We start from the raw sequence: 144179 nt of genomic DNA, 5'->3' as shown, positions 1-144179 counted from the left end.
AAATCACATGAATTGACCGAAACATTGAAAGATGGCTACTTAACTGAGAGTCTTCCTTGTGCTGTGGTCTCTGGTACGACTTCAGTGACAAGTACCTAGAAATCCAGCATGATCCTTCAGCAACTCTCCTGTGATACATAAGAATGGTGCAGGGTTATCAATCAATGAGTGTGGACAGAACTATGGCTTTAAAAGATACTTTGTTGTTACTGCGTATTTTTATAGAAATATTATATCTTTTATGTATTATTACTGATTATTTTAATCAACAAATATTACTGGAAAGTTTCAAGAAAAATTGCGAATAAATAGAAATGCCATCTTATCAGTTTTAGGTAAATTTACTGCAAGGGTCTCCAAATGGCAGTAAGTATTAACTTGGGAAATGCAAAGTTCAGTTTCAACAATAAATCTTACATTATGGAAATGTACCTATGTGAGATAAGTATCTTTTAAAATCAGCTTGGTCTTATTTGGAGACCCAAACCCTAAAGTAGTCCAATGGTACTGTAATATTGTATAAAACATATAAAAACCATATGCAAATATAAGTCAAAAAACAATTTGGAGTTGAGTAGTAGTCTTAGAACCTATGTGATGTACTAATTGTAATTAACTAATTGTTGTACTGTTTTGTCGTAGGGTTTGTAACAAGCCTCTGTCACAGCAACTCCAAATTTGTCTCATACTCCAAACATTCTATTATGAAAGTACAAAATTACAGTTGGGCATAATAAATAATACTGTGAATACCTTGATAAATTTTAAATGCAAATTCAAGTATTCTTTTATTATTACATATATTCTGTTTTGCTTATTCCATGCAAGGTTTCAAATGTAAAAAATGGTGGTATAATGCTATGGTATATAAATATTCTGATCAGTCATTATGAATTATAATCCTTAAGAAATTATTCAGTCCAAAATTCCCATGGGGAAAAAATGACCCAAAATGTTACCAGTTCCATTTTGAAAACATCTTGGGTATTTAGACTTCCAACTCAGCCTATGGTATTTCAAATGCTCAGGATTCTTTGAAAAATCTTCCCATTTAACATCCTTCAAAGTGTAAAATATATTAAGTTAAAGTGAGAAAACAGTCAAAATAGGAGTAAAGGTGGTAATGATATTAAATGGCTTTGATTGTTTTTAGAGCTATCAGCTAGTTTACGGAGGTTGTTTCCTCAAATTATCGTGGTAGAAAGGGCCACAAAGCAACGACTCAGCAAAGGAAGAAATGTTGGCTTTCAAATTATTACCTGGAGAGACAGAATAAGAGAAAGAAAACATTTGGTAAGAGAAATTGATGATATAAAATATGATTTTTGTTTTTTCTGTTTAACTTCAATGACAAAGGGCTTTCTGAAATTCAGACAAAAAAATGAAATGTATTTAAATTTATTATTTGCTTCTAAGAGTTTTTCCAGCTCAATTTACACACTGTATGAGTCACTGTCATGGTTTACTTGAGACAATTTTCAGTTTTTAGAACCAAAATGTAATACAATATTTTCTGAACTTACTTCTTGTCTAAAGAATTGTCAGTAAAATTGCTAATTTCAGAGGCCATGCTGTCTTCTACTAATCTGGACTCTTAATAGAATTCAAAATGTTGTATTTTTCTATGAATTTTCGACATAATATGCAAATGTTACTAAATATTTTCTTAAGCTTTTTCTTTTAAGAAAACTTTGAAACTCTCTTTAGGGTAGTCCTCACATGGACACAGAGGAATACCTAAATGCTTTTAAATTTTACTGATACTGATTAGAAAGTCTTATACAAGACTGATTAAGGTGAATTTGGATAGAAAGTTCTAGATAGTATATTAAGCTAAGCATGAAAAAAGAATGTGAGGAAAAGGAGAGATTGACATTTACTTTCATTTTGGTTTTGCAGGGTAGAAGGAATGATAGATATTTTTAAAACATTTCCACCAATAGTAATGTCTTAACTGCTGTTAGTAAAATGGAAAAACAACCAGTCTATGCATTAAGAAGAAAATACCTAAATACCCACCTCCTCTCTGCTAAAAATAAACTTAGGTACTCTCTTTCAATCCATCATGAAAAATTATTTTCTTTTAGAATTAAGGAAAAGCTGTTTAAAAGCTGAGATAGAAGATGTAGTTAGGTAACAAATAAATTATCATATTAATATAAATTTAGGGCATCTATGGGTGTTACCATTTTATTTTTTTAGCCATCTAGTAGGAGCCTTGAGAACCATAACAAAAAAAAAGAAAACCAAGAAATCATTGGGAGTTTATAAGAATGAGTGGAGTATTAAGGAACATTTCACTAGCTGACAGTGTTTATGCCTCCAAAGAGGAATTCAACATAAATAACCTTGTAAAAAAAGGAGCAGTTTCATGTAGGTGCAGTCAGTTATAACTGACAAAATCACTGTTATTCCTTGACTTGGTTTCAAACTTATCAGCTTTTTAGATCAAAAATACTGCAGAATAAGAAATCTGAATGGATGATTTTAGAAATTGGACTGCCAGGGAGAATTAAAAAAACCTCAAACCACAAACCAAAGCCAGTAGTTCTTCTGAGACTAAATCTTCTGAGGTTAAGGTAAGAAGGAAGTTTTTATGAAGAAATATATTTTATTTTATGGTCAGATTTCTGGAGTATAGACGTAGGAAGTAATTTTGTTAAGTTCAGGAAATAAAGGAAGTCTTCCTCTTTGAAGTGTCTCCTGGTGACATGCAGTTGTATGCATATTTCTCCTGAAAGAACAAGCTTTTCCACAGATACTGTTAAGTGAGTTTGCCATTATATTATGGAAAATAAACTAATGGAAACCCATGGGTAATCCTTTCAAGAAATTTTTGACCACAGAAATGGAAGTTTTACAACTGAAATAAAAATGCAGCCAAATTTGAAGTTTAAGAATATGACTTTTTTTGTAATGTTGACCACTGGACAGGAAACCCTGGGAGCTCTTCTTCAAAAGAGAAAATTGTTTTCTATCTTCCTGGCTTGTTTTTGTATCTACTGTTACAAGTCTTGGTAAATTGATTTAAAAACCCATATTTTTATGAAAATTAGAGATTATTTTGGAATCCTTATTTTATCTCTTTGTCTTCTGAAGAAAGTATTTTTCTAACATCATTTTGCTACAATTTTTTAATAGTCTTATACAAAACATGTAAAAGCTTAATATTAATCTAAAAGCAACAGTACACAATTCAGCCCGTGTGAAGCAGCTATGGTGATGACCTCAATTAAAAATATCTCTCAGGATAACAATAGTATTTTACTATTAGGTTGGTCTGTATGATCTCTCTGATCTATATGATCTCAAGGAGTCACCTCCAATCTAAATAATTCTGTGAGACTGTGACTCATGCTTAGTAGACTCAGTTTTCAAGCTGTTTTATTTGTTTTGTTTTTGTTTTGTTTTCCACTCCTAAACCCTGCCTGATTCAGATGGTCAAAATTTGCTCCTTCATTTCTGGAAAAATTGAAAAATATGTGTGTTTATATAAACCTGGCAAATGCCATAACTTAAAATTATGCTCCCAACTATAATTCTAAATTTATTTTAGGGAGTGTTCACATCTACGGCTGACTGAGGAGAAATATGATTCCATCATCATTACACAGAATATGTTTTAACCATATTGGCCCTCACGAACTATTGTATCACAGTTGCATACAAATTGCTTATTTTGCAAAATGTGCTGCAAATCACTAATGAATATGCTTTGAGATATTTGCATGAATAACTAAAAGTAAACTAATCTTATTAATTAGCCCAGTCCATTTTGTCGACATACTGTCCCTGCATCTCTTATGCTTTGTGCTTAATTATCAGACAGTTTGCAAGCATCAGTTATTTTTTTATCGGATGACTAAGAGTTTAGTTGAAATCTTTTTTACTTATATTAACTGCTATGGTTTATGATAGTGGAAGGCCAATGTCAACCTAGCCAGTTTAATTATTCAGACTTTGCATTTGATTATACTTCTATGTCTCCAAGTTAAGATGCCTGAAATATTCCAAAATATTAGAAATCCCAAGAAGAAAAGGTGTTTTCCCCTTTTAGGACCCTGGCAGCCTTCTTTGTATAAAGTACATTTCATGCATAATTTCTCAAAATAAGTCTGTGAATAATAAGAGATGCTTCAATAACAAATGCAAAATATTTTTTAGAGAATATTACTCAGTGATGCACTCTGCCCGAAACCATTTGTATCCATTTATTTTTCCTTGTTGTAGAACTCAAAAAAAAAGTGGTTGAGGTAGTAGAAAAAGTAGCCAATTGAGTATCTGTTATCTTTTTTTGTGGCAGCTGTCTGTCTCTCACAAGAGATCTCCAATGTGCAGTCAAGCTCCCAAATAGCTTCATAAGCTATGGTACATTAAACTGGAAAACCTTTTTTGCCGTTTTTTCCCTTAATGCTAGATAAATAGCAATTAGGTTAAGCTGAATTCAGATAGGATTCTGCTTGGATTTGTCATCAGAAAAATCAATATTTCATTTGATGAAGTTGTTAGTAAACCTAATAAAATGAAAATATCATGAAAATCCATGCTTTACTTTTAATTCCTATCCTTTGGTTATGATCACATGCATTATCCTTGCTATTTTCATTTTGAATAGAAACACAAAATCTGAATGAGCCCCTTTGGAATCAAGGACAACAGGATATAGACCAGAGCAAAGGGCTGAGTCTGAGGATGCTCTCTCCACTCACTTCAAACTCTTTAATAATTTTTAAAAATGGAGCTGCACCATCCTGTTTTTACTATGAAATTTACTCTGTAAACTTCTGCATGCAGTTGGAGGAAAAAGATATCCTGTGCATAGGGTAAGGAATCCTTTAAATAGATAATCTGAAAAAAGTAAAAATAAGGTAATCTGCAATTTTCCCTGTGTAAAGCCATTTCCTATGAAGTCACATGTTGCAGCATGTCTATTATTTTCTACCACTTTGCTTTAAAAAGCATAAACTGAATTTTTTTTATCTACAAACTCTTCCTCTGAGCTGAACATGTCTATGTTTGAGCATAAGCATTATCTTTCTTCTGAGGAAAAGAACAGTAGTTTTCAGTGTTGCATATACTATCCTAATGGCAAATCTTTTATGCGATGTATCAGGATAAGGCAATTATAAAAATTTGACATAGCTCATCAAACTTTTCAAACATTGGTACTATCAGTTGTAACTGGTTAAATAGTACATAAAATGAGCCAGAACATGAGAAGTCAACCTTTAATTTTCCTTTCTCTTTAGGTTTCAAATTTCTTTTTAAATTAGAATATTCTATCCAGTCTTAATAGATTAAAGCAATAAATTAAAATTATCTAAAATGCTCAAAATGTCCATCCCATTTCCAGTTCTCCTGAATTTCTTCTGCCTGCTGCATTTGCATTTGTTAGGAACCACAGTCTAAACTGGAGAGCTCCTCCAAAGCATGTGTTCTCAGAGGTATTAGAAAAACTGTGTGGGAAAAGGGCAGAGTGTTTAATGATGCAGTCCCACAGCCCTTTTGACTCTCTGTGGGAGGTGCTTATGGAAGTAGCCCAAACAAGTCTCTGCAGCTACAGATGATTTTTTTCTCCTTTTGAATAATTTTGACAGATAGCAAAAAGGTGTCATCTCTGCTTGCAGGGGGTGCATAACATTTAGTGGATATAGAGCCTAAGGTAGTAAGAGCTGCTACTCGGCTTTATTTCCATTGCAAATTTAATGTAACAGTGTGGAAATGTCACATCAGACACCCACTCTTTCAACTGCCTCTGTTTTTTAATATAATTTTTATCTCTCTATTTCCATTTTGGAAAGCTTGGTGTTTTGAAACCAAGGGTCAACTACTCAGTTTAGGATAAATTATCAGGGCTCCTGGAGTTAGGGCAGCTTACTCCAGCTGACATCTGCCCTGAAGAATGTTAAAAAGGAATCTGATAAATAAGCTTTGTAAGAAGACTGTTATTTGACCTTTATCATAGAAAAATATTAGTAATTCACATCATGCTTGCCTGTGACCCTTCCAATCAAGAAGACATTTGGTATTTCAGACAATTTAGGTCTAATATAAGGCAAAAAGTTTCTTAACAAAAATACAGAAAGGTACTTCCTCTTAGCAATGGTATTCTCCTCTCTACAGCCTTCACAAATAGGGAGATAATTGCATGGGAGGATTTTATATTGTATATTTCTTCTCTTTGTTGATATTTTTTTCCTTTAAAAAAAGATAGGAAAAAGGTGATGATAAAAATACCTCATAAAAGGTGGTAAGATTTATTTTGGGAAATCAAACAATATGATGTATGTTGTGTGGTTCTGTGGGGATAGGGAGGGGCTGGTTATATTACCTAATGTCGTTCTAATTGGGAACGGTGTAAAGAACGACACAGACTCTCAAGGGAGTCAGAACAGGAGAATCTCTAGTTTATTACTTCAGGCCTGTTTTATAGACAGATACGTGGAAAGTACAGAAAGGAAACTCTTATTGGTTAGCAAATCAACACATCACCATTATTGGTCAGTGGCACAACACCCCCTGACCTTCTCTTGCAAGGAAAACAAGAGGACAGGCAAACAGCACCTGCAAGGCTGTTTTGTGTCTTTGAGGATTGTTTTGAAATCCTCCTATGAATTTCCCAGGCTAGCTGTCAGGCAGGACTGAGAAGCTATGGGGCCTGCAGCCTGCTCTAAAGCTAGCATCCACAACCTAAAATGGAGGCAGAGAACAAGATGATAGGAGATGGAAAAAAAACAAAGAAAAAGGGAAAGGAATTTACTTTCCTTCCCAAGAGAGAAGATTAAAACTGACGTCTAAGGTAAATTCTTTAAGTTCTAGCTTTGTCTGATTTTGTAATACTGGCCAGTAAGAAGGAAAAATGTTCAACTAAAACCCCTCACTCTCTGCTGTGGATTTGAGACACTTAGTGGTAATTGCACTGCTCATGTTTGAGTTTGAATACAAGCAAAGGTACGTAGTATGTCCTTCAGAAAGCCTTAGGGCATTTTGTCTTAGGAAAAATAAATGACTAACCAGCTCTTGCTTTAGAATGAGAGTAGTGTTCATATGGGAGCTCATTCTTTTTCTGCTATTCCTGTCTGCAGAACTGTAAAACTGAGTTTTAGATACCTAGGCCTTAATTCTAATCTCAGACATGCAGGTATGCCAAAATACAGGCAGCTGATTGAAAAATCCTGCTTGGCCCATGCAGTCATTAATTTTGGTGCTCTTGTGTATGTGATTAAAATAGAGCTCTCAAAGAATCAAATCTGTGGCATCTACAAAAACTAATTCTGAGACTAGGGGAAGCATATACATTGTATTTAGTAATACTGTCTGAAACATTATTCATATGTCATAGATTTCTAGGTAAATTCAAATGGTAGGTTGCATAAATTAACATTCATATTTTTAGGCCGTGGATTTGCTGACTGAAATACAGAATAGATAATGTTTATTGGTTAGCATGAATTTCTGCAAGATTAGGCCTTAGACACCAGAATTCAGGGAGTTGCTGCTTACTCTTCCTGCAGCAGCTACCATACATACATTTCTAGGTAGGGAAATCTTAATTTAATTTAATTAGTTATCCTGACACCTAATCTATTATAAAACAGGCAATTTTCACAGTATGTAGGGAACAATTAGTAAGAAATATTTAAATACACACAGAACTTCATTATAAAGCCTGCTAGCAAGACCTGAGTAGTGTCTAAATTATTGGTACCTCATTTAAATTACTTAGCCCTCAAGAAAAATACACTTTTATTTGCTAATTAATTGCATATTCCTTCTGAACTGTAGCCTGATGTACATTTTTTATTCATTAATAAAACAACAATCATTTAGGTTGCTTTCTTTTGTTGGAAAAAATAGAGACCACAGGAAGTAAAGAGAGAACACATAGAGAGAATACACTTTAAAGAACAGTATGGGGAAAATTAAAGACTAATGAATCAAGTATTTGTAGGTGTCTAAATAATTGTCAAACTAATAGTTATTTTGTATCCCACCTCATTACTTTGATAAAAGTTAGAAGTAGGATGAAAAGAATACAGAAGTATTTTCATAGGAAAAAAACTCTGGCTCACCTGTCTGTACTTATACCATTTCAGAAATGTGTTGCAACTGAAAAACAGGACAAAATAAAAATTATATCTGGAAGCTACTTATTTACCACAACAAAAAAACTGAGCTTCTTGTTCAATGTGCATCAAAATCCTGTAAGAAACTGGATGAGAGAGGAGCTCCCACTATCTCTCCATGTGCACAGCTTATTGGTTACTTGCCTAACTTTAAGGACTTGCTTGCTGTCCCTAATTTAACCACACTTGGTAACTGATGCAACAAGGAAGACTTTGATCATATGTGTTCTGAATCTTTCAAATAACAAAATCATTACCTATTCCTTTTTTCCTTTTATTTCCCTTTTTATTAGTATTCTGAAAAGGATTAGTCTCCTGATAAGAACTTAATTGAATTACTTAAAGTAAGGTAACTTGAATTTTGACCCTTGAATCATGCTGTTGTTTTTTTAATATATGTGTATGTATTGGGTTTGCACTGCCACGTTTTGGTAATGGTGGGGTTACAGAAATGTTATCTATGAGAAGTGGCCAGAAGGTTCCCCCATGTCTAACTGAGCCAATGCCAGCCAGCTCTGGGATGGATCCACTGCTGACCAAGGCTGAGCCAGTCAGAGGTGATAGTAAGGCTTCTGTGATAATATACTTAAAGATGAAAAAATTGTTATTGCACAGATGTAACTGGCCAGAGAGCAGCAGAGCAAGGCTATGTGAGTGCAACAACGCTGCAGACACCAAGGTCAGTGCAGAAGGAGGGGGAGGAGGTGTTCCAGACACTGGAGCAGAGATTCCCCTGCAGCCTGAGGTGCAGACAATGGTGAAACAGCTGTGACCCTGCAGCCCATGGAGATCCATGGTGGAGCAGAGATCCACCACAATAAATGCAGCTAATGGAGGTGATCCATGCTGAAGCAGGAGGATGCCCAGCAGGGGTTGTGACCCTGTGGGAAGCCTATGATGGAGCAGGATCCTGGCAGGGATCTACAGACCCATAGAGAAAGGAGCCCACACTAGGACAGGCTTTCTAGCAGGACCTGTGACCCTATAAAGGACTCACATTGGAGCAGCCTGCTCCTGAAGGACTGCATCCCATGGAAAAGTGACCCACTTTGAAGCAGTTCATGAAGAATTGCAGTCCATAGCAAGGAGTCACACTGGAGAAGTTAATGAAGAACTGTTTCCTGTGGGAGGGATCCCACACTGGAGCAGAGGAAAGACTCATCTCCCCAGGTAATGGCAGAAATAACACGTAGTGAACTGTAGCCCCCATTCCGCATCTTTCTGTGCTGCTACAAATGGGGAGGTAGAGCCCAGGAACTAGGGAGGAGTGAGGAAAAGGTGTTTTTAAGATTTATTTTACTCCTCTTTATCCTACTCTAATTTTGTGGTAATAAAATAAATATTTCTAATTCAAGCCTATCAGCCAATGTTTGATGAATGATGTCTCCTGGTTCCATACCTCAACTCATGAACCTTTGTTATAAATTGTCTCCCCTGCCCAGCCAAGAAGGGACATTACAAAGCAATAGACAGGGTCAATCTATGATATTGTATCTGCATATCTATCTATATCTTTTGAATGACATTGTAGAGCAGGAGAACTGTTTCCCTTTCCACATGATGAAGAAACTTTAAGTGCATCAATTCTGCTGGTGCAATTCAAGCTTCAAAATGCCCATCATTACAAAGGGCCCCAAAAGCCAGCATATTTAATACATAGATTAAAAAACATTATTAATTGAAAATCCCCACTTTATGTGAGATGAAAATGTTTTAGGAAAATAGTTAAAACTAAACCCATGGAAACTGCTAGTAGAAACAGATAAAGCATATATTTCAGTATGTATTAGCTTTCATGTCCTGAGTGGTGTGATGTGTGCTTTACAGTTGCTTTAGACAAATGCAAATATATTGAAGAAACAAAACTTTTAGGGCTCCTTAGGGTATGTAAAAGCTTTTTGATTATCAAATGAAAAATAGCAATCTCCCTTGAGGAAACATCTGGACACTTGTTTAGATTCTCTTTTCATTCTAATACCTATCACTAATTAATGCTTACTGGGTGAAAAAATATATATATTTTATGTACTGTAGTTATGTTTTAAATACCAGGAAGATGAAGCCAAGTCCATTGCATATGTATAAATAACATAAATAAAAATAGAATACAGAAATGAAAGTAATGTGTAAAAGTATAAATAATGCAAATGAGGGTGACTGTGGTGCTTTCAGAAAACATAAGCATAACAAAAATATTTTAAAACTCTGTTAAACTGAAAACTAGCTGTAAGCCAAAGAGTTTTAGGGCAAGTCTTAATTTTTAAAATCTTCATAGATATCTATAAATGGCCTTTGTTGCTGGTAAACATCTAGCCTATGTTTTTTTTTTTATTTCAGCCAAAGCCAAAATAAGGAAATGCTAAATGAAAACCTAAGTTAAAAGAACAGTATCACCACTGTAAATTCAAGAATGTTGAAATAACAAGTGTCAAAATTCATGTGACTGTGCAGTTATTTGGATTTCCCTTTATTGTAATAATTGTGAATGTATGTTGCCATTGACACCCATGTCTAATGCACAAGTGTCCTGGTTTAGGGCAAATTTGGGGGAAAACCTCCAATGGGGGCCCCCCCGGGAAGCAAACCCACGTGGCCCTTTTCTCCCACCCCCCAACCGGTTCGGGAAGAGATTTCCCTGAGAGAAGTGGAAAAAACCTGTTTATTTCACAGGCACAGCACTACCCAGCACAAGAATGAACGATATCAAATTACAAAACCTCTCGCCATTCAGAAGAGATGACAAACTTCAGAGGGTCTCTTTCCTGTGGGTGTTCGCTCTGTTATCAGTCCCTCTGGCGCTGGAAAATGCCGCTGCCCAGGCTGGGCTCCCGGTAGTCCACAGGTGCAAGCTCCCGGTGCTCCCCCAAGTCCCCAGTCCAGAGCAGGTTCGATTCGTTTCAGAAAAAGGGAAAGAAAACAGTCCAGGAAGACCTCTCTGCTCCGGCTAGTTGGAAAGCCAAGGCGATCTGTGTCTTGTTGTCTGTCTGTGCTGTAGTCAAAACTCCCCATGCGGGGGGAGCCAGTACAGTCTCTGATAACAGACTCAGTGCTTCTTTTCCACTCACTTTTACTCTTAGATGAAGTTTTAAGAATACAAAACCTATGTCTGGGCTAGGTGGATGAATGGGGATACAATTTAACATCATAATCAACCCAGGACATCAAGTCACATGGAGATAAAGATAGTTTCAATAAAGAGAATCAATAAAGCAGATATACCCATGAGATGAGAACAGCATGTGTCAATGTTTCCCTGAAAGAAAGAAATTTCCCTGAATCTAATCTTTCTGCTTCAGACCCAGTACACTGCCAGGAAAGTTTAGTACCTGTTCTTCCATGCACTTAATCTTATCCAATTTTCTCCTGACCTTTGAAATTCCCTTTTCCTCCTCTTTTGACCTGATTTTTCCATTCCTGTCTCCAACAAGGTTATTATCCACTCTGGTTATTATAAGATTTCCCAGTCAAGCCTAGTTCTTGCCATTCTGTCTCTTTTTGGTTTTTTCCTGAGTTGCAGTTCTCTGTTGTAAGCTTGTTACCAGTTCTTGCCTAGGCAGTATAGAGCTCCCTTTCCTGAGTTCTAGACCTAGATTTCCAGTGTCCTCACATCAATATGCTTTTCTGTTTAGTCTCAGTTATAAACTAGTTTCCTAATCTTCTGCCTTTTCCCATCTTTGTTCAAATACAAGCTTTTCAGACAGATTTCAAATCTTATAACACTGAAATCATTACATGAAAACTAACTGATGCCAGTTGAGAATATGGACGTATTACAGGGAAATTGCTTGTGGTATCTACTATGGAGGTTTTCTGACACTTCCACCTAATAGATCCTCTTTTAAGTGGTTTATAACTTTGCAAAACTTTATAACGTTAGGTATGAATTTTTCCATGCTGTGTGTCTGCCTCAGGCTATACTTAGCTAGTTTCACTCAGAACCATACCGCTTTTTCCAGGAACAACGCTGTGCAAAATGTAGCAAATGTTAAGATAGAAAAAATAGCAATTTTGAGAAGAAAAAATTTTCATCAAGCCTTCACCTTCTGCTGTCGTGACTACCACGTGAAAATCCACAAATTAATTACTCTTTATTTAGAGAAGGTTATGCACTAGCAGTGGCAGACATCCTGTGCAAAAATTAGTGTGAACAGGTAATTAAAATTACTGTGCACCTTCCTTATAATGCAGGTACACCGAACACAATTAGAGCTGTATAAGAAACCATAATTGAGCCTTATTTTTCAGAGTTTAACTTTCACAATCTAATAATGCTGTTTTAGGATCATGGCATCTCTACTATGTGAAGTAGTAAGTTTAGCAAAAATATCTGCATAATGTTTGTTATTTATTTTCCCTAATTCATATAATTTCATTTTTACCTGTACCCTAAAACAGCAGTGATACTAAAAAAATGAAAAGGTTTTGTTATAAGAATCATTAATTTTAACATTTACTTTTAAAACAACCTTTCATTCTAGGTACTCTTCCAAATTTAATTACATTTTAGACTATATTATTTGTTTTAGCCTTCATATTCTTTTTATCTGACCTGAATAAACATGATTTTTTTCCTGAAATAACATGTTTGATGTAGGTATGGGCCATTGATGAAAATATTGTCTCTCTCCCAGTTTGTCATGAGGAGACCAGTGTCTGATCTTGTATTGAGTTTTTGCTGTGGTGAAATTGATTTCTTAAGTTTTAGCTTCCATATTTTCCAGATTCTATAATGCATTAGTATGTGACTCTGAACTTCATATAAAGTGCTAGCAAGTTCTCTTCACAGAGTAGTTAGACACAACAATCCTTTTCCAGCCTGAGAACCAAGGGCACCATTGCAGCTTTGGACCCAAGAAGTATAAACAACAGCAAATTGAGGAGAACAGTCTGGAAGGATGGGGCTTCATAACCTGAGGCTGTAATTGGACAATTAACCCCAATATGTAAATGGACCTAAACTTAGTGTGAAAACTCGTGACCAGTTTTCCATCTTGTGTCAATCTTGGATAAAGCCATGGCTGGGCTCTTGTAATGCCCAAGGTAGTTCCTTTTAGGGCCTTTTAATAGATACCTACTTAATTCCTTTAACTCTCTCTAGCCTCTGTTCCAGGTAGCCTCTTTAGGCATCAAAATCATTGGCAACAAAACTTATGTTTGACTTGTATAAAGGTCTGATCAGATGACTTGCATATATTCAACACTTAAATATGATATAATGCTTGAATTAATAGGTTCCCCTAAAAATTAAGCATTGTTCTTCAGAAGCAGATTAGTATTCCCTAACTTGAATTTCATGATTATGTCTGCACTGACATGGGACTGTGTAAGTTAGCTCCTGCAGTGAGCTTAAACTCTTTAATGTTATAACATCACAATTTTTTGGCTTGCCTTTCTAAGTGGTCACTGTTTAAAATATATTATATCACAGATTCATATAAATTTATCAGGCATTAAATGGAATTATGCACCTAAACCCTATTAAATCTCAGAAATAGTTCAGTAGCTAATTCTCAGGCAGTTTTAAAGACTAGGATAACTTTTATAGAAGTCAATTCCATAGCTTATGTGGGTCAAAAATTAGTTTTCATTTCAAAAATTAGTTCATTGGAATTCACAGAATAAGTTGAGCTGGAAGGAACCCACAAGGATCATCGAGTCCAACTCCTTGCCCTTTACAGGACCATCCCCAAGAGCCACACCATGTGTCCAAGAGTATTGTCCAAATGCTTCTTGAACTCTGTCATGCTTGGTGCTGTGACCACTTCTCTGGGGAGCCTGTTCCAGTGCCCAGCCACTTTCTGGGTGAAAAACCTTTTTTAATATCCAACCTAAACTTCCCCAGACACAACTTCAGGCCATTCTTTTGTGTCCTGTCACTGGACACCACAGAGAATCAGTGCTGCCCTTCTTCCACTCATGAGGAAGCTGTAGACTGCAATGAGGTCCCACCTCAGTCTCCTCCAGGCTGAATAGACCAGGCGACCTCAGCTGCTCCTCATTTCATTCAATTTCCCCTCCAGGCCCTTCACCATCTTTCTTGCCCTCCTTTAGATGCTCTGTAATAGCTTAATGCCCTTTTTATATTGTGACACCCAAAACTGCCCCCAGTACTGGAGGTGAGGCTGCCCCAGGTCAGAGCAGAGCAGGACAATGCCCTCCCTTGCCTGGCTGGCCATGCTGTACCTGATGCCCCCCAGGACAGGGTTGGCCCTCCTGGCTGCCAGGGCACTGCTGACTCATGTTCAACTTGCCATCAACCAGGTCCCCCACGTCCCTCTGTGGCAGTGCTTTCTATCATCTCATTCTCTAGTGAGTCCATGTATCCAGGGTTGCCCCATCCCAGGTGTAGAATCCAATACTTTCCCTTGTTGAACTTTATAGGCCTGGTGATTTCCCAGTCCTCTAACACTTTGAGGTCTCTCTGAAGGAACTCTTTGTCTTCAAGGGAGTCAACAGCTCCTCCCACTTTTGCTTTTTTTTTGTCTGCAACTTGCTTAGTATGCATTCCAGTCCTTTATTTTTCTCTTCTATTTAGCTTTTTTTTCAGCTCTAGGAAAAATGAGAAACTGTATCTTACACTATGTCTTAGCTATAAAGATAATGCTAGAATTCAAGGATGTGGACTCACTGTGTATGGATTCCTGTCTTATGATACTGTGCTTTAGAAAACATCATTAACAGCTTTCATGGATTTGTTTTCTTGTCATCTTTCTAGGAGGCATAGTCAACAGAACTCTTGATTTTGCTTTTTAACATTTACCTGTATTTACACTTATATGTACTACATATTTCAGTTTGAAAAGACAGGTGTCTTCTAAGGAAGGTAGAAGCCTCCCTTAAAATGGAAAATGTAAACCCCATCCCTCCAAATTATTATAATTTTGAAATTAAGGGGATTTCAGGAAAAGATATGGGAATAGGAGTAATAGTTCTTTACTAAGAAAGTTATAATAAAAATGTAATAGCACAAAAAACCCCCAAACACTGACAGAGTCAGAATACTACCTAGCACCATATTTGTCAGGGTGTTGGTAGCAGTCCAATTAAATGGTGGCTGTAGTCCTCCTAGAGTGACAGATGTGGGTCTGTTGAAGCAATGATCCCATAGAAGGGTGTAGTTTTCCTCCGGAGGTCCAGTGGTGGTGTGGATGAGGTCAGTCTTCCTCTGAGAATCCAGTGGAGAAAGGCTGACTCTGGTGTTCCAAATCTCAGATTATATACCGATAGGAATGCTTGGCTCCTCCCCCTGGGTGGAGCATCTCACAATGGGATGATGTAATTTAATCAGTCATGCCATGAGACTCAGTGCAGAAGAGATCCTCCTGGAGGGAGGATGGGTCATGGAAGAGAAAAAGAACATTGCCACTCCTAGTTTTAACAGGTGGTAATGATAGTAAAAGGTTTTAAAATCATAGAAAATCTGGGGACTTAGAAAGAAAGTTAGGCTTGACAAGCCCTGGGAAAAGTAGACCCTGGGAAATGTTAGGCCTTGTGCTTGCTAAAGATCAGGTGAAACTGCACCTGTGTAATCAGTATGTGATAAATGACATAATTGTTAGATGTGATTAGATATAATTATTTTTTAAAGAAGATGAGAAACAATATTAGGGGGTTGAGAGGGGATCACGAGAAATGCATGCTTCAGTAAAATCAATGTATATAATAAAACAATGTAAGTTTAATAATTAATATGCAAGTTATATAATGACAGAGTATAAAACATGTTCAACTCAAAAACAAGTCGGGTCAGATTTGGGTATGGGTACCCCTGACACCCAGAGCTCTTCAATAAAGCACCTTCATATAATCATTCTGTGATTATGTGTTCCTAAATGCTAACAGTAATAAAATACATATTTTCAGTTACATCTTGCATTGAACCTAATGTTCTATATAAATACATAAATACATATTCCATGTGGACAAGAAATTTTATATATGAATATTTTATTTATGTATATATCTATATGATATCTTAAGATATAACAACATATATATATTAAGATATGCTATAGAAGCATGATATATGTTATTACATACATAGAAGCAAACATTTAACAGACAAATGGATTTTGTTGTATCTCTAGTTTACACTGGAGACAGTAGTTCACAGAAATATGCCTTGCAAATACGTTGTTGTTTGGGGTGGTTCCTGGCAAACTTTCATCCTGCATGTGCACTTCTTCATGTTCTCTTGATGTATGTGCTGAGCTTAAACACTAATGCAAACAGTGCCCTTGGGCAGCTCACAGAAAAGTATTTACAGAATTGGGAAGGATGCACTGACATCCAGTGTGAAGCCTCAGATGATGCTCCTCCTGGAGATCAGCAGGCCATTAGGTCACAAGGAATTACAGTCTTTAAGAACTATAACAGTGGTAGCCAAAACCCATGTATTAAAGCCAACCATGTAGCACAGAATGAGCTGTCAAAATCTTCTGAGTGAGATGGATCATACACAAAGGGCAGTGTGCATATGAAATAGAGGGCAAGAAAAAAGGTGCAGTAAACAAGGATCCAACAGGCAAAATGAGGAAATCTCTGCCTCACCAACAGATAGAGTTCAGCCACAGAGGGCAGAGCTCTTCCTTGAACATAACAAAAGGCTGAGTAACTAAAGGAAAGGCACAGCTCCTCAGGCCCACCTGAGTTTTTAAAATGATTGTGTAGGAGTTTTTAGTTGTTTTCTAGAAATAAGGAAAGCCTTAATAAAGCATATGCATAGAACTTTCTAGTTTTATGAGATTCATTTTGGAACAGAGATTCTAGGAAAAAATAATAGTCCTTTCAGAGAATGAAGGTGTGTCACCCAGTGTGATTTATCCAAAAATAAAATTAATGCAAATACAAGGGATGGCTATGTACCACTTGAACAATAACAACTAGTAATAATTTTCAAAAATACCTGTTTCTAATCATAATCTGATGACAATCTTCAGATTCAAAAAAGTACCTTTAAATGTCATTGACTAAATTCAGATAATGATAGTGTACATTAAATAATCCTATAAACTGTTTGCAGATATTTCATTAATAGAAGCATTTTAAATATTTAAAAATTAAAATTTTAATAGAATTTTAAATTAAATCAGTAAATGACATGTTACTTTTGTTCAACTTTATTGAAATTATTTTTCAATTATTTATTATTAATTTAGTATGGATCATTTTTAAAGTTAAAAATGTTTAAATTTAAAAAAAGTTTAAATTTTTTAAAAATTTGGAATAATTATTTTGTTGCTTTAACTGTGCTCTATAGCAATTTAAATATTTTTAGTAATGAGAACAAATGTTTTTATCAAAAAAATCGTAAAGCCAGTAAATCAATCTTTCTCCTATTTCTTAACATGTCCACCAAAATCATCTATTTGATTTGAAAGTAACATGAAAAATAAATTTCAAATTTTGAGTAGCAATAACAATAGCAGAATCTAATTATTTAATTACTGCACATAGATAGCATCTAAGTTTAAATTATAGGGATTTTTACTGTCATACAAATTGCTACTTAGTCACTTAAAATTGTTTTTTTGGGGATTGTTTTCAGATATTTCTCTTATGGTTTGTTCCTGATTTCTAGGTAATGGCAATCAGTGTTACTGGACTAGAGGCATTTATTAGACTTTCTTCTTGGCAGATTTTGGCTCTCAAAGGCACTGAATAAAACACTGTAAAAGAACTTGCAAAAACAGAATTAGTAAATATGTCTGTAACTATGCCATGTGGTTTCTTTTGAAACCTGCCTGAGGAGAAAGTGGAAGAAAATATCTGTGGGTTTGTGTTTTTGGGTTGTGAGCTCTTTAGGAGTGCATAAGTGTGTTTCTGAAAGACAAGGGCAGCAATTTCAAAACTCTTATTTATACAACCAGCTACTGAAGTGTTATCAGGAATTTGCCTACATCTACTAAATATGGTGAACCTCTTTAAATCCCATTGATGGGGTTTTGGCTAAGGACTGTGTTGTAGTTAGGGCCTGGCGGTGCGGAAGAATTTGGGATGTAACGGAAAGCCAGTAACCCACCCCTCTTTCTAGGATAGTAAGTCCTTTTGTAATTAGCCAATAGCACCTAAGTGTGATGTAAGCAGATGGGAGTAACACAGTGAACCTAGGCTATAAAAATGTCAAATTTCCCTGCAACAAACACCATATACACCATCCATTACATTGATGTTGTGGGTTGTGGTCCGCCGGCTAGAGGTAGCTGCCGTGCTGGAGCTGGCCAGGGAGCCTACCTTGCTTAAAAACCCAACATCTGGTGCACGAAACCCGGGACGAAAAGTGGGAAGAAACGTGAGAAGAAACTCACAAAGCAAGAATACCCTGGATCTGCGGACAGCGGCCAAGAGAGCTGGACTATTCTTGGCGTGGAAATCCTGGGCCCAGAAGAAAGATGGAATCACTGATAAAGGTCGTATCTGAACTATATAAGCAGTGGGGGATAGATTGTAAATCTAAGGATTTTATGCTTGCTGTTACACAGCTTTTACAAATGGATGTTATAGAGCAGCCAGTGGACATTCTTCACCCTGAGGTGTGGGAGAAATGTACCAGAGCTCTGGCTAATGAAACTGTAGATTCTGGTAATATGAAACATTTTAAGTCGTGGGGGAAGGTCGTTAAGGCCTTGAAAAAAGCTAGACAAAAGCAAGAAACCTGGATGGCAGCAAAAGACTGTCTCTTGGTCACCCCAAAACTCGGAGTCAGTGCTACAACACAAACTTTAGATGAGAGCAGCTCAGCTGAGCAGAAGGGGACACAGGAGGACGATATGCCTCCTAAAACCCCAAACCCTGAGCTGCCCTCAGAGGGACAACAGAAAGCAAGAGATTTTTGGAAAAATTTAACAGAAGAAGCTAAAAATGTAGCAAAGATAGTAAGAGGGAAAACATCCCCTGAGTGGCTTAAAGATGGCGCAGAGAAAAAAGTTGTAGAGCGGGAAAAATATGTCTCTAACAAAGAACAAAAGCTGGCCTTGGAAGATGAGCATGGCTAGGGGGTTGGGAAAGATAAGGAATGTGTAAGGAACAGCGGGGGATGGGTGCAGAATGATTGGAATGTGAAGTCAGTGGAAAGAGGGGGGAGCAGAAAGCAGAGCAAAGCCTGGAGTGAGAGGCGGGATGAAAGGCGGAGTGGAGGGTGGAACGAAAGGCGTGGAGAGCCAGGAGGGAGGGAACAGCCCTCCCACAGGGGTGGTAGGAGGGGCCGGAGCCCAAGAAAAAGGCACAGCAAACAGGAAGCAGCCAGCCAGTCGAGTTCTGGCTCTGATGGAGATACGAGTGACGAAGAGTCAGAACCCAACTCCTCAGAAGAGGAAACAATAAAGATAAACAAGAACACCCCCCCCCACACACACATTAAAAAAGAACTGAGAGAGGACACCCCTCTCACAGACTGGGTACAGATAAGAGCAGAATGTGCCACCTGGGTTCTTCCAGACGCGTTAGTATTCCCAGTCAGGGTGTCTGAGGGGTGGCAAAGGGTTTATTCACCAATAAATCCTAAAGAAGTTAAAACGCTTGTTAAAGCAGTTTCAGAAAAAGGGCTTAATTCAGCCATGATCACCTCCCTTATCGATGGTTTTTTGGAGGTGGCGACCTGCTCCCTTTTGATATAAAACACATTTGCAAAATGTTTTTTGATGGAGCAGGGATGATTGTTTTTAAACAAGAATGGGAAGACAACTGTGCCAGATACCTAGCCCAAGTAAATGGAGCAGACCATCTACTGCACGGTTCCAGCTTGCCACGATTAATGGGCACAGACCCAGCCATGGCTACACCTCAGGCACAAGCCCAGGATTTGCGAGCCCATGAAGTTATGACAACCACTTGTGCGGCCAGAGAAGCTATTCGCTCGGCCTCTAGAGTTGTTGCTAAGCCATCACCGTGGGCTACAATAAAACAAAAAGAAAGTGAGAGCTTTACACAATTTGTAGACCGCCTTCAGGTAGCTGTTGACTCCTCTTCCCTGACCCCAGAGGCAACAGGCCCAGTCATGGCAGACTGCTTACAACAGCAATGCAATTCGACAACCAAGGAAATCCTCCAATCACTACCGGCAGGGGCAAATATCGCAGAGATGATCAAACATATCGCGAGGGAGGAACAGGCAGTTTCCATTCAAACTGCAATCTGCACAGCAGTAGCTAACATGATGGCATGTTTCAAATGCGGTCAGGCAGATCATGTTGCTGCAAATTGCAGAAAGGGAGGGGCCCTGGCAGCACCCACCTCACAGCAGAACCAGCTTAAAGGACCATGCTGGGCTTGTGGGAAAAAGGGGCACCTTGCCAGAGAATGCAGATCCAAGGCTCAGGGAAATGGGAGGGGGAGAGGACAGCAGGGCCGCATCCAGTTCTCTCCCACTTGGGATGCGAGGTGGCCCAGCTATGCCAATCCTGCAAGAATCGAGCTGCTCCTGAACCCATTACCCCCCCCGAGAGGCAACCACTTTTGTAACCCAGCCAGTTACTCAGCCAACCCTGCCTTATCTGCCTCAGGGACAGTAGGGATCACATTTGGGGGACAGAACCCCTGGGTGGCCCTGGCAGTAAGGTGTGACAACCCACTGGTGGTATGGGGGATCTGCACCCTTTATGACACCTCAGGTGATCAAAGTATCCCCTCTGGGTCCATCAGTGCTCCTTTTCTAATTGATACTGGGGCAGATGTCACAGTCATTCCGGAGACAAATTGGCCTCCTCTCTGGAAACTAGAGGATGCCCCCATGGTAGGCGGGGTTGGAGGGCTGTCACGAGCTCGGAGAAGCACACAGCTAATAGCCATTACACTCCACACAGAAAAAGGGCCAGAGAAAACTATTGCCCTCTTCCCGTATGTCATGACAGGAATCCCAGCATTGCTGGGGAGAGACGCTGTAGCCTTGCTAAAAGCCAGGGTGACAAATTTACCCTAAGGGCCGCTGCTGTGCACCCGCTGCCACCAATCAAGCTTTCTTGGAAATCATCTGACCCAGTGTGGGTAGAGCAGTGGCCCCTGTCCAAGCCTCGATTAGATGCCCTTCTTGAGTTAGTTAACCATGAATTACACAACAAGGTCACATAGAGTCATCTACTAGCCCGTGGAATACTCCTGTTTTTGTAATCCCTAAATGATCCGGAGAAGGGTTTCGCCTCCTCCACGATTTGCGTGAAGTGAATAAGAAAATTCAACCCATGGGACCTGTTCAAACATTGTTACCTATGAACTCTATGGTGCCAGAAGGCCAACCCTGTGCTGTTCTTGATATCAAAGACTGTTTCTTTTCTATATCCTTACATGAAGAAGACAAAGAGCAGTTTGCTTTCTCAGTGGTGTTTCTGAACAGCCAGCGCCCCAACCTATGCTTCCAGTGGAAAGTGCTGCCTCAGGGGATGGTCAACTCACCTACAATCTGCCAAATCACAGTCGATCAAGCGCTAGCACCGATCCATCATAGCAACTTGACTGCTACCATCATCCAGTACATGGATGACATCCTGATTGCTGCACCCTCGGGAGGTCAGGTAGACCAGTTAGTGTCAACAATCACAGAGACTCTAAAAACAAATGGCTTTGAAATTGAGAGTGTGAAAATAAAAAAGGGGCCGTGTGTAACCTTTTTGGGGGTGGGGATCACAGACTCTTACATATCCCCTCCCCAGATAAAGATCCGTCAGGACATTAAAACGCTCCATGACATGCAGCAGCTGGTGGGATCCCTGCAATGGCTCCGCAACATCGTCCTAATCCCACCTGAGAAGATGACCCCCCTGTATGATCTCCTGAGAGGGAAAAATCCATGGGAACACAAAGCCCTGACAGCAGAAGCAATGAACTCTCTTGACTTCATCGAACAGCAGGTATCTTTAAGCTCTCTCGCCAGGTGGAAGCCCCAGGTACCACTCGATCTGTTCGTGCACTTCACAAAGGGAGGGGGGGTAGGAGCACTGGCTCAAGGCCCCCCAGAAAAAGCTCACCCAATACAGTGGATAGTCCTGGGAAAACAGACACGTGCATTTTCCCCAGGAGCTGAATACCTCAGCAGCCTCATTATGAAAGGCAGAAAACTTGCTCTGAAACATCTTGGCATTGAACCAGCCAGAATATTCTTGCCTTTCCGCAAGCAACTCTCTACACAGTCAACAGTGATGTCGGAATACCTGGCGACAGCCCTGGTCAAATTCAGCGGAGAGATTCAGTATTCTGCAAAGCCCCCTTGGACTCAGATGCTGGCTGTTGTCAACATGGACCTCCCACAAAAAGTCATAGACCGGCCCCAGCCAGGACCAACAGTTTTCACAGATGCATCCTCGACAACCTCCACTGCAGCTGCAATGTGGCAATCAGAGGACGAGTGGCACTGTGTCAAAGCGACTGATCGTACTCTCTCAGTCCAGCAACTGGAAGCAGCAGCTGTAGTACTGGCATGCGGACTGTTCCAAACAGAGCATCTTAACATTGTAACTGATTCAATGTTTGTAGCCAAGCTTTGCCTCGCTAAGTCAGGACCCGGCATATCGACATCTACAGCAGCTTTGATGCTAGAAGAAGTGCTCTCCTCTCGAAAAGGTACCATATCAGTCATCCATGTTAACAGCCACAATCCAATCAAAGGGTTCTTCCAAGTCGGCAACGACAAAGCAGATGCTGCCGCAAAAGGATTGTGGACCCTACAAGAAGCTCGTCAGCTACACGAAACCCTGCACATCGGAGCCAAAGCACTAGCAAAGAGATGTGAAATCTCAATTGCTGATGCAAAACATGTAGTAGCTTCCTGCCCTCACTGCCAAAAAGCACCATTGTGGTCCTGTAGAATCAACCCCAGAGGCCTAAAAGCCTCAGAGATATGGCAAACAGACTTTAGTTTACATCGTGCCAGCTGTTGAAACCCTGAGCATGGCTTGCGGTAACAGTGGATACATACAGCGGAATGATTGTAGCCATGCAGCACCTGAAAACCAACTCCAAAGCAACTATCCAGCATTGGCTAACAGCCATGGCTTGGCTCAGCATCCCCAAGCAAATCAAAACAGACAATGGTGCAAATTTTATCTCAAAGCCGAGCCAGGAATTTGCCTCCAAATGGGGTATCACTCTAGTGCAAGGCATCCTGTACAATAGCACAGGACAAGCCATCGTTGAGCGAGCAAACCAAACCCTGAAAGCCAAGCTAGAAGTGTTAGCAAAGTCAGAAAGCTTTAACAATTCCATTCCCCAGGCAGACCAGGCGCGCTTGCTAGCAACTGCACTGTTAGCATTGAACCAATTCCCTAGGGGAGATGAAATAAACAGTCCCTCCCAAAAACACTGGGCCACTCGAGCTCTAGAAGAGGGCCCGCAGGTCATAATCAGAAATGAGTTAGGGGAGTGGGAGCAAGGTTGGAGATTAGTACTCTCAGGGCAAGGGTACGCTGCAGTGAAAAGAGATGGTAAAGTGGTGTCCACTTAAGTCAATAAAACCAGACCTTAAAAATGAAACTGACAAGAACTCTGAAGTTTTGTTTGCAGGACCTGATCATTGGGCGCCCGCGTGATGCATATGCTCCACTGCTAGAAAGAGGCGATGAACCACCAGACAACCCGAAGACGCCCAAAACTCCTGAGCCTGTGAAACCCAAGCGACAACAACTTTTGTGTGTAATCTTGTTTTTAGCACTTGTTAACAGCGAGCAGGTTGGTGCAGAATATAACCCCCATCAACCATTCAGGTGGATCTTACGCCATGCCTCGAATGAAGTGATCAAAGAGGTAGTCACAGCAGGCACCCCAAAGTTTTTTGTGCTCATCTGAGACATTTTCCCTGGTATAGTAACTCATAACATCCACCCTCGCTTTGAGCTGTACCAGTCATTCTGGTGCCCAGCCACCAACCCAGGCAAAGACTACTGCCACCAACCAGGGTATTGGTTTTGTGGCTATTGGGGATGTGAAACAATAGTCCTGAGTAACAGGTGGGCACCACCAAAAGCAGACGAGTTTCTGCAGGTAACCTGGGGTCCGGCAGGCTGTATGCATCCCAGTTTCAACTCTATAGGGCAAGTGTTTTATGGCTTTTATGATGACCAATCTAAAGTCTGTCATCAAATGATCATGCAGGGTCTGCAGCCAGCAGATGTGGGCTGGACCACCGGAAGAATGTGGTCAGTATTCTTGCACAAACCTGGTAAAAATCACAGTGAAGTAGTACAAATTATCTGGCTCCCAGTTATAAGGCCTGAAGCAGTTGGCCCCAACCTTGTAGTACAAGCTGAGAACCCACGATCTAGTAGTCTATACCCACTGCATAAGCAAGAAGCTTCTCCCCAAAGATCTGAAGCCGCTGCTTTCGATTCACTCTATCGGATGTTAGATGCCACCTTTTTACCTCTAAATCAATCTAACCCTAATGCCACAGAATCCTGCTGGCTGTGTTATGACACACAGCCCCCTTACTATGAGGCTGTGGCCCTTAATAACCGGCTGCTGTGGGTTAATGCAGAAGCCCCAGTGCAGTGCCACAGTGAGTCACCTTCTCGCAGAATCACCATCAGCCACATGACAGGGCAAGGGTTTTGTGTGGGCAAAGCCACTGTTGTTGACAAAAAAGTCTGTGCGACCACTGTGCAGGTGGACAGGTCCAAGAGATGGGCAATTGCCCCCCTGTCTGGCATATGGGTTTGCAACTGCAGTGGGCTAAGCCCTTGCATTTATACCCAAAGCTTTAACTCCTCTGTTGACTTTTGTGTATTAGCTGTTATCATCCCCAGGGTCCTATACTACTCTGGAGAAGAAGTGAACCAGTACCTTGAGCGAGCAGGCCGCCTTCAGAAAAGGGAGCTGTTGACAGGACTGTCAATAGCAATGCTGCTTGGCTTGGGAGCGACCGGAGCAGCCACGGGTGTCTCCGCTCTGGTAACCCAGAGTCAGAGTCTCTTTCAGCTACAAATGACTGTAGATGAAGATCTACAGAGAATTGAGAAATCCATATCCTTTCTAGAAAAATCAGTCTCCTCACTCTCTGAAGTTGTTTTGCAGAACAGACGAGGTCTCGACCTTCTATTCATGCAGCAAGGAGGCCTCTGCATCGCCCTGAATGAAGAGTGCTGCTTCCACACAGACCACACCGGAGTAGTGAGAGACACCATGGCAGAGCTACGAGACAGGCTGTCTCAACGGAAGGCAGAGAGAGAAGCTCAGCAAAGCTGGTTCCAATGCTGGTTCGATCAGTCTCCGTGGCTAACCACCCTGGTGTCTACCCTGATTGGACCAGTTGTGATGATTTTACTTGTGCTAATATTTGGACCATGTATTTTAAATAAGCTTGTGTCCTTTGTTAAGAACTGATTAGAAAAAGTTAACATTTTGTTTATAGAAAGGCAACAGATGCTTTAAAATATACTTAGTTATTGCATGTGTTTATATTTACCAATGAAAATTGTAGTATCTATTTTATAAGTTTTTAGCCTTTTAGTTAAGTATAATGTATCCTATATTTTATTTAATTTTATATTATACATTTTTAAGACTAATATACCTTGTATTTTAGCAAATTAGTTATTCATAAAGAGGGGGGAAATATTTTGTAGTTAGGGCCTGGCGGAGTGGAAGAATTTGGGATGTAACGGAAAGCCAGTAACCCACCCCTCTTTCTAGGATAGTAAGTCCTTTTGTAATTAGCCAATAGCACCTAAGTGTGATGTAAGCAGATGGGAGTAACACAGTGAACCTAGGCTATAAAAATGTCAAATTTCCCTGCAACAAACACCATATACACCATCCATCACATTGATGTTGTGGGTTGTGGTCCGCCGGCTAGAGATAGCTGCCGTGCTGGAGCTGGCCAGGGAGCCTACCTTGCTTAAAAACCCAACAGGACTGGACAAGTTTTGTCAACAGTGTGTGTATTTTGATATATTTGAGATAAATTTATCCACTATTTCTGTGGCAAACTATGAAATTTACTAAAAATATATGATGTAAGAGAATATGTTCCTACATTCATCACAAAATAAAGACGAGGATCAGGGGAGAGCTATACAATCTACAGAATAAATTATTTCATGGTTTACAGCCTTTTTAATTATTGATGATCTTTGGTAATTATAGGTATTCTTTATTCATAGATTTATTTGGTGTGCTTTTTAAAATCTATTTTACTCTTGACTTACAATTATTTCATCACATTTCATAGTGTAATTTAACATAGAAGAAAAATATTCTGAGTTTTCTGGCTTTAAGTTTTGTTGAATGATTTTCTACTGCAGAAATGCAGAAGTAAATTCCCTAATTTATCCTCATTGTACCATATTTTATGCTGTATACATTCATCAAGTTTTATCTTCTAAATTTACAGTGCAGATCTCTTCATTTCTGTCATATGAAATTCTTTCATGTCCCTAGTAATTTTTACACTTGCATTGGAATCCTTTAATTTTTTTTTTCTGTTGAAATAAATTGTTTTTAATCATGCCTAGAAATATGCAAAATTCTCACCAGACTTTAAATTATAAGCTATCATGTAGCATTATTTTCATAACTGTCTTTGGAAACTTATGAGAACACTGCACTTTTTCTTTTTCAGTTCTTTGTTCTTTGTTCTTTGAGCTCTTTCTTATTGCTTGTCTTACGCTGGATTTGAAAATTGGGAAACAAAGGCCCTGTAAAACTTGAAACACTCCCTCGTTTTCATTGCTGTGCACATGAATGGTTAATATAGAATCCTAAAAGGTGTTCCCACAGGTTTTTTCTTTTATTCTCTTAATCAAATGATAATATGATTCCTTTATGAGTACAGTAACTGATTTTTGTGACTTATATTCATATATTTTCATATCCTAACCAGTTGGGGGTTTTTGGTTTTTTTGTTTGTTTTGTTTGGTTGGTTAGTTGTTTTTTTTTTTTTAATTAATCTGCTTTACTATGTATAGAACATCTATTTAGTGTATATTACCTTTGGAAATTTATTCTTAAAGTACCCCTGACATATAAAAGTTATCTTATCTGTTTGAGAAATCCTTAAAGTTCATGGACAGTTCCCATCTACATGGATGGTAGTAGAGTAAAAATGTCAAAGAATGGGATTTATGTTAGTTGGAAATCAGCCAAATGAAAAAGTAAGACACTTTTTCTTGTCCATAATATGGGAAATAAAACTAAAAGAAAATGTAATTATTTTGATGTACAGAAGACATTAAAACCACAAAAAGAAGGGTGATCACTAAATGGAATTAATAGGTTTATGAGGATAGATTTTGATAAAGACTTGTAGAAAATGGTAGGCATAGATGCCAAACACTTTAGTAGCCCCCAAAAAAATTCAGAAGTCTTGACAGCTGGTGGTGAGAAAAGATTAGTTACTGAGAGCTGGTTGAGATGGAATAGAAGAATTAAATATTGGAAATCACCTTTTTTTAGGAACACAAGAGGAAAAAATGTAATTAAATCCCATAAACATGTGTTACTCCTGCCTTCTACCCCCTGTAAACATTATTCTCATTGAAAGCTCTGGATAGATGTATATATACAAGTTGATTCTTCACTTTGCCTATAACCAGAATTTCCTTTGATGGAAGATTTCTACTTTTCATAACATTAAATAAGTGGAATTAAATGTTTCTGCTCTTTTTGCCAAATATCTTGTTTTTAAATCTGACAAATTGCATTTTTATTAATTGTTTATTCTGTGAAACCAGTAAAATTTCCTGAGTGTGTGAAATTTAAAAAGAGTTCTAACATGTCCCCAGGATGTATTGAGGTTCAATGCCTTTAGTGTGTCTTTTTACTTTCTTATTTTACTTGTTACTGTACTTCGGAATTTCAAACAGAGTTCAGGACCATCTCATTACTGTTGTCAACAAAAATGTCTTCCCAAATAGACCACAGGTAATACAAGAAAAAGGCATACTTCCATAAATATCTTTCATTTGCATATGTCAAGCAGATCTGCCAAAGAAAGCAATTCCACATGGCAATCCTGAACAGTGTGTATAGGATGACTCCTCTTTAGCAGGGAAGTTGGATCAGATGACTTCTGTGGTTGCTTCCAAACTTACCCATTTCAATTCCCTGCTTCCAGAAGACAACTTCTGTCTGTGCTACTCCAGCCTTTTGGAGGGCAAGAGTATTTGAATGGTTGCACAGTGAGGTGAATCAAGGAACTGGTTTAATTAAAAGATAACCTAGGAGAAAAATGTTCAAAGTTCAACACCAAGTTCAGTTTATTCTCCATGGGAAGAAAAATCCAATTAATCACAGAAAAGTGCAACTACATTTATTCCCAGCATGTTTTATGAACTTCTTAAAGATCCTAGGATGAAGTTAATGGTATTTTTAAACTATTCAATATCTTACACATTTTGCAATTAGTGGGGTATTTTTATGTCTGATTTAAATTTTGTTTCTGCATTATTAGCTTTTTATTCTTGTCCTATTCACTATATACCTAGATACCAGATGATTTCATTTCACTGCCATTCTTGTGTCTAGATTTTTAAGACTTGTATTTGCTTTCCTCTGTCTCTTTCCAAGTTGAAACGGTCTAAATATATTGATATCTTCCATTTTGCCTGCATTTTTTTCTAGTCTTTGAGTACTTTTACACTTTTCCAGTGAACCTTTTCTTGAAAAAAAGTCTAAGGCTGTACAAGATTCCAGCTGAGAACACACTTATTTTGAGGAAAATGTCAATAAAATCAAAGAGCAGAACAGGAAGCCTGTTTAATTTTAATTGCTAAAGAGTAATCTTTTCCTCTTTTTGTGTAAATCCCTTTACTAGCTGCAAATTCTTACCTCTTCTTTAACTTTCTTGAATCTTTTATAGTTGCCTTTTATATTGTATCATACTTTGTACAGATAATCAAGCCAAATTAAATTTATAAAGCTTAAGTGCTTGTGTTGGAAAGTTTTCAACTCCAAAGTAGGGATCCCAGTCTGTCTCTTTACTATTATATGAAAATATATGATTCAATAAATGCTCATTTCAAAATCTGGCTGAAGTAGAGGATAGCTGAAAAGCCACTGTTGTTTTGTTGGTAATGTTATCAGTATACAGCACAGGAATGAGCAAAAAAAAAAATTTACAGCTTATTTTCCATTTTACCTGTCTTTTGTACCCATTTGTTTTCCATTATGTTATAAAATGGTGTTAATGCAGCATAAAACTCTGTTAATGCAGCATAAAATGTTATTATGAAATACAGTGCCTGAGATTCTGGAAACAAAATTAAAACCCAAATATCCCCTCTATACCTGTTTTAAATCCAGTCATAAAATAATAATAATATGAAATTGTTGTTGAGATATTTCTTATAACCATTCTGATATTCTGCTTTTTTGCACTTAAAAATAAATAAACCAAGGTAGAATTCAGTTTGAGTAGTTTCACTGGTGAATTTTTTCTATTTATGTATTTTTTAAAACTGTTTTTTTATGTACAGGTACTGCAAGTGTTAGGATTTAAATGGAAATGTTTTGTCACCTAAGTGTTTCAAGACTTAAATTAAGCCCAAACAAAAGCTGGCATAGATGAACAATACTGTTAACTGTAATATCTGAGCACTGTGCCAAAACCAATAGGACCAAAAATATGAGGACAGAAACATGGGGACGGAAGACTATTCTGAAAACATGCACAGTGCAGTTCAGGAAGTGGGAATTTGTCTCTCTAAATTCCCAACCATATTATTCTAAGAAATTGTTTTAAAGTCATAATTAGACACTAGCATTAAGGGAGTTTACAGAAATCTTTGAAATACCAAGGTGTATTTACAGAAAGGCAACCCTGGGAAATGGAGCATTAATCTAAGAGAAAGCAACCCCCTCATAGTCAGGGAAGCCCCAGACACAGCGTGAGCAGTGAACCAACTGCTATACAAGTCCAAAGGAACTCAGTGATGTGTGAATGACACATGAATTACACTCACCATGAATCTGATGTTAAATCCACTGTGTAAATATAGTGAACTGGATTTTCTAACTGCCTGTTATCTCTGCAGTTAACTAGCTGATCACCTATGCAATTTCAAAACTTGAAAATAACAACAGAATGTAAAGTGGCAATATCTGATTCCAGAAAAATAATAACAGGAGTCTAATTATAGCTCCTGAATAAAATTGCCTTAGTTACAAATCAGAAGTATTTTTTTAAAAAAATAGCTGTGGACACAAATGATGTCTTTTTAACTGAGGTCCAGATGCAGTATTCAATTCAATCATTAAAGACCCATGAGCTGCATTTTCTCAGTAGCTCAGTCTTTGGGATCCTCTCGTGATTGTCCTTCAGAATCTAATTTTTGTATTTTTTGCAGTTCCTGCCATGTTGCAAGTTTCTTCTGACCCCTTTGATATTTCCAAATGATTTTGTACATTTTGGTCTGCTCTCCCTCTGCTGCAAATCTTAGGGGAATCTCACTCACAAATATGAAGTCAACTTCCATTGCTGTGATGATCTGTTTCCCATTATGCCGTCCTCCAGCACTGAAAAATACAGTATCAACCTGCTATTTTTACCTTAGACATCTGTAAAACATTCATATTTTTCCTCCAGAAATCCCATTTCACTCATTATGATGAAAAAACTCAAAACAATATAAAATTTCCTATTAGTGCATCACTAGCCTGAGTAAAATTTCTGCTCATGAAAATGTCTGATGTTGCCTCTCTCTTTCCTTCTCTTCCACCTTTCTGTACACATACCTGTTGTCTCAAGTGGGCTGTATGTATCTCCTCTAATGTGTTTGTGTGTTTATGCACAGCACACCTACGAAAAGCAGCCACTGCTGCCCATTCTGCAATAGGACATGCCATGTGTGCTGGCACAGCCTGCAACTGTGGTTTCTTTTTTATTTCCTCACCTATTAAAGATTTGTTAAAGAACAAGGCCATGGTTATTAAAAGTTTTGGTCACTAGGGAAAGTTTGTGTGTTGGATTAATTTATTTTTAGATCAGTCTCATTGCAGGAATGAATAGAAATATCCCATGTCATTACCATGGCTAAATATTTTGAAATGTCAAACCACAGCCTGGGGCTGTTAGAGTGAATAATAAATAATATATCTGCTTTGCCTGAAATAGCATATTGTATACAATTTTGATAACTTTCCAGTATTTGGTAATATAGAGGGCAAAGATTATGAATATATGGTAATATTTCTAATTATGAAAAAAAAAAGAAGGGTAATCTAGTTACTAAAAGAATTTAAAGATTTGATTATTTTTTGGTTTTCCTCTGGATCCTCCTTTAAAAAAAAGCTGTTGGAAATTGATTTTTAAATTTATTAAGTGATTAAAAAAGTTATAAATTAATTTAAGTATCACATTAAAAATAAATGTAGTTTTAACTTCATCTTATGTAGTTTTGCATTTTTTCATTTTAAACAAGGAGCAATGTATCACGGAAGCATTAACTATATAGTAGAATATTAGAAGATTCAATTCTGTGGAAGAAGAATATTTAATATAATTCAGGCAACTAACCAAAATATAGCTGAATAGAACATATCTAATTTATTTGTGAGTGAGGACAAAGCTCCTGTTGGTTTTGTTTGTTTTCTGAGAAAGTGAAATTAAAAGCTGCAATTTTCTGCTACAAATTAAATGGATAGTTGAAGAAATAGAAAATTTGAGTGGTAAAAACTGGTTTTTTTCCTCCCAAGAAAAAGATATACCAAGAGAGGTATGGTTTTACCTAGGTTTGAAAATGGACTGAAGTATTTAACTTCTGAAATAAGACCTAGTGTCCTGCTCAATTTGTGTTCTTGTTAAGCCTGGTTAGAGGCAGAGGGTGTAAGAACATTAATGAAATTTCGACCTTTTGGTCAACAGCATTGAATTCAATGTAACCCACATTTGTTTAGGACATGCAATCTTGTATTGAATGCTATGAATGCCCAATGATATTGTTTAATGGATGATACTAGTAAATCATTATGCACCGGTACCTTCTTAGCACATTTATGAAGTAATGTGAAAGAATAAACACTTTGTATAATAGAATTATTTTAGATAGTAGGTTTCAGTGTAAATTCAGACCAAATTTTCTCAGGGTTTTAATAAGAGTTTAGATCTGCAAGATGAAATTCAGTTACAGATATGGAGGTCTGCACGTGAGTGGACTACATTTCTGGGACCATGGGATTTTTTGTTTCCCAGGCCATTACAGTCATGAATCTGAGGAACTATTTGAATTTGACCCCATAGTTGTCAGCATTCTTCCTAAAATACCCCCCATGAACTGTAATCCTCAAGAATTATTCCAGCAGTAAGAAATGAAGAATTCAACATTGAAAATTTGATCCATGTTTTTCTCAGGCTGGAGGTAGGGAAATGAAGAGAGAAATTTGACTAGCTTTGAGTGCTCTGATGGAAATACTGAACTTCCCCATCTATCCTTCTATACCAATTTAAAGTGCAATAACCCAATATGTATTATTTTTGCTTTTCATCTGTTACTGAAGAACAAGTTACTGAGGTTCCAGAGACAGAAAAATTTCTAATTAACCTCTCTGACTGGACATCTGGTGTTTAAGCAGTTATAACTCACAGCAATTGGAAAAAGTTACATTTTGCAAAAGGCTATGGTGACATTCCCATGCGGTAAAGTATTGAAATAATGTACTGCTTTACTTTTAATCTTTCCATCCTGATTTTGTTGCAGGTGCTTTGTTTCTCAGGAGATACCCAGACACCAAAGAATTTCAACAGTGAAAGTGTGGGTGCCCCCTGCTACTTCTATTTGATTTTATTACTAACAGAAGTGCCCATGGTTGCTGACAATAATTGGTAAGTTCACTACTTCATCTTTATTTCATTTCTTTGCGTTATCTCACTAACTGTCAACATCTGGCATCTTGAACAAGGTCCTGATGCAGAGGAGGACAGACACCCCTTCTAGCTAAGACTTCCATGGGAATAAGAGACATTGTCTCTACAAACTTCTACAAATCTATCAAGGAGAAGCATCCTACATCACTAAGAACTTCAATCTTATACCTAAAACAGGGTTCATACCTTCTCTTAGAAACCCAGAATAAAAGGGGAGATTTAGTCTTCAAAGAAGTTTCACTATGAAATTTCACATCAACTACAATTTGAAATGCTAGCTTCCTTAAATACTCTTTGAAATTGGCATCCAAAACAATGACTATAGACTAAAAAAACAAGACTGAGAGTGGTCCATTATCTGAGAGACTTTCATACTTTGCAAACAAAAAAAATCAATTTGCATCTATCTGGAAGAGAAAAAATAAAGAAATTAGGATGATGAGATGTCATCTTTTGTGTCACTGCATACCACAGAACTAAAATAGAGTTATCAAGTTATGTTGTGCTGACATTTGTCAAATTGTCAATTTTGTGTGAGTTCATGAGACCAGTGTAGTATTACAGGGCAAATTTAAAGTTTGAAAGCTCATTAATAGAATTTCATAGCACAACCAGTGCTTTCTAAACAGTTTCACAGGTTAATTTTTTTCAGTGAAATAATGAAATACAGAGGTGGATATTAATGTAAACTAAATCTTCAATTTCTCTTTGTATGCCAAATGAACACAATATGTTCATTTGAATGAACACACAAAACACCTGATCCTCAAAACATCTAGCTTTCAAGTAAAATTAAAGGTATCTTGGGTAACCCATTTCATTGTTCATTTCCTTTTTCATATTTTCAAATGAGAAGAGATCTATCATCAGGCCCATGATTCAAATGAAATCACTCAACACAGAACAATTTCTTCTCCTTACATTACACTCATAGGTAACAGGTTTGAGCTGTGTAACATTTACTGTGTTTGTATAATAAAAAAAATAGCATTCAAAAATTCAGCTGAGACACTGTATTTTTCACTGCTTTTTAAAATAAAAAGCTCTTAATTAAGTGTTGGGTATATCTGTTCTCCATTGCTCCTCACTAGCTCTCTCTGTTAGAGGAGGAAGAAGTATTATGAGATTTGTTTTTAGTGATGGGTTTTTCCTATGGGAAACAATTTCTAGAATCTTTTCCTAAAGCGGATAAATTGAGTTCAGGTACTTAAAAAATTAAAATATCAAGATCTCTATGAACAATATATAATAACTTGGTACTACTTGTTAAAAAAATGAGATAGTAGGCTATAATCAATAAACAGAAAAGTAGCATTATTAATAAATACAAATAGCTCAGATATGCAAAAAGAGACAATTCATATAATGAAACAGGCCAAGCTTGTATTGACATGCTTTGAAACCAAGCTTTATTTTCTTCAGTCATTTATTTTGATTCCTTATGAACTCTTACCAATTTATCAGTATGAAATTTTTCTCTTTCAGGAACTGAGTTTTTCCTATTCATTGAACAAGATGATGGGCTTTATTCTCTCATACACTTTCCTTGGGTTTCTTTCCCATAACAGAACCTAAAATAAAGCAACTATTGTGGTCAGACTCACCATGGCCTCAGCAACCAGTGGATTAGCATGAGGTTTGGGGTGTAGGTTTGGCTCTAGAAATAGCTGCACCTTGGAGGGCAGGAGTGAAAAGGTGGAATCCCAGTCCAGCTGCCTGGCCAGTCCGGTATCTACAAAGTGCTGACAGGTATGTCTAGCACTTTTCTTCCACTAGTTCTTGTGCGCCTGTGCTGTGAGCCTAGAAAATCTTGGCCTAGGGCTTTTGCTTCTTTTAAGCTATTACTGTTTTTTTGTTACTCTGCAATTACTGCTTCTGATAGCTAAAACCTGTTCATATGGTTGCACAACCTTGAGTCACAAGCCAGAGGGTATGAGCCAGGTCTCTGCAAGCCAAGAGGGGAAAAAGCAATTTTAAAGATGACTTCTTAAGTGGATAAGGTCACTAAACATTGCACTCCCCCACTACTGAAAAAAAAAAAAAAAAAATCTTTCCAGAAGTGACACAGTTTTGATGGATTTTTAAGCAAGGTTTGGAAAAGCGTGCTATCTGGGAAATGCTATATGTCAAAAGTGATACACCACTGTATAAATGAAGGGGAGATGTGTGAATTAATTAGACACAGCTGAAATATCAGAAACAGGACAGGGAAAGTAGGGCTTGTTTAAGTAGAATACTGATTGAATATTGCCAACTGTACAAGGAACCAGTTTTATTTTTTTTCCTTGCAATATTGACCAGATTTTCAAAACACAAGGTTAGGTTTAAGAGTTCAAAACCTCTGAGGAAGACCTCATTTTCAAAAAATTCAAGTTTTCATATAGGTACTAAAGAAAATGTTCTTTCTTTTTATTATTGTATTTTTTTTTATAATCTAGTCATGTGCTTACAGTTACTGCATTGACTTGGAATGACTTGAATGTAATTGGTAATAATTTTGCTTGTCTTAGCAGCCCATGACAAAATTCTTTATACTGAAATTCTTTTCTTGAAGGTATAGGCTTTTTGTGAATATAATTTAATTAAACTCTAAAAATTTGATGTTTTCATCCTTTTGCTTTTAGTATTTATTTGTAAGTGCGTCCCTTTGAAGGCACTGTTCTCCTCATAGTGTGATAATATTCTTGTTAGCAAAGACTGCTGGATGTCCATGACTGATGCACAGAGAGCAGATTGCATATGTACAAAGGTGTTAAAGATGAGCAACCTGTACTGCATTTAATGTTGTTCCTTACCAGTGAGTTAATAATATCTGTTATGAAACACAAGGCAATGCTTTGTTCAGCACTGACAATGATAAATATGGCTTTCAGTGGCATTGGTCATTTCCTCATTTGGTCCCTAGTCCTTAGAGAAAAAAAACCAGTTAAAATTATTGCCAGCCTTTCCTGCTGATGATATTGGCTCATTGTTTGTTTGCCACCACCATTTGGTCAGGATGGAACTACTGGGAAAAATAACCTCCCTGAAAAATGCAAACTGCTGCCAGCTTTGAAGAGAAATGACATATGGTGGATATTTGCTGTTCAGTGTTTGCATTTCCAGGGTCTTTTAGAAAGGACAATATTTTTCAGCTGCTGTTCACATAGCTGGCATATTTGCTGGATGTGAACCACAATGTTATCAAACATGTCTAATGCAGCCAGTGACATTCAAAAATCTGATGAATCCGTGACCTGATTCTGCAAGGTGTCTACATGAAATAATTTTAAAGTCCACTGATATTAAATAGGGGTAAAGCTGGCTGTGTTTCTGTTAAGGTCATTCAGTATTGTAGGTTTCTCTGGCTTTATTATTTTAACATGGCTGCAGGACTTTCAATATCCACCCAGTGTGTTTCAACCTTTGTTTGTTTATTTGCTGTTTTCCAGTGATTACCCACTTGATCCACAAAATAGCTAGACATATCTCCAAACAGGTAATTGTGAAAAAGGCCTGTTTTGGTGTTCAAATATAATATACCTGCTGGCAAAATTTGTAAATAGAAGCTATTGAAATAACTAAAATTGTAAATTGTTCTGTTTGGATTTTTTTCATTGCTTGACTAAAAGTAGAAATTGACACCTATTGACTACTAATAAATAATTAAATTTTTTAAGATATAACAGCTTTTTTTTCACTTTTGAAAATAAATTATTTTCAGGAATAAATTAATAATCTTAGATTATATCCTTATATTTCTCCTTTACTCGAATATTTTGCCTACTTCTGCTGTGAGTTGCCAGTAAGTGCTTCAACACAGCAAAAAAGTAATGAAACAAGGCATAATGTTTCCTGCATTTAATTATGAGACTTAGGACACTTGATAGTCTTAAGTATCAGCCCCAGTCTAAAGGTGGACTTGTTTGACTATTAAAAATAAAATTAATAATTAAAAAGCCTGCATTATTTTTGGTGGGCAAAAGCTGGAAAATGTGAAACTACAGGCTCAATGAATAGATGGCAAATTAAAAACATATAGGGATATAAATAAATACATCAATCTGAAATTGTATGTTGCATGAAAACATTTTGGGGGTCTGATTTCTAGTGTTATGAACTTGAAAATTCATGGCAAATATAACAGGAATTGCACATGATAATCTTATCCTTTGTTTATATTTTTTCATTTTGACAAGAACTTTTATGTCATTTTTTAAACAAATAACTAGGCCTTTGAGAAACCAGCATTATGAAGTGTGAACTTACTGATGAGCTTGAAGGACAAAATGAAGTACCTCTAAAAAATAAAAGCAACCAACTTGCATGTTTCTGACAAAATTGTTGTTAAACAAGAATATTCCATGAACAGGTCAAGGTAGTTTTTCATTTTGCTGTCATGTTCACACTACAGGAAGACCAAGGTCCCTGGGATATCACAGGTTCCCTTTGGTATTGTGATGCCCATCTGTACTACCTGTCATTTCCTCTGCTGTATGGATGTTCGTTGCTTTAAAAAAGCATGGACACTTCTCAGCCAAAAATGCTTTTCATCCTGGCTGTCTTTCAAGGTCCAAAAAATAGCCAAACATCTTTACAGTTCTATGTCTGAGCCGTGATAGATGTCCTGCAGCACCGAAATATGACCTGTAGACATCTGGATATCCAAAACACCTCATGATGGTCCACAAGGTTTTCAGTAGGCTTTTAAAAAAAACCAACTTGCTATTAAAAAGTCATATGTACTATGAAAGTCTGTTTTTCCAAAGAATTTGTAGTTTTAATGAAATCGAATTGCATTTGCTTAGGAACCTCCATGCGAAATGATGCCATTTGGGGGAGCTGTTTCACTGCAAGTCTGTGAAGCTCACAGCTTGTCTTGTCCCATCATGGGTACAGCAACACCAGGGGAGGACAGGACAGGAGACAGTCTGTGACAAAAGGCAAGAGTTAACTTTGACAAACTAGTAGAAAAGAACATATTATCTTTAGAAAGTAGTAAACAGAACGTAAAAAAAACCCCAAAAAACCAACAGATTTGCACAATCAAAAAAATCTGAAAATTTGCTGGGCATTTCAAAATTCCTCTGAGAGTTGTATTTGTTCTGGAGCTAACCAAGCAGGAAAGATGCCACTACCAAGGAGTCCTAGCTGCTCTAGAGAGCAAAGGTCGAAGGAAAACCAGAACGCTAATCTAGGTAAATGGATTCAGAATTAAAAAATAATTTCCTTCTGTCCATTTTCTCCAGCCTTACGCACTTGGGTAAATAAACAAAACTAATTTTATATTCAAGGCTACTGCATTTTAGTGTTAATAGGCTAGGAAATATTTCAGTAACAGAAGCATCTTGCACAGTGTGATATGGGAAGCTCAGTTTCAGAGTAGCTGGGTGTTTTGCTCTCACTTCTCCATCTGAAATGGCACTCAGAAAACAATCTTTCTTGATCATGTTTGCCCATTTCTGCTCACACCAACACTGGTATTTATATTCTTGACCATCACATATTTGTAGGTAGTAGATACATCATGTTTTAGTGTTCATTTTACTGAGCCAAAATATCAAAATATTTCATTTATTCTCATCCTGAAACATATGACTTTCATTCCCTCTGATGATCGGTGTAAACCTCTTTTTTTTTAACTTCCATATCTATAGTTGCTCTTGACATAAAGTTTTGTTATAATGCCTTACACGTTATTGAGTTTATATCAATACTGATGTTCGGATCAAGTAATTCTCTTCTGAATTAGAGTGGGTTTGTTTTGGTTTTGGGGGTTTATTTTTTAATGTTTTTGGTTTTTTTTAAACTTTTATTATGTACTATAGGTACCATTCACTAGATATTAAAAACAAACCCAAAATCTTTATATGAATGCTTGGTGTGTGATGTTTGTGGTTGGACTCGATGATCTTAAGGGTCTTTTCCAACCAAAATGACTCTATGATTCTCATCATAGAATATAGAATACTGATTTCATGTGTCAGGTATGGAACAACTTGTGGAATGAGATCCTTGGTCCCTGCCAATTTGGGGTCATTAACTCAGTTTTCCTTCCAGTTTTGTTGTGGTGGATTCTGTTTTCCTACTGTCCTCAAGTTCATCTTCTCTTTGTCCCCCACAAAAGAACTACATAATTTTGAAAATTTATATATTAATTTTTTTTTTCAGAGCTACAGCAAGTTTAATCTTTATTCAGAACCTTCTTCATAGTAATTTTACTTTTAAATTTTTTTCTGTGTACTGAAGAGTCTTTATTTGTTTTAACAACCTTTCCCAGGTCTGACTCACCTACCTCTTAGCTTTTTGTGCTCTGATTCCTTAAGCATAATTTCCTGGCTAACCATGTTGTTTGTTTGGGGATTTTTCTGTCAACATATAAGTCCTCCTGAAGGATCTTTTGATTCAGTTAGGACCTTATTTTCCAGAAGATTTTTAAACTCTTTTTTCTGTCATTTTCCTTACAAATTGCTGCCAATTTTAGTATCTTGGGCTTTTAAGGAGGCCTCTATCATATCTGGGGTCCTCAGATGTACTTCTTTCCCTACCATTTTGATATTCAGCCTTTTGATACGGGGAAATTAGGATTCAGAATATAGCTGAGACTTCTAAGTATAACATAATGAATAATAAGTGGTGACAGACAAAATAAAAGCTAATTGACTTTGCACTTCAGATGTTCTTTTCCAGTAATAACTATGGGCAAAAGTTTGAAATTGAATTTAATATGAAAAGCAAAGTCAGTTCCTCTACAGATTACTATTTCTCTATTTTTGACTTCCAAAGTTATAAGCAGGTAATATTCACATTGTACATGTTAGTATAAGAAGAAAAGCCATTAGTTGTCTATTAATGTCCCTGTGGCATGTCTGGGTGTACTTCTGTACAACTAAATATTTCATTACACATTTGATAGTTTCCATTGTCAGTAGTATAGGTAGTTAAGTACCCTGAAATGTCATGTGTCTCTACTGAAGCAGTGGCCAGCAAGAGATAATTCTCAAGTAATGGAAGGAAGAAATCTTAAAGCTAAACAGTACATCTTTTAAAAAGAGAGCCCAAGTAGTTTCAAAGGGAGACATGGCATATTTTTTTGGTCACATGGATGGTTAAGGGTGGGGTAAACTCCTTTCTTCTTGATGAGGAATTAAAGAGACAAAGAAGACACTTCAGCTGTTCTATGGAGACATGCATAAATTCTCTTTGTGGATTATCTTGCTGGAAGGATAAACAAATTTGGGAATAATCTCACTGCTTCTTATTCTGTATCAGTCTGAACCTGAATGAGGCAACCTGTGGGCCTGTTTTACAGGGTCTACTCACCCTTTTATTGTTCTGAATGTTGAAAGAATAACAGTCTTTTTGAAATTAAGTAGCAGTTAAACCTATCATAGAACAAGCATGTTTCTATTTAATATTAAAATCAAAGTTCATACTCATATGTTGGCAGAAACAACTGTAGATGTTACTCATTGGCCTTCTGTACATATTTGTCCTTTCTTATTCATGATTTCAATTAAAAAGTTTGCAAACCAACTTTTTTTTTACTTTTAAACTTTTTTTCTTTATGATTTTGGGCAAAATGTTTGTTAATGAGCAAACTTTCAGTTCACAAAAAAGCTGATGGTCAAATTTCAAATGCATTCTGATGTGTTTTCCTGCCTAAATCTGCAAAGCAGCTGTAGAAGTAACTTGGCTTGGGTAGAGCCTGCAAAGTATTTACGTGATTATGTAAAGCACTTTAAATCAAAATTTACAAGCAATCAGAAGACTTAAAAAAAAATGCAGTTAAGAAGTACAGCATAACATCCTTCTCCAATTTCCCCTCATTAACTACTTCATTTTTATGCATTCTGAACAGTTCCTGATCTTAAGTCAAAATGTGTCCATGATCACATCCAAAATGAACTCTCTCACAGTCTACATAATACTTTGCTAGATTAATTGCTCAGTTTGTATGAGTCAGGAACATTTTCCAATGAAAGCAATTTTAGAAATAAGATTATTTTGGTTTTACTATGATTAATTCCAATAAGTTTAAGTGAAATGAGTATCCTTTGCTTTTCACAGTACATGTTGAAGGGTATTGGATCCATAGTCTTACTTCAGTCTTGAAGTCAAACAATTTGCATAAACATTCATAAATTTGCATAACTCATTTTCCCATGACAATCTGTCAAGTAATTTGAAAGGAGTCGTAAATGATGACAATCAGTTTCATAATTGCAATTTATGTTAATAACCTCTCTATGGCTCTAGCTCTTCTCTGCATTATGGGCATTTTCAAATGTTGTAGTCGCAAAGTATTAATGTTCTTATTGTCTTAGTTTAATCAAAAGCATACATTTTAACAGAATAAAATTGATTAAAAATATTATTTTGAAAATTAAAATTTCATCATTTCCAACCTTACGAAATGGTAAATCCCTACAAATAGCTTAAATTTTTGTTCTGCTGTAGTCATGCTAAACTTATAGTAGACTAACCATGTAATACTTTTTCTTCTTAATTTCCTCTTTGTAGATTTGTTGATAGTTTTGTAGATAATTTTGTTTGGGTTGTTAACATAGGTTTGTTTATGCTTGTAGATTTTATTTTGTACAATTTGAAGTTTTGAGCATAAATCTCTTATTTTAATAGGAGAATTTTGAATAATAAAATTATCCTTGAATCTTACTTTTAAGCCAGAATTTTTTTTCCCTTTAACTGTACAAAGCATCATAAAAAATGAATCCGATGTCATTATGATCTCCCAGATATTAAGAGTTCTAATGTGTCAGGACAGTACAACTTGCTGTTTGGCTCCATGAAAATCAAAGTAGAATTCATGAGGCTGAAATGAAAAAGATTATTTAAGATTAATTTTTTAAACAAAGGGGATGAATTTGAAATAAGAATATGTGGTATCAGATTTTATGATGATTTGGAATCTAGAATTTGCTGTATGAATGTTACGTATGTCATTAAATACATAGTTGAGCCTGATGAAAAGATCTGAAGTTTCTACTCCTACTGAAAGCACTTAGATTTGTGTTCTGTTTGACATCAGAAAAAAATAATTAGGTTATTGATGCTTAATTACATTTACATGTATTACAAAAATTTTTTTGATCAATACCTGTCATGGAGTTACTTTACCTTTAAGAAAGTTTAAGTTGCTGGGAACTGCCTGGAGTCTTTTCTCCTGACCAATTATCGGTCATTGCTGAGAATTGACAGCAGTTTAGGCCATTGAAAAGTGGGATCAACTTGTGAACCCTACCTTAAAGTGTAAAACCAGAGCTCTCTTGGTTCTCTTTGTTTCCTGGCTGGGAAGGGTGGCAGAGCTCCAGGCCTCCCGTTCCCTGCCCAGGCCATGAGGCCGGGCGGGGACTGGGCTGGGCCCAGCGTCTCCCGGCCGGGGGATGCGGGCCCTGCGGAAAAGGTTTTCTCCGGGCTCCGGCCGGGCCGGGCTGAGCCGATCTCTGGCTCGGCTGCAGGTTTTTTTTGCTGTAACTAAATTCACTAGAAACTGCTGAGTGAAGAAGGAGAGAGGCTCTGGACCTGCAGCAGGCTGGGCGCGGCGCCTACACTCTCCAGAGCAGCCATGAGGAACTTTCCATCGCAGATGGCTCCAGCTCCTGCACCGGCCGAGGCCACAGAACTACCTACAACAGCTTGGGCAAGATTTTAACTCTTTCATTTCCCAGATGAGACTTGCGGATTAATCTTTTTATCCAGAGAGAGAAAAAGAGAGTGATCAACATGAAAAGAGACTTTATAAACTACCAGTGACAGGAAAGAAAAGAAGCTTCAGAAAAGGTAGAGAATTAAGAAGATGCTTTAATTAAGCTGAAATATCTTTCTGTTAAAACTATGGAAATGGACAATAAGGTCTTGAAAACACTCCTTTAATTCATGACAGTAAATAGGGAGGAATAGAGTGTTCAAAGTGTAAATTTTGAGTAAAAAAGTAGAGTAATTATGGTACAGTGAAGTGCTGGAAGATTTGAAGCCTTGAGAGGCAATGAGAAAACTGTTTTCTAGTGAAGCTCACAGAAACAGATGAAGAAGACTTTTTGCCTTTGAATAACTTATCCTTAAAAATCCCATCCCTAGACTCATGGCCCATACACACTTGAGAGTGATGTGAAAATGGGAGGAGTGGGCTCTAATAACAGCAGCTCTGGGCAGCTAATATTAGAGCAATGGAAAACTATAACAAAAATAGTTTTTCTTGTGAGAAACTCCATAAATTAACAGGAAGAAACTTCTGTTTCTCTATAAAGACTGGTGAAAAGACTGTAGCAAGAATTGGGACTGTTTTAACCATCAAAGTTCCAAAGTTTTTGTCTCTTTTGTCATGTGGACAAGGGAATAGTGGGTAGACAGGGGATGAAAAGGTTTTTCTGGAAGTTTATTCTGGTGTTCTTATTGTAGTTTGTCAATAAACTTTTTTTTTTCCTTTTAAGTTTTATGCCTGTTTTGCTCTTGTTCTAATCCATATCTCACAGCAAGAAATAAGTAATTTTCTTAGTTATTGGTTTAAAACCACGACAATACCATATCACAATTTTAAAATGCCAAGGAAAATTAGTAATTCATCAGAACAAAAAGTGAGAAATTACAGAAAATTCCAAAGCGTACAGAGGTAAAATTCAGTTTTGACAAACCTCCCTCTTCCTATATGATGCTTATATGTTTAGCTTATATGCTTTTTTAATAAACTTGGGAATCATGAAACTAATGAACTGGTAGCAAAATTGTGAAGAAGTACATCAGAAATTGCCTGTAATTCAACCCTTTATTTTAATTAATGTCACCTGGTTATGGTGAACTTGGATAGTAACCAGACTAAACAGTCACCCTTGGAGAAGAGAAGAATCATTGCTATGAATTTCTTCTGTTTTTCTTTCTGAGGAAAAGAAATTTTAACTGTGTCCTAGAAAAGTATGAATATTTTTGGTGAATTTGAAATTTCTGAATAATTTGAAAATGAGGTGTATAAACATGTCCTGAACAATCTGAATAACTCAGCTTCTCTTTCCCGTATAGACATTGTCTTCCACTGAAAACTGAGAAAACTCTGCAAAAGAGGTTTGGGTATTTGTCACTCTTTCTTTGACACTGATGTAATCATCACCTAAGGTTAAACTTTGCTCACTGGCTATCTTACATTTGTACCAAGTCTGCACATTAGTAAAAAATAGGAGAAATTCAAAGTCTACATATAACTTCCATGTGCTATTATTTAATTTTGGACTTTAAAAAAAATTTTATACATATAGTCTTATGCAAATATGGATCAGCAATTTATGTTCCTATGGACTAAAATCTGCAAATTCCAAGATTTAAAAAGAGCCAGATTAAGAACAGTGTTGAAAATATTTTAGTATATTTTACCAAGTGTATTGGTGTGGACTACAAGATTTGGAAGCAGGGGGCCTGAAGGGCTGGCCCCTGTGTGGAGATATCCAGAGTTGCCTCAAACTGGAGACAGTCAGTGCCAGCAATCCCTGGAACAGATCCACCACAGGGGACAGCTGAGTTCATCAGCCACCTCTGGGGCATCTCTGGGAAAGTGCATATAAGAAAGGGCAGAAAATACCACAGGAAGAGGAGAAGGAAATAAAGTGAGCAAAACAAGAAAAGGTATATCAAAGGCAAAGGAGCAGGAGAAGTTTCTCCATGACAAAGTATTCTTCTGCAGCCTTGAGAAGAGGACATAGTGGAACAGGCAGTTCTCTGAAGTCTGTGAAGAAGAAAACTTTCTTCCTACCACACTGGGGAGATGAGTGAGCATGCAGCTGGGTGGGAGATTGGCTGCTCTTCAAGCTAAACCACCATGATTATCATTATTGTTTCTTGCCATCACTTTATTAAGAGGTCTCACTAATTATAGTATCAGTAAGATTCTTATCCTGGAGTTATACACAACCATATATAGTTAATATTGAATATATAATTTGTAGAATAAAAAACGTTAGACATGAAGGATAAAGTGATGTAACTGTTGTGTTTCTTTCTTGGTCTTGAGGCATCTGTGTTTCCTTTGGTTCAGTCAGTAGCAATGTTCTTTGTCTAAATTTCAGTAAGAATTTTTGCCTTGTACTAGTTATTGACTCGCATTTGGGATTTTTTTGGGAAACAAAAAAGGCCTTGTGACAAGCTATAACACCAGTCACCAGTTTCTAAAAAACTTTATCTCCTTTGAAATAATTTATACTTCCAGCTTCCTCTCAGTCTCATTTGTTTTTCAAAACTGATGAAATTCAAAAATTATTCATTTGATAGTTTTATATAAGAATAAATTGGTGAATTTTCACCAATTTAAGGAAATGTGATTTTCTACTTTTTTACTCTTCTGCTGTACTTTTCTGCTATAAAATGCTCATGTCTTCCTTCCATAGAACACGTTCCTATATCCTTTTTGAGTAATATTTGTATGCTTCACTGCTCTTTCTTCCATTCTTTCTTTTCTCCTCCACCTCATGTAAATGAATTAGAGGATTTTGGTATACTTGGAGAACAGAACTTGGTCAAAAATAATTCCTCCTTCATTAAGATAAAGCTGTAAGTCTGCCACAGAACTGCCAGAGATAGAGATTTCAATTTTCTTGTAGGCTGAAGCATAAAAGAGAGGAAAATAAAATGCATTCTAAAATGCATAAAATGCGCCTTTTCTTTTCAACTGAATTCATTATGATTTAAGGGATCTGTTGTCCTGTGAATGCTGCGCTACAGAAGTCACAATGGCATTGCTAAACCTTGTCTAACATATAAACTTGTTGGTTTCCTATGTGTTTTTTAATTAATCAAATTGATTTCATTCTTTAAGACTTAAAATATACTGGATGTTGCCTTCTTATTTGCTTATTTTCTTCTAAGAATGTGTGATGCATTTATGTTAGTAACCATATAATATAGTAAAGTTGATGTGCTGCCAGGAAGCTAAAGAATTGCTACCTTGTTGCTTCCATTGGTTGTCCAATAAGAATTATAGGGAAAGAGTCTGCATCATTAGTCAATCCAAACTGCAATAGTTCAAACAGGTGCATTTAGAGTTTGTAAACTGAAGTTAACTAGAGATTCTAGACCACACCTTATGCGTTTTCAAAATTATTTACATTCATTTGATGAGAGCACTAATGTTCAAAATTATAACGGTCTGATTAAATTTTAATGGTACTCAGCTAAGGGTTCACATTATGAATTTACTTCAGGGAGTGTGACTGACTCTCAAAGCAGACCAATGCGTAGAAGAATTTTACTAGTTAAGCCTCAGTTCTGCTTTTCCCCCGTGCACATGTCCAACTTATATGGATTTACAGGGAGAAAACTAAGATTGACAATAAATTAATTTCAAGTAATGCATTATTTGCTCTCTAGTTTTCCTGAATATTTATCTAAGAAAAAACTATTACTAACTTTACATATATAAAAGATGACAATATTAAGGATAAGAATATTTGAAATTCATAAAGCTAAGCAGTTACACTCTCCCACTGTGTAATATATTCTAACATTTAAGCAGAATATTCAAAGGAATGCAAAACTGAAATAAAAAACGTTGTTATATATGTATTTAATTATTATCTGAAACAATTATTTGTTTTGCATTTTTTATTGTTGTAACTGAAAAATTTTTATGAGGAATAAATACCTGGTGTGAAAGCCAGTGTGGGTTATATGAAGCCACTTCAGGCCAGGTTAAAGAGAAAATAATTTCTGAGGCTAGACTGTGTATACAGAAATACTCTCTTAATACTCTCTTATTGAACCTTCCTGTGTTTTAGGAAGTTGGAGACTGTATCTATTGGAACAATCCATTCAGGAATTAATGTATTTTCTTGTCTTTTGTTAAATTTATTTAACAGATTTTGCATCATAATATTTACCAATACTTCTTTTATATGTAGGTGTAAACTGTGTAACTACACGCATCAAACAAGATATGTGAAGCACATGGTGCTGTCACTAGATAGTTTGTTATCAATGTGCATAACATTTGTCTCCTAATTTTCTCCTAAAACAGGCAAAGCTGCATAACAGCCTGTTTTCAGAACAATACATTTTGGCTTTAGCTACTTTGACTTACATGACTTGAATAAATTTTACTTTGTTAATGGATTACAGTTGTTTTACCTCATATTTATGGATTCACTCTTCTAGGTATGCAGAGAGGAAAGCATATACAGGTAGGTAGGATATGGATATTTCCTGACTGATTCAGAAATCAAAGTTTTGGTCATATGGAGTGAAGAAGATATTTTCAGTAAATTAAGTATATACTGTATAAAATTGCTGGGTTTTTAGGTATCTGCATGCATTTGTAGGGAAAGGAGATGGAATGACTAACTGTGAAACCATTGAACCTTCAGAACAAGGAAATGATTATATTAGTCCAGACAGGGAATTTACTTGGTTTCCCTATTCCAATAAATTGTGAGAAATGGAATTGTAGAAGGTTATTAAAGCTTGACTGAAAACTTGCATAGTGTTGTACATCTGTATGCAAACTCTGAGATAAGGTGTGATGACCTAGGTCATGGAATAGAGAAGAAGTTTTAAATCATAGCTTACTAGTATAAATGATACTATACTAATACTATATAGTGGTTAAATCACTACTCTATATTGCTTAGTGTGGATGAGATCACACAGGCAATACTGCATGCAAAGCTATGAGTTTGCCCAACACAAATTTATAGATTACAAAGTTTGATTTATGACAGTCTATCAAGAGCAAGACAAACTGCAGCACTATCTGCAGTTATCAAAAAAGAATCTTCCTTTTGTGCTGAGAAGATTTATTCGAGGTGCAAAATGGATACAAAAGGCACAAAATAAACTTAAGGAAAACAGAAAGCATAGAAGGGGGAAAAAATATTAGCCTCTACCACAGTAAAGCAGTGGAAGAATCATAGAATATCCTGACTTGGAAGTCACTCACCGTGATCACTGAAGACCAGGACACTCCTGCACAGTCCTGCACAGGACAGTCCCAAGAGTGACACTGTGTGCCTGGGGGTACAAAATTCTAGAAGAGGTCAGATCAAAAATGCCAAGAAAATGGACCTGTTCTTTAAATTAGAAACTAAAGAGTTATATTCTGTCACTCATTCAACCTGATATTATAGATTGTGATCTATGATTTTTAGTCTGTATTTTGAGGGATACCACTGGACAAAAGAGATTTTATTTTTCTAAAACTTATGGAAGCTACTTGTTAAAATATTGACAGTGTGTCATTGCTCAAAGGAAGATTACATGGCAGATAAAGGTATTTAGATTCATGTATAGACGCATTCTGAAAGCTGTCACAGCAATTTTGACAGGAAGAAAGGCTTCTTTATTGTTCATTTTTGAAGTATCTGAGGATTTTTGTCTCTTTGGATACATGCTGTTCTTTATGTTTTGAACTAAATGCACCAGTGATCTACATTTCCTCATTAAGATCCAAAGCTTAAGAATTACTGAGAAAGTATTAACAATAAGCCTCCATATGGAAGTATAAATAATTCACACATTGTGTGTTTTGTTCTGTCTCTTAGGGAATATACATTTGGCAACAATTAAGACGAATGTCATCATTAATTATAGTTAAAATGCTGAAGTAGAGACACTTTTCCTGACAAAGCAATGCACATAGCCAAACTTTAAAAGAAGTTTATAAAGGGACTGAGTGGAAATTAAAATTATAACACTTCTGTAGTCAGTTTTTTAGTTACTGAACACTCAATCAGACATAAAAGCACAGTTGCTGCAAACACTAGAGATAATTTTTATGTCATGATACTTTTTCAGGATTCAAAGAGGCATCTGTGCATTTTAAAATCGTGACTATTATCCACAATGTGTGCTGAAAATATTTGTTCAAAATTATGTCTTTGTACTCAGTCTCCAACCTCAGCCAGCCAGATTTTGCTAGCAAATGCTAAGTGTTTAACATCAAAGAGTTAACATTTTAAGAACATTTCAAAATATTTTCAAACAGTGTAAAGACATTCTGTAGTGATGTTTAACTCAGTTCTAGGTTATAAAGCCTTCATTCAGTGCTCAAGAAGTGGCCAAAGTTTTCCCTTCCCGCACCTTCCCTTCCCGCACCTTCCCGCACCTTCCCTTCCCCTGTTCCAGGCAATCTGAAATCAATCAGGTGTCTGACTATTTTTCCCTCTCTGCAAGTAGGTTGTGTAAGCCTGCTGCAATAGCTCAAGTGTTTTTCACAGCTGAAAAGGAAGGGCTTTGTTATTCCATTGGTCTCTCCCGTACTACTGAAGGGACTTTGCCACCAAGCAGCTGCTGCATTGTTATGGGAAACTGCGCTACAGAAGAACACAAAGACATTAAGCACATGTGAGCATCTTGGGCCTGGGTGCTCCAAGTATTTATGAAACCTTTAGCAATCCCAATAGCTGATTAGATATCCCTTAGACTCCTCTCCCACCCCATCTCCAGAGCCTTGCACCTACATAAAACCAAATCCTGAAAGTGCAATATGGCTATAAGGCAGATACTCAGGTAGGCAGATAAAATTATCATAGGATTCATGCTAAGCTTATACAAACAAACAAACCCACAGCCATAGGAGTCCACACAGATGTTTTTTTCTTTCTTTTTCTTCCTTTTCTTTTCATTAGCTCCATAAAGAACGCAAACAAATGGAATTTTATTGGATTTTTGTTTTGATCATTTATTTTAGAATTTCAGAAAACCTAGAGTGTAAATCCCTTCTGAGACTTTTAATAGCTTTTCTATTTTTTAGTTTTTTGGGTTTTTTATTCTTAAGGATATATTTTTCAAACTGTGTGGTTTGGGTTTTTTTCTGTTATCCATGCACTAGGTTATGAAATAAAATCTGAGCTATTTACTCATTACTTCTATGGAACAAAAGTTTGCAAAACCCAGTTAAGATTCATGGTTCACTCCTGTAGTGTTTTAATAATTCCTGCAATGTCTTTGAATACATTTTTTTTCCTTTTCCTGCTATCTTTGTTCAACAGAAATGTCTGGTTGAAGTATGTCCATTACTTAAATCAAGCAGTGACACTGAGATTATGCACTGTATTTCAAGATTTCATACTCACTTTGATGTACTGAAAAGTTCAGAATTATGTAAAGTAGCCAGGAACAAGAGAAATGGGCAAAAGTAGCTTCTGGCATGGCTATTCATTATTAAAATTCAGAGTTAGTAATACAATTTTTCTCAAAGATGTCTTTGAATCAGAGTAAAAAACTTCCTCATGAGAATTTTTTTTTTGAACAGGAAGTTCAGTGTCTTTATCTCCAATTTCCCAGTCATTATCTCCTTTATCAAGACTCTTGAGATATCAAAGGATCATTGTATAGTAAGATTTAAAAACTGTGATTTCAGATAATACTGAAAGCACATCTTCAATCATTATTTAAATAAAAGTTCTTTTGTGCTGTGATCAAACGTCTTGTGCACTCATCATAGGAAATACCTTAATCAGAGAACTTGTGTTGTCATTTATTTTGAAGTCACATCTATATAACATTTTTTGGTGGAAAATATCTGAAATATTTTAAGGTGTTTTATAGTACCTTTTCTGTGTGAGTTACAGATTTCTCACTTCATGATGGTTTTGTTAGATAAGACAGAATTTTAAAGAACCATCTTTTTATCTGAAAGATTAAAGGCACCACATCAAAAAATACTAACATTCTGAAGTTGAGTGATTACACAAGTCATTCAAAAATAATTTACTGCATGGCTTTAATATATTGTATTAATATGTCTTTTTTATAATTTTTAATTTCAATATTTTAGTATCTTTTTATATTATCACCTATATATGAAGTGCAGTATGATCAAACTTTTTCAGAACAAAGAAACAGTGTTGTGAAATGCTCAGTTTTATGACTCATACTCTATTGTTTCATGGGAACCAGTTATCTATGCAAAAGTAAACTGAAGGTTTTTTATTCCCTTCTATCCTTATATTATAGTTTAGACATGCTTGCTAAACAGTGATAGAATCATTGTGGCATGAAAGGAATCAATAACATACACTTAGAGGATCTGCATTTTGTCCTAGCACAAATGAAAAGTGAGGATTTCTCCTTGTAGTTACAATGTTGTGCACTAGAAATTATTTTGGCATCCTCTTTTTTTTTTTTTAATTTGTAACTGAGAACACAAGTATTATACAGTATGAGAAAAGTCTTTTCCTAGACTTTTATTAAGCAACACATTAGTTACCAAAATGAAGTCCATAAAATACTCTTGAGAGGAAAGAAATTTTGGCTGGTGTTTCCTTTCAACTTTTAGGAAGCTACCTGCCAGAAAAACTGCATGCTAAGCATCTTCTTGAGATTAAGAAAGATGATGTGTTTCTTCTCAGACTCACTTCTTTGTGTTTTCCCCTTAGTCACCCAAGACTTTCATGACACCTCAAACTTCCCAGGCATCCTCTTTACCTGCAAAAGGGGCTTATACCCGAGTGTTTCTCATTCTCCAGGAATTTAGTGTTGCCAGTGGTCACCATTGTCTATGCTATAACACAGTCTGAGAGTGTAGGTTGTAAAATAAGTTTGGCTATAAAGTGAAGGCAGATTCTCAGACATTTCCTGAAATAAGTGCTTGTGCTGCAACCACACTTCAGAACAATAAAGGTGATAAAAAACAATAATTTGTTACTCTATTCAGAAACAACTCTATGTGCAGATTTTCAGCTTAAATGGATGTTTTAGATTCTTAATATCACAAGCATTAATCTATTTGATCTTATGGAATCAGCTGATAATTTTCAATTTAGCTACAACATTTCTGTCTGTTCACTGCAGCATTTAGTTGCAAAAAGAAGCTTCCTTTACTTTGGAAAGTGTATCAGTGTACTTCAGTGTATCAGTCACAGCACATCTCTGTGCAGCACCATAGGCTTTCAAAAAATTGCTAAAAAATGTGTATTAATTACTACCCTGTAAAAGCAATTAAGGTGATACCCAGAAATCCTATACAGTAAATATCTGTGGCAATATCTAATGTGCAGAGTCAATTTAAGTCCTCAGTCCTACTGCATCATGCAGTCAAATCTTCTAGTCAGAGAACTTCATATACAACTGTCATAAAAAATAAAAACTTCTTAACCAGAGAGCAGAGGTATGGGACTAAGAAATTCATGCTGGATTTTGCTTCACAATAATTTTGTGAATCAAAATAATTTTACTGATCTTTGATGTTATACAGGTACTATGTATGTAGAAAGCAGTTTTGGCAATTACTGCAAATGTTACAGAATGTATCAAAGATGTTTAAGTATTTAATGTATATAATTGATTTATTGAAAGATAAGTAAATTACATAATGGAGGCATACATTAATTATTTTAAAAGTCTAGACATTATTTATAGATTTATAATAAAAATCAGTCTAACAAATAGAAGCCTTTGAATAGCAGTTTTCAGATGGGAAATCTGTTCTTTTTTGCTTAAACCCTCGGTGTGACTCAGATTTATAGAGAACAAACTCTGTACACTTCTGAATGATGCCTTTAGGCTTGATCAAAACCCCCTCAAATCAGGAGAAACTTAGATGATAGCAGTTATGGTTTAGGTGTTTTAATTAGCACACACATAAGATGTTCAGGTTGTCAAGTAAAAAATGCTGATATGAACAAGGCAGTACATTTCTGTCAAAGATATTCTCTTTGTTGAAATTAAAATAAAATTAAATAAATTAAGGTTTTAATGAAGAATGACTGAAAAGGAAACACAAAATGCTGTGGGACCTCAGTCCAATTTCTAGGGATCAGAACTAAGACACAACTGCAATTGAGGGTGTCTGCAGAGAAAATACATCTACCTCAGAAACATACTGATGTTGTAGGTGGGGTTATTAATAGTCATGTTGAGATTTAACACAGAACAGGTAGGACTGCAGATTGGTAGGGTCTTTTTTCATCCTTGTGATGAAATTGCATTCTTTCCAGCATTTTTGTTTAAATACTGTTTCTTTGAAGTCAGTTAGGAGTGTAGTGTGAATTCACATGTGTTTTTTACTGTAAGGGTTGTTTGCATGCATAATAACTTGCATGGAGCAGTTAAATAGCAAGACTGATCTGCCATCATGTAAGTCACGGAGTTTAAGTAGTTCACACATGCTGTGCTACCAGACGGGAGACATTGAATCCACCATGCTACTAAGGCTGAGTAAGACAGAGAAAAATGTAGTACTTTTTCATTTGTGACAGGGGAAAAAAATGCTTTCCAAAATTTTCAGCTCATATGCAGCCTTATTATACATTACTTTTCCCCTTTTCTTCATTCATTCATTAAACTGGTTTGCACAGTATTTCTACCAACAGTGATCTTGGGCAAGGGAATATGTGTGGGTCTCCACTAGAGATTTCTGTTGGGATTTTTTATTTTTTTTTGGTAGGTGTTTTTTTGTTTGTTTGTTTGTTTTAGTTTTTTGTTGTTTTTTTGAGGGGAGGTTATGGTTTGGGTTTTTTTTCTGAAAAAAAGAGTTTTTAGGTTTATAAGGAACACATAACAAAAGAAACACATAAGTATAAATTTAAGTAGCAGGGGAAAGATATGACTAAAATAATAATAATTATATATTCCCTCTATTAGTTTTATAGGGATTCAGTGTGTTGGATTATATTATATGGAATGGATCAATAGAGAAAGTTGTACTAGAACATTTATTAAAAAAATCCTATAGAAAATAAATTATGTGAGTGCAGACTCCTAAATATTGAAATGATACTGTTTGTATTTATACAATTTTGCCCACTATCCTTGGGGATAATTTAAGTTATAAATTGAATACATATTTAAGGCTGTTTGACATCAGATTTAAAGTCCTAATTGAAGTCTAGAGAAGGTGATATCTTAACCCTTGTGGGAGGGGCTAGAAAAATTCCCAAGATTGTTTTTGAAACTTTGATTAAAAATAATCAATCAACTAATATATTAGTACATTTTTAGTACTTCCAGGGCTTAATCCCTTCTGTTTTCATTCAGCACCTTCATTCTCATATTTGTGAAGAACCTGTACTATGTGTTTACAACATTTTTGCCAGAAGAAAATCACCAGTATTCTCCTACTTCTTTTTTATGTTTCAGGCAGAAGGCATAAAATGGCCATACCCTGTCAGGACTCTGAGAATATTAAAAATTAAATTATTCATATGATCAGAGACGTCAGAAAACATTTTCATTGGTTTACCAATGAAAATCAGATAAAATATTTCCAAACTGTACAGTTGGAAATGGAAGATTGACAGGAAATGACGGGATTATTAAGAATTCATTATGACAGGCCAGTGACAAAAAATATTGTGTTCAATGTGTAAAAGTTGGAGGATAAATTTATAATATCACAGTGAAATTATAAAGACAATACAGGACCAGTATCACCTGTGTATAAGCTCTTTTTATAGCATTTATTCTCCAGGAAAATGAGGAAACTAAGAATTCATTTTAAATTCTGGAAAACTGAAGTCCTTCAGAGCACTGTGAAGGCTCTCTCCTACAAAAACCTTGCTTGTATAGTGCAGAAATACATAGGCCAGGTCATAGGATCCTCCCACTAAATCTGATAAAATATTCTACATCTGACCTCTGAGTGCATGAAAATGGAGTTCTATGACCCTGACCCTACATTTCAAGTTAAAAAAAAAAAAGTATGACTCAAACAAAAGTATGACTCAAAACAAGAAAGCTGCATTGAAGGATCAGTGAGTGCTACTATATTAGACAATTAATTTTAAAAATTGTGCATCTCTGATTACCTAAGAGTGATGATTGAGGTATACTGAGGATCTCAAGAAGAACGACTCATGCACAACTCCTTTCGTTTGTTCAAACTGGTTTTATTCAAACCCAAAGAATAATTAGATAGTAAAGTTTAAGCATAGAGAATGTGATGTCTATAGGTTCCTTCCAAACCTATTTCCATATAATTGTCTGGGAATATCTCAAATGTCTTGATCCTCCAAAGTTCTCTCTCATATGATAATACAGAAAAAAAAAATATTGGAGAATTTTGTTTTGGCTGTTACTGGTGAGGGGTTTTGCTTTTTTTTTTTTATTGGGAAGTCATACTGCAGTAGAAGTTTATAAATAAACCATAATTAAGACTACAAATCATATGCATTTCTGAGGAGATCTCACCCACCAATTACCCTCAAGCAAAAAAGACTTGACTCAGGAAAATAATTTAAATTTATAACCCATCCTATCACAATAGTATAATAAGAAATAAAACCAAATCTTTAAACTGTTTTCTTCTACCTGTCCCCTTATCCTGGGCTCACCTTTACTCATAATTTTCTCTCCCTCCTCCCTTCCAGGGGTTCAGTGTGATGGTGTCTGTGGTCAGTACATCACCCTGTCTCTGTTGCCTCTTTCTCCTCAGGGGAAGGACTCCTCACAGCCTTTCTCTGCTCCAGCATGGCATTCCTTCCACAGGAGAAAGTCCTCCATGAACTTCTCTCATGTGAGGCTTTACCATAGGCAGGAATTCTTCATGAACTCCAGTGTGGCTCCCTTCCACAGGGGCATAATTACTATTGGTAAATCATCTTCAGCACTGATTTCTCTTTCTAGAGGGCCATGGGTATGGTGGAAACTTCTGGCAGCTTTTCACAGAACCCACTGCTGTAACCCCTCTGTTACCAATACCTTGCCACACAAGCACAATACAAAATGTAGTTAGAAATACAAAAAAACCCTTCTGCATATAATAGCAATATTTTAAATGTATTTAAGGAAGGGCAGAGGGACGACTGACTGGGTCTTCAAGGTAAATATAAACTGTGTATGAATGTCTTGATTATGCAGAAAGTGATTGGCATGTTTTGCATATGGGCCCTACTTTATGATTTATAACAACTCAAACACATGAATTGTCAGGTAGGCTGCAGCATTATACAGATAATAATACCACAATAGACTAAACTATATGCTGAATGGGGTGGGAATATTACCTTACCCTAGTTATACTGTAAATTCAGCAAGTGTTCCATGTGAATAGTGACTTTCAATTTGAAGCTGGCCCTTTAAAAATGTCAAGCTTGTTGTATTTTTTATTTTTCGTATCAGAACCTTGTCTACTTATATGCCAGATCTTGATTAAAAGTCTCTTTATTTATGAAAGTAAAAATCAGAAGCAATTTAAAGATATAAATAGTTGTTAAATATAATTTTTTTCAAATGTAACTTTCCCCCATTTGGACAATATTTTGTTTGGTTTTGCTACTGTCCTGAAAACTTAGAAAATTTAAGAGTACTAAAACATCAAGGAAAAAAGATAAATTCTACCAATTCATATACTCTTTGAATTAAGTGTACCTTTAGCTTGTGTTTAATTTTGCCTTTTTAAAAATAAATGTGAGATTAATTCCTTTTTAATTAAAATAAAAAATCATTATCTCACTAACATTTCAATATTAAGAAAGAAGGATTAAAAACTAATGATTTTTTCATGAACACTAATAAAAGCATTAGAGTGATAAGAAATACCCATCAGCTGTCAGATTATTGCTAAGGTACACGAAAGACGTTCATGAGAAAGAAATCTCAGGATGTGTATAAAGGAAAATCTGCTTGGAAGCTTTGATAAATCAAAATGCTACCAAGCATTGAACAAACTCCAGATAAAATTTTAACACTTTTAAACTATGTTTATACTGACAAAGTAGACCATACTAGTAGAAATATAACTCTAGAACAAAGCAACAGTGCGGAGAAGCTGATATGCATACTGTAGGCATTTTAAGGATTTACTTCTATTTCCCAGTAGCTTTAACTTTGTTGTATGAACTAAATATACCTTAGCAGTTGGAGAGCAATGTTTAGGGGTTCAATTCATATGAAAGAAATCTAGTCTAGTTGCCTTGAGATAATTTTAATATGTAAATCAAGTAAGAAGGGAGAGCTGGGACATTCATTTCTAATCCAGACTAAACCCACAGTGTAGATGAACCCCCAAACCCCTTTGAAGAATTTATTTTTTATGGTATTCTAAAGAAGTGACACAGGAAGAGAAAAATTTGTTATTGAAGAGAATATCTTGGCATTTGGGAACCTGCCCAGTGCTCCACCTGGAATTAGTCAGGTTACCTCTGGGATTCGATCAGAGATGATTAGGTACTAGTTCATCCAAAACTTCCAAGTTTAAGTTTCAGAAGTATTAGATTGAAATGTCTTGGAGTCCAATTAGAGACACCAATTTTCCCCTCTTTTTTATGCTTTTGTAGTGTTTTCTCTATAACCCCATCTATTGCTCCCACTGAGCTCCAGAGATATGACAGTAAAGAACAGCTCAATTCCCCTTTCACTTAAGATAGGGTAGCTCTGTTTGTTTTTTAACTTGTATCTGAAAAAAATCTGATAATTTTTCAGTTCTGTACTCAGATCATAGATATTTTTTATCAGTGGCTAAAAAGAACATCTGCTCAGCTGGAAATTTGGAATATGGAGAAACTTGTGAGATACTGAGTTTTGTCTTTGAAATAAAGAAGACACAAGAAGAAACTATTGTGTGTCTGTGTCTGCCTTGCTTCAGCTTCTACAGAGATCAAGAATTTAATGCATACCCTTTAAAGCTAGGTAGGAGATTATTTGAAATACATCCTGTGGATAACTTGCAACATAATAGAGTAAAATCTTTTGAATAATTTTCTCTGGATTACGCTTGTGCATTTCTTTGGTGAATTAAGTATCATGTCCCATGGTTATACCAGGTGATACCGTACTGTTGCTAATGCATGATGACTTTTAAATATTAAATTATATACACATATAAAAGGGAAACAAAGCCTTTTCAATGCTGAACATCATTTAAAGGTTGATGATAAATAATCACTATCCAACTAAAATAGGAGCTGAGATGTTCCAGTTTTCAAGCTAATGACCCAACTTGAATGTGTTAATGAGTTTATGCTGATTTGTTGTTCACTTCTTCAGACACAACAGTAATCTGTATATGTAGAAATGTTATCAGAGCTTTCACCTTTCAAATGCATGATGAGCATCATTTGTGCAAGAGAACTTTCATTTTCTAAGGTGTATTTGACATAAATTGCCTAAACCATAATGTTTTGTTTTTAGAGGCTTAAGGTGGGTTGGCTTTTACCTTCTTAATGACCATATGCTTTGCTAAAAGTAGTGAAATCTTAGGCAGGTTATTTCTGGTTTATCTGAATATTTCATATTAAAAATTCAGACTAAGTTCTGAGTCTTGGCATTACTTCTGAAAGCATCATCTTGTTTTAGTGAGTTTCTAGGCTAGTTGATATGGAGAAAGTAAGGTGGAAATAAACAGAAAGACACGCAGGAAGACACAATGTGAAAACTAGTGCTCTAAAACAATTTCTGAATCAATACCTTATGACAACTGTCTCCCCCCACTTTTAATTTATGGCAACTATAGTGAAATGTCCTCTGAAATGCTTCTAACTAAAAAACAAGGACTGTAAAACCATGCTGAAATGAATTCCCATGGTATTTTCCCAGTGGCCTTAATAAGTACTGTAAATGTTTTTTTAAAAAAACAATTTATTAATCTTGGACCTCACTTCAATCTGTTACTGCAACTTGGAGCTTTGTATATGTGCCAAAAATATTACAGCAGTTCAGAACTGCAGTTATGTAATGACCCAGACAGTGACAGGTGGATCACATTAGTGGATTCACCAGCTAGAGCAGATGTTCCCTGTCAACTTGCCACTTATTAGAATAATTTATGTGTACACAGGTTTTGAGCTTTCAAACTGATGATACAGTAGATGCTGGTAAATCTTATTGTGACACAGTTATATTTTCTCTGGATGTTACAGTGACTAAAAATTACACCATGATGTCCAAATTGTGATTTTCTTCGAGCTTGAGAAGAAATTTTCTTAATGGAGTTCTTCTGTCTTCTTTTTTTTTTTTTTTAATAATAAAAATGGTGAAATTATTTTCTTTCAATGTAAAGAACAATAAATGAACATATTTTTATTTTTTTTTTTTAACTAGATCTTCAGGTAGGAATTTGCTCATATTATAGTACCCAGAAATCTTACCCTGCTTATAGTAAATTAATAAGATAGCAATCCCTCCACAAGAAAACCTGCTGTTTAGTACAGCTTGAGAATCCCCCCAGCATGCTCAGATAGAGAACAACAGCTGCAGGAAGCAGCCATGCCTACTTTGGCCTGTGGTCCAGACACCAGCAAACAGTGGGAATCAAACCCAGAGATTTCCAGATCTGAGACATTCCTGATGTAACATGGCAGGTGCTCGCAGAGCCCCTGCTCTCCTGCAGATGGCTGAGGCAGCTGTATCCACAGACAGCAGCCAGGTCTCAGCTCGGATCTCTTCCCTGCCATGCAGGACTATGCCACCATGGGCAGTCCTGCTCGCTTTGTATAAAGGCATTGAACTTGTGCTGGCATATTGATTCTTGAATAGTGCTCCCATGAAAAGCTGCATTAATGGATGTTTTATAAATCTTCTCTCTGGACTGTATGCAAAAATAAAAGGAATTCAGCATTCTCAGTTTTATTGGTAACTGCTTTTTTGTCTAAGAACAAAAATACTCATCTTGATGCATACATGGATTTTGTCTATTTAGTTTGATGTACAGCCTCCTTTTTTCTTCAGCTTTTTGAAACAGAAATAAATTGCCACTTTTTAAATAGGAAATACTGTGTTAACTTTACCTGATACAGAAGTACTTACAGATATATTTGTGTCTACACATGATAAAATAAATGTGGCAATTTTCTTGATCTGGAGTACATGAAACTACAAATATATTTTTAGGCACATAGGCTGACACTCCAGAGCATTATAAGAAAACAGCAGATGCTAAATTATCATAGACGCAGAGAGATTGAGTCTTGAAGCATCCCTTATTTATACAGATAAATCTACAGGGCTCCATAATAAATTGAGCTCATTTAACACTTTAAAAATATTCAATAATATGTTTTTTAGTTCTTACGGCAAACTATATTGAAGACATAATAACATTAAAAGTTAAATCAGTGACTACTATAATATCAGAGATTGTTGTTAAGGGGAAAAAATAACCCTCAGTCTTTATATAATACTAGCAAGAGCAAACAAGAAAAAAACATAGTCATTCTCCATTTTCCATTTTGAGTTCTGCAGAGGCTTTTGCTTCTAAGAAGAGTATCCCAGCTGCAGCTTTTTCAAAGGCAGAGCCATCAGAGCCATGCAGAGGTCTATGAAAGAGACTGACAAGGTATCCCCCAGTTACCTGAGGATAATGACTCCGGAGTTGGTCACCTTCTGTGAGCTGACTTTTAAAAAAAAAAATGCATAAGCACCACACAAATCCAAGTCAGTAGCAGTAGTTTCCATGTTTTGAGTAATCATGAGTTATCCAGGAGACTGATTTTGATTTGCTCTCACAGTTTTTCAGGGTATGTCCCTGTCCCCCCAACTCTGGCTCCTCAAAAACAGTTTTATTCCAACAATTATTCAGGGACTTGTTACTCCTCTCCAAAAGTCGTGGCCTAATTCAGAGTAACTTGAGGTGTCTCTCTCCATTCCTTTCAGATGACAACAATGACCAAGTTGTAAATATTTTTCAGAAAAGTTGTAATAGCTCTGTGCTTGGTAGTAGGTGAGTGACAAAATTCCTTTGAGGATTGACCACAGAGAGGGTGCACTGATTGACTCATGAGCAAGTAGCCATGTGTATCCTGCAACTTCCTTCAAAATAGCTCCAAATGAGTAAGATCTTTAGAGTACATAAGGACTTAAAGGATGAAAAAGTTTCACAGATCAGGACTTAGCTGCATTCATCAGTGAAAAAGTGTTTCACTACTGGTTATTGACTACAGGACCCAAGGAAAAGGCACAGCAACCAATGTCCAGAAGCTCTGAATATTTGAATGGGAAAGCTTGAATGCTTATGTATGCACCAGAGACTGAGGAGTTTCATGTCATCTCCTTGAAAGAGTTTTTTTGAGATGTTGCTAGGCTCATCAGAACACATAAAAAATTACTGTCTAGCTTTCAGATGCACTGGGGTTTTTTTGCATGCTCAAAGATTTAATTTTTTGCTGCAAAGTTAGAAAAAACCCTTTAAAATAGGAACTATTTTAAAAACTACTCCTTTGAAAAATTTGACTTAGTCATTGGAAATTTATAAGGTTTTTTTTCTGCTCACTTAGGTCTTCAAAAAAAAAAAATTTCTTCCAAAGCACCCATGACTCCTCTTTATGTCATATGTATAGTTATTGTCATATTACATTGTAGTGATCCTTTGTCTGAGGCTTGCTTTTGTCAAAATTATTTGGATCTATCTCTGGTTCTCCCCCTAAAAATGACTGGCCTTGTTCATATAAAATGGCACTTAGAGAGACCCACAGCCCTCATCCTATGGATTTTTCACAGTATTTCTACACTAGTGTGCAATACCTTTTATTTTCCACACTCAGGTTTTCCCTCACTAAAGTGAAGGATGTGATCACTGTAGCTGTTTCTTGAGTGCAGTCTCAAGGACAGCAATGTTAAAAATTTCTTATGTTTGATTCTGGTTGCACCTGACTTTTCTGTGTGCACTAAATCCAGAATTCAGCAGTAGAACACAATGAAAAACACAAAAATGCCCCATTAATGAGTTTGGGTTTGTTGTAAAATATGTACTTCAGGATGTGTACTTAGTAAATCCTGGGATAAATTGTTAAGTCTTGAGGTTTGACATTATATACCTTTAGTAGATTCTTATTTTGTACAAAGTTTTATGTAGGAATGTAAACAGAGTAAAAAATACAGCATTAAATTAGACATTGGCTAATATTAATCTGTAGCTTGTCATGATAAACAAAATATTCAGGCCAGCTGTAATCATGGAAGGTGAAAATTAGTTGTGGATACATGAGTGCCTGGCAGGTACACTGAAGAGTAACTAAAGTAAATGATAGCTGCTTTTTATATTGCTTCCTGCCATCTTTCCTCATTGAAGAGCAAAACCAAAAGGTTGTTGTTGCCCTTAATAAGAAGCAGAACATTTTGTTTTAAAATTGAGTAGTACAGTTTCACAGTTCCCTATCATTTTAGATGTTTATTACTATAGTTTTTCATCTCCACCTGAATTATAAAGTGCAATCACTCAGCTGTTCATTGAGGTCTTATTTGGCCACCAGCTTATTGTATATAATCTCTTCCATTTATGTCATCTTCATAACTAATACATTTGGAAACCCTCAGGAAATTTAGGGAGACAATGTCAGACTAGACACTGTTAAAACTTGTCCACAAAATGAACCACAGCATTTTTATCAAACATAAGGGATAATTTATCTCTTATGGGTTTAATAAAAAAAGATGGGTAAGTCAGCTTCTGAATATTTTCTGTTTGTGAGCTGAACAGTTGGACCACACCAACTTGATAGAGTCATAGTTTAATAAAATCCCACCAGCTGTGGTAAATTATGTGGGAGATATGCAAAACAGCAAATTGAATAATAAATGGAAACTTACTCTAAATATGAACGCAGTTGTGGTTTCGCCTAAACTGTGATAAATACAAAAAATTATGTCTATTTTACATTCACAGAAAGCTTAAATCTTAGTCTGGGATCTGTTTCCAATTCAGTAGAGGTATTTTTGCCAGATTTGCAGTCTTTTGAAAGACAATCCATAGAGAAATATTAGGGATGATGTAATAATTTCCCTTTTTATTTACATAAATAAAGCTGCACATTCTCTGTATTGAATTTTATGAGAAAAAAAAGGTGATTTCTAGTTCACTTACTGATGGATAATCTTTGTGATGGCAAATATGATTTGTGAACCTGATTTGTGTGTATTCTAATGTGTCTTCAGTCTTGATAGTTACTAAGGAATCTACTGTTTGGGCTTCCTAAGGTCAGCAATTTAAGAGTCTTCATTTTATAGCCACCATTTGTTAAACTATCATTTCTAAATAGACAAACAGTTGGTAATAGCTTATTCCAGAAACAGATTGCCAAAACCACTGATGCACACACAAACCATTGCTGAAGCCTCTTTGCTGTTGGAGTTTGCATTTTTGCATGGTGTTACTCACCCACAGCACATCACCAAGTGGCCCCGTGTGAAACCAGGGGTGGGTTAAGCAGGCCACAGCAGAGATGTGGCGAGGTAAATCCTCTGCTTCAAAGTCACAGAAACACAGAATAATTATGGAGGGGAAAGACCACTAACATTATTAAATCCAACCATTAACCCAGCATTGCCAAGTCTGCCTCTAAAACACATCCCCTAGTTCCACATCTATTCATCCTTTAAATGCTTTCAGTGATACTGATTCCACCACCTCCCTGAGCAGCCTATTCCAGTGCCTGGCCACCCTTTCAGTGAACGAAATGCCCACCCCTCCCTCCCGCTTGCTAAAAGTGATCACTGGGGCACAGCTTCTCTCCCCCAGGTCAGAGACCTCTTGCACCAGCGTTTTGTAGAACATACTGCCTGGAGTTCTCTTCCAAGTAGATCTCTTCAGACATAGTCTATAAAAGCGCAATATAAATTTGGAAATAAATAGTTCCACATCAGTGTGCCAGGGAAGAGGCAATGGTTTAATCCTGGAGCAATGGTTTCTGAAATGAGGTCACAGAAGTCACAGCCTGACAAAAGGAAGCAGATTGGCTTGGAAGTCTGCTGTTAACTATAAAGCAGTCACAAATTGTGTTGCAGGTTGCTGTTATGGTGGTTAAGACTGAGGACAACCTCTCTCACGATTTAGAAACAAAATAAAATATACTCAAGAATCTCCTTTTTACAGAACTGCAGAACATCTAAGAAGCCAGAAAACAAGGAACTGTTAGAAAATCTGCTGGGTCATCTCAAGCAGCAGCAGAGCAGAAAGCAGGGTCAGCTAAAGAGCAGCAGCTGGTCACAGCAAAAGCTTCACGAATTGCATGCTTGAGACACCCATCAAACACCCAGCACATGATAGCCATGCCTCCATCGCGCAGCAAGAACATCATCTGGCACTCCTGGTGTGCCCAGCAGACACCAGTTGCGTGCCCATCACATGCAGTCATGTGCCTATCATGTGATAGTGGTGTCCATCATAACCCTGGTATGTGAAAATCACACTCAGCATATCTGTTGTGGCTACTGCAATTGTTCTGCTGAATGGGTGCCAACAGCAGCAACAGCTGATGCCACAAACACAGTAATGAACTGATGGCTGCTGCAAGGTGGGGCAGACAAATGCCAAGCACAGAAGATATGATAACACAGAAACTCCTTTCTTTAAAAAATTAATTTCAGTAGTACTGAGAGTGAAAAGATGAGTAAACAAGGTAGGTTGCTTCAGGCATCTGTCCTGACTAAAAAGCAACTCAGTGTTTTCATTAATTACCAAGATGATAAAATTGAGGATGGCCCCTCTGTTTTATTTTCCTGTTTAACTGAAATTCTCTGTTGTGGAAATCATCTTGCATACAGAACTAACCAGATCACTATGTGGAGCTGTGTTACAGCTGAGCCCACTGGTGGGATCTGCAGTGATTTACTAAAGCATTTTTATGATAGGGACAGATCTCAATATTCATGTAGCAGTGAATATACATCCAATGACACAATCAGGATAAATTATTTTATAAAAACACAGGGCTTGTTTGTCTAATAACTTTAAGAAGCACATACACAGAAATCCCAGCTGGAAGATAGGTAACATTTATGAGGGAAGAGGAGAAATTATATTTGTATTGATCTGGCAAATTTTCAGGTACATGAACTCAGCTGGACTCTACAAAATTTACATGAACCTGAAGCTCTTGGTTTACTTACCATGGTTCCTAACTGAACAGAGAAAAATTGGTTTCCTCAACTGTTTTAAGACAGCACTTACTTATGATAGTGACTTGCATTCATCAATGACATAGTTGTAGTCTACCTTAAATCAAGTCATTATCATGTATATGTCTCCTTTTCATGTTCTCTCAGAACCCAGCTCTAGTATCTCAACCAAATACTGAATCCTGGCCCAAGAAAATGCACACAGAAATCACAAGATTTCTATTTATTTATATTTAATTTACTTATATTTATTTTATAGTATATTAATTAATTAATTAATTTTATTTATTTATTTTTTATTTCTATAAAAATAAAATAGCTGCTTCAAAGCCATTGCTTTTGTATAGAACAAAAATATGAGAGGTGAGTATTTGTATGTGTGGAAATCAGAAGATATAAGAGTGTTTATTGTTTAACACTGGCTCTGTCCCCCATCAAAACACAAAGGAAAAAGCCTGGAATGAGAAAAATTGTATTTTATGAAATAAAGGTCTTTTCAAAATTTACTTATGCAGAAGACTAGTGAAAAACACTGCATCATATTTTATATATTTTAGGCTGTTATCTCTGCCTTGGTTCATAACAGTGTTTTGGAACAGGTAAGTGGTCACTGTTCTATAAAATGCATTTAAGGTATTTCGTAAGCACCTGTGTACCATCTAATGTAATTTGTAGACCATGTTTACTGCTTTTGCCTTTTAGATAACACCAGAAAAAGGTTTCTATTCAATTTGGAGTGCCATGTTTGCTTGCTTACTGCCTGAGCTAGGTAAAAAGCCACACAACAAGCTAAAAAATAAACAAAACTACCTTTTCTAGCCTACCTGCTAACTTCTAGACTAAAGGTGACTAAACTGACAACTGCACTCATCCACATTTATCTGAAGTACAGCTCATTAGCGTAGCAGATATTTTGCTCTTTTTTCCCAATGTCTTTTTGCATTTTATCTTGGCCTGAATATATTCCTTTCCTAAATTGGCCAAGGTAGGTCACCCTACTTGACATCCAATCCACCTTCAGGAGAACCTGGTACTGAAATGTGTGAGGAGAATTTCTGTTCAGAGCTCAGCATAAGGTGGATTAAATCATAAGGACATCCTTCCTGGGTGAATGACCTTCATCAGGAGCAGTGGCTGCCAGCAGAAGTCAATGTGTTGCAGCTCATTTACCAAGGGCTGGGGCATAACTCCTGTATGCACATCAGGCAGAATAATGGGAGAGCATCACCTCAGGAGCTGGAAGTTTTGTGAAAGATGATGAGAAAAGAAAGAAAAGGGCACTTGTGAGAACAGCAGTTATCAAATATGTGAAAAGTGGCTGAAAACTACTTGGAAGCAGAAGTTGTATAATTGCAATTAAAGCAGACTTTTATTAAGTAAAATACATGAATGCTAAGTGTCTTAGTATTGGGGGAGACAAGCATTGTTTTATGTATTATATCTTCAGTTCTGTTTCAAAATTTACGTTTCTATCTCTATTTGTGTGTTCTTGTAATATAAATTGCACGTTACATATAAATGCATATGTATATTAATTAAATATGTTTCAAAGGTAGTTTTTGACTGTTAAATTGCTTGATAGCTTGGAAAATACAAACAAAACTGGTCAAATCAGTTACTCTTAATTTTATATTCTCCTCCAGGAGCCTGTTCTGGTAGTCTCTCCCAGAACAGCTTTGAAAGAAGGTCTCTTTCAGTGGGCAAACTGTAGAGTTGATTATTATTGTGATGATTTTCACTTGTTTTTTATGTCTTTGCTTTTGTTTCTATTCTTTTTTCTTTTTTTTTTTTTCAAAGTTGATAATCTTAGGGAACTCAATTGCCTTTAACAGTGCATTACTTTATAATGTGTATCCATGTATTTTGGAGAAGTTTTATTCATGTCTGAATTATTTTCCTCCTCAAAACATCAAAAACAATGTAGACACTTCAGGCTTAGTGCGAAGAAGTATACTACACTTAGAAGTGTAGTACAAATTTAATTTTCTTCCAGCTTTTCTTCCCTTTAATTTATCTAGGAGAAAAGTCAGGCTGCTTTTATGAAGACATAACATACCACATAGTTTATTTGATTATGCTTTGTTTATCTTGTGGGTTCACAATACACAGGATCTATCACTAAAGAGAGGCTTCCTGCATATTTGATATTCTTATTTTTCCATCCTTTAAAGAACATTTAACAATTTGGAGACAGGTTGTGAGGCTAAGGATGATTTGACATTAAGAGGAACAGTTGCTTCTACACCTTGAAATTCCTGTCCTGAATCTTGAAATAGTTTGTCAAGAAGTTGGACAAACCTTGGGAAAGATTATGCTCCATATGCCGCTGATCATCATGTGTATTCAATGTGCTAAGACAAGATTCTATTCATATAAAACTAATTCTCTGGAAGCAGGCTCTGGCCCTACTGGTTTGCACAGATTTTTTATTGGTAAACTTTTTTTTTCTGCTTTCTGTGCTATATTGGAGAGCATATTGTGGTTATTTGGAGACAACATGAAGAAGTTATTCCCTCGATATTTTCTCCCAATTTTTATGTGAATCATCAAGCTAATCTACAAAGCAAAACTAAAGGTGTGAAAATGAGTTTTTCTTCCACAGCTGAAAGAAGGTACAGAGAATTTAAACCATATCCTGTTTTGGAAAAAAAAAAATAATGTTTTTTCTAGGACTACCGTAACAAACCACTGTTGAGCATAAAGCACTGTAGACAGGCTGCTGGTCTGAGGAAAATTAGAGAGACTATGCCATTATTTAGATAAATATGTAGGGTACATTATCCAGGTCAATACTTTGACTGCAGAATAGTGGGATTACTGGCAATGGCAATATCCCAGGCTGTGAGCTGCTGCTGTATATAATACGGCATTTTGCAACCATGCAAATCTCCTCCTAGATTCTAGTTATTATAACTGTATAACTCTTGGAGGCTTTCTCTGTGAAGTCCTAAGGAAATGTGAAGTACTATTCTTGAAGCAATGCCAGAATTATTTTCTTCTCTAGGGTACTAATCATAGGACTTCCCCAACTTCCCCAGATGTACATTTATGCATTTAAACATAAGTCAATTTTTAGGGCAATTCATAAGGCCATACTCTAATGAAAAATGTTATAGAAGGGACATCACTTAACGAGAGAGTGTAGAAAACTAGCTGACAATCCAATTATAAGATCCTATTTTCACTTTGCTTAATACTCTGTTAGGTTTTAAATATTTATAGTTTTTTCTGGCTACAAATCTGTTTCAAGCTGAATAGCTATAAAAACACCTCTAAAAATAATTTTAGTGTTTCACTATTTCAGGAAGGTCAGAGAAAAATATTTTCTTGCCAACATGGAAATAATCTAAATTCTGTGAAAAAGGGATTTGAAAAATGTCAAAGAGGGAGTAGAACTGTCCAGTTAATGAAATACCTTCAACTGGCATTGAAGTTTGTCCCAGCTGTTGGCTTTTAAGACTTTTAAAAAGAATTTTTGTAAACATTCCCAGAAGGCTCTAATTAGATACTGCATCTTCAGTCCACCTGTCTCAGCCAGGACCCTTGGGGCACTCTGGTCCTTGCCATGCCCATGCCTTCATATTGTTATCAAACGAGCTCTGAAACTGATAGCAGAGATGTGTGTGTGTCATCTCCTATTGGCACACGCTGAGGGTGAAAACTGACCACTGTTATCTTACACTGTGCTGGGGAACATCAGGTTGTTGTTACACAGCCCTGTTGAGTCCTCATTACTCACAGTGTCAGAAGTCATTTGCCCTGTACTCCCTAAAAGAAAAACATCTATGCTTAGGACATTGCACAAAGGAAAGCTACAAAATGCAATAAATCAAACGCATAAAATGAGAATTTGTAATTAAAAATAAAATCAAGACAGGGTTAGCCTGGATAATCTTAAATTGTCCCTCATACATGAATGTTATGATACTACTTAAATTACTTATTTTCAAACTGTCATTTCATAAAATTTCTGGGTTTATCCAGCATGTATATGAAATAATGCCTGAATATACATTGCAATGATATAAGAAATTATACAAAAATCTGTCATTCCTCTCTCTTGTTTACTGCAAATATTAGACAGTACTGAGGCAATGTCTACCTGTGTGAAGAGGCTGAAATTAAGATTAAAATTAAGATACATTGTAAATTACCTTCTGTTTTAAACTGAAAAACATAAGGTACTATTAGGTGCTGTTAATGCAAAAAAAAAACCAAAAACCAACAAACCCTGCTTATTAGAAATGGACAAGTTATAATTCCTTGGCATGTAGACCTAGGAATTGACTCAGCTGAATGGTCCTTGTAGTTTTTATTTTATTTTTCTTAAGTCATCTTCTTCATTAATTATTAAAGAAATTTAAAGTTATGCTCACTGGGAAACAGATTATGGTTATGTGAACCAACATTAAATCCAGATTGTTTACAGATCAGCACTTAGGCTCTTGTCTGCTGTCAAGTATATTGCAAGTTTGGTTTCCTTTTCACAAAAAGTAACAAATGGGAAAAGAAATGAGTGCTAGAAATGAGGTGCAATTTTTAGACTGGAACATTGAAAAGGCTATTGGGGAGGTTGCTTGTCAGTATGGGAATTCTAGTTCAGAGATCATTTGCAAAGTCAATGTTGCATGCCTAGAAGTTATGAAAATTGGGCCCATTTTTGCTGTAAATTTCTAAGGTTGCACAAATTAAAATCAGAACCATACCATTTTGACTATAAGGGTAATATACCCCATGGAAAGCGATACATACACTTGTGGACCTCTAAACTACACAACCTGAATTTCAAGTGGAATCAACCAATATTGAAGGGTAAAGTCAGTGTATAGCCAATGCACATGGAAACTTGCATTTGTTAATGAACCTTACAAAAAGTGAGTATATAATAAGAATAATAAAAGAAAGAAGCTACAGCATGTTACAAGGTTTAAGAAAGGTTAGTGGTGATCACTGTACTTTTACTCAGTGAAGCATGATGTTCTCTTAATACGCAATGAAAAATTTCACAAAACAATTTGTTAAAAGTCAGGTGGATGGTTTTAATCATGTCAATTTACTGAATCAAGTGGATATGTGATGCTGAAAATATTTGGGACCATGGACCCAAACTGGCTGAAGGGATATTCCATATCACAGAATGCTTAGAATGCAAACTGGATGGAGTTGGCTGTGGGTGGCTGATGGCTGCTCAGGGACAGGCTGGGCATTTGCCAGTGACTGGTGAGCAATTTTATTGAGCATTTGGTTTTTTCTTGGGTTTTATTCCTCTCTCTTTTTTTAATCACCCTTTTCTTCTCCAATATTATTTCTATCTCATTATTATTTCTATTTTCAATTTTATTATTATTTTTATTGTTACGAGTTAATTATTAATAATATTTATTTCAGATATTAAATTGTTCTCAACTAAACACATGGACTTTTTTCTGATTCCTCTTCCCATCCAATAAGGGTTGGGAAGCATGGAGAGTAGGTAAGTGGTTCCATGGTATTTATTTGTCAGCTGGGGTATACTGTAATAAATAAAAAATAGAATGACACTTATCTTGCATGTCAAATAATTCTATGCTGCAAAGATTTGAATCTATTGAAAAACACATATTTTCATGATTTCTCTCTTTTGCCAAAGAACATTGTTATTAAGGAACTTGAAACATATTAAATATAAAAATAATATTATAATATTATTAAAAAATAATTAAAAATCTACTATGAAATGGAAAGAGAAAGCTTGAATACAATAGAAAGCAGAGGAGAGGCAATGCATTCTCAGATATTTTGCATCATGTTAAGGGCATTATTATTTCAATATACCCAGAAGAAAATATAAAACTGGGATGTGAGACTTTTAAAATTCAAAACAATTCCATAGACCATATGGACTAAGGGTTGCAGGTCTCATTTCTTCAACACCCTTGGTTTCAGCTGAATCCAAAATGGTATGAATAGATTGTTTTGCTGACACTTTGCCAGAAAGTAATGAAGAATTCCTAGAAGAGTAGATGAAAGTTTTGGAGTAGCTTCTGGAAACACTGTGTGATAGTGATAAATTATCTGATTAGATAGCCCTAGACTTTTTACAACCTTTGGTCCAACAGTTTCACTTGTTCTAGCTTCTTTTTTAAACATTTATTTTCCAGAATAAAATGTCTGATGTAAAAGTAATTTGGTAATAAGAAGTAAACAGAATAGAATAGAATATGATATGTGATATAATATCATAATATATCATTATATAATTAATTATATAAAATATAATGATGCATTAATATATAATTATGTATATTATATTGTAATATTAAATAAAATTTATAAAAACAAACCAAAATAATTACTTTACATGAAAACCTTGTGCTCCAGAAAATAAAAATCCACCTTATTGAGAGTTAAGACTGAGGGCTGTGCATAATAACTAGCTTACACAAACTGAGAGATGAAAGCAAACTTATTCTGAGCTTGGCATCTCAGGCAGGAGAAGAGTTCTGTCCTGAAAGCAGTGGAGATCAGGGTAGCTAATCAGAATTGTTACATCTTGAAATTAAGTACAGTTTGGCATAGATCCATCCTGGGTATTCTGTGTAAATTTGTTGAACATATTTCTCTCATATGCATTAAGCCAATCTGCAAAAATTCATAAAACAATTGAGGAACATTGCAGTTAGTGGTACTTGTTGCTCTGCTGGAGGCACTCAAAACTCCTTGCAAATCTGTTTGTGCATGTATGTGCAAAAGGAAAATAGGAAAATTAAGCTCTTTAAAATGGATGGTAGAATGTCAGAAAGTCCCTTTACCAAATAAGCCTCTGAAAACTGCCAAAATAATAAATAACAATATATTCTTCCAAAAGCAGATGACTAATTCTTCAAGACAGTAGTCCATTTCCACCCACAATTTGAAATCAGGATCTTCCTTCAATAACTGGATGTCTAGGAAGAGATATTACCATATATGAGAAGGTACTAATTTTATCTTATTTAGTAGAGCACCTTCAGGGTGTGAACAATCATCTAGGATGGAGCTTCAGTTCCCTTGTTACACACTATTCTGTGTCTGGAAAGGAGCCATCTGCTAACACCTATCCTAAAAGTCTGCCATCTAAAAGGTGACATCTGAAGTATGAAAATAGCTTTTGTTTTAAGCAGAAGGTGTAAGTGGAAGGGTGTGATGATATAGTAATATTATGTAGAGACTATAGCATTCAAAGCATTGCATAATTAATTTTTTCATGGTTTGGAAATATTTAAACTTAAAGAAACTGTATTTTCCTTCTGTTTTGAGAAATCAAGAGAAAACTGGACAAAAAAGATGGTTTGTAACCTTTGATGAATAAACTTTTTAAATGTTTTCAAAACTTCGAGGAACTGCAGGAAGAAATTTTGGCCAACCCAGAAGCTGAAAGATTCCTTAGCAGTTATTTTAGAAGTGTATGTGTAAGTTGCCAAAAAGTCTTCTTTTTAGAGAGGCAGATATTTAAGAGTAATTAGCTTTGATCCAGAAATGTGATACTGCAAAGGATTGTGGTCCGAACTAGGTGGGAATTTCAGATAAGTGAACACAGGACATACATGGGCCTTTTTCAGTAGGGGAGATTTAGCAGAGATAATTCTGCAAAATAAAAAGGCATTGTCACTTCAGAAATATCAGCAACCTGTCAGATACCCACAGCTTCTAAAAAGGAAGAAGAATGCAAAGATAAAGAAGAGGTTATTGTGAGAAAACAGGAGATTAATGTGACACAAGATGCTTTATGACCACTACTCCATGTTGTCTGCATGCATACAGACCTAGAAGCATCAGTGGTATTGAACTGAAATTCATTTATTAAATGAGCTTCAAGTTATGAGTATGAAAAATTTATGTACTTTAAAGCATATATTTAGACCAAAAAAAATTGAATTCATTTTATTTCTCACATTTTAATGATAAAATCTGTAGCAAATCAGAAGAGAGGACAAAGGAATATACATTAACCCTAGAGTAGTATTCAGATTATTAAAATAATAATTTAGGAATAGAAGAGTTAATTTTAGTCATCTAAGCAAGATTATATAAAATGAGTGTTTTGTAAAGTTCAGTGGCATGTTGTCTTTTAAACATATATAAGAAAAGCCCTTTCTTTCCTGAAAAGCAATAAGCAAGAATTAAGAAAATGTAGAATTCATAAAGCTTCAACTACAAAAGAAAAAGCACCAGGAAAAGAAATCTGTCTCTTAAATTTATTTTTAATTGCTTCTGTTACAGCAGTAAGTGTTAACTTCTGAGGATGTTTCCAGCAAGGAGAAATTATTTTCAGAAGTACAGAGAGTAGATTAATTAAGGCCAGGTTGCTTGAGGTGAGTTGGGTCACTCATCAGTTTAAACACCTTGACAGAACTATTCATGCTGGAAATTTTTGAAAAATGACTCTTCATTATTTTTATATTATAATCTGATTCTGGCACAAAAATATCATATTTTGTTTGCAAACAATGGTGCCTAAAGTCGTGTTAGACTGCAAAGCATTTCCTGGAATCTTCACAGCATAACATCCAAGTGGTACAGTTCCGTTATGTCTCTATAGTTACTGAAATGTTGGTTACTTCACAGTGCCAGTTTTTATGGTGATTACACACAAGTTTATGGGGAGAGCCTTGAGACTGTAAAGTACTTTCTGTTCATAAATAGAACATCATTCTGTAATGGCTGATGATCCCCTGCTTCACAGTCTTTGCTTTTCTTCTGGGTCAGGGTTCTTTGGCATTGTGCTTCAACTTTTGGGTGGAAATTCAAGTTGGTTTCACTTGGGTCGACACATTGCAAATATTTTTATTTAGGGCTATGTTTAATTCTTATTCAAGAAAAAGAGAAGTTTAAGAAAATATCTTTTTATTGAACATTACAGGGGCCATATCTATTAAAAATTGTTAGCTATACCACCCTTGACTTACTTTCCTTCACAAATGATCATGAACATGTCCGGATAGCCTCGACTGGACCAAGACTAATGAGGCAGACAACACACTTTCCAGAATAATGCTATAACCCATGCATATCTTTAGCATTGCAAAGTTTTAAAAAAAAGAAATGAAAATTCAAATACTGAGGAGGCAAGCTCTACATGCTATGGCAAACTTCTGTCCTCCCAACAACAATTTTGAGGTGTCACAGATGCAATTCCCATATAAAGGTTAGAAAATCAATGAGGGAAAGAGGCTAATGGGTTGTCCTTCACCCTAAGACACTTAGGAGTAGAAAGAACACAAGTATACTTATTGTTATTAAATTTGTCTCTAATATTTAATGACTTGTTCAAGCAGAAGAAAATGATTTGTTTTCTTTTCTTATGTATAAACCCAAGCAAATAATAAGTATTCAAACTGGTTTTTGTTTATTCATAATAAACCATATTACTTGCCACTGTATGATTAGGAAAATGTCCTACAAACAAAATGTTCGCACTAAACTATTCACATCATGAAAATTGTCTTTCAACATACGTTTTTTCTTTCCTAAAGAACAGTCACTCTGGATTATAAAATGTAACGCCTTGATAAGTTTTAAAAATAATAACCCCATATAATTAAAAATGAGCTAGAAGATTGGGTTAGATCCAGATCTAGTTGGAAATGAAGTAAACCTTCACAGTGGACTTGCTAGGTGGGGAACATAAACCACTTGATTCAACAACAGGTAAAATTTAGGATCGTCATTTGCTTTATTTCTCAAGTTTATCATCTGTTCAATACCTAATATGTAGCATATAAATGTTGTCATGGTTGAGATATGAGGTACCTCATAAACTCAATCACATTATACTTTCCCTATAATTAATTATAAAGACTTCTTCATAAAGTTTATTTTGCTATGGATGTTTTATCAGTTTCACAGGCAATGGCAAACTTTACTTTAGAAAGTTTACTTTCCATGACTTTTCTCTAGAAACATCTATTAAATCATCCTAGACATATTATCCTCTTTTTGTGCTGCAACAATCTTACTTTGTGGGAAATGGAAAAGTGGAAAATTCCACAGATGCTGAAGGGTTGGATATCTGCAGCCTTGGAAAGAGCTTGGGTTAATGTAGCAATGAAGGTAAACAGATATTGGGTAGAGAAATTATAAACTTGTATTCCTATAGTTATAAGAAAGAATATGCCAAGAGTTATAGAGTAGGCTAGAGATCTAGAAATTTTAATAGAGTATTTAATAGAGTTTAATAGTGTATGAGTACGTGACCTGTCAGCTTAGTGGCTAAGAGACAGATGCAATGTAGCAAAATTAAGTAAAGGTAATAGATTAATAAGTGAAAACAGATTTTGTGTCAACTGTCTATTGGACCAAAATGTTATATATTGCTGTGTGGAGAAGAATTGAACCCATGATTACCTTGAGCTATGGCTGACTTGTTGCTCCTCTAAATCTAACACCTTGAGACTGACATCTTACCTGGCTACTTGAGCAATAAATCATCTCAAAGCAAGGTGGTCCCATCCCTTGTTCTTCATCTCAACATTACCTGACATACTGAAATTGAAGTATTTTTAGTCTTCATGCATCCACTGAAACAAATATTTTTTTTGTGCTGGATTCAGTCTTTTTGAATATAAAAATTGCTCAGGATTTTGATTTACAGTATACGAATAATAATATCTAGTGGGCTTGCGTATCAACATTTTTATACACAGGCAATCAGCAATGTTCCCTTAGATACTGTAAGGAAGTTCAATTAATTTCTGATCTCTCTGGTTACAATCTCTGGCCAAGATAATTTTCTTTCTGGCAGAGGAAAGTGTCTATATGTAGTCCAGTGCTGATTAATTAACCTTCATGATACATGATATAAATAAGAAAATTTCTCTCTATCCAGCTGGTTATTAATGAAGAACAAATCCTCTTATGCTGTCAACAACACTTTGTTAGGATCAAAGTGAAGCTGGTGACTGGCCATCTGTCTCTGTGCATATGTATTTCACATAGTTCATGCTTTACTGATCCATCAGATCTTACCTTGAAGCAGAGTATTTGACCACATCAAGACAATTTGGCTCAGTCAAGACCCTAAGACTTTTACTGTTGACCTCAATACAGCCAGGAGATCTCTTGGTCCTGGTCTCAAATAGTAGTTTGTGTTACCTTGAATCACTCAATTTTTATATTGAGTATATAAAAGATTATATTTATTCAGCTTTTTAAGAAGTTATCATAACTTTGCCATATAAAAATTACATTTTACATTATGCAGTGAGGGTTGTTTTCAAGCTGCTGACTAACAGTGTGTGATATACTATTAGAGCAGTTTCACTGTGGTTTTACTTCATTACAGAAAAGATTACATTTGGCTAGAAGTTTTCAATCATTTGTTTGAAATATGGAATAAAAAATGGACGCTTCTTATCGAGACAAGTAAGTACTTTATTTGCTTAAAATTTTGGTCCGATAGCATTGAATGGATGATAGAAGTAGATGCATTGTCAGGCTCTTGGTGATGCTTACACAATGCAACATTAAAGCTGGGATTTGGTTACAGCCACCATCATCTTACCTGTTTTACATGGGATAATCTCTGAAAAGTTCTAAGTCAGGAAATTGGCAATATCAGTATTCATTTATCTATCAAAGAAATAATTATTTTTATTTTTATGAAAGCAAAAGTGAAGAGAATTATGGATAAGAGCAGTAGGGAGTTTTATGTTTCATATGTTGAATGATAGCTGTAAGTAAATAGACTCAGAATTAATGAGACTGATTTTTTGTACACAGTCTTAATTGAAGCTGGGACTATTATGCTTTGATATGAGTTTTCTCAATCCATATGCCACTACTTATAAAATATCAATAAGTTTATGTTTACTTGAAGCCTAAAATACTCCATCTAAACTAAACAGAATTGTAATGTAATAATTATATTTCACCTTTCCCAAAGATAGCTTAGAGCTGGGTTAAAACATATGATACAGAAACTGCAGAAAAGAGGAAAAATGCAATCTCTTCTCCATGCCCACTGTAGTCAAGACTGGTTTTAATAGACAAATTCTGTGAAAAGTATTCGGATTAAATATTAAAAGGCACTTTCTTATAATAAAGGTACTGAAACAATAGAATAGACTGCTTGAGTCCACTGCCAAGGGTGATCTTTGGGGAAAGGCTAGACAGATTTTTCAGCCTGATAGAATCAGCTGGATAAGACTGAATCTAAACCATCTCTCCTCTGAAAATGCCAACATTTAGAACTCCACCCTGAAACAATTGTAATATCCAGAAGATGGGGAGAGGAAGTATCTCAATAATGTAGGTATTTCTTCAATTTTAGATAAAAGGAACAAAACTGATTTTTAACCCTCTTCTAAAGTCAGACTTCCTTTAAAAATACAGCTCTATGTATATAAAAATCAACATCTCATTAAGCAATTAAAGTTTAAAGGAGAATCAGAAAAAGGCTAAAAAATAAAGAAAAATCTTTTGTTCCAGGTCATGATCCACTTGCCTTTTAGATGAGTTAAAAACCTCATTGTGCTTTTAAAGTTGACTGAGTTCTTGATCAGATGAAAAAAAACAGGCAGTGGGAAATATGGCTACATTTGAAAGAGATGTTCTCTATGAGAAATAAAAGGGGCAGCTGTTGCCCATGTGTTTTCTGATCTGCAACTAGCTGAGAATGCTACCTATAAGCATATTAGAATACAACTTTAAGCAGCCCTAAGCTCTTTCAGAAGTTATAAGGAAAAAAGTCAACAGAGATGAAAATAGGGTTTTTTTATTGAATGAAAAAAAAAATCATTTAGTGTAGACTTTTCCATGCTTATTTTATCTCAAAGATCCATCAAAGGTTAGTCAAATTAGGTTAATGATAACTTTGTCAAGACACCAACATTTACTTTCACATTTAATCACAAACAGTTTGACCTTGAGCAACCTTTCTTCTTTCAGAGGAGAAGGTTCAGAGAGAGATTACAGAAAAGGGTTGGCTCTAATGAAGAGACTTCACTGCACAGTCCAGCATGAGGCACTCTGGCTGTCAACAGAACGACATGACAGCAATCAGATCAAACACGTAATCTGGTTAATAAGGCACATTGCAGGAATTTACCGAGAAACTAAGTGTGTGAGTGATATGTGTACTTTGTCACGGATTAATACAATATTAACCAAGGAAAGGTTTATTTTCATATCCTGGTGACAGAAGGATTAGGCAGCATGGGCGTTAAAGCTTTAAGTACCTTTGAGAATGCAGGGTCTATTTTCCTTTTGTTTCAACTAAAATAAATAAATCTAAATATCCTGCAGTTGATGCTTATGATTTTGAATGGTTTCCTCAGCCATATTATGGAAATTTTGTTGAAGAGCATCACAAATCCTGTCAAAGTTTTCAAAGGAACACCTGCACTATTTAAATCTAAAACAGTTTTCTTCTGTTTTCACATTTTAACATCTTCAAGGATGGGCCATTGAATACTTTTCTATGTTTTTGAAACAATGACGTAGAATTGCTAAATCTAGACCAACAATTAATGAGCTCACAGTCTGTTTCTTCCTGTGGTAGTTGAAACATCTCAAGAAAATAATGGTAACTGGTTTTAGAAGTTGAAAAAATAACTTTGATAAAAAAGTATTTTTCTACTAAATAAAATATAGTTTAAATATATTAAGGTTATCATTACTCATAGGAGCTTTCTAGATAATTTTTAAAAATAAAATTAATTTTTCTTGCCACTGTAATAATTTTGTTTTCCAGCTATTCACTCCATTCAGTGGTACACCAGAAATCTATAATGAAACAATACATGCAGTCTCTTGGATGGTTTGTTGTTTTGGTTTTTTGCTGATAAACATAGTGGAGTTGAAATTCCAGGAACAGTGGGACTTCCAACAGTGACCAGAAACGTATTTACTAAAAATACTAGATTTTGAATGAGATTAATATACATTCAAGTCAAGCTACTAGTATTTCTAAGGCTATTTTTGTTTTCTGAGATGGGAGACTTGATTCTTTCAACATACTGAAGCTCAGCACACAAACACTTGGCACAAATCCTAAAGTTAGGACAGGCAAGTAGCATAAAATTTGCAAGCAGCATCAAGAAAATGGCTATGGTGGTGTCATCCATTACTTCCAGAAATGGATATGGGCTATTGGACATGCCCAGTAAAAGGAAGTCTATTTCCTTATTCATAGAAAGTCTATTGACTGTGTGATAAATTCCTATTGCATTTGAACTCTGTGTATGCAGAAAAGGATACCCTTATATATATAATTAATAAAATTAAAATTATAATTAATGAATATTAAAATTTAGTGATTTTTTTTTCCTTTTCTGTTTGTTCAAGTTACAAGAACACTAAGCCAAGACAAATTCCCATCAGATACAGCTCTTGGATTTATTGTTTTCTTATTTTTTTCTATTTTTAAGAGCTATATAATTTAAAATTGAGCATATCTAACACAAACTTTCAGGTCAGTGGTATGCTTTGTAACTTCAACCATATATTCATATTTATTCTTTTTCTCCATGTCTCTATTTTACCATGCTTTTGCAGATCTTTTCCCATTCACTGTCCCTCTCAATTCGGCTCCCTAAATCAAGATTCAGCTTCAGTTTCTGCTGTAAATATCTACTGGATGATTTCCTTGCACTAAACATTTGAGCTACAAATTATGTACATGTCTAATATGTACAGGTAAAAATGTCAGATTCATACTTATCCAGCTAAGGTTCAACATCCAAGAAGATTAGACAAAGATTCTAGGAAGCTTGTATAGATCTCTGAAAGTACAGATTTAGCATCATGAATTGTCCTCCAGCTCTCCTTGCCTATATTTTGAACCATTTTACTCTGTACCTGTTTCTCCTTGACAATATTTTGTGATTAGAAAATGAAAACATTTCTTTTAAACTACTTTGGTAATTGATTAACTGGCAAATGCAATGTTTGCAGGACACCAGTAATGACAAAATACACAATCAGATGGACTTGCTCGTAACTGCTTAAGACATAGTATGAGGAAACTGAATGTCATCATATTGTGGACTATATAAGTTGATGAAAATTGAACAACTTTATAAAATATGGTGGAGATTTCTTAGAAATAAAAAAACATTCCCACATATCCTACTTCAACTATTAAAGAGTTTTTTTCCAGTTCAAAGTAGTTTATTTTAAACTAATATGAAATAAAAACACCCTGAAACTAAAGGCAAAAAAACCCCATTTTTTGACTGAAAATATTTTTTAAAGATGTTGCATAATCATCAAATTTCATTTAATTTTTCTACTTATGAAGGTTTTTTTCAGAATTCCCTTTTTCATATATTAGAATTTCTATCCTAAATAATTGCTCACAGTCATTTTTGAAGATATTAAGAGCATTTTTGTGGGATTTCTGAAAAGTGTTGCTTTAGCTGAGTAACTGATGTTTGACACTGATCAGGCTTACAAGCAGCTGGCTAGATCCAGCTAACCTGAATTTGCTTAATATTGGTGGGTTTTATCAGCTGTTAGATACCAACAATATTTACCAGGTTAATTCAATTTAATCTCATCAATATTGTTACCTGCTGTTAAAAATACCTTTTGCCACCATCATTTGTTATATTAATTATAGCACTTTTAGGGCTGCTCTGTATTGTTTATTTGTATTCCCAGTGACGCATTCTTTTTAATTTTATTTCTTTGGATGGAATAGATCTAGATGAAGAAGTAAATTAAGATTTGTATATCTTGTTAAGAAATAGTTATGATGTCTTGTGACTCAACCAAGTAGACCTTTATAGCAGCTTCATGATTAAACTAAGAGATCAAGAAACAGTTTTTAAGTACAAGCCAATGCATGGTCATCTATAAATGTATTAAATAAATTCCTACAATAGTACCCGTTGTAATATGAATACATTTGAGGATAAGCTGATGTAAAGATACTAAGAAAGCACCTGTCCCAATGGGCAGATTTAAGAATTATCACTGAAATGTAAAGAAATTGAAAAAGTAAACAAATTTAGAAGAAAATGGGCTAGAACTCTCTTTGTGTTTTTGTAATTTTATTATTCTACTGCATTTTATTTTGCAACTTATTTTTTGATCTTTCACTATTCCTGTTGTGAATCAGTAAGCATCCCTGACATTTTACTCACCTTATTTGCACTTTATTTCCAACCTGGGCCTCTATATTATTTTTAGGCAAAGAATGCTACTTCTTCTGCCATGTTTTTCTGTAACTGTTTTCTGATGACAGTGTTGCTCAGATGCCTCTCCAGAATCCATGTTCAGTCTAATCCAGTGACTGACAGACTCTCATGCAGATCCTGCAGCTGCATATACTTATGTCACCCTAAATTCTGGGAGCTATAAAGAAAATAAGATAGCTCTGCCAGTCACAGAGAGGGCTTGTTTGGTTTTGATCAAGGGCAGAATAAGTAATGCAACAGCACTGAATAACATGAGAAAAATAAATATCAATGAAGTGACATGGTTGATGGCCCTGAGGAGCATAATAAGGGAAGGCAATTTCAGAATTAATTTGAGTTGTTAAAGCTGAATTTTCTAAATAATCATCCTGAATTCATTCTTCCAGATCCTAAGGTTAGCTTCAGGTGTTACAAGTAAATACAGTGGCAATTAAAAGGCACAGATAGAGAATTGCTTATGGAGAAGGAGGAAGGATCCAAAACATGTTTCTATTTATTTGGATCACAGAAAATTAGTATGTATTTCTATGTATATGTATCAGAATTTTTTCTTGGAGAAGGTCTGCAGAGGAAACACAACAGTCCTCTGGCTTGCTACTATTTCATCTGTGAACACAGAGAAACCAAACTAATCATACAAATTACCCTGACTAGAGCTCTGGATTTTTCTTCTTTGTGACTACATACACAGCAGGATAACAAGGTTCAACGTCAGCTGTCAGCAAATGCCTAGGGAAATGTTGCTTAAGTGTCAAAAGGAACATATTGTATATGTTATTGCTGACGACTGCTGTCATTGCAAAATGTCCAAACTGGCTGCTCCTCATCACCTGCAACAGCTTCTGCCAGTTGAAAAGTACAGTGCATCCTTAAAAGGACAAAAATCCACTATAAAATAAGTAGCTGGCTTACTTTATCAAAAATACCTGGTTGTGGTTTTTGAAGGTATTCACATTAAGGTGTCTTCCCAGCCAATAGAAGTCCTACAGATTCTTTTGGCATATTTTAAGTGTCTACCTTTGGATTCGGGGTGGAAAAAAGTTATAGGTATATTACTTCAGGAAGAAACACAGAGTTAAATTATTCAAAAAGAGAAACTGAAATAGGCTGTCTTTACAGGCAGTAATATTCCCTATTGTTTTAAAAAATCCCATATACAGTTCTGAAGAAATGTGACTGTGGTTCTGCCTGGGTAGCATTCTGGGGCACAGATCTGGCCGACTTGGTAGCAACAGTGAATATGGCACCAGCAACATACCTTCAGCCAGCAACTTGCCTTCATATTGATAAGGACTCTTAAGAATGTAGGTGTTGATAGTAGAAAAAACACTTTTCTGCTTGTTGTTGCCATCTATCATTATCTTCTGTCTGTTCAGCATTAACCACAGGTTGGTGGTTGCCCTGAGCCATGTGTTTCATTTCTCAACTCTACTATACCTCTAAGAAACCATTTAAATTTTGGGGTTTGGTATCAATTGCTGAGCAAAAACAAATGAGTTTTTTTTTTCTTCACAACCTAGAAGAGCCTTAGGTTATGAATAGTGTTTCTTCATCTTTTTGCCAGTCTGATTTCACTGTTTCAGTGGTGGTTGTTTGATGTTGTAGTGGTTTAGATTTGCCAATTTGAGTTTCCTGGTCAATGCACCAAATAATGTGGTAGGTTTAGTGCTGGCTAAAATCACCAGTGCACTTATTCATTTCTTGCTGTGAGGTATGGATTAGGAGAAGAACAAAACAGGCTCAAAACTTAAAAGGTATGAAGAAAACTTTATTTACAGAACTACAAGAATAAGAAGTATCAGAATAAAACCTTCAGAACCCACTTTCTCCCCATTGCCTGAGTTATTTTCTCTCACAACTGACAATGTAAAGACAAAACCTGGGATTTTAAATCAGTTTCCAAATCTAATATAGTCTTTTATCAGTTCTTGTAGGGAGAGGAGCTTTCTCTTGCCATGCCGTGGAGACTTCTCTATGAGAAACAGTTCTCTTGTGGCTTTTAATTTCCACAAAGAGCAGCTGTCCAGCAAAAAAATCTCCCATCATTAAATTCCTCCCATTTTCACAGCCCTCCTACAACTGTGTTTATGGGCAATGTCAAATTATGGGGTATTAATTTAAGGATGAGCTGTTTAAAAGGAAAGGTTCTCTTCATCTATCTCTGTGATCATCTTTATCTCTGGAAACAGAGGTTTTCTTCTCTCCCTGGGGGCAAAGGGTCTTCATCACTCTCTATTCAAGCTTCTTATGGAATCACAGTCTCTTAGTATCTATTTTGCTTCATCATGGATGCCTCTGCTCACATCTACAGTTTGAATACTTCATCTCCCCCATACGGTCTCATGAATTAAAGGGGATATTTCAGTGTTTCATTGTCCATCTCCATGGCACTACCAAAAGAACTTCCAGCCCCTTTAGGGCATCTCCTCATTCTCCTTCCATCTGAGGCTTGACTCCTTCTTTACTGACCTAGGTGTCTTCATGTTGTCTTTCTACATGTCATCACTCTTTTTCTCTCCCTGGGAGAGAAGATCAAGGTCTGCATGTCTCATCAGTGTAGTGAAAGGGTTAGATCTTGCCTAGGCCTGCAGATGGTCACGGGCAGTAACCACAGCAATCACAGTGTTGGGTTTCAGGCCACGCTGGGCCCTTCTCTTTGCCCGGCAGCTGCTGGGGTGAGGGGGCCTCAGCCCGGGGCCCAGCGGACCCCAGCTCAGTGTGGGCCAGGGATGGAAGCTTAGAGTCGGTGAGATGTCAGCAGCTGTGGCCTCGCCCAGCCTGGGGCTGGGGTCCTGCAGCCTCCATCCCTCACCTGGGCCTGGTCTGGGCTCCCCCAGGCTGCACAGGCTGTGGGGGAGTGGGGCCGACCCCACCAGAGCTCTGGAAGCAAGGAGAGAGCTTTCCTGGGCTTGTCTGTTTTTAAATTGTGGACCTCACAGAGGTGGATCTAACTTCTAAATGGTTCAATCTGTTGTCTGTCTCAGAACTAACCAACTATTTTTTTTTTCTAGGCACAGAGGAAGCTCTCAGCAGCTTCTCTCAGAAAAATAGTTTCCGTGGGTGGTTTCCTCCTTCTTACTAAATATCAAGTGATGCAAAACAAGCACAGATGTGTTTGAAGGGTTGTTTTCCCAGTGGAGGAGAAAAAAAATGTACTCATAGTGCTTAAGCAGGGAGAGAAATGTGGCAGTCACACTGCCCAGTTTGATACTAATGGCATCAGCTTTTAGGGCTGGAGGAGTCTAGGATGGGTGGAAATTACAGGAAGAAGAGAACAAAAGTAATTTATGAGTAGAGATGACTGTTTGTTTGGCTATAGACAGTATAACTTTGAGCACCCTGAATGGGTGTGGTGGACTACAGACACATTAGCAAATCCAGTCGGACTGATTAACTACAGTAGAAGCCAGGCCTATGCTACCTAGTGTCTCATTTATCCTCATTTCCTCCTGAGCATTTATTTTTCAATCAAAAAGACTAGATATTATTTTCACAGTAACATCATATTGTACTAACTTTATTTTGTATATTATCTCACCATAATATTATGTTACATTATTATATGTCACAGTAATATCCAGAACGGCAATAATAAAGTGTCCAGACTTCAAACAGTTTACTGAGGTAACCTCACATTTTCTCAGTTGATTCTAACTGATATTCACCTTGCACTTCCAAGAAGTGAAGTATTTTGGATCTCAAAATTTTAGAATTGCCATACAATACTTGTGGCAGGGACTGGTGTGGTGGGACCTCATACAGCAGGAAGGGAACAGGTAAGACCTGTCCTTGACCCTGAGCTTTAAAATTTTAGCACTTAAATATAGCTGAACCACTTTGAATGCTTCACCGGCATGTAAGAAACTCAGAGGACAATGAAAGAGACTCTTTGATAATGTATTGTGGAGACATTTATTTGTCATAGTAAGGATGAGGTGTTTGTGTGTTATAGTTGTAATTGTCTTTCTATAAGGAAATGGCTTTGAAGGAGGCATTTAATTATATTTTACAGTCATCCATTGTGGCAGTGAAGAGAACAGTTATAGTCTTTAAGCATTGTATTTCATGAAAATGCAGATGACTATTGTATTGTTGGAAATCAGTTTGTCTCTATCTATTGCTCACAGGAAAAAAAAAAAACAAGAAGAAAAATATTATGTCCTTATTAAACAGGAGTTTAATTTCTAAATTATTTTTGCATGGTTTTTGAATCCATTGTAAGGAGAGTATTGAAGTGTAATTTTTTTTTTTTTTGGTCTCATAGTTTTTACAAAGTTTAGAAGAAGCAGCAACTCAGTGAGGGATAGCAGTAGCTGGGTCTTTTTGCTCTAGTCTGTGTTCACACAGATATTATGTTAAGTAAAATGGCATTTGGGTTTGTGATACTCAGGCTGAACACTGGACTGTTCTGAAGAACAGGTTCTCTTTCTGATCCCTGTCTTGCACAATAATTTTCAATTTGGTGAAATGCCATGCAGGACAAACAGACTCCTATCTTAAGCTGTATAATTCTCTTCACAAATTATCTGACCCAGTTTCTGTTTAAATTAATAGAAATATTTCAAAGGTAATTAGATCAACAGTATATTTTCTGGAATTTTCCTGTGTCTTTGCTGATGCCATCAGATCTGATAGCACATCCTCTTCTTCAATAATAGATAACAGAGAAATGTAGTTCTTCCATACTCATTGGAAATTATTGGAGTCTTATCTGCATTGCTGAACAGGGATCACTGTGAACTTTGAGTGAACTGTAATGAAAATTATTTGTATGACTTGGATTTCTTAGTATTTTTCAGTGAGGAAAAATTAGACTTATTTTGACCTGTTATCAAAATACCCTCTGATGCTCTGTTCATCAGTCATCTATTTTATTATTGCTTTAAAGTAATGATTGATAGATTTTGTCCGCAATCACGTGTACCATCATTTTAATGTTTCCTGTTAATTCAAAGAACTCCATGCAAAATATATGCAGGCTAGGATGTTCAAGGCTGATCTTTGGTTTGAAACTTGAAAATTTCACAGTTCTCTCCCAAACATAAAAGTCCAATGTTTTTTTCCTTTGACTTTTACCCACCTCCTCACACCATATCCCCAATCTCTTATCGTCTGCCAGGTCCCTTATATAAGGAGGTAACTTTTATCACTGAGATTAACATAACCAGCAAACAACTAAACTTCCTAGTTTAGAATTGATCCCATTGTCTTGGTTTCATCTGGAATAGAGTTATTTTTTTTTCTAGTACCTGGCTAAGTGCTGTGTTTTGCTTTAGCATGAGAATAATGTTAATAACACACTGATTTTTTAGCTATTGCTGAGTAGCATTAAGTCAAGGACCTTTTCCCTTCTTGTGCTGCCTGACCAGTGAGGAGGCTGTGAGTACACACGGAGCCAGGATGGTTGAACCAAACTGGCCAAAGGGATATTCCATACCATACAGAGTCATGCTAAATAAAAGAAATTGGGTAGGGGCTGGGGAGTGGTGGCCCACTGCTTGGGAACCAGGCGGGCATCAGTCAGCAGATGGTAAGCAACTGCGGGGGCATTATTTATTTTTTTACAGTTTTTTATCATTATTATTGTTTTCTCTTCCTTTTTTTGTCCTATTAAAATGTCTTTATCTCAATCTAGAAATTTTGCTTTTTTGGCCTATTCTCTCCACCACCCCACTGGGTTAGAGTGAGCAAGTGGCTGTGTGGTATTTGGCTGACTGACTGATTAAACAAAAACCGTCTTTCCCTAGTCCTTTAAAGAAAAACTGGCTCATAATTTCAGTAGTGCATAGATAGTAGATGTAGAAGCACACACTGTCAAACCATCTGAACAGAAGATGTGACAGGAAGTGAGCTTGAAAACATCACTGATCATTAACAACTGTCCTACAGATCAGTGGATTGCAGCCTGTGATCCACGGACTCCAGGAACTTACCCATTCTTTTAAATGACTTGCAAAGTTGACTGAGAGGAATAATTTATTGTGTTACACAGCAGCCAGCATAAGATGAACTTTCAAAACCTAACTCTTCTACATTAAAAAATTATTTCAGAACCATGAATCACAGAAAGGTTGAAAATTGGTCTATACATAATAGATTATAAATAATAGTTTACATGTTGAAGACAATGAAAGGAATATTAAGTGAGGAGGTTTTTTTCCCTCTTACTTTCATATAGTATTAATTTCAGTCCAGGTGATACCAGAATTGCAGTGAGAGTTACTATTTGTGTAAGACTTCAGTGAATAGTCTTTCAGAATCTGTTTCTTGACTTTGATTTTTCACTCCTGCATGTGGTGCAGAACAGACCCTAAATTGACATTTGAATTTTGAAACTCTAAACCTGAATTGCAGTATACAGTATATCATTTAGAAGGTGTTGCATTAGTAATTTACATTGTAATGTTACATTTACATGTATTAGTAATTTACATGTATTAGTAAATTAGTAATTTACATGTAATGTTACATTTAGTAGTAGGCAGCAGGTGTTGTTAAAAATGTGGTCTTTACTTTTGAAGGTTAAAAATAAAACTTGACGTACACTGTTGACAGCTGATGATTACTTCTGGGAAACCACAAAGATTCAGGAATTTTGCTAATTTTGGCAAACAGTTCATAGCAGGTAATTTATCTAAAAATTCTACCTCCTTTTGTTTGTTAATATCCCAATTCCCTAAGATCATTCTTTATAAAAATGTTCAAGTGCTTGCTAAATGCACCAAAAAATTAAACAATTAAGGTCTTATCCAAAGCCTTCTGTAGTTTATAAAAATAATTCAATTACTTTAGTGTCTTGAAAATAACACAACTGTCAGCATAACTATCTCTGTATAGTCTCTTGATATGCATCCATCTTTTCATACTGTGGAAGAAGAAATTCAGACTCATCACAAATAATTTTGCCAGTAGTTATTTATCTCTAAGAGAAAACTGAACCTTTTTACCCCCATTGTGGTGCTAAGCAGTCAGTTTAAGCTGGACCTTGAAGTCATGTGGTACATCATTGTTCTCTGACTAAAGGGGCATAAAAGCCCAAAGGTTCGTGTTTGCAAATTCAAATTTAATATCTGAGGCTGTTCTTTATAATACTCTTAACATCTGCTGTGTCTGCAGATATTGTTTTTTGGTTTGTAAAAATAAAATAAGGGAGCAAAAGGGAAAAAATTTGAATCAAATGGGATAGGAAATACCTTTCAAACTGTATCAAAATGATTGGCTCACCTTTAAAAAGACTTTCTTTCTGGCAGTTCCACTGCTGCTCATAATCATACATAGAATAACTAAGGTTGGAAAAGACCTCCAAGTTCACCAAGATCAGCTTTAACCCAGGACTGCAGTGTTCACCACTAAACCATGCACTTAACTGACACTAAACTGTCCCTACGTGACCTACAAATACAACTTCTGAATGCTTCCAGGGATGGTTATAACACCATTTACCTGGGAAGACAGTTCCAATGCCCAACCACCCTTTCAGCAAAGAAATTTTTCTTAATATCCAACTTGAACCTCCCCCTAGTACAACTGGAGACCATTTCATTTTCTTCTGTCAACTTGTTACTTGGGAAAATAAAATGGCATCCTACTTCCTTTATATGTTGTTGCGATAAAGTCTCCCCTGAATCTCTTTTTCTCCAGGCCAAGAGAGCAAGCATCTCTATCTGCTGCTCCTCATAAAACTTGGGCTCCAGATTTTTCATCAGCTTCAGTGCCATTTCTCTGGCCTCATTCCCGCACCTAAATGTCCTTCTTGTAACAAGGGACCCAGAACTGAACACAGGATACGAGATGCAGCCTCATTAGTAACAAGTACAGGTGCATGATCACACAGTCTGCTGGCCACACTATTTCTTTTACAAGCCAGGTTGCCATTTGCCCTCTTGGCCTCCTGGGCACCTGCTGACTCATATTCAACCTTTTCTGCATGGCCATTTTCTAGCCACTCTTCTCCAGCACTAGACTGTGACAGAAGTGTAGGACCAGCACCTGGCCTTGTTGAACTGCATGCCTTTGGCCTTGGCCCATTGACCCAGTCTGTCCAGATCCCTCCTACACTTCAGCAGATCAGCAACACCATGCAACTTAGTGTTTTTGTCCATGAACTCACTGACAGTGCACTCTATCCACTCAGCCAGACTATCAATAACAATTTTAAACAGGACTGGCCACAATACTGAGCACAGTTAGATGATTTTGAAACTGCCCTTATATATCTGTCTCCATATTGGTACATTTCTGCTCCCATCTCTGAAGCTGTAGAGAATGAGAACTCTATAAGAGAATCTCAGTAAGATTTGCTACAGCTGTACTGAAGATAGATTCAGAAATTTAGATAGGTAGATTAAGAAATTTTCTTCTGTAGACTATACTAAAATTGTGGCTAGTAGTAAATCAGAGCTGTGGCTTTGTCAGCTGGATTGGATTTACTCAAATCAGCTTCAGATGTTAAAGAATGTATCTGACTTCATTTGGCATGTTGCTGTCAGTGTCTTCAGCTGTGCCCAGCCATGAGAAAGCCTGTGTTGCCCTTTAGGGTTTGCTTTTTTGGAGTTAAAGAAAGATAATAAATTTATTGCATTCCATTTCAGCACTTTCTGTTAAGCTTTTCTAATTCTCATGTTTCTATGAATAAATAAAGCAGAAATTATAGGATTGGGGTGTTCCTCTAGGCAGAGCTTCTGTAGGGATAGTATTATTTTGCAGACCTATTTTTTACAATGGAATGTTTGTCCTCCTACCATTATCTAAGTTAAACAAATTTTTAACAAATTATTAATTTAAAGAAATTTTTCACAAATCAGATACAAATTTACAACACAAGCCTGTATTCACATGCAGTGTTAAATTGCTGTAAAATCAGGTAATATGTGCTAAATACATATCTTCATCTTGCATAAAATATAAGCTTATGGCATGTGCTTATCTAAATCATAGTTTTTAAAAGTATTTACTTCTTCAAGGGGGGAAATAGTTTTTTTTTGGGCAGATATTCCATATGTTGATTCTAAAATTAACTGCTGTTGAACTAAATGGTAAACATTAAACCCTAGCCACCTTGTAGACTTTAGTGTTCTGTATGTTATTTTTATTGGGAATTACAGAGGGAATTATTTTTTCTCTTTAGAACTCACATTAAAACGTCTTAGTTTTCACAGTACAAAAATGAATTAGTGAAATATAAATTCAAAGGATATATCTTAGTTTTGAGATAAACCCACCTGGCCTAATCAGTAGGAATCTCATGAGCAGTTTCATTCATGGCTGTATAGGTACTAATTGTGCAGTCTTTGTTCTGTATATGGTACATTTTCTTTCACTCAGAGTGCCAAACATAGGAGTCCAAAATTAATTTTCTTTTCTCATATAACAGTATTAATATTTTAATCAAGTGCCTTCTTTTGATTAGTTGTTTCTAAATTTGCAGTCTTAAGGAGTGATGTGTGTGCTCATGAGGGAACAAGACTCTAGGCACAGGGAACTCCCTGCATCATCTTGGTTTTGACAGACTTTAATGTGATGGTTGTATGGGTTGTTGTGAAGAGCCTGGTGTGTGTTCTGCTGTGTGCTTAGGTCTCTCACAGGAAAGCCTGAGATTTTCTCCCTCAGGTGATATTTGAGGTGTGGTAATATCTGGGCACTCTAGGAAATGATCTTCAGGAAGTGACTACCTCACCTCGTGAAAAACAGTTGATATTCAGACCTCCTGCATCAGATGTTCAGAAATTAAGTCTTTAGTCTTTTTGGCTTTGAACATCAATAGTGCTATGCCAAATTTTTCCACAGAAGAAAGAGTTATTGACTTAGAAAGTTTATTAATCTCTGTGTTTACCCATGGCAATAGTTCTGTTACTTGCTATAATATCATAATTCTACCCTGGAAGGCATATTTTCAGTGCAGTCTATTGGTTTAAATATTTTTCTGGGCTGCGAGGAAAACACAGAGAAATGGCAGTTCCCCTTTATTTCTTCCTTACTATCCATTATCACATAGGATCAGTTGGCAATACATGGAATATTACTTTCTAAAGTGATTCTCATAAGTTATGGCAACAGGTTTTTTTCAAAAATAGGTGCAAAACAGCAATGAAGGGTCAAAGTAAAGAATATCTAAATTATCATTTGCTTTTGGTGAAAGAGAAGAGCAGCATAAAAATTGATTAAACCGAAAGAAAATGCAACGAGATTTAGAAGCAATAAAGATGTAGCTAAATACATTTGTAGATAATATGTAATAAGACAATTTTGGAAGACAGGACAGCCAGCTGTACACAGTGACTGGAGCTAAGTTCTAAAGTGGTATATCTGTTTTGATTTGTCTTGTTACTTGCTCTCAGCCCACTTTTTGTTCTTGTAGAGTGTCTTCCAGAGGGCTGCAACCTCATCTCTTTTTTAACCTTATCTGTAATTTCTCTTAAATACTACTTCCTAAAGTGGTAAAGACATGCAAAGCCTTTAAAGCTGGTCATAAGCAAAGGGAAACTGAAAGTTTTATCTCTGCAACAAAAAGAATTGTACCAAGTTAGGTAGGGAAAGAGCACAGAGATGCCTACTGTTGGAAGTCACTAATGACTCAGAAGAAAAAGTCATCACAGAACAGAACTGATTGAAAACCATACAGACGGGACTTTAAAATACATTTATAGGTATCAGACATGCAGGATAATTTGTCAGGGATCTGATGTTACATTCTGCTCAAGAAAAAAAGCAATAATATTCAAAATATGGAATATTTGAATAGTTTAGTTCCCTCGTACAAAAAAAAAAATAAATCAGAGTACAGATTAAGAGAAAAAAATAGTATATTTTGACAATGATCCACGTGTCACACTAGGTAAACTTACAGGAAAGATAGACGTAAATGCAGAAAGCAGATGAACCAGGAATACAGTTCTTTTTTCAAACCTGAGAATATTAAGATTGAAGCTCAGTCAAAAGAGTCAAGAGTAGTACTTGAAAAAAAGTTTTTTCTGGCTTACTGAATTTTCATAATTTTTTATAAAAGAAAAAAAAAATCTGTTTAAGCTTTTTTCTGTAGCATTAAGTAGTTAGGACTTTCCCTCTTTCACTTGTAATTTTCAAATTTGTGTTTTATAATTAGTTCATCACTGTCTTCCATGATCTATCAATGTCAGTACATCATGCAATTCATTATTTTAATGATGCTTCTTCTAAAATATATATTTGCTATTTATTCACAATTGTGCTAAAAATGTTAAATTTTCACATAGTCAATAAATAAATAACAAATATAAATCAAGTTCCAATTATTCATAATTTTAAGTATTCAGTTTGAATTTTAACAACACCTAAAAAGGGACCCATGTTTCCATTTTTCACAAGTATTTGGAGGTTTAAAATTTTTTTTTCCTGATACTTCATAATATTAAACTATTTTTTTCATAAAATAAAAAACAAAAATTAAATATATTTCTGGTCACTCAAACCCAGTAATTTTAAATATAAGGATTTTTTTTTCAATTTTAACTTCTTATAATTGGTGTAAACAAGTTTTATGAGTATTTTTATTTTGTAAATAAACCAGACTTAAATCCTCTTGGGTTGTTTTTATACTTTCCCCAGTGAAAAGAGAGGGGATGGGGAAGGGAAAAGGAAGGAGAAGAAGAAGGAGGAGAAGGAGAAGGAGAAGGAAATAGAAAGAATATAGTTCAAAGTCTTTGTTTCTTGTTACTGTCAGGGAGAAAATGCTTTTTTGCTATTTACTGGTTCACTAGTTTATTCTATTGCAGTAATTTTTATGTTCCCTCATGTTATCTTTCCTAAGTGCTCTGTAATAAATTATATCAAAACAGCCACTTTTGTGTTCAGATGTTCTGTTCATTCTGTGGCACTTTACAACTCTCTGTCGTTGGTAGTTTATCTAAAATGACTTTCTGAGCTCTTCTTGCTATCAAACTGCAATTTTTTGGAAACGATTGATAAGAAAAAATCTTTATGGAACAGTAGGAAATAAAGAAGTGTCATTCAACATTGACTATTTTTATTCAGCCAGAATGGTCACAAAAAATTATGCTTTCAAACACTTCAGGTAAGAACCAAAGTTGAAAAAGGGTATTTTTTTGGAGTACTTTACATATTGTAAACTCAAAACAACTTTAAAAAATGTTAAGTATATTACTTTCTTTCTGAATATACAATATTTCCTAAGAACATGTTCCTCCAACCCTGTTCCCGAAAAAAAATTCCCAATCTTGACAACTTTATGCAAATATGGCCTCATCTAGTATAAAATGTCTGGCTTGTAGCCTAATACAATGTGCAGCAAAATGGTTATCAAGCTGAATTATCATTTTTCAAACCTCAAGGTTAAAAAGAAATATTTCCTCTGACCATATTTAATGTTTCAAATCTGCATTAATATAAAATACATTTCAGTACTACTGCATACATACATGACTTTCCCATCTCTAAAGTTTAATTATTTTTATGGACACTGATACATTCTGCACTTTTAGTTAATTTGCTTCTGGTAGATAGCCCACTCCTTACAACTTGTATAAAAATACCTTGGATTATGCTACTTTTAAAGATTATTTTATTTAAGAGTTTTCTCTTGTGCATATTTTTGGTTGGATTTTGAATTAAAAAATGTCCATGAAAGAAATGCTTTTTATCCTTATGGAAATAAATTATTTGAGCACATAAAGAGCCATAAGAATTTTAGAGCATCCATTGCATCAAACAAAAGTGAATTTCTCATAAGAATCTTGTCTGAACTAAGGATGTGATCAAGGAATACTCAAACTCAAAGCCCTGCTGACATAGAGAAAATGCATAAGCAAAAGTTACCTACAAATAATGTTTTTTGACCCATTTGACTTATTCTAAACCTTCCTTTCTTCAGGTATCTGACAGTTAGGAGTACATGAAATGGAAACATCTATTTTCTGCCCATCTTTTCTGTATGTATAAATCTGGAATACTATTTTCATCTATTAACTGGTAATCTGAATTGAGAACTGTCAGAACATGATCCAGCTACTTTCAGAAAGTTTAGGCCCAGGAGATACCTTCACAAAAGCATAGGAGTTTGTTTTTTTGCAGGAGAAAGCACTTGTGATTGAAAATACTGTTGCCTTAGCTTGTTATTTTAAATTAAATGTTGAGAAGCTAAGAAGTTTCAAAATTATTTGTTTTATTTATGGATCTCAGTTTCAATTAATTTTTGAAATATCTTTCTAAACTCCAGTGTGAGAAATGTTTTTTATTTCAAATTTCTTTATGGGGAATGTGTAAGCATTTCAGGACACCTTACTTTCAAGTGAACATTATTCCATCATGTCTGACAGCACAAAGGGCAGCAATAGAATAGCTTTCAAAAAAGATTTCGGACAAAAGCAATGTCAGGGTACAGCTGGGTAACTGATATCTGGGGCTTGAATAGACAGGCTAATAGATAAGCTTCCTTTCATCGCTTGGAGTCAGTGGTTCACGTCCTTTTTTTTTTTATACACATCATTGTTTCAAATAAAATGACAATTACATGCCTTTGGAGCTCTTAGTATGACAAACATATTTAGAAAGGATTTCTGAGCATCTCTGTGGTTTTTAAATATATTATGTTCCAGAGGACATTTTTGTTTTAACATCTTTTGCTGCAAGACATGCCACACATGTTCTTGTAAGATAAGGGAAACAAAAATAACTAACATCTAAATTAAGTCTATACTTTCATGTTAATTATGCTTAATTAATTTATTAATATTTTATCATAAATCACACAATATTTTAAATAAACAGACTTTTTCTATTTTATTAATATGTATATATAAATACTCCCAAATGTGGATTTAAAAAAAGCATAATTTAGGAGTTAAATAATTTCTGTGGTATGCTAGGATGAACACTGCAGCTGCTCACAGAAATATTAACTGCATTATCTGCATTTTTTGTTTGTTATCTTTCCTGGGTCTTTTAGGCTCTGTCATTTTTTAAACTTTTTTTTTTTTTTTAAATTTTTAAAAGGACTTTGCATATGTTTTGCTGTTTATCCATGGCAAAAAAAACTGGTTTTGGACAGTTAGGTCACATCACAGAAGGTGATCAGAATTAATGGAGGAAAAGATCAATGGACATTAGGACAGGTTTCTGATAACCACATGTAAAAACACCATGTTGTGAATATTTCTTAATGTTGGCTGAAAAATTAGAGGCTGGAGCAGAGGGCTTTTCCACAAGTCATCAGCTTTTAGTTCCTTTTTCATTCAGACTCTTCTGCTCTGACGTTCTTTTGCTCAGAGATATACCTTGCTGCTTACATATATATATATATATATATATATATATATATATATATATATTTTTTTTTTTTTTTTTTTAAGTGTTTGACCTATTAGGTACAAATTGTGCTTCCCAAACACCTGTAATCAAACACCAATCCAGACCAAAACAGCCATCTTCCTTTTTTTCCCAATGTATCTGGTTTTTAATGGAAAAGCAGCATATGTTAACAGAACTACATGGACTTAAATTCAATGCATCCAAATGTAGTTTTTGATTGTAAAGGAGATGTCCATGAAAGAAATATTTTAAATGTGTGATTTTCTCCATTGATTCTGGAATGACAGACCACATGTCATATCACCTTAAGAAGATAAATTTAACATCCTTTGAAAGGATGATCTAAATTATCTGGGATACCTAGGCCTATGTGGCAGCAAGAGACTCAAGACTTCTCTGACTGAGTATCGTATAAAATTATTATTTGCCTTAAAGGAAACATCTTTTAATGCACAGAGGAAAACAATTATCCTATTGTGATCATACAGACAGAGGCGTCCAATTATACATTTCCTTCTTTATTTTCCCATTTTCAATTATGTTTTCTAATTATAGTGCAGACCTCACTTTCATTTTTGAAGTAATCCAATCAGGATTTGTGTTGAACACAGGGTTGATAATGTAGAGATGTTTTTGTTATTGCTGAGCAGGGCTTACACAGAGCCAAGGCCTTTTCTGCTTTTTTTATACTTCTACACTGGTGAGAGGGCTGGGGATCCATGAGAGGTTGAGAGAAGAGAGCCAGGAACAATGGGATTTTTCAGACCATATGACATCATGCTCACTGTATAAAGATGGGGGAAAGAAGGAAGAAGTGAAAACATTTGGAAGTATATTGTTTGTCTTCCAAAGTAACTATTACACCTGATGGGACTGTGCTCTCCTGGAGAAGGCTGAGCACCTGCCTGCCCTTGGGAAGGAGTGATTTAATTCCTTGTTTTGTTTCTCTTGGACGCATGGCTTCTGATTTTTCTTTTAAAATGTCTTTATCTCAACCCATGTGTTTTCTGCTTTTACTCTTCTGATTCTCTCCCTAGTTCCATTGGTGGGGGAGCGAAAGAGTGGCTGTGTGGTACTTAGCTGCTGGCTGGGGTTAAGCCATGACAATATGTCATACATTCCTTATATAAACCTGTATTGCTCTATTTTAAATCAACCGATTTCTCTTACCTACACTAGATTAGCAATTGGAAGATTCTAAATTATTTTATAAATGCAAATAGTCCTATTCATTCTGAGAAAACATTATTATTGTGAATAGCTGCTCAATCAAATAGATGCTTGAATAAGTTTTCCATTTGTGTGTGTGCTGGGGGAACCGATGGGAATATAATCATTTCAGTGATTTTAATAGTACAACACCAGAAAAAAAAAAAGTTTAATTTTTGTACTATTGAAATGATAATTTCTTGGTATTAGTAGCGTTTAAGTATAGGTTTAGATGCTACATACAATTGTAAGAGTAAGAAAGCAGGAAAATGTAGCAAGGGCCTCTCCAGTTTTACCCATAGAATTTTTCTCATGATCAATTAAAATCTAATATATTTTGGAGGAGAGATATGAAGACCAAACCCCATTGTGACATGTCTCTGCACGGCAAGTCATTACCAGTTCACTGAAAATTGTTTCACCTAGCTTTTTGATGGAGGGAAGAAATAACAATCTTTCATAGGAGTTCTTTGGTATTGATAAATCACTTTCAGGTTCTTGCCTCTAGCAGAAATGATACATCTCTGCCCTCCAAAATTATAACTACTATTCCATAGCAATCTTCCTTGTGTCTGATGTTATTTTCAATCTAGTTGCATTATCTGGATGATATAATTTTCCATGTTCAAGCTGTGAGACCACTGTTACACTCTTGATTTATTGTATACCATAGTTTATGCCTGCTGAAAGTGTTTTACAGACTTATGTTTAACAAAACTGAAGGAAACACACAAAGACAGACTACACAAATTTTTATTTCCAAACAGAAATATTTCTATTTCTGTGTGAATGAAGATTTTATTTCAGCTATCCATTTCTTTGAGGGAAGCTTGAAGGAAAAGCTTTTTATCTGGAATCTCAGAAGACTTGGTGAGGGAAAAAAAGAGAAGATTGTGGATTTCTGAGTGAAATTATGCAGCATTTTTTGATGGCAGCAGAGAAGAATTTACTTTCCTGGCTAACAGTAATTTTTTTTTGGGACAAAAATTCTGAAAGTAAAAAAAAAAAGGTAGGGGAGTTAAAGATGTGTGTACTGCAAACACATCCAGTTGTCTTATGTGAGACTTTTTTTTATTTGAAAGAGTAGGCAGGTATTTACATTTTTTTTTCAAATTAATTACATCAGGGCACTCAGGCCATGTAAGTTCTCTTTCTTTCTGTTTTTATCATTCAAAAATAAGAGTAAGGAAAAAGTGTGGAAAGTTAATGGAAATGCATTTAATATAGAATAAAAGTCCTGTAGCAGAAGTATTGGAATGGTGGTTTTAGCTAATTCTTGGACACATGGCCTGGGATATTTTGCCATTTTGCCTTGGTTATATTGTCTAAGATATTTCAAAAGGTGATGTGGATTATTCTTAGCTATGTCTACAGGCACTGCACAAAGAACAGTTGTGTCATCTCCCCCTGGACCTGGATTTGGCTGTGATCATAAATAGTGAGATAGCTGTCGCTAAGGAACCATGGTGGAGTGACACTAAGTTAGCCACAGACGGAATTGGTATCACTGGCATGGTTTTAAAAACTTGCATTTGAGCTCTTGTCTCACATTTTGAACATGTTCTGTGTTGAATAAGAGGATTCTCTTATTCAATGAGATAATGAGCTCCCTGCTCATTACTCTAAAGTCTTTTAGCAAAAGTAGATCACTACAGAGATTACTTATAAATGCCTGACATATATAAGAGAATGTATGAGTCAGGAAACAATTGTCTAATGAGAAATAAGGGCAAAAACTAAGACAAAGTAATGAACCAGGGTTAAAACATTAGTTTTAAATCAAGTTCCTTGATTTATAGATATCTGCAGTTGGAACCGTGTTTCATGTAAATCCCAGTTGTCCCACCAGAAGAAAATGAAGATATCAGAACTTGCACATATTTTATTCAGCTAGTTTGAATTAAATATGAAAAAAAAAGGCTTAGTCTTTATAATCTTACTCATGAGTTTCATGATTCACAGTTTTTTGCTGCTCATTCTTGAATAATTTTAAGCCACAAGAGTGGTGTGATTTCATGGGAACAAAACTTTTAGTAAAACAGAACAAATTATATTAATGAAAAATACTTTTACATGAACTTCCACAAACCTAAAACTAAAACAGTTTCCCCTGTAAAGGAAAATTAGAAAAGGGAAAGCTTAAAAGGAAAAAAAGAATTTTTTTTTAGTTTTATTTGTACTTAGTGGAACTCAGGAAAATTTAGAGATGAGAAATACACAGGTTTTTCAGAGAAGAGTATTCAAGGAGGCAAGAAAAGGTAAGAGATGAAGGGAGGAAAGATTGAGGCAAGGAACTTCTAATGTGTGGAATAACTGTTTTTAACACTCATGCTACCAACTTTCATCTAAGGCTTTCAAGCAACTATAACAGTTCAAAGTTGGTAGCTTCTTTCTTATTAATTTCCACAAATATATCACGGTAAATTAGATTTCATGATCTTCTATGGTCAAATGAAGTAGCATCACTTATCAATTTGAGTTTATTAGTAATTTTAAACTGTGTACTAAAAGAAATAGCAACCTTTAACTTTTCTTTTGACATGAAAAAAAGAAATTACAGAATCACAGAATCATTTAGACTGGAAAGTCCTCCAAGGTCATGAAGTCCAGCCTTTGACTGATCACCACCTTTTCAATTAACCATAGCACTACATGTTGTGTCCAGTCATTTCTTGAACACTTGGGATGGTGACTCCATTACTTCCATGGGCAGCCCCATTCTTTAGGGCTTGGCAACTCTTTCATTGAAGAAATTCTTCCTGATGTCTAACATTTACCTCTGCTGTCATTACTTACCTGGGAGGAGATGCTGCCCCCCACCTGACTGCAACCTCCTTTCAGGTAGTTATAGAGAGTGATAAGATCATGCCTGAGCTTCCTTCTCTCCAGGCTAAACAACTCCAGCTCCCTCAGTCTCATATGACTTATTCTCTGGACCTTTCATTAGCTCTATTGTCCATCTCTGGGCACTCTCCAGCTCCTCAATGTCTTTCTTGCAGTGAAGGTCCCAGAATTTGACGCAGGATTTGAGGTGTGACTTTACCAGTGATGAGTAAGGGACACATACACCCTGATCCTGCTGGTCACACTGTTGCTGATACAACCAAGATGGACATTGTGTGGGCACACTCTCACTCACGCTCAGTCATTGTGGACCAACACGCCTAGGTCCTTTACTGCTGGGGCTCTTTCCAGCCACTATACCCCCAGTTTGTAGAGCTGCTTTGGGTGGTTATGACCCAAGGGCAGGACTTGGCACTTGATCTTGTTGAGCCTCATACAACTGGCCTTGGCTCATTGATCCAGCCTGTCCAGATCTCTCTGCAGAGCCTGCCTACCCTCCAGCAGAAAAATACTCCCACCCAACTTAGTATTATCTGCAAACTTACTTGAGGGTGCACTCAATCCCCTCCTCCGGGTCATCAATAAAGATACTGAACAGGACCAGTCCCAATACTGAGCCAGGGGAACCTCACTAATGGCCAGCCATTAACTGGATATGGCATCATTCACCAATACTTGCTATTACACTGTTGTATGGCTCTGCTTCTTGAGCAGAGTGTCACACTGGTTTTGTAATATTTATCTTTACAGAAGACTAGAACAAAATCACAATGATAGCTATTGCTTAGTGGGTGAACTACAACACTTACTTCAAAGATGTGGTTAAGAGTTATTTGATATTTGTATTATTTTTTGGGAAAGTGTAGTCTGCTCTTTTTTGCAAACCAACTACTATTTTTGCCTGGTAAATGTTTATTTTTTTAAAAAAATATTTCAAAGTATTTTGGAGTCAGGTGAATTCATTATGATAGTTCTGTGGCAGAAAAAGTGATATTTTTTTTTGCTTTTGGAAGTTAGAAATTTGACATTTCATTATGCTACAGAAGCATATTTTCCTCTTTTTTATGAAATGACATATAATGAACTCTCTCTATCATGATACTCTACAGCTAGAACATTGTTTTTAAAGGCAGTTATCGACTCCCTGATATATTTATTTCCCTTTTTGGAGACAACAACAGATTATTTTTGAAAATTGTTTATCTGAGAGAGTTATGTAGAATTGAGAATGAATGAAAATATTTCAGTTCTTGGAGGAACAATTTAATAACATTTGATTTTTTTTTTTCCTATCAATGACAGTACTGTAAAGCTATGCATTTGCATATACAGATATTTCAAGGCAAAGTTTAATAAAGATGCTGACAGATTCCTGAATCTTTTACTTTTAGGTCAAAGATCTGACTTTTAGGTCAAAGACGGTATCTAATATATTGTTGTTGTGTAGTCCTCCAAGATTATGAAATATAAATCATTCATTGTAACACAAGTAAAAATAGTGAAGGTTTTTTCCTAAAAAGATGTACAAATACATCTTGAAAAGAAACAATCATTTAGAAATTAAATGTTTATAATGAAGTAATTTTCACAAGCAATGTATATTCTATGAGTCAGGAAATTCATGTCTGTCTGTGGCACTCAGCTCCCATTGAAATGGTCAAATATTGAAAAGTTTTCATTTGGGATGAGGTAAAAGAAAATAAAAATGTGTCAGAAATTTTGTAAAGATATCTGAAACTATAGATTCAAAATTTCTTTCTCATCTGATGGTGCATTTAGAATTAAATTACTGACTAATCCAGGTATACTATGAATGTTTTTTTTTGCTTTGCCTGATTATGCAGCTTGTAGAACTTTTATGATAAATGGAAAATTTCATTCCTATTTAAAGAATTTCTATTTTTTCATTGTTACAGTAAAATCTACACACTTACAGATCTCAGAAAACTGAGGACAAATAATCCTTTTTGTTCATATGTGGTTTTATCCTTGGGTTTATAACTCAATTTTACAATACTTTTTCCCCCTTCTCATTCATGATTTTTTGTGTGAACTTTCTTAGAGATCATGATTGAAATAATTCCTGAATTTGAGTAAAATGAAACTTATTGTATCTATGAAAGTGTAAACTGAAGAGGGAAAATCCATGTTGTCATAAAGTTTCAAATTTTTATTAGTCCTAGGAACTTATCTGTAAAAAACACCGTGAAGATATCTTAGTTTTCTCTATGTGTTAAAAAAAGAGAGAAATAACAGTGAATGCTCATGAATGAACATGCTTTCACTTAAACAAATATGGAAACAAATATGTTTTTATATGTTTTTGACTGTATTTTTTATATGCCATTCTCTTAAACATCTGTCTAACTTCCTCCACCTTTAATAAAAAAAACTGTCTGACCAGAATGGAGGAATAAAAATGAAAAATGAAAGAATTAGAGAAAAAGAATTTTACTCTAAATGTATCAGATGAAGACAGTTCTAATTTTGCATCTCATATGATAATGAGGAATGAATTAATGTATCACAGAATGGGTTACAGGTTTACCAGCGTGATGCACTAATACACACAAGTCGTACAGATTTGCTCTATAAAAGATCTCAGTGTTGAATAATAAGTCGTTTGCATCTCTTAGTTTTATTTTCTATTTCTTTTACACAAAAATCTGAATCACTGCTGAGTTCTCAGAGAATTAACTTGTGTATGTAGAAATGTTGGTCCCCAAGGCTTGTTTACACCTGATATTGCTATTTAATTACTACCCATTTAAATACCAGCAGGAAATGTACTATAATTTCTTCTTTTCATAGAAACCATTACAAGAAAAATATTGTCCTTTTGTTTGTTTGTTTGTCTGTTTTCCCGTTTCTTCTTTTTCTTCTTCCTCTTTTCTCTTCTTTTCCTTTTTTTTTTTTTTTTTTTTTTGCTATAATCATAACCTCTTTGGGAGTCTATCACTACTCCTTTCACTGCTACAGCAGTGTGTGGTATCAGGATAGTTCACTACAGCTCATTGCCCCTGAAACCTAAAACGTGTAATTCCTGGGTACTTGGGTTTGTTGAGAATCAGTAAACAATTTCTAATTAAAATATTTGTTTCTGGCATAGCTTAATATAAAAATGTTTTACTTCCTTGGATTCCTGCTACAGCTCTCAAATTGTGACCAAAATTTGAATAACAGCTGAGACATTTCTGTCAGAAATCTTAGTTTTAGAAACATTCATCTGGGAACTCCAAGTATAGAGGCATACCTACGGAAGCATAGAAACATACTCCATTAATGCAAGCAGATCCACATGGACTAAGGAAAGGTAACTATAACTTTGGCTTGCAGATCCAGATGGCTTGCAGAGATAAAAATGTTTTTTGTTTTTTTTTCTCCTGTAGAATAGAGGCAGAATGAGTTAGGACTAATGGATATTACACTTCAGACATAAAGCCATATCTTGTCTTTACATTTCCAGAGAAGAGTTTCTGATGGGGAAGTACAGACTGGCAATGAAGTGTGCACACATTCCCAGATAAGGCACAAAGCACTATTAGGCTGTGAGTTTTATCTGTGATGAGGTGCTAATTGCTTCTCACTGAAGTACAGATTGATCTGACACAGCTATCCTCCTCCACTGGACTCTAACATAATCTGAAGAGATTCAAGAGCTCAGAGAGAAATGAAAGTGGAGAAATGCTTTTCATTAGTTTCTCCTTGCTAGTAGCTTTCCCTTGTGATTTAAGTTGGGGAACAGCTGCAAGGGGATCTTCTTAGGATGTATCACTATGCTTGCCAACATGTCCTCTTGAAGAGATATGATCGAGTTTTGTAGCGACAAAGAACATCTAAAGAGAAGCTTAATGATTTGTTGTTAAAGGCTGTGCATAAATTCCTTTCTGTATAATGAATGTCTTAATGTGAAGAAAACATTCTCTTCCCTTTAGCTCAAGTTTGGGGAAATAAAATCTGTTAATTGTATCCCAGTCAAGTAGTCCATTCATTTGGAGATAGTGCAAGTATTGCTATACTATACTGTACAGGGACATTCACAGAAACAACAGACAAATAGCTCTAATCTCCAGGCCCTTTTCATATCACATTTTGAATTTTAAACTATATTGCTCAATGGATGCCTTTTAATGCCCACAGCTATGACCTGATTAAACTTTTGATGACACTTATGGAAATGTTTTATGGTATGGTTACTAGTAATGTGAATAATTTGTTTTTACATTGTTAGCCACTAATATGATTTACTAATATTAGTTGACTAAGTTTTCCTTTTCCTTCTGTCTTTACACTTAACAATATCTTTGTGTTTATTAAAAACTGGTATTTTTATAAAAATATGCCAACAGCAAGGGTGTTTAAATAACATTTGGGAGCAACATGGATGTACAGTATTGAGTTGGGTATGTTACAGGAATAAGCCTTGCTGTGAAATTTTTGTCTTTCCAGAGCAATTGGAAAATAGCACTAGAAATAATATTAGTTTTGGAGCTGCATGCACAGTTTTTTATTTTAATAATGCAAGCAGTCTGACCTTGTATGTGCACCAACATTTCAGAAATGAAAAATAATGAAACACAAAAGGTGAGAAATTAGGTACCAAGGCATCCTTGTTATTTTTGCTACAACTCTCTCTAATGTAAAATCTTCAAATGTGACCTGCTCCCAATTCCTGAAAACAGTCAAAAAGTTGATCATTGTGAAGGAAACAGTGCCATGAATTGATATGGAAAGGAGAAAAAAACAGTCCTCTAAAAAAAAAAATTGACACCACCATTGAAACCTATTTCTTACAATAGCCAATGCTGACATTCAAGGCTTGTGTTGCTCCTGGATATGCCACACATTGCATCTTGTAAAAAAGCAGGGAATATAGCATTTTATTAACTTCCTGTGACCCATCATTTCTTGATTTTACGAATTGAAACTGCGCTTGGCAGTACAAAAAACTGTAATGAAATATACACCAAGGGGACTAGAGAAGACAAAACTTTGAAAGACAAATCATAAAAGAATTTTTTTCTGCAGTAGTATTAGAAGTTCTTTGTGACAAAAGGAAAAAAAACCAACAAAAAAAAAAATCTATGTGAGATATTTAAGAAATTTCTGATGGTGGAAAGAAAGTGCCCTGTAAAGGGAGTGTAGGAAGGACAAATCCCTTCCCTTTGTTTGCAGCTGTCTTGCACTTACCGGTTTGTGCTTGTTAAGCTATGCCATGTGGTTATAATCTTAGCTGTTGTGGTGAACAGTCCTCTGAAAGAGCTGAATGCAGAGTCTTTAGAAGTCACTACAAAGATTCTTTGCTTAATGTTCATTTTTGTTTGAGTACTCAGGATAGATTTGAATTAGTTGTATTGTGTGATATTCACAAAGTTTAAGCACATGAAAATTTAGCATTGCTTCACCTAATGATATCAATAGAAGACTAAAAAGAGAAAATACATGTATTTTTCCCTCTAAATCTATGCACTCTTCTCCACTGTGGCATAGACCATATGTCAAGTAATGATCATGGTCCTACATTCTTGTCTAAAGGGCTCTTATTTACACTAGTCAAAAAATCTTTTTGGTTGAAAATGAATCTTTATTAAAAATAAAAGCATACTATTCATTACCTTTCATAATTGGCCTTCTAAATGAGTTTAAAAGCATCTGCTTGATATTGCAGATGACCTTTGCTGACACAGAAGTGTTGCAAGCTGGGTCCTGGGGGCCTGTCTGACCCCAAGCTTCTGCAAGCAACAAGACAAAACTGCGTAGTCACAGTGACTAAGCTGTGGACCCCTTCCTGCTTCAGGAACCCATGTTATCTCCCTGTTGCCATGCTGTTGGACCAGTATAGAAAAACATCAGAAGTGCTTTAAAAAGAAAGAATGCTGTCAGAAGTGACAGAGGAGAGAAAACTGAAGTGCTTTGAAGGGAAAGGAAAATAGCATAAGAAATAATAAAGGCTTTATAAGAAAATGTGATGGAGAACAGAAAAGAATAACAGCACAGATGAAAAGATGAAGCAAGCTATAACATAGGAACAGTTCATCTTCTTAGTTGACCATTATATTTAAACTAAAAAATTCATTCTAAGAACCCGAGTCAAGACTGAGCTCCAAGTTGTGGATACTTCTGTGTCACATGTAATAATAGTTTGATACTGCATTGAAAAAAATGTTCAGGTGGTTTAGCAACGATGTTGGTTTTCAGTTCATTGCAACTCAGAACAATGAGAAGGTGAGATTATTAATTTGCACATTAACAAATGACAGTGTTATTTTTGCTTATGAAACTTGGACAGTTATTTTTCTTCATTGCATACAAACATTCAGATTTAAGGATGGCTGACGCTACTAACCTTCTGGAATTTCCGTCTATTCTTTACCAAAATTTCTTATCGTAGGAGATTGATCTCCAGGGAGGATGCCTGTTGAAGGACTGTGCCTCCTCCACACAGAAGCAGACAGGCAAAGGGATAGTTTTAGGGCTTTTTTGTTGATAAACATTTCATGATGTACTGAGTTTTCCTCTGTAGCCTTGAGCAAGTGCTCAGCATCCTTTCTTTCTAGCAATCCTCCAGTCACTATGTGTCTGAACCTGATATTTGAATCATGACAGAGAAAGGTCAAGCTTGGATACCCTTAAACCATTTCAAAGTCAGGGCAGGCAAAACTTTTGATTGTACTTTGCCTTGAATTTTCATTTTCATTTCTTGTAAAATGGGTCCAAATTTTTTGAGAAATTCAGGATTTGAAACGATGACCATTTTTCAGAATAGCTAATTTTCTGTTGAGTACCTACAAAAAGTTTGCTGTATTTTCAGTGGCTCTGTCAACAACCTGGAACTGCCACTGAGAGCTGTTGAAAATCTGCTCACATCATTAAGGTACTTGAAAGTGACCTTTAATATCTTGAAATGCTAGAATTACAGACTATAAGAAAGATGCATCATTCCTCACAGAGCACTGTGTTACTGCCTTGGTGTTTTGGAATAATAACGTTAATAGCTGCTGCAGAACCCAGTCATGTGAAAGCAGTGGTTCTGGCACTAATTGTGCTTAAACAAAGGATTTTATGGTGTAAACCATTGAGAGCTGTCCTCAGTAAATTACACTCAGGATCTATATATCTCTTTAACTCTCCCTGGCTACTGGCAGCCAGCTTACTTGCCATCTGCTGTTTTCCACAGATGAAGGCTGCTCTCAGTTTCTAGAAAGCTAAATAAGGTTTTTGGTAAAATTACCTGCTAACCTCAGACGCAGTCTTCTTAAGGGCTACACAGGGGATTCATTAAAGCATGAACAAATTTTAATAAAGAATAGATGGAAATTCCAGAAGGTTAGTAGTGTCAGCCATCCTTAAATCTGAATGTTTGTATGCAATGAAGAAAAATAACTGTCCAAGTTTCATAAGCAAAAATAACACTGTCATTTGTTAATGTGCAAATTAATAATCTCACCTTCTCATTGTTCTGAGTTGCAATGAACTGAAAAACCAACGACGTTGCTAAACCACCTGAATAATTTTTTCAGTAGTATCAAATTATTATTACATGTGACACAGAAGTATCCACAACTTGGAGCTCAATCTTGACTCGGGTTCTTAGAATGAATTTTTTAGTTTAAATATAATGGTCAACTAAGAAGATGAACTGTTCCTATGTTATAGCTTGCTTCATCTTTTCATCTGTGCTGTTATTCTTTTCTGTTCTCCATCACATTTTCTTATAAAGCCTTTATTATTTCTTATGCTATTTTCCTTTCCCTTCAAAGCACTTCAGTTTTCTCTCCTCTGTCACTTCTGACAGCATTCTTTCTTTTTAAAGCACTTCTGATGTTTTTCTATACTGGTCCAACAGCATGGCAATAAGGTAGGGAAGATCCTTCTTTGGAGAAACACTGGACAGCTCAGCCTTCGTTTATTGATAGAGAGCTGAGGAACTTTTAATAGATGTCAGACTGAATCCAGTAGTTATGTCTGCAGTAAAATCAGCTTCCCAGGCCAAAAATCCCTAGGGGTACAGACTCATATTTGAAGGCTAATTTTATGTGGATTTGATGGAAGGAAATTCAATTATAATCATCAAATAATGTACACCTAATAATCATTGACCTGTTGGCACATGTTCCTCTTCCAAATTTTTACGAAGTATTTTGAACCATTAACAATACTTGTGAAAAATTATGAGAGCCACAAAAATTTATGAAATTGGTTTGTATTTATTTAAAAATAATTGTTTAAATTGTTTCTAAATTTCCATCTTTGACACAAACTCAGATGTTGCCCAAGGTATGTTTAAGACTGGATGCCTACCTCAAAAAACTTTTGAAAACTTTTAGATTTTTTTTTGACAAAATTGCCTGGGGTTTAAAAAAAAATTAAAACAGTGAAACCTCTGAAAACTTTGATCATTTGGCAAAGTGAGATGTGCATTTTCACCATATGTTACTGAAGAACATTTTGAGTTGGAAGGGACCCACAAGGATCATTGAGACCAGCTCTTGAGTGAGTGGTCCATACGGGCTCAAAACTACAACTTTGGTCTTATTAGCACCATGCTCTAACCTGCAATACATGGCAACTTAAAAATCAAGATGATTTGGAGAAATGCACTAATAAATGTTTTTTCCTCTGTGTTCCTGTTCCTAAAGGCCATGTTACCTTGTTGGCGTGTTTGTAGGAAATGAGCAGTTAAGTTTTACATTAGAATAAAATTTATAAGTCTGCAAATGAATACTTAAAAATTGTTGGAAATATTTCCTGTGTAACTAGAAAACTTTTTTCATGTCTCTTAATGAAAACATTAACAGACATGAAGACTTTCAGTTATGCCAAATGACTATTCTTAGGAATTGTCTTTTTCTCACTGAACACGGTGGGGAGCTTTCCTTTCACAGACGGATGAGGAAATAAGTGAATTGTTCATATGCCTGCAAAAATAAGGTCTTTACAAATTTGGTTCCCATCTTGACCCATTTCAGTGCATAACTTTGCTCATGTATGTAATTCCATTCAGTGTTATAATATTTTTAATTATAACATTTGCATCCTCTGGACTTCATTGGGTATTTGTTTTTATTTGCTGCATAAAGAAACATTGCCAGCTACTTCACATTTCCCCTAAAATCTGACATGCAAATCTATTAGATTTGAAAGTCGCTAGCAAAACTTTTACAAAATTCTGAACTTGCAACAATAAACAGAATAAATACACACAAAACTACTTATGCCATGTTAAGGTCTCATGGCATTGACCAATAGGCTGCATAAAGGCACACTAAAAAAGATTTATGTCCCTTAAATTCCCCTGGTAAGAGAATAAGAAGGAAAAATGGAAAATTGAGGCACCTCACCTTGAGTATAAATGTCCACTAGGGCAGAAAGGAACACGGTCAACATTGAATATGTTTATGGTTTAAATTTGAGACAGAATTTGACTTTACTATGGATACACGCTTTAATTATAAGCATTTTGTTTCTGTCTGGTAACTAAACTTTTACTCATCTCCATAGATATCCTATACATCACTGAAGGTTTGGAGGTAAAGAAAAGTAACTATATATCAACAGTCTACAGGACTTCTAATTTTCTCCTCACCTTAATCTAAAACACAGAAATAACCTTCCTTCAAGAAATATTTGTGCAGTCTTACATTTCGGAAATTGTCTCCAAGGTACTCACAATTTAGAGTGTAAAAAATCTGGGAAACTGTCCAGCATTTTGTTATATTTTAATCTAGAGCCATATTAGAACACAATAGTAAAAAGTAAAGCTATGAATGTAGCTAAGTATTTAAATACAGTCCCTTGGGAATTGAAAAATATTTAAAATTTAAAAATATATTTTAAATACATTTTTATCTCTTTTATGATCTTGTGACTATTCCTGGAATTCTTTAAATAATCTTTCTGCTTGCTGTTAACCATTTATCTATAATTGTAATTTTCATATTATTTTAATATAGGTTTTATTTCTTTCACATTTTTTTCAATTTCCAGATGGATATTATCAAGAGACTCTAACCTATCAGTTATCAGAAAGGAGGCTTCTCATAAACTATGTAATCTATTTTAATAATCTGAAAATAGGTTTTTTGGAATACAGGCAATAATGCTCCTATACTGTTGTCCAGTTTTCACCTTTGCATCCTGCTCCACGCTGTTTGTATGGCAATCAAAGCACTGACCCAGAGCAATGTCAGGTCATCACATCTTAGGGTTCTTTAATGAAACTTGTAATCTAAATAAGGATATGAATTAAATCTCTCTAGGGTTTCAGAGTTGCATTACAGATACAGAAATAAATGAGAATAAAGCTGTTTATCTAACTTTACCTGCACTTTGAAGTCTCTTCTAGGATAAGATTCTCTATATCTTAGTAATCTTTTTTTCCCTCTAAGATTTTCTCGTTCAAAGTGTGGTATAAAAAGATTGGTGATTATCCTACAAGTTTTGTATCAGCATCCAAATCTTAGTTCTGTAATTCAGACACATCCTCAGAATTAATGCTTTTTAAAAATGTCCTTAACTATCATTTGGGGAAATTCAAATGTATTTTCAGAGATAGCTGAAAACTCACACAAATGATCAGACATCAAGGAGTCAATCTTAAGGTCAGCACTTTTTATTTGGATATTTAGATACCTATGCAGCGCTATTGATTTCAGTAGAGCTGTGAAAATGAACACCAAATGTGGATCTGGCACCGACTCTTTCCTTTAATCAGTATTTCTAACAGATGATCTGTTAACAGAATATTATTAAACATTAGTCTTTCCAAGCACTCATTGCCTTTCTACCACAAAGAGAACTTCTCATAGCACAATGAATAATACACCTGCTTTTAGCAATATTTGCTTTGGTGCTGTGTGCATATAATAATGAGGTGTACCAACCTGCCTGAATATAAATGGGGTGAGATGCATGGGACACCTGTTGTATTGTGGAGTTGTAATTAATAACCAGAAGGCTATTCCTGAACACTAAGGTGGGAAAGGTGAACATTAAACTAGGTCCGTGGCTGATAGTAGACATCTACTGAAATGAAACCCAAGCAAGATTGCCATTAAAATATATATATGAAATGGAAATGGCTTTCATTGTTCAATTAACCTAATTTTTATAGTTTATAAATTACTTTAAATTTCTTTGCATAGTTTAGGTAAAATAAAAATAACAGTCATCTTAACAGCAAATGAATCTTGCAAAACATCCCCGAGTGTGACTGAATGCACATCACTGGCCGATGGATTGTATCCTGGGAATTTTTCTCGTTCTATCTTTTCTTTCTTTCCCTGGGGTGATTCCACAAGATACTAGTAGCTACTTCAGGCACATTACAGAACAAGATTAATTCATTGCCAGATTTAGTTTGGAAAATCCTATACACGAATCCATCCCTCTTCCTTTTCAACACCACCTGAAGCTTCAAGTTTTAGACCATGGATAATTCTGACTTTAGTGACTATGAAGAATGTGCTGCTGACCTATTCCAGATTACTTCTTCTGAAACAGCTAGTGTTCACTTTCAGGTCCAGTTCTTGTACAAAAATGATCTTTAGCTGACATGAAACATCGATACCTTTGGTCTAAACAAGCACAGGGGATATTCAGAGATATACTGAGTCCAGACTTCTTGATTTGTTGACAACCTGTGTATATGGTTTCCTTCATAATTTTACTAATTTGATTAAGTAAATTTTCCTTTACTCCTATACTTAAATCTTTAAATCTCTTGACATTTAAGTGAGGAGATTAATACATGCACCAATAAGACCAGGACCATGGATGGTTACATGGGAAGTCAGATGGAACTATATTTGTTATAATTCTGAGAAATCAAATTGTCTGATATCTGGTAGCAATTAGAAAATACTACGAGAAAAAAGTCCTACAATTACCTTTTGTTTCACACAGTATTTACTTTCACAAATTTCTAACTAAGGAGCACTCAAACATAGCATAATTGCTTGTTGTGAGACACCATAATTCATTCCTTGACTAGAGATTTTCGCTTATCCCTCAATCTGATGAGGCTGAAGAAGAATAAAAATAATGTCTCACATGCTTTTGCATGTGTTACATCAACAAAGTTAAATATTTGATTGTCCATACTGTATGCTTCAATCTGGTCTATTTTCTTGATTTTTCACAAGTAAAATGAAGTTGAATGCCTGGATTTCTTCCACCAATTGCTGTGGGTAAAGTTACGTGAGTCAGTTTTAGACTGTGCTTAGTTTGGTGCTAGACATGAGTATCCCAATATTTTCTCTCTACTCCCACTTTACCCTCCACCACTTAAACACATAACTCATAGTCCAGAAAAAAAATTACCAAAATAGTTTCTAAATTCCAATGAGGTTGAAGGTTTTATGAGCCTGCAGGTGGATGTAATGAATGGTGACACCTGAATATACACAGAAAAAGGGACTGAAATAACTGGCCATGAGATGGAAAAAGTTTAAAAACTGTGGGCTACTACTCCTGAATTATTAGATATGCTGAGCCGCCTCCCACTATTTCTCCCTGAGAGGAGACATGCTCAAACATCTGTGTAACAATGTGAAATGGAAAAAAAAATATTCAGGAGGTTTGAGAAAGAGAGTTTGCTACCCTTTAAGTATGCACTCCTAATGGAACTAAAAACATCAGTTTCAAACTTCTGTGTAACAAAGAAATATTGTAATAGTTGCTTATCTAACTCATTAATCAAATAATATCAGAGAATTATTTTTCCTCTGTTACAGATAAAAAAGAATGCATGCTTCCCTTACAAATGAAAAGGAATACTTGCTTTTGAAAAAATATGGCCTTCACAAGATTTATCTATTTTTAATTGCAATTTTGGAAACTTGCATAAAATGCACACATTTTTAAAACAAATTTAAAAATATTTTCTGACTAATTTCCTCTGACCTGTTTCTCTTTGCTATTAAGAAGATAACTCAAGGTTGAACTTACTTTCCTTTCAATTTTTTTTCCTCAGAAAAATATTGTTTCCTGTTTAACTGAAGTACTGAATTTGGAGCCCATAACCATTAAGCAGTTTTGTAGACAAAAAATAGAGCAAGCAGTTTGCTCAGTTAGGATCTTTCTGCTAGTATGTGCCTTTCTTTCCATTGTCTGTAGCCAAATCCCAGATTTCTCCTTTGGGTCTGATGTCTAACATTAAGTGAGATACAGGTCGACATTTTTATTCAACCTTTGCTTTGATTTACAGTTACAGCTACTAGGATTATATCTTTGAGACACATCAGTCACTTTTCGCTTAATTATATCCTCTGGCAATCATTTAAACAAAAAGCTAAAACTGTGTTCATATGTACATATAATCATGGATAAATTTGCTTGAAAACACCTCCAGTATTGTTTTTATAATCCTGCTGTTGCAGAGTGTTGAAGAGCTATTAAACTCTGATGTGGACTGAAATGTACCTCTCATCTTGAAAAGAAATTCATTTAGTTTTATAGTACAAGTAAAATGCACACTTCAGAAACAAAAGATAGAAAAGTAATCCACAGTCCAGCAGCTTCCTGGGCATATAAAAAAGAACTGAGAAGAGAAAAAAACATTTAAATCTTCCAGTATGTTGACAGAGGCTGGATGAAAACATGGCAAACAATAGGAGACAAAAAAATATATCCAGTATTAATAAGAATATAAAACATAGGTGTTTCCTGAGATTCATTATATTCTTCCACAGTTCATGTATCTTCTTCTTGGTCCTTAAAGTCAGGCCTAAGAATATGTTCCTATGGTCACTAAACCATACAGAGGAGAAATTAAAGGCCTCAGAAAGGAAGTCAGAGCAAGAAACCCCTATATAATGAAAAAAAACCAAACAAAACAAAACACAACTACAACAACAACAAAAAAACAAAAACAAAAAAAGAATTACTGAAATAGAGATATGTATTAAATACCAACTTCTTTTCCAGATTTAAGGACCTTTCAGTGTTTGTGTCCACAAACACTCTTCGGAACTAGTTTACTAAACCATTTCAAAATATATAGGTAAATAAAATGAATATAGAGTAAAGCACTGTTGGCAGATGATGCTGCTCTCCTCTCCATTTTATGTGGGAACACAGGATGAATCCTCTGCCCAGCCTGAAGGACTTTCAGTGCATTTCTTCCAACAATGGACTCACGTTCATTGTTGTAGTTAAATATTCACTGATCCCAGAAAACCAAGAGTTTGCTGTGTGCTGGGTCTGGACGCTCCCTTAGGAAGGAAACAGCTCCTAGAGACAGGGATTGCAGAAATCATTGGTCTGTCATTGTAAGTGAATGTCTCTGTTCTTGGGCTAGTCCAGTGCATTTGTGATTGCTTGCTCTCCCCTTGTTAATATTTAAATCTTCCATAAAATATTGTGACACTACCACACTCTTCCTCTTGATTTGTTTTTTCTCCTGATTTTTTTCCCTAAGCAGCCTACAGACTGCTGGCTAGGCTGTTCTACTGGGCTGTTGGTCTCTTGCATCTTCTAGGTATCTGCTTCCCATCATCAAACAATTTATAATTAGCTTAAAGTTACTAGATCAGCTACAGAGAAAATGATATTTTATGTCATCTTTGGGCTGATAAAAGTCAAAATCTTTGTTTCCCTTCTAAAAACATCCTAATCACAAATCTACAGGATAAATTAGTGTAGGACTATTTCTCTTTTTTGCTAATGAACTTTGCCACTGTGCTGAAGAAAGAAATAGAGATTGCATCATTCTGAAAAAGCAGGGGATAAGAAAAAATTTAAATTCCATTTTGGGCACAAAATCAGGGGTGATTAGGTACTCAGCAGAGGTTTTAATTTCAGCCTATCACTGAGTATACCTTAAATAGAAGACAGTAAATCTTTACTTGTTCCTTTAGCTATCAGATTTTATGACTGCTCATCATGAAAAACTCTTCTGATGCTAATGTTTTTATGATTAATGCATCCATAGAAATCTGATTGTAGCTTAACATCCAGAAATGTCCAGTTATTTAATTTTCATGATGAGTTTGTTTTCCTTTTTTTTTTTCAGAAATGCAGACCACAGAAAATAAAGCTGAAACATAAGGACAAATCTAGATAAGAAAAAAGATGAGCAGAAGCTAGTTTAGAAGAAATTATAACAATTGCATTCAACAAAATCTAATTAAGAGTGCCAGTAAAGATGCTGTTCATGGATTTATGTGATGATAATGCAATAACAATCTACTTGTGATATGTAGCCTTGTTACTTTACAAAATCTGAATGAAGTTCACAGAACCTGTTTAAGCCAGAGCAATATTAGCTGAGGCCACTATCTAATCAATTGCTTCATAATAAATGGGCCCCTTGTTTACAGTAATATTTTAATTCAAATTTATCTTCACAGTCAAAAAAAAGTGTATAATTGCTTTAATGATATTAGCTGTCTCAGCCTTTATTACAACACTGGACATAATTACCCTCTTTAAAGGTAATTTATAGACCTCATTAACACTCTTGCCTCTCTGCTGTGATTAAAAATCTCCTAAGAATTGAAATTTCTCTGAACAGTAAGAGAATTATTGTGATTTATTGTTTGCCATTGCTGAAATGAGCACAAAGGTGATTTATTATAGCTGATTCCCGCTGAAGTGACTACAACTGGACCAGGGAAGGTGAAGTCAGGAGCTCTTGGTAAAGCAGTTTACTTCTCTCCGTCACAGAGCTGCAGTTTAATATGGGTCCTGTCATTTGCTTTCACAGGAGCGTAAAGAAATCTCTGGCAAATAAAGCTACAGCAATAACTATCTTGAGAAAAAAAAAAATCTCACCTTTGCTAAATAGAGAGCAATTATATTTCTTTATTGCAAATTAAACCCCCTGACATAGCTTTAAGGACTCAACAAGGTGATATTAACATGATTTTTGCATACAATGCATTTGAAGCCATGGGAGATGTTTGGCTTACTGGTTGGGTAGAAAAAACCTGTAGCTTACTTATAATTTACATTTTGCCTTTTTGTAGAAGGGAATTTATAAATTTCATTTACTTAAAAATGTAAATCTACACTACAAGGAAGCTGGCTGAATAGGTCAAAACCATAGCGTCATAAAATCTAGTGTCATCTTTACCTTATCCTCTCAGTCACTATGTAACATTGAACATTTAACAAAATGCTGAAATCCCAAAGACAAACAAAAATAAAGCTGAGGAACTTACTATTAACTTACTACATTAGCATACGTGAGGACACTCCTATCCTGGCTGTTCAGAATACATAGTTTGCAAAGTAGAGAAAGTAGGGTCAGCAGTTTTTTACACTGATGATGGAGGTGGTACATATTCTGCTTGGGGCCAATAGAAAGAGTTCCTCCAAAATAGCATCCAGAACAGAAGAAATACAGTACTGTTTGGAATAGGATCTCTTCCTAGGCCTGAATGCTGCAGATCTGTTGTTTTACACAACATATACACATTGCATCCCCTGAAAGAGCTGGGATATTCTGCTTCCACAGCTGTGCAAAATGCATGACTTCAGGGGAGGCTTAAAGTCCTTCAGGAAATACAGGCAAGCATTAAATGGGAGACCTTCTCCCCTGTGGGGCATACACTGCTTTCCATATTTCACAGAATTTAGCTCTGCATAATGATGAACTCAAACACTAATTGCTCATGAATAACATTGATTGAATCTTTAGCTGTTCAGAAAAATAAATACTGTTCAGCTATTTTTTTTAATATGATATTGCATTGATTTTTTTATGGCAAATAGGTGTTTGGTGTAGTTCTCTGTAGCTAAGGAGACTAAATTAATTGTTTAAAAATTGGTTTTGAGCACACAGTTATCTGGTTTTCGTCACTCTTACTATGAATATGGATATCTTTACTCTGCAAATATACTTTTCAAATTATTTATACAATGGAAATCAGAATTACATAAAGGGATTGCTGGTGAAGCACTAATGTGTGGGTTTTTATTAAACTGTCAAACAATAGATATTGAGTTGCTATTTTTATGGAACTGATAATTTAATATAAATACTGATAGGACACAGTGTTGTGTATCTGTGGGTCACATATGTATTTCTAAATAAAATAATCCTACAGGTAAGAGAATGAGACATTCTGGTTCCATTCCATTAAAACTGTATCAATCCAGTTATACTAATTTTTTATTATTTTATTTTCTCTATAGTAAGTTTATATCTGCTCTAAATGGTATTATAAGGACCTCTTGATTTGTACTTAATAGAAACTATGTCGATATAGTAATCTTTCACTGAAAAGTTGAAGAAATGTAAACATCAAAACCAACACTCATGTGGTCAGATTTACAGATAATACAATGTATATGAAACCCTGTCATATGCACTATGGATAGTGCAGGGGAAGTGGATCTACACATTCAGTTAAAACAAAAGGAACACAGAAATTCCTTCATACTATCTACATAATTGTGTTAATGAAATTCTAGAACACTATTTTTTAAATGACCTTACTGCTTGCTATTTTAATAGTGGAGTCTATATATGCTGGTACATAAGACATGGTTTTAATATTGGTAGCATGAGTTTACAGTTAACTTTCATTCTTATATTTTTATATTTTTATTTTTGAAGAAAATATGTATATTGTACACTGCAAAATGTAGTTTGCTTTTCCATACTTTTAAGGCTAGAAAAAAAAAAAAGGCAGATGCTTTGTACTTTTCTCTTCTGATGGTCACTTTTCATCTTTAAGATTTTAAGATCAGTGAAGCATTTTGGAGGACAGAGAATTTTAAACTTAACAGCTGCTGGCAGCTGAAAAGTATTTTATGAAAAATTCAGTTGTTCAGATGTGAAGAATTGACTTTTGTTGTGATACTAAATATTATTTATTGATTCTCCTTTTACCTCTAAATTTTTCTCCTTACTTTCCTTTATTTGGAAATTGCAGAGAATACAATTTTCACTTGAAATAATTTTTGAAGGCAATAGAATATAGACATAAAGTCAGAGGTCTAAGTTTATCCATGGAAGGCTGACATTTATTAATGATGCCAGGCAGGTGGACATAGTACTTCAATAAATAGATTATAGTGATTAGAGGGTTTGTGTGAGTCAGTAGAGGGTCAAAAGCAGAAGTTAAGCTGTCTTCAGGAGAATGAAAGGAGAATACCCAAAGAGATAAAGGTAAACAGAGTATATTTTAAAAACCTTTTACTTTTTAAAACCTTTGTGTCTTGCTTTATAATCTTCTAGTGAGAGGGAATGTGGGAAAATAATGAGAAGACAGGCATAGGCCTTCTTAAAATGGCCTCTCATATGTAAAAAACTAATTATGTAAATATCATATCTGACTTGGTTAGTGGTATGAATAACATAAATGAACTGTGCAATCTAATGGGATTTGTATATAAACCAACTCCAAATGAAGTATTCAACACAATTTTATTTATAACAGCAGATATTTTTTGCTCATGTATGATTTGTGCTTATTCCACATGCAGTTTTATCAATTTACTGGGGTAATTTCTGTTACAGTTTGTCATGACTCATTAGTAGAGGGTGTGCTGTTCATTATAAATTCTTGTGAGGCTGAACAAAGACACTGGACAGTTTTTAGGGAGCTCTTTGTGTTTTATTATACAGCCTTCTATAACTCCAGCAACCAGCCCACTGCTTGGACTCAAAAGTTGTTCATTAACAATCTCTTAAACTCTTACAAACCTCTTCCACAAAAAGTGTTGGCTAACAAGCCCTTAATTTTGTTCAGCATACTTCAATAAGTTATCCACTCCCAGAACAATTTCCTCAAAGGTGCTGGCTCACATGTCCCAACACCCAGTCAAAGCTGCTGACCGAGCATGAGTCTGAAGGCAGAGCAGGACTCTGGCTCAGCACTGTGCTGCCTCACCTCCACAGCATGCTGTCCTCTGACCACCTTTCCTGTATCAATACTCAGAATGGTTGAGACAAAACTTGAAAATGTCTGGTCCTCTGCACAGATAATATATTTCTATTTCATCTGTGTGAAACTCTTAACACCATAAAAGATGCTTAATTTACGTTATTGATGGCATAGGGATTGCTGAATGGATAAATATTATGTGATATAATTTATATTTTTATATAAATATCAATCTATTGCAATACCTATGTATCATATTTGTGATATTAGAGATAACATTTTAATGTATGGGGTATTTAATAATGAAATTAACATGCTTAAAGTTAGAGCAAAAATTCTGGAATTACATATGGTTCGGGGCACCAGAAGGACTGTGAGGGAGAAGACTGTAATAACTAGTCTGATCATCAAAATCTGGTATTTCCAAAAGACAGCAATTCAAGTGCTCAATACTTTATTAAACTCTTTCTCCTAGTACAACTCTAATTGATTATTTACCTTGCAATAGTACATAGGCAATGCACAAACCTGATGTTACAGCTGTATTCTGCCCTGGAGAATTTGTCATCTCAAGAGGATAAATATTGGGAATAGAAAACATTGAAATTCTTGTGTTGCAGAAAGGAATTGAAATACTTTTTCCTTAGTATAGCTAAGGTCAGGAATGTCAGTGTAGAAATCAAAAATCAAAATGTGTTTTCCAAAACTCTTTCAGATGTTCTAAGCACAGAAAGTACACTTATCCTTTATTTGCTGTTCAGATTAACAATTTGAAGATTAGGATTCTTCCCTTTAAGTACTGGTTCCTTTCTTAAACCCCTATTGGTATCCAGTGCTGCTAAATAATTCCAGTTTCTCCTGATGTTAATAGAAATTGCATCATTCAGTACAATAAAAAACTCATGAGGTATAACATTTAAATATAATTTCAAAAGACCTTCATAAGGTGTTCATAGTCTAAAAAAGAAGCCTGCTAATGATGAAGACCTACCTATCATCAATGCAATGCCTAGATGTGATTTACTGGACAGACACATCATTTAGGAAAGGAGACAAACACAGATAATTAAAGTTTTTTTGCAACATTTACACAAATATTGCTTTTGTTGGGAACAGCATATTTTCTTTAGCTTTGGATGAATCTGAGAAAATCAAGCTATTCCAGTGTAATTGAGGTCTATCTTTGTTTTTGATCCTAATTCTGGTAATGGGCTACATTCCCTGTTTTATCTGAAGTGATTCAACACTGTTATCAGCTGAAATTTATAATCTCTTCAGCATCTTACCAGAAAGTAGTTTTCTATTAAATGTTCTGGTAAGCTTTTTAATAAGAATGAACTTACACAACCTGCATATTTTAAAATTTAGAAAATTAGGTAAATAGATATATATAGACATAGATGCATATAGTGATATAATTAGAGAAATGACAAATTAAGTCTTATTCTGGTCATTTTCAAAAGTATGCAGTCTTAAAACTTCCTGTTTCATCTTTCAGACGGGGTATTTTTTATTTGCAGCATGATTAGCACTTTTTAATGGCTGTATGTTCCTGCCAGAATCAGTGCAGCTGATATAAGTACTAGTCTGCATGAGAAGAACAGGTTTAGAATATGTCACAATTGTTTTCTTTCTATGCTTATTGCTTTTGAGGCTTTTGTACAAGCTCTTGGCTTATACATAGAGCCTATGTTTTGACATGCATTGACAAGCTTGGGATACTTGTTTTTTTTCCTGCCATAACAGAAAAAAGAAGTTGAAGTGCCTATTTTGGTCAAAACTGGAATTGCTGTTTGAATAGGCACGTCTTAAGTAGAGGAAAATGGCTGTTGAAGAAAAGGTATGGAGACATAGAAAGAAATTAACCTGGGTATCATGAGCCTTTTTCATGTTTTTATAGGTACACTCTAAGACCTATCTTCTCATTTCTGCACTGGAGAAACAGGCAGAGATTAAAAAGACAAAAGTTCACAACATAAAGGTACACTTAGAAAAGGTAACCATGCAAGTCACAGGACCTCTTGGAACTGGGAAAACTGAAAAAAAAACAAAGATCTGACTTGAGACCTACTTTACATAGTAATTCTCATTTCTCTATTTCTCAGTTTATTTTTTTCACCTATTTAGGCAAGAAAAATATTATTCTAATCTATTCCGATAGCATGCAACCTTGTGAGGCCCTGAATCTGTGTTTATGCTATAGTTATTTGTGTAAAAACCCTTCAAAAATGAAAGACAAGTTATTTTAGCGATAGTGATGTCGAGTTGCTGAAAATAGAAAATAAAATACTTTGGGAAACATTAAAATGGAATAAATTCCAGAACTGGGATTCCAGATCTTGTTATAAGTGATAAAAATGCTTTGAGGAAATACAGGTGTCTCCTCTGAAATTATTTAATAAACTGATCATTCGTTATAAACTGAATTGATTCAAGAGGATTTTTAAAGTATATTTCCTATATGTTTTTTTCAGATTTATGAACTGATTCATAGAAAATAAAATAAAAAACCCAAACCAAAATTATAAAAACATCACCAAGGAGGTACCAGAGCACCATTTAATATAATGAAATAAAATTAAACCTGTCAATAACATTAAAGTCTACAAACTGAATATTTTTTAACCCAAAGTCAGTGAAGGTTGTGGCTATATGACAATGGTTCCCTAGATTTCAAGGGAATATTGTTAGCCTCAGTTCATGTATTTGTTGTGGCTTCCTCTGCCACGTAGGTGGAAAGCATTCTCTGTTTCAAGTCACAGTAGCCAGAGACTATCATTCTCAGTTTCCAAAGATCCTACAAGTACCAGAAACACATCTATGTTCTTCAGAACGAATTTTTCATTCTTGTATTATACAGACTTTTGTTTCCTTGTAGACTTGTAAATGGATATACAGACTTATATACAAAAGATACTATTTCTTGTGAGTGGATAGTAAATTGCAATGCCATCAGTTTTACAGAGTAGTACATTTAATTCCATACCTGCTCTACCTTCCTTTTCAGCTGTTCTTGTATGTCCTATTCCATGAAATGCTTTATAGCTGTCATGAACTTTTTCTGACTTTTTTATATTATTAAGGGATTTAATTGGAACATCTACAGTTCTCTAAGAGGCACATCCACTTCTAAGTGATGTGTGGAGAGGAAACCACAATAAATTTTCATTATAAAAAAATGCCGTATAGTGTACACTAGCAAAAATAAACTGAAACACAGTTCTACAAAAGGAATTTGCAGTCTGTATTATTTTCAATGAGCTTTGAATAAGTTGCAATGGTAAAATCTGCCACATAATTGCAAGTAGAGTTTGGACTTCAACAAATATGTTACTGCTCTTGCTGTGAGTTGTGAGCATTCACTGATATCATACCTACATGAAGTCAGTTGCAACAGGAGTTGCGAAAAGAGATTGCAGAAGTCTGTGTCCAGGCATTAGCTTGTCAGATATTCTTGACACTCTTTACTATTTCTGTGATGATATCTCATATGCTTGACCCTGCATTGTCACTACATGTCCTCAGATGAAGAATATATCTTTTTCAGCTGCAATTTCTTATCTCTGTCCTCAGTTCATTCTTTATATCCCCAGTGCTGCTCCCAAAGCAGTGATGGCACTTCTGCACTGACCCAGAGTCAAATCCAGCACTAATTGAATCTGGCACATGAGTTCATGTTCCTCCTACAGCTGATCAGGCACTGTGTGATGAAAAAATTTTACACAAGTGTTCTTTAAAATTTTGACTTTTTGTTCTCCTAGGGTTTTTTGGTTTGTTTTGTTTTTTAATATTATGTTTGTTTTTTTAATATTACTGTAAAGTTACGCCTTGACCTTTACAGCCATGACTGTGAAATTGCCAATTTATTTTTTCTTGACATCAGTAGGGTATAAATAATTAAATTATTGCCATCACTAAAATCAATATGTATGAAGGAATGGGTAAATGGAAATCTTATGCTCAGAAATCAGAATATTTCTGGCCACAAATTTTTATCTTTTTTTTTTTTTACTAGAACTGAATACTGTAACATCTAAATTTTGATGTAAAAGGAAAAGGCCATGAAAGCAAATATGAAACATGATTAGAAGTGAGAATAAAGCAGCTTGTTCAAATTTATTTTATTAAGTTCATGTTGAAAACATAATGATGAAGAACTGCCAGTGGCACTTCTCATTTCACTAATGATTGTTTTAGCAAAAATATACATCAATGACAATTATTTCAGCTGCCTACCATTCTTCCCCAGCTTCAAAATCTCCACCTTTTACTTATTTAGGGATCAGTAAGTCTAGTTTTCCTCTGACAGTTCTGTGACAAAAAAAACAGCCTGTTGATGACTATTAGTTTTGTATCATAATAGGTTTATATCAAATTGAAACATAATCTGACATCATATGATTGTCTATAAATTTAATTGAAATTAGCTGTCTCTTCTTTCACAGAACCACTAAATGCTTTGAGCAGTATGACAAAGATACAAAAGTGTTGAGTACCTCAGCTGTCTCCACATCCTGGGCAAATAGGTCTCCCATTCCTTCCAGAGAGGCTCCATGTTTTCCCTAGTCTTCCTTTTATCATTATTGTACCTGTAGAAGTTTTTCTTGTTTACCCTGACTTCCCTGAGTACAAGCTCAACTTCTTCTCTGTTGGGATGAATGGGAGATGAGCATGCAGGTGATTCTTGAATATTAATCTACTGTCTTGGGCCCCTCTCCCTAACAAAGTTTTATTCCAAGGTAGTTTACTAAGCAGATTCTTGAAGAAGCCAGTCTCCTCTCCTGAAGTCTAGGGAAGTGAGCTTGTTGTGCATCCCCCTTGTTGCCCTGAGGATCTTCAACTCAACAATTTCATGGGTCCTGTAGTCTAGGCTCTCCTTGAGCTTCATATTCCCCACTGCCCTTTTCTTCTAGTGAGATAAAGTTCTGGTATAGCATCTCTTCTCATCAACTTCTTTATCACTTGGAGAAGAAATTACATCAAAACATTTTAGGAACCTTCTGTTGTGCTTATGTTCCACTGTGTTGTCCTTCCAACAAGTGCCAGGGTGGTTGAATTCCTCCTTGAGGACCAGGGTTTGTGACATGAACCCATTCTTATTCATCTACAGAGAGCCTCATCTGCTCAGTCTTCCTGGTTAGATAACACATAGCAGACCATCAATATTGTCACCTGTCCCTGTCCTCCACTTTAATCCTGACCCATCCATTTAATCCTGAAGTCTCAGTCAGCTTCTCATCCACCCCCAGGTGGATGCACTCCATCTGTGCACTTATACAGAGGGCAACACTTCTTGCTCATCTTCCCTGCCTATCCTTCCTGAAAAGCCTGTATCCATCTACTCTAGTCATAGGAGCCATCCCACCATGGCTCCGTCATATCAGTAAGATGACAGCCCTGCAGGCATGCGTAAGTCTCTAAGTCCTTTTGTTTACTCCCCATGCTGAGTGTGTTTCCACAGTGATATTTGAGTTGGGCCCCTGATGAATTTGCCTTCCTGTCTGGGGTGACTGGAATTCTTCTGTGCTGCCCTTCAGGTGTACTCCTGATGACTTGCAATCCCTCTTCAGGCTCTGGACATGTCTTGAGGTGTCTGATATCAAATTTGTAGGAGTGTGATGGATTGAGCTTCCCTTTCCCCAGCAGGTTTTATTTAAAATTCTTTAGTCCAAAAGAGGGTAGATCAAGTCCACGGAAAGTATACTTAAAGATTGGGATACATACTTTGCACTGTACTACTGTGAAAGTATCCTTTATCTGACCTTTTTTCTGCCTAGTTCTTTGACTGAATTAAAAAAGTTTTTAAAGTATAATTGCTTTTCTACCTCTCTTTTCGTACTTACTACAAGATAATTATTGAACATCCATTGAGTGTTAGAGATCAACACCTCACATTATGCAAAGTAGATCCCAAATACTTTGGGAAAGGCCAGAAAAATTTTATTAGTGCAGAAAAAGACCCCATAGTATGTTCATCTGCAAGTTTTGCATATAATGCTTTTAACATAATTTCTGTTGCTGTGAGAGAACATTTTAAAAGGATTATTCATTTTATTTTCTGTTAATTTTGCTGTTGTTCCAGTAAGATCAAATAGTGTAAATCTGTTATAACCTCTACAAAAGCAAGAACATTTTCTTTGCTGTCAAGGAAACCTTGGAGCTGGGTACATTAGCAAGTCTAACCTTACTTAAAGAAATCTGCCTTTTTGTGCTTTTTATTTTTCCTAAAGCCTTTAGAAATAACACTGTGCAAATACATGGTGCACACCTTCTGAAAGAGAAGAGTATATAACAGAACAATAACATCATTTATGTGATGTGACATTTTCACTAAATAATTATTCATGTAGTTTTTAAAAAAACAAAGTGAATAACTGCATAATTATTCATAATTTGGCACACTTTTAATTTATTGTTCTGTAATGAGTTACCGCTTGTTTAATAATGTCATGGTTTGCTATGTTATTCAGTTGTTAGTCATCTTAATTTCAGTAAAATCCAAGCAATGTTCTCAAGATACAAAGCTACTAGCAGAAAAAGAGCAGACCCCAAAAACGATAAATAATCATTAGAATTCTCACAAGAAAATAATACAGATATGATCATCTGGAGAAGTATGAAGAGCTTAGTTTAATTGATAACATTAAAATATTTTGCACTCAACACCTAAGAGCTGGGAACTTCATTCTTCATTTCATATTAGGTATCTGTTTTTTCTCTGCACGACCTTTGAAAACATAATTTACTGACGTCACATTCTTTTGCCTGACTGAGAAGACTTATGTAGACATCAGTCTTTAAGTTAGTCATGAGTGGTGGAAGAGCTTAATGGATTAAAGCAGATCATGGATCGGGGTGCCCTGGTGGCTCTCAGCTCACAACAATGTCATGCTTACATAGATCTGGCAACAGAAGATCATTCCTGTTGAGGAATATTAAAAGCCATCTCATCCTGCCTATGTGCAGGATTCTCCTAAAACACAAGCACATGACAACCATGTCCTCCTCCTCTTCAGCTGTCAGAGACTGGTCAGTAGTGCAGGCACACACATGATACTCTCCATTTTACCCAAAACACACACATTCTAGTTAAGCAAGACACTTAAGGATGTACTTATTTTAAGCTGTTCTCACTCGCAGATGCTTAAAAACCTCCACTGAGCCCAGGCCTTTAGAACAAATTGGATAGTACTGTCCAAGGGAAAAGTACATTCTTAAATCTCTTTAAATATACTTGTGATTAAATATATTTGTGTTTAAAATACATGCATCTGAAAAGTTTTGAATCATTTGTATGACTGAAGATCCAGGAATTCCTTCAAGACTTAGATGATAACCTACTAACAGTGAAATCTGTAACAGATTTTTATTAAGAGTCTTTAAACAGCAGTTTTCTGGCAAAGATCAAATTAGGGTTTTTTAAAGTGCTATAAAAATCATCGTTTTATTTTAACATGAAAAGAATATTCTAACATAGAAAAGGGTGTACACAAAAAGAAAACCTTCTAAATAGCTTCATTTCACAGCCATATATTCAGACTTCATATTTTACAACAGATTGACATGAATTTTATCCAGCGTAGCTCTGTATGGATACATTGGTTAGTGTTAAGGTGTTGTGCTTTATTTCCTCTATCTCAGATGGATTTTTCTCTACTGTTCAGTATTTTGTTCCATTACCTTGGCTGTATGCAGGCAAGAAGTTTATTACTTGTCCCCCTCTGCTGCCTTTATCACTTTTTCCTTTGACCTGAGGCATTTAGAGATTTTAGCTACACTTCTTAGTGATGAGATTTAGGAACATTAAGATTTCACAGTGCACTGTGTTAAAATATTGAGTTTCTGAGCCATTGATCTTTAAGGTTTATTTCAAAAACAAGATTACAAACTTAAAAAAATGTTTTGCATTTTGCCCAATTCATTTTTAAAAAAATCCATCATGAAATCTGTATTGACGAGGTCTAGAATCAACATTTCTATTTCATCTTAGCATACATTTAATGGAATAACAAAAAAATAATTTTGTTGAGGCCATTCAGTCTTTTTCCTTACCCAAAATCTATACATTTTCTTGCTCATGAAAAGCAGTAACAGAGTTGTATCACTGCTTACACTGCAACCTTGATATTGCAGATTCTTACTTTGTCTTTACTAAGTCTTACTTTGAGGGAAAAGGAGGGGGGGAAAAAAGAAGATTAATTATTCTTCTTCAGAATTATTTGAAACTCATAATTACATTTTCCACTCAGCAGTTCAGAACTTACTTTTGTTCCAAGTCAAAACAAAATTGCATATTTGGAATTTCTTACAGAAAATTATTTGAGACTAAAATGCCTTGCAGATTCAGATATAATTTTTACTTTGAAAAAATGTTATGTTTTAATTTTCCCATTTAAATTATATTTAAGGGATTTTATACCATAATAAGTATAACATTTAAAGTAGAAGGTTGCTATAGCATGCTGAAGCATCATATGGTATATTGACAGTATTTATATATATTACACAATTTAATACAGTATGTTCTAATATTCAATACATCTTAGTAATAAGTTTTACATAGGCTTATTTTTCATGCCTTTAACTAGGGTTTACCTGAGAAAAGTATCTGGACAAGTAGCTTTAATCTGGATTTAAAGAACTATCTGGGCAGTGAAGTCCTGTAAAAACCTTAAAAATTAACATTTTTAAACCTTTTAAGGCGTTGATTTATGCGGTTCTGAAAGGAATACTATTGCTTATATATCAAGGGCCTCAGCTGAGTTACTCCCAAGTTCCTCTGCTTGATTCCATTCAAGCAGTAATTTAATTTGAAAGATCTGTTCTTGCTGGTGACATTGCCAGTCCTGTGCATCGCCAAACAGTCCTGCCTTCAAACACTGTTGCATAGTTTGATATATGCAAGGATATATTGGATACTTTGATATAATTTATAGATACTTGATATATACTCGAGTAAGGTAGCAACTTAATTTTTATATACTGTTGCCACTGGGAGAAGTTCTTTTTCTCACAGATAAAGGAAATAGATTAAGTAATTAGAGACATGCGTGGAAACTGGCAGAACTAATAGCGTTACTCTACTAATTTATTTAAGCACTACATCACTTCCTTATGTATAGCTTAAAGTGTATTTCTATCCATTCACTGAGATAACTGTAAAATGTGGAAGTGTGTGGTTTAGATGTAAGAACAGATGTGAATGATGTACGGTAACAGAAAGCAGACTTAAACACATCTGAAAATGTCGTAAATATACATATTAACTTTTAAAAAATGGCAAAAAAAAAAAAAAAGGAGGTAGGACTTTTAAAGGTCATATGCACAGAAAGATTGTTTGCTATGATCAGGTCTGGTTATTCACTCACAAAATTCTTCTACCTTAATTATTTTTAAAAAATGTGTGTGAACCTGGCAGCCTTTTTGCATGCCACTGTCCGTACCTGGATTGCCTGGGATGGAGACCCTCTGGAAGAGCTGGGCTTGTTTTGCTAACAGCGGGAGCAGGATGGGACACAGGCAGTGCCCGGGCACTGCCTGCAGGCTTGGCAGGACTCTGCACACTGGGAAGGTCGTTTTGCTGCCAAACCTGCTTACACAGACTGTCCACAGGCTGCCTCTGGGGTATCTGCATGTAACAAAGGGGAGAGATCAATGAACCATTAACATAATTGCAACAGTTTGACATCACAATTTTATAATACTATGTTTGTATTGTTCCAAGTTTGGAAAATCCCATTACACCCACTATTTTATATAAATAAAATTCAGTTTTATTCTAGTGAAGAAAATTTTTAAAAGGCTAAATTGACCATATTTAAGCAAGTATGACCTCTAAAGAGTTGATGTTAAGTCTACTCAAATTAAGTAGAAAACCTTAGAATAAGAGTCATATTTCAGAAGGAAGATATAATTAAGAATGACAGAAGCATTTAAGGGAGATTTGAGGAAATAAGTTAAAACATAAAAATAAATAACTGCCTAGGGTAACACCTTTCACTTGTATGAGTACAAATCATGCATCAAAAGATCAGGACACTTTCTTAGTCTCACCTGGGAAAATATGTTCTGTCAAGCTCATTTCTGTTCATGAGCTGCTTTTTGGTCTTGGTCTTCCAATTGTCTCCATTACATATTACTTAATACCCAAGCTCTGTTGAGAGTATAATCAAAAGGGTTTCAAGGCAGAGAAACTCAGGCTAGTCCAGATTATTTTCTTGAGCTGATGTAAGTGCAGAAGATACCATGACTGTGGTCTATGCTGAATTTTGTTCCTTTTACTTGTGGCAATTCTCTAAAAGTTATTTATTTTTAGGTAAAAAGAATGAGAGACTAATGCTCACTCCATGGAACATTCTTGTAATATTGAGTATGAATGGAATCTATCTTGAAGGGAATGGAATTTATCATAAAGGCCATCAACTTTCTGCACCACCTGTCCAAGGATCAGTGGGGAGCTGCTTAACACAACCGACACAGATGGTAGAGGTTTAGCCTGGGCCGTACACATACTGAGACTAAAGTAATAGTTAATTGCTTATAAGGTGGAATTGAGATTATAGTTCAAAATTATAAATTCCCTGGGATCCTGTAATGACATTTGAAGATATATTAACAACAATTTCAGTTTAACTTAAAATATTGGACAATAATTTTTTGACAGTCCACCTTGTGTTTTTAAGTATCTTTATCCAATTTTACAATTTTTACAATGGGGACCAATACAGAACCACTGTACGTCTCTCACATGAAGCTGATCCCATTCTCTAAACATAGACCTTGGAAACTGTAAAACTCTGTACTATGCAAGTAATTATTACAGCTTATTCTTATAGAATAGTTGAGAGAACCTTGACTGTATTGGATCAGACGAGCATGTAATGCAAATACATTTAAAGTAAATATATGTTTAGGTTAAATGGCTTGTAATGATTGGATTGTATGCTAAAACTACTCCTTGCAGGATAGTCTCCAACCAGACTCTTGTTAGTTTGAATTTATGCTTACTGATTCTCCTTGTCTTATAGCTTTCCTTTCCTTTCCTGGGTTTTTTTATGGCTGGTCACCCCAGGACAAATATGTTTTACAAAAACTAGTAAAAAACAAGGAACTGTTTAATAACAAGCAGTAAGAACTGGGAATCCAATATCAATAATTGTCTTTTTCTTTATAGGTCCTAGAACATTTAAATCTTGTCTGTTTGGGATTCCTGTTTCTCCCTGAGACTGATAAATATCACCCTGAAATTTGGTGGCCTTCAAACATAAAAAATAGAAGAGAAATTTTTCACCAATAGAAAATGATCTGCTGAATAATTTGAAATCTCCCAAGAGGTATAACAGATGGAAAATGGTCCTTAAGGCTAACTGTTCTACATATCTACTTGTTTTGTCACTCTTCTAAAATGTTGACTACTACCTTCATCACAACTGCCTGAAGATATCTTACAAGATAAAGACTTTCCACAAATTTTAATGGGATGCAAGCATGAACTAGCTGTGAATATGAAAACATTATTGTGCCTATTTTCACTAGAAGGAAGTAAAATGCTTAGAGATGCTCTCTAGAGAAACAAAGACAGACATCAGACAGTCTGAAGATCATTCTGGATTTTTGTGGGTTGCACTCTTCTCTGATAATTACTTTTATTCACTGAAAGAGCCATAGAATGGTTTGGGTTGGAAATGACCTTAAGGATCATCTGCTTCTATTCTCACTGCTGTGGGCAGGCTCACCTTCCACTAGATCAGGTTACTCTGAACTCCATCCAACCTGGCCTTAAACATTTCCAGGGATGGGGCACCCACAGTGTCTCTGGGCAATTAGTTCCTGTACCTCACCACCCACATAGTAAAGAATTTCTTTCTTATATATAGTCTAAACCTGCTCTCTTTCAGTTTTAATCCATTCCCCCCATGTTTTGTCACTTCATGTTTTTGCGAACAGTCCTTCCCCGTCTTTCTTGAAGGCTCCTTCAGGTACTTGAAGACCTCAATTAGGTCTCCCCAAAGCCTCCGCTTCTCCAGACTCAACAATTCAAATTCTCTCAGCCTTTTCTCATGGAAGAGGTGCCCCATCCCTCTAATAATCCTGGTGAGCCTCCTCTGGATTTGTTCCAATGGATCTATGTCCTTTCTTTGGTCGGAATGTCAGAATTGGATGCAACAGGTGGGGTCTCACACCTGGTTAATTAATCATTTTTTAAAATCTAATTCTGTGTTTGAAAGTTTAAGTTATAATAGAGGTAGTATTTTACCCATGGAGGTATAAAATATTAACAGAAGTATGGTTTGTGGGGAGAATTAATATATTTTTCTTTTCACACAATGAAAATGGCCTAACAAAACTGTGTCACTTTTGGACACAGCCTTGTTTTAAAATCTGAAACAGGAAAATTTACCTTAGACTATTGCTGAAGTGCATGTTGAACTCAGATAGATGCTTTATGATGCCACCTAATTACTTCCGTGTGATTCTTAACTCACAATGTGTTCTGTAGTCTTACAGGGAAAGATATATCTTTTAGAAAGTGTGCTGGAAAGATTTTTAATGTTTTAGGCTTAACAGGAACCAAAAGGTCTCAACTTGGGTTGGGTAAACTGGTAGGGGCTTCCATGATAAACCAAGAATGAGGACAGGTTCACTGCAGATAGAATTTTAGCTTTATTCTCCTGAATGAAAGTGTGTCCTATAATAGAAGAATAAAGGCTAATTGTGTAAATGAGATTTGGTTTATTCCTAAACAATAATGTAGGAAAAGACCTTTGGCAAGGTAAACATGTTCAGTTTCCCTGCTGCACTTCTTCACTACTTTTCAAGTTCCATTCTGAAGTGCAGTCAGCAAAAGTTTTTTGTTAATATATGCAAAATCACAGACACAGCTGATCTTGAATATGCAGAAAATGCTACAAAAAAACATCTGTGGCAAGTGAGAAACTGTCAGGTCACTGATTAGAAATTCATTGTCAGATTGGGCTGTTTTTACTTGTCTGTTCAGACAAACTGCAGGGGATGTTTCTCCTGGGTTTCTATTTAATGGACAATTCTGTACTTCAGTACACTTTTTAGAAAATAAAATGCAATTTCCAAGACTCATTTGAAGACATTGTGTCCTTTTCTGAATTACTTTTCTCCTCATTGGTGATTAAATATCTCTGTGTTTTGTCTGATTCTTTCAGTAATGTTCATCTTCAACGCTTATGACATCACCATTGCTTTCATGATAATGAAACGCATTGTCACCAGAACTGTTCTGTGAAATAGCCCTAATTGTCCTAAATGCTACAGCTGGGACAATGGTAAGGATGAGCAGCTGATTGGGAAAAGTAGTTTCTAAGTCTACAAAACCATGATAGTCAATGAGGAGCAGAGATGGCTTTGAAACTATTTCAGAGAATATGAACAGGCTTTCCAATAACTTCACAAGTTTAAAACAACAACTATTTTTGTTTGGACAGTTCCTCTAATGCACAGTTGACAAAGGCTTCCTGGGATTGCTGTGTCAGCAGTATGTCCCAAGGGAATATTTATATCTTGGTGCTAACCCAGAGTTCTGAGGTAGATTTGGTATTGTTCATGCAAGAAGTGGAAGTATTTTCTACCAATGAGCTACCAATGAGGTTTTCCACATCACATGGTGCCACACCTCTTGAGGGAAGAGTGGGCCTCTGTTCTGATGGATGATGGTTCATCTTCATCTCCTGCTCTGTTCTGGCTGGTTTTGGAATATATTTGGATATTACAAATATCTTATTTCCTCCTAATTAAATCTTCTGTAATTCAATTAATTGATTTATTTCTCTTTTAGGATTTTGTATTACCTGTCTTTATATCTTAATATATCTGAGTCTGGTAGCAATAGCATGAAGCCCCACAGCTGTTTTTCTTTAATGTAATATTCCTTAAGTAATATGATCACTCTCTATTCTTGAAGTAAACTAACAGTGTTGGCAGCTACATTAGATTAGAGAACGCAATATAAATGTGTACCTATAGGAATAGTTTAGACTTTCTTCTTTAATGAACTTCAAAGAAGTTCCTTGTAGATAGTATAATTGATGTGACTTTCTGTAACAATTGTTAGAAGGCAGAGGTTCTTGCTCACAAATATAATTTAGACTATGGAATGGCTATTAGAAGAGAAGATGCAAAATTGACTAGCAGTACATGAAATGATATTACTGTGTACATTTATTAAGCTACTGTTTGCTCAGTGGAAGCACCTCTGCAAATGGTTATAAACTTACAGAATTGTAAACAATTTCTCTACTAACAACTACAGCATCCCTAGACAATCTAAATCTTCCAAAATTGTGGCAATCTTAAAACATCTTTTCTTCTAGTCAGCTAGAAATATTAATTCTTTTTATGGATGTATTTAAGACAAATATTTCCCATCTTCACCTCTTTGGGATAACTCTAATGCCATACAATTGCATGGAAATCTACAAATCACATTTCAATGCTTGGCATGGTAAAGGGAAATGTGACATAAGGGATGTAGTTTTAAGTGGTAGATTTCAGTGAAAGGTGATGGCTGATATATGTCAGATACTCATTTCTACCTGAGAAGTAAATGGTATTTATAGAGATAAAACACCAGAATACAAACAGGCAGGCACTTAAAACATTTTTAAATTAATTTTTCAAGTAAGTCCTGTTAATTTGAGAGAATTTTGTAAAATGTGACAAAAAGGATGCTAATTTTTATTGAAAACATTTGATTTTAAAAACTCTGCTTTTATTTGGCAAAAAAAAGATGTGTAGTGTGGGAAAAACTTTTCCAGGAGGAACATGGAATAGAATAAGCTAAGATATTTTGAGGCTGGAACTCAGTTTATGAATATCATTGTATACCATGGTCACTGTTACTGCAATAATAGGATATGAGCCCTGATAACCTTTATAATTCTATGCTAATTCTGGCTTTTGTAAATGTAATGGTGTACCACCACCGGTTTCCTTCCTTTGTTCCTCTGCTACAGATGTGGGACCATATGTAGGGCAATTTGATTAGTCTCTGGTCACTCATTATTGTCTGAAAACAATGAAAAGAAATATGCAGGGTTATGCACCTTTGTGAATGACGTGCTTCTTATCACTTTGATTGTTCAAGACAGTTTCTGAGGTGAGATTCAGGCAGGTTCAGACTCCTAAGCTAACTGATAATTCATGTTTGGATGTTATTCAGTGTCTGTATTAAAATTCAGATTTTGTTTCACATTTTTTTCTTATGGCTCTCTAATCTCTGTATTCTCCCATGTCCTGGAATACAAAATAAACCTAATATTAATTGAATTTATCATTATTTCACATTCTTCTGGTGAAGCTTAAGTCCATCAGCTCATTTCCAGGAATATTCAGTTTTTAACATGTAGGATTCCTTGTACTCTATGTGCCACACGTTGGCACTGGCATCACATCTGATGGAGGAATTTTGGCAGGTAATGGTTAACTTATTTTATTTTCCTCTTGCAAGTTCTAAGTTTATGAAACAGAAAGGTAACACTACATCTTAGCATAACTGTTAGTAATGACATTTGAGACATTTGGATTAAAACTGCAAGTTGAAAGTGGCATTGCAGTAAGTCTTGGAAAACTGTAATGTGATATTGCTGGTTAATATATATAAATGGCTTTGTTTTGATTCTGCTTTAGTCAACAGACTAAATTTTAGTAGGATGAATGTGACATTACAATTAAGTAACTAATAACTGTTCAGGAAAAATCAGAAAACTCATTTTTCCTTACAGATATGTTTCTTTGAAAATATTACTACTTTTAAACTACCATTTCTTTATGCTGTCTAGGGAGGCTAGGTAGACAGAAACCACAGAAGAAAGGCAAGGCTGTTTTTCAAAGATCTATTGCATGACACAGCATAATTCCAACATTCTGATAGGATTTGTATTGTGACTGATTTGTCAGGACCAGGCAGGATTCGAGGACTTAACAGTCCAGAGACAGAGGCTTGCTTGTAGCCAAGGCTCCAGCATTATCATAGACTCACTGAATGGTTGAAATTGGAAGAACTCTTAAAAGATCATTTACTCCAGCCACCCTGCCATTAGCAGGGGGAATCTTTCACAAGATTGGGTTGCTCAAAGCCCCATCCAACCTGGCCTTGAACATTAAAAACTGATTCACAAAAATCATAGTACTGAATCTTACCTACACACAGACTCACTAGTCTAATGCATACCCTTAGATGCTAGTACCTTATGAGATCAGAGAATAATAATTTAAAATGACTTTTCTAAAATAATTGATCAATGATTGAGGTTAATGAGTATTAAGTCCCAGCCTGTTTTGTAAAATTGGAGTTGCTTTATTTGATGAAATTAATCAAATAAATCAAATAAATAAATCATTACTCCAAATATGCTAGGCACAATCCAAATCATTGTAAACTATTTCCTCTTTCTAGAAAAAAAGTAAAATTTTAAGGATGTGATATGTCACAGTCCTTCCCAAATCAAAAGTAATACCATGCCCATAATGAATTAGTAAGTTCACTGGCAATATTTCTTCAATATATTATGAAAGATAAGGTTTTATGATCAAATACATTTTTGATCAATTTATTTCATCACTTACCACCTAATTGTTTCATTATGACATTTTGTCCCTCCCCATAACGAAACGATTTAATATACTGTATAAAATGACTGTGTTTCTCAAAAAAGTTAATCAAACTATTGTCAGCTGATGTCTGAACTAGTGCCCTGAAATTAATATATGAGCTGTTCAAAATATCAGTTATAAATTACTTTCCTTGATAAATTTCTCTAATTTAAATATATTTACTGGAACTTTATGAAGTACTCTGCAGCTGAGAGACTTAATCCTTTTAAGTTCATTCTAAGAACATTTAAAAACACTTTTAAAAGTTTGAAACTACAACAACCACACCTTGCAGAAATTCATCAAGATATAAATTAAATGCTCTGAATCTTTGAGTACTCTGATAGTGTCCAATAATTCAATATTTATCATTGGCAACCAGATAAATTTTCTAAAGTACCAGTCTGCCCCACTGAAATGGGAAGCAAAAACATTCATATCATTCAAAAAATGACACTTTTACTTCCAGAAGTAAATAGTTAGTGACTTTATCTTGAGCTTTCTTCTATATCTGCTTTCTGGGATGACAGAATAAAGATCAAATAAATTTAAATGTTTGATAATAAAATGAAAGATGAAATAGAAACATTTGGCATTTCAAAAAAGCTAAATTGTACTTAGAGTGATTTGACACCTGTATGTGTGTCTTTGATACTGCTTTAAGAAGCCTTGCAAGAAGTAATTTTGTTTTCAGTGAACTCTGATTTTATTTTTGATTTGTATTTTGCTTTAGGAAAAAAATCTGTTCTGTACACACTTTTATATGACATGATGTTACACTGATATTCTCACTAGAAAGAGATTCCAGGGGGAAAAATAAAGGAAAACTAAATTTAATCCTAATTAAGAATGTTCTGAGAAATTCCAAGCCCAGCAGACCCCAGGGTCTGGAGCACACAGACTCACAGAGGCCACCAACATGACCTCATACACAGAGTGCCAGAGGTGGAGCAATGTCCCCAGCTAAAGCACCATCCACAGGTAGATCCTTCTCCCACTGCTTTCACTCAGACCCCCATACACCCTGGTTTCTCCTGTTTTTTCCTATGGGATCTGCAGCCCACAGTTTCTCCTTCACACACTGTTGCTTTTACTTTTTAGTGCCTGTACAAATACACACTCTGTCCCTCTAACCTCTGGCAGCTAGACTTAGGAGCATTGTGGCCACCACTGATTGTCCAGTGGCTGGAATTTAGACCATGAAGTAAATATACCACAAGTATTACCTCTCTGCCTGAGCAGGGTTGTCCTTGAGTGCATGAAGAGCCCACAACCTCTCTGGGTAACCTGTTCTAGTACTCAGTCATCCATTCAGGAAGAGAGGCCTTCCTCATGTTCAGCCAGAACTTCTTGCGCTACTGCTGCCTCTTACCCTCGTCATTTCTTCACTAGCAGATAATTCATATATTGAAATAAACTGGAGCTGCATCCGAATGTTTCGATATTTGATTTATGGGCTAGAGATGGCCTTCTTTGCTCCTCTCTGTCGCAAATGTGCATGGTGCATGTCAAAATACTGACAATTTTAAGTGCAGTTGTTATACAATGGAAGCAGTTGTCACCCTCAACCATTTCTGTACTATGTATTTCATAAATACAGTCTGAAGAACCATTTCCTGCTCCAAAACACTTATATTTCAACCCCAAAGAACAAGTAGTACACAAGAATAAGCAACATGAAGCACCAAATGTGGGTTTATCTCTCTTAATTTTAGACCTAGTCAATACCATAATAGATTTCATTTGTGTATCTCTGTGTGAACCATGACAGTAAATCTCTAAAAAGATGCTTCAAAAGATGCATCAGTAGGTCATGACTCTGCTAATGGATGTCTTTTTACAGACAAGCTTAATGACTCTGACAAATGAGCTTTAGAGAATCATGTAAGGCCACTTAAGAGGTTACTGTTCTGCCCCCAGCTGTCTGCCAAATCCCCTGCTAATTACTACCACCCACAAAATTAGTAGAAGTAGAAATAATGTGAGCTGATTCTTTATCCCTAATAAAACTCCATCAGTTGAGCCTGTAGCTTATGAAAAAGACTGTAAGCTGGCACTGCTCTTCTATACCATACTTACAAAGCAATTTCTCACCTAAAGATGAGGTATGAATCTTCATAGTGGTGCTATGCAGAGTCAAATTGAAACCTGACAATAGAAAGTAAAATTGAAGTGTGTTACATTTGTTTTTTGTGGGGGGTTTTAGGGGTTTTCTTTTGTGTTTTTTTTGTTTGTTGGTTTTTTTGTTGTTGTTGTTGGCTTTTTTTGTCAATAAACAGATGTGACCAAATATAGAATCATAGAATCACAGAAGTGTTTGGGTTGGAAGGGACTTAAAAGCATTCACAACTTAAAGATAAAGTAATGTTTTTCCTTGCCTTTGATTTTCCTTGGTTAAGAGTAACAAGATTGTCTTCATTATATGCTTATTCCCTGTTTTAAGATACTTGCATGGTTAGTGTTACTGTGAAAGGGGTAATCAAAGTGACATTGCAGTACCTTTTACTTTGTCCTTTCTTTTTTCTTGATCATGATCGGTTGCTGTAAATGTAGCAGTCATAACAAAATTACACTGTTGCTTGATTATAGTACTTTGAAGTACTTTGAAGAACTGTTTTCTACCTTGTTTGATTTAAGAAGTTGAAAAAATATTGCATTAAAGGGAAGGGGGTTGTTTATTTGTTATGGAAACATGACTTTCCCCCCCAGTGTCTTTTTTACTAATATATGCCTAGTTTTTGATCAAAAAAGGACTTCAAATTTGGACTTAAATTTTAGTGGGCAGACTCATACTGTTCTAGCTGAATGAACAGTTAAATGATTTTTTGACTCGGGATCCCTTGTGCTCTCAGCCTATTTCCTGAGATAAGCACTTTGTAACTAAGATGTAGACTGTTCTAACTCCTAGTGTTTAGCTGGGTTTAATCTTTATTCCTCCTGAAGGTTCTTGGTTTTCATCAGTTTGTTTCAGTGAACTCAGTAAGCGAAACTCTTTGATATTAGATAGGCTAGAATGTCACTTGCTGTAGATTTCCAGTCTTATTTGCTCAAACTGCAAACACTTTGTAGATGCAAGTTTTCTTACACTTTGACCATCTGCAATTCTTCATGCCAAGTCTTTCTATCAGTTGGGCTTCTTGGTGGTACTGTATTTCACCCAGAAATTACAGCTGTAGTATTTTAGTGTTGGCAAAAACAATGTTATCCGTAAGGTCTCAGCTGGGACTCAATACTGAAAATAAGTTATCTCATTCAATAGCCATGCTATATTTCCATTTAAAATGGAAAATGTAACAAGAAAAGATTGACCATGACATTTAATTTTCCATCCACCAAGCAAGATGATTTTTCTGAAAGAGGATTTTTTATTCAGTAAAATACATTTCTGAGCAATATTGTGATAATGAGATTTTAAATGAAAAAGGATTGCATAATGATATTAATGGCATTCTGAAACTAATGTTGTATAATGTATACGTTGTTGTGCATCAATCCTAAAAAGCAATAGAATTTACTTGTGAAATTTATCTAGTGAACAGAAATATATAGGAGCTGTATAAGACTTCAAAATCATGCCATTGTTAAAATCGAAATCATGAGTTATATGTATTTAGAATTCAAACAAAAAATCAAGGAGTAACACAAGCATCACATTTAGTGGATGGTAGATTGAAGAGCAGAAAAACTTGTTTTCCAAGTTCGATAAAAACTGATCACAAAAAACTATTTAAATAGTTTGAGATAAGACCCCCAAAATGGTTAAAGAAAAAATTATCAGTGTCATTAATGCCAGTATAATCCTATTTCACAATTTTTGTCTATGAATTTCTAGATGTTATATGAATTGCCATTTCTAATGAGAGATTATAATTCCTATTCCTTGAAATTGAAATATGTGAAAACTAGCTTTCATAGTTCATAATTATCCTTCTGAGAGGGATAGTCAAGGACCAAATCTGAAATTCTGAAATAGCCTACAAGTTAACACACTGCAGGAATACCGATGGACTCTGCTCAAGTATCTGGGTGATGAAAGGATTGTACAAGCCAATGCATGGTATGTTTAATGCAATATGTAGGCATGAATCAAAGTCTGGTGCTGCAAAATCTGTAGCTTTGGCAGATGTTTCAGAAGCACAGCACTACAGCAAACAAACAGGGAAGAGACCCAGTTGTGAGTCTTTTTGATATAAATGAGAGGAAAGCAATGAAGCGAGGCAAATTCTCCATATCCCTCTCCTACCCTCCAGGCTACAAATGTCTCAGAGGTCCAAATCTCAGAACATGAAAAGTAACTTTGAATTTAGGAAAGATCCAACTCATGCAAAGAAGTTTTACAGTATAGTTCCACAAAAATGGTATGATTCATACTGAGCTATCCATTGAGCTTGCTTTGGGCAACAGTGAATCAGCTTTCAGACTTTTGTTTATCGGGGTGAGAAAGGGCTTCTACTAGGAATATAAAACATCATTGTTGAGAGACAAAAATAAGATTGAAAAGATTTTTTTTATCTGGAAATGCATTCTCTGTTTGGTTGTGTACAAACCTTGTGGTTTTCTTCATGAAAATAGTTCAAAGCCTTTACTTACTTCAATTGAGGTTTATTCTTCTACATTTTATATAACTAAAAAGAAAATATCTGGAGTAAGAGAATGATCTGAGTTTTTTAAATATAGTCAGTGCTGAGAGAAGGAGACTTTTTAAAATCATATCTACTTGGCACTGAAATAAGGGCATACCATAAATAGAATAAATCATCGTTATAATAGAAACTTTCTCCTGACTGTATGACAGGCTGGTTGATTAGCTTGGACCAGATACTTATCTCTTAGAGAGCTAAATTTAAATGACAAAATTTATACCATAAGTTTCATTTAAAAATATGAGGCAGCCTTCCCTCAAGAAGACTAGCAGCCAAATCAAATCAGCTCTTGGAATTTTTTTTTCTCTAGTGTATAAATGAGAAGAAACACTATTAAAGTCTGGCCAAGGTCAACATCAATGCTTATTAATTAGTGCTCTTAAATGCTTTGTATAAGCCCTCTGTGTTTGAAATCTAAATAATTTCTTTTAAAGTAGTTGGATGTGGTTCTCCAGTATCTTTTAGGAATTCTACTTTGAATTTCCAAGTTTCCTACTCTCCCTTAAAATCTTACAGGATTTGTACACTTCTCTCATTTCCATTATTAAAGATAACATTTTATAACAATTAAGTATAATAGCTGGCTATTATACTACGGTTAACCAGAAGCCATTCATTTTAGAATCTTCTTACACCTGGAATTCAGCATAGCCTTTGACACTGTCTCCCACAGCATTCTCCTGGAGAAGCTGGCAGGCTATGGCTTGGACAGGTATACTATTCTCAGTACACCTTTAGTGTGTTTAGTAGTTTTTAACTATTCAGTGTTAAAAACTGTCTGGATGGACAGACCCAGAGAGTAGTGGTGAATGGAATTACATCCAGTTGGTGGCCAGTCACTACTGGGATTCCCCAGAGATCTGTGTTGGGCCCAGTCCTGTTTAAAGTCTTTATTGATTATCTGGATGAGGGGATCGATTACACACTCAGTCAGTTTGCAGACAGATAAACTGGTTGTGAGTGTTGATCTGCTGAATGGAAGGAAGGCTCTACAGAAATATCTGCACAGGCTGGATCCATGGGCTGAGATCAACAAAATGGTTCAACAAGTGGAATAGCAGGTCCTGCACTTCAGTCACAAGAACCCCAGGCAGCGCTACAGGCTGGGGGAAGGTTGTTTGAAATGGAACATGAGCCAGAAGTGAGCTTAGATGGCCAGGGCAGTGAATGTCTCCTTGTACTCAGCATTGATGAGGCCAAATCTTGAGTCTTGTGTTTATTTTTGGGCCTCTCATTCAAGAAAGACACTGATGTTCTGGGCAGGTGTCCAGAGCAGGGCAACTAAGCTGGTGAAAAGTCGGGAGACTAAGCCATATAATGAGAGGCTAAGAGAAATTAATTCTATGATTCCAGCATGTTTAAGTCAGATAGCTTAAAAAAATATCTACAGTTATGTCAGTATAATAATGTTTTTCCTTCACAAAAGCATGGACATTCACAGTTAAATATGGCAGCTTTTTGTCATGGTTTTACCTGAGTCAGCAACCAAGCCTCATGCAACCTCATGGTCACTCACATGGGGAGCAAACCAGAAAGGTGAAAGCTAGAGAATTTGTGGGTTGAAATAAAGACGGTTTAATAGGGAAATGAAAAGCTGTGCACACAACCGAAGTAAAATAATTCACTGCTTCCCATGGCAGGCAGGTATTCAGTCATCTCCAGGAGAGAAGGGTCCCATCACACATAGTGATGGGAAGAAAACACTATCACTGAATGTTCCCCCAACACCCTCCCTCCTCTTTCCCCCCACTTTATATAATGAGCATGATTGTCATATGATCTGGATTATCACACTGGTCAGTTGCAGTCTCCTGTCCTGGCTGTGTCTCCCCCCAGCCATGCATTCCCACCAGCCCCCTCACCAATATGACTGTTCCAAAGCAGGAAAGGCCTTGGCTCTGTGTAAACCATGCTCAACAATAACAAAAGCATCTCTGTATTATCAATTCTGTCCAGTGTTCAGCACAAATACAAAACACAGCCCCATATCAGCCACTGTGAAGACAATTCTACGCAGCGGAAACCAGCACGCTTGCCTTTCTTATGCTGCTGTAATCTCTCTTTCAGGATGATGTGATACGTTAAGTACTCATTCAATCCAATGTTTGAACTCAGTTGAGGATTATGAAAACTGTAATGGATATTTGGGTACAGCCTTGACCAGGATGCAAATAACATGAATGACTTTGAGGACTTTTAGACTGGCTATACATGTTAAGGAAGGTCTTTTTACTACTTTGTAAAGTGTTTTCCCTCCTCCTTCTTCTAAGGTTCTCAACTCCATGGGCTGCCTCCCCAGTCTATAGCTGAGCACAATAGAACCTGGTTTTAAAGGGACTTCTAGTGAAACATCAAACTTCGAAAAAGCTAAATCTGATTTATTTTTCCAAATGATGGTGTGAATTAAAGGTGGCTTAAAAATATCTGAAGATTATTTTACTTGGACTTTGCATTGTTCTTTTAAAAGTTAGCTAATGTATTTTAGTAATATTGCTGTTCTCAGACTTTGAGAAAACCATCTTTGCAATCTTCCTGAGGCCTAGTCCTGAGAGATAAAATCATTCTATCAAAAATGAGAAAAGGGAAAGGGAAATTAAAATGATGCCCATCCTCAAGCTAAGATGACAAAAGACAAAAGAACTTCTCAAGTCTTTCTTGTGTTTTTCAAAGGAAGCTAAAAAAAGTGATATACACAAATTCCATCAAGAGAAATTGTGTGTTCTGAAATGCAAGCATGGAGCCAGTAAATAGCCAGATATGACACTTGAAGTTGTCAGAGTCTAATTTTCACTCACATTTGGTGTTTGCTGAAGCAGTCTATTTTATATAAATGTATTTCTCTATTTTGTGCTAGTCACAGATAAGTCAGAGGGAAAAACCTTTGAAGGCCGTCAAACAAGATTTGCATGCATTTAGCTTGCAAGATAATTTAGATACCTAAATTATTTTATTATTTTTTCTTCCTCAAACAGCTATATAGCAATGAATTTGCCTTTTGAAAGTATGCACATAGCAACCTCACATTGTGCAGAGCCTTGGTGATTATCTACCATCTGGCCATGTTGGAATTCCAATGAAGATATCTTCCAGGTTAGGAACTTCACTTTAGTCTGTTAGATTTCCCCTGCAAGTAGCAAGTCTAACTCTACCTCCTTTTTATTTATCACAAGCAAAGAAAAAATAATTCATCTGGGATGTTAACATTCTCGACCTGAGTGGATTTTAACCCACTCTATCCTTACATTACAGTAACAAGCATTCATTATTTCAAGTGTATTACTAAAGAGGATAATTCCTAAAAGATTTTGATTTAGTAGGACTATAATGAATAAAATTTCAAGACATAACTTAGACAATTATGTTTCCTAGAAGAAAATTTTATGCTATGAACAATTAATTCCTTATCAAAAAAAGATATTTTATGCTATTCTAATATGTAAGCAAGCAGATATACCTTAAATTGTTTGCTGACATCAAACAATTTTTGTTTGTTTCTGTTTACACGTAAGTTTTCTATGTAAAACTTTTGACTTTGCAGGATAAATGTTTGCTAGGGAGGTGGAAGGGCAAAAAATGCTCCAGCAGTCCAACTATAAGGATATTCACCTTGGAGGTAGGTTCTCAAGTTTCAGTTCCTCTGGCAAATAATATTTATGTACTTGCACAAGCCAGAGTACCTTCAGTAAAAGGTACTAAACTGGCTTAGACTGCTCACAAATCTGAACTTCAGAAAATCTTATCCAGTCCCTTGAAGGAGTTGATTCAACATAGGGTCTATACTTTAAATTGGAAAGATTTAATAGATACAACTTTTTTAAAATTGTAGTGCATTTTGTGAGAAAGAATAGGACTGTTTCAAGTGGTCGCCTAAGGAAGAAGTTAGGCAACTTTGAATTTCGGCAGTGCAAAGCTCCAATTTGGATACAACTGATACTAACTCCCAGGAATTACCATAGAAATGAGATATAAGTAGAATTTATTCACTGATTTTTAGCCTGTTGGCTGCAGGACACACTTCCAGACTTTGCATTATAACTGAGTGGTTTAGCAAAGAAAGTAATATTTGGCTGTCGGAGACACCTGAAGCACTTATGGCACACCTGAGCCCTGTATGCGAACATTGGGTATTCCTGGTTTAAATTCTTTAAGGAAATAATTAAAAAATAAAAAAATAAAAAGATTACATAAAAAAAAGCCCAATCAAATATTTTACTTTCACATTAAACTTTGGAAACATTAATTGACCTTTGAATATAATGAAGACTTGAGATGTCCAAGACTGTGTGTACACAGCAGATGCCTGCATTTAACAGTATAATTTTTGTCTCTCCAATACATCATATTCTTAACATGTGTGTTCCTATCCCCAGTGTCCTTGTCATGCCTATTCTTGCAGAAGCCAAAGTCTCTTCCCCAGACAGCTGCAACTTCCAGGCCAATCAAAGTCAATGGGATCTCCATGGTGGCTCAGAAACAACCCTTCAGTGAGGTGTCAATCCCCTGCTCTAGACAAGGCACCGGTTTGTCATGCAGACCTACAGGCTGTCCCCAAGCAAGTAAAACCACTCATTTAATAAAAAATGTAAGTAAAATGGACAGCTACAGCTTTCTTTCACTCTTGTCACAGCTATAGCTGTACAATACTTCTGAGTAACTCCTGAAGAATTTGACTAATGGCAGCTTTTGTTACTAAGATCTACATTAGAGTTGAAAACTTCATTGTTAATGCTGAAATAGATATGCATAGCTTAGAAATGTACATAATGTAGTTTTATATATAATGCTTCTGGATTTTTATTTATGCCTTTGTGTAAACATGTGCTTTTCATATCTTCATATTTTCATCTATTATCAAAGAAATTAAATTTATTCCATTAGGAGACATGAATTTATCTAATTTCTTCTGCCTTTGTATT

The 144179-nt window shown here is 35.6% G+C and overlaps 1 protein-coding gene across 1 annotated transcript; it reads left to right on the top strand.

The window, feature by feature from the left end:
* The first annotated feature begins 24242 nt into the window (after positions 1-24242).
* LOC148185111 (MLV-related proviral Env polyprotein-like) lies at positions 24243-143751 on the top strand. The gene is made up of 3 exons (XM_088051470.1): positions 24243-24998; positions 32741-32865; positions 143634-143751. Exons 1-3 carry the CDS (start codon positions 24243-24245, stop codon positions 143749-143751), a joined length of 999 nt encoding a protein of 332 aa, XP_087907596.1.
* Positions 143752-144179: the final 428 nt, after the last annotated feature.

Source organism: Pseudopodoces humilis, chromosome 1 (genome assembly GCF_049639895.1).
Source record: "Pseudopodoces humilis isolate 2021_Gansu_Grassland_sample_001 chromosome 1, ASM4963989v1, whole genome shotgun sequence".
NCBI lineage: Eukaryota > Metazoa > Chordata > Aves > Passeriformes > Paridae > Pseudopodoces > Pseudopodoces humilis.
Note: the sequence above shows the minus strand (reverse complement) of the source record. Positions and strands in the feature narration are given on the sequence as shown.

Excerpts from the sequence above, each read along its gene's own strand:
- LOC148185111 (XM_088051470.1), top strand. The coding sequence starts at position 24,243 with ATGTGGTCAGTATTCTTGCACAAACCTGGTAAAAATCACAGTGAAGTA. Across the intron at positions 24,999-32,740 it reads CCACGGGTGTCTCCGCTCTG|GTGCTTTGTTTCTCAGGAGA; the intron begins GTAACCCAGAGT and ends ATTTTGTTGCAG. Across the intron at positions 32,866-143,633 it reads ATGGTTGCTGACAATAATTG|TGTCCTTGTCATGCCTATTC; the intron begins GTAAGTTCACTA and ends TCCTATCCCCAG.